The 144,179-nt window shown below is 41.3% G+C and overlaps 3 protein-coding genes across 5 annotated transcripts; 2 read left to right on the top strand and 1 right to left on the bottom strand.

Moving 5' to 3' along the window:
- Window positions 1-23,663: 23,663 nt before the first annotated feature.
- Window positions 23,664-30,325, bottom strand: LOC132114085 (putative P2Y purinoceptor 10). Of its 3 annotated transcripts, XM_059522229.1 has the most exons (4): window positions 30,200-30,278; window positions 29,408-29,445; window positions 28,832-29,043; window positions 23,664-25,155 (listed from the first exon to the last, which is right to left on the bottom strand). In XM_059522229.1, the coding sequence occupies exons 3-4, from the start codon at window positions 28,999-29,001 to the stop codon at window positions 24,321-24,323; spliced, it is 1,005 nt and encodes a 334-aa protein (XP_059378212.1). In that variant the 5' UTR covers window positions 29,002-29,043; window positions 29,408-29,445; window positions 30,200-30,278; the 3' UTR covers window positions 23,664-24,320. The 3 variants fall into 3 exon arrangements, with proteins under 3 accessions (XP_059378212.1, XP_059378211.1, XP_059378213.1); XM_059522228.1 differs by lacking the exon at window positions 29,408-29,445 and having other exon boundaries at window positions 30,200-30,325; XM_059522230.1 differs by lacking the exon at window positions 29,408-29,445 and having other exon boundaries at window positions 30,105-30,211.
- Window positions 30,326-47,679: 17,354 nt separating this feature from the next.
- Window positions 47,680-109,013, top strand: LOC132114377 (uncharacterized). Its single transcript, XM_059522478.1, has 2 exons — window positions 47,680-48,456; window positions 108,818-109,013. The coding sequence occupies exon 1, from the start codon at window positions 47,803-47,805 to the stop codon at window positions 48,451-48,453; it is 651 nt and encodes a 216-aa protein (XP_059378461.1). The 5' UTR covers window positions 47,680-47,802; the 3' UTR covers window positions 48,454-48,456; window positions 108,818-109,013.
- On the top strand, window positions 77,996-85,689 carry LOC132114376 (probable G-protein coupled receptor 174). Its single transcript, XM_059522477.1, has 2 exons — window positions 77,996-78,217; window positions 84,426-85,689. Exon 2 carries the CDS (start codon window positions 84,636-84,638, stop codon window positions 85,641-85,643), a length of 1,008 nt encoding a protein of 335 aa, XP_059378460.1. The 5' UTR covers window positions 77,996-78,217; window positions 84,426-84,635; the 3' UTR covers window positions 85,644-85,689.
- Window positions 109,014-144,179: the final 35,166 nt, after the last annotated feature.

Here is a 144,179-nt window from a genome sequence, read left to right on the forward strand (position 1 = left end):
GTCCAGATACAACTGCATCAGCTTAAACTAGTTATGAATGTTGAGAAAACTAAGAATATGCTTTACTCAAAATCTAAGAAGTCTTTGGACAGTTTACCAAGTATTTTTACTATACGTACATGGTGAGCAGATCGAACGAGTCAAATTGTATAAATATTTGGGTATATTAATTGACGATCAGCTTTCTTTTAAGTTGCACATTGATAAACTGGTACAAAAGTTCAAATTAAAAATAGGATTTTGTTTTAGAAACAAAGCCCGTTTGTCTTGGAAAACTAGGAGGAGATTAGTAGCTGCCACCTTTCTCCCTGCACTTGATTACAGTGATTTGCTCTATAGAAATGCGCCTGATAAATGTTTGTCTTTGTTGGATACTGTCTACCATAATGCATTAAGATTTGTGATTGGATGTAAGACATCAGTACATCATTGTACTTTGTACAAAATGACAAACTGGCCCTCATTGTCAGTAAGGAGGCATATACACTCACCTAAAGGAATATTAGGAACACCATACTAATAATGTGTTTGACCCCCTTTCGCCTTCAGAACTGCCTTAATTCTACGTGGCATTGATTCAACAAAGTGCTGAAAGCATTATTTAGAAATGTTGGTAGGATAGCATCTTGCAGTTGATGGAGATTCGTGGGATGCACATCCAGGGCACGAAGCTCCCATTCCACCACATCCCAAAGATGCTCTATTGGGTCGAGATGTGGTGACTGTGGGGGCCATTTTAGTACAGTGAACTCATTGTCATGTTCAGGAAACCAATTTGAAATGATTCGAGCTTTGTGAAATGGTGCATTATCCTGCTGGAAGTAGCCAACAGAGGATGGGTACATGGTGGTCATAAAGGGATGGACATGGTCAGAAACAATGCTCAGGTAGGCTGTGGCATTTAAATGATGCCCAATTGGCACTAAGGGGCCTAAAGTGTGCCAAGAAAACATCTCCCACACCATCACACCACCACCACCAGCCTGGACAGTGGTAACAAGGCATGATGGATCCATGTTCTCCTTCTGTTTACGCCAAATTCTGACTCTAGCATCTGAATGTCTCAACAGAAATTGAGACTCATTAGACCAGGCAACTTTTTTCCAGTCTTCAACTGTCCAATTTTGGTGAGCTCGTGCAAATTGTAGCTTCTTTTTCCTATTTGTAGTGGTACCCGGTGGGGTCTTCTGCTGTTGTAGTCCATCCGCCTCAAGGTTGTGCGTGTTGTGGCTTCACAAATGCTTTGCTGCATACCTCGGTTGTAACGAGTGGTTGTATCAGTCAAAGTTGCTCTTCTATCAGCTTGAATCAGTCGGCCCATTCTCCTCTGACCTCTAGCATCAACAAGGCTTTTTCGCCCACAGGACTGCCGCATACTGGATGTTTTTCCCTTTTTATACCATTCTTTGTAAATCCTAAAAATGGTTGTGCGTGAAAATCCAAGTAACTGAACAGATGGTGAAATACTCAGACAGGCCCATCTGGGACCAACATCCATGCCACCCTCAAAATTGCTTAAGACACCTTTCTTTCCCATTCTGACATTCAGTTTGGAGTTCAGGAGATTGTCTTGACCAGGACCACACCCCTAAATGCATTGAAGCAACTGCCATGTGATTGGTTGATTAGATAATTGCATTAATGAGAAATTGAACAAGTGTTCCTAATAATCCTTTAGGTGAGTGTACATTGGTTTATTTTTATTTATAAGTCTATTCTGGATATGCTTCCATCTTATATTTGCTCCCATATGTCTTTTAATGTTAGTTCTTATAATTTACACTCTGGTAATATGTACTTGTTATCTGTACCTACAGTTCATACAGAGCTTGGTAAGAAAGCTTTTAGTTATGCAGCCCCGTCCACTTGAAACACATTACAGTCTGAATTGCAATTGCAAACTCTGATACTCTTAAAACTCTTAAATATCGCATGAAAGTCTTGGAAATAGATGCCATAAATTGTTGTCACTGTTTTTAAAATAACCAAATCGTTTTAAACCTATGGTTGGTTTAAATCGTACTTTTAAGTAGTCTGATGTTGAGGTTGCTTGTTTATGTATCTGAGGATATTGTTTAAAAGTCTCTTGTTCTTGTGTATATGTTTGGTGATCATATTTGTAATTATGCACTGTTAATATGCTGCCATTTTGGCCAGGTCTCTCTTGAAAAAGAGGTTTTAAATCTCAATGAGGTCATCTGGTTAAATAAAGGTTAAATAAAATAAATAAATAAAAATTTACACATTGATGAATGGAACATGCCACTCATATCTTTTGCTTTTAAGTTGTTGAGCTTGTTATTATATCGTTGAACAAATGATAATGTCAACATGGCAGATGATGTCTGGATCGCAGTAATACTTAAAGGAGTCATGACCCACAATTTGCACTTTTCCCCGAGAATCAATGTATGTTATGATTGCCTAACAATTATACACTGGCCGGGAAGCCGATATTTAAAAGTGAAGCGTTTGTTTACCTCAGGGTTTGTAAAATAGCCCACGTGCACGCTCACTCAAATACGAGATTTTGATTTCTTCATATGGAGGATATACCATATATGGACACCGCAGCAGGAAGCTCGCCCTTCCCCTCTCCCCCTCATATTCAGTTGAGAAAGACGCTGGAATGTAGTGCACACGTGAGTTGCTCTGTGGTTGACTGCCAGAATCAACATGTAAATGTGTTTTCTCTACCAAGAACGGACCTAGCTATCAGAGACCAGTGGATTAAATTCATTTTTAATGACGCGGTTCCTTCAACCCTTCCCACTGGCTTATCGTTACGTGTTTGTGCTAAACATTGTACGCCGAAATCCTTCACAAATTTGGGGCAATATCAGGCGAAGTTGGCATCGAAGCTCGGGAAAAGTGCTATTCCAACAAAATTGCCTGCAATTGAAATGGTAAGACTGTGTTTTTATTGCTCTACTGTGTGTAACAAACAGCATCTAACTGCTAATGCGGCTATTGTATGCTGCTATTGCGTCTGTCACTAGACAAATAAACGAAAGACTCGTGGTGAAGTAATTATTTATGTTCCCTGTAAACTGACTGCAAAACGGACTTTTGACTGCATTATAATGATATCTTAATTCAGAATATGATAAGATTGCGTAGGTTGATGTGTTCGGGGAATTTGCCAGTTAATAGTAACATTTAAAGCCCCTTAAGTGAACGGAATGACTCGAAAAAAGATTTGTTCATTTTGATGAACTAGTTTGAACAAGAGAGTCTGGTGTTGCCAGATTGGGTGTTTTTTCCGCTACATATTAAGGCCGGTTTACGGTGTGTTTTAGGTGTGTTTTCGCCTAGAAGGCTTTATAGAAATCTGGCATCCTACTGAACGAAGTTAAACTGAGAGAGAGCGTGGCGTTCACAGACACCAGAATGAACGACTTCACAGTAACGTTCATCAGGCAGTAATGCGGTACGTTCAGTTCATGTTCGCCCAAAATATGAACGAGTTCATGAACTATCGTTCAATGAACGCGTTCAGGCACAACACTGGCAGGAGTATTAGCTTCGAGGTATGGGGAATGGCTGCTAACGTACTTTGCAAAAAACAAATGACTGAGATCATCATGAATTCGGTTATTTTTTATTTGTTGCCTAACGCTTATATATGAGGCGCCGTCTAGTTTGTGTGTGTGTGCTGTGCTCGTCTTATATTTGTGTGTGTGTGCTGTGCTCGTGTCTCATATGAGTAACGTTATGTGCGTGAGTTCATATACATGTATGTGTGACTAGTACTTAGTATATATGCAGGCGTGTTTCATATGTGTGCGTGAATGAAGTTTGATTTAAGCCCTCAACGGCGCCTCATACTTATACACTGGCCGGGAAGCCGGTCGCGTTCATTCACAACTTGCGCCATGATGTCAGTTTGTAATGATATACTAAAGCGTTACCTGCGTTGTCAACCCCCCCCCCCTTCCTGCAACCAATCAACGCGCCCCTCATTTGCATTATTATAATGACCGTCCACGACAGCCAAAATATCGCATCAGATCTCGCGAGACAATAATGCCTACAGAAATAAGGGTCTGAGGAGCTCTGTGTTTATTTTTTTTTCACTTTTCTTTTTTAGAAGGGCCTGAAAGACTATAATACAGCAGTAGGTATCCAAGGTAATACGAGGGTATGACTCCTTTAATGAACGCTAAAGGAGTACATAATATATAGCCTGAATGCGTTAATTAAGTACTTACTGAAAGGTGATTCTCCCTACGTATAGGATGTGGTCTCTGTAGCAATCTTTTCCTAAGGCTTTCTTCCCCATCGTTCTGCCAAGCTGAAAAAAACAAATAAGAAAGATTTGAAGCAACATTTTACTGAAGGTTGCGATCCCTTCCAAAAACTTTTTGTGGACAGAATAGCAGCATGGCCTTCTCCAGCAGCGATGTACTCACCCTTTTGGTCCCCTTCGATACCAAGGTCAGTGAATTTGCGCTGGGGCTTTGGGAAGATTATGACCTTAAGCGTAGCTTTCGCCATGGCTTGTCAACAATTGCAGCGCCACAGGGTTGTGACAGTGTTCAGGTTGTGGCATTTTCCATAGGACCCCATATGACGTTCGACATAACTCGTAGTGACCAACAGATAGGGAATGTCTCGATTACGTACGTTACCCTCGTTCCCTGATGTAGAAAATGGAGACGTTATGTCCCCATGCCACAACATTGAACTATTCGCTGTTGCCGGGACACGTTCTCGGCTCCTCAGCGTAAAACCAGAATGAGTGGATGTACCTGTCATCTGTTTATACCCGTGGCTCAGGTATGTTAAATCCACTAGCCAATTTTCATTGGCTTTTTCTCTTAAACTCAGAGATGATTGGCATCCCAAGTGAGACCCCATATGTCGTTCGACATAACATCTCCATTACCTCCATCAGGCAACGAGGGTTCCTTTTCAGTCAGTCACGTTCTACGTTACGTCAGAAAGCGACTGATGAATGGGATCTCGCCCGAAAGCCCAATCACCTTTGAGTGGTAATAAAACGAGCCAGTGAATCACAGAGTACCTTGGTCTGCAGAATTTGCATTGTGAGCTCCGCCCCGCTGTGCGGGCATATAAGGAGCAGCGGGAGCAACTTGCACTCAAGCTTTCGCTTCGGAGCCGAGCACAGTGTTTTACAGAGTGTTTACAAGCAAGTCAGCTGGTGTTGCTGTGACGGCGTGATTCAGCGGTTCGTCTGGGTTTCCTGCAGTCAGCTCCTGCATTCCCCTGAGCGCTTTGGGACCACTGTAAGAGCTTTTTCTCATGCTTTTTTCTCAATTTGCGTTTTTTTAAAGATGTAATTTCGCCCGTGTGTTACTGGGTGCGGTCGATATATTGCTCCTCGTGACGGCCACAATCGCTGTGTCACATGTCTGGGCTTTCAGCATACTGAGTAATTGTAAAACTCATATTCTCATTGCGGAGACATGACTATCTCGGCGTTAAGATCGAGACTCAATTACATTCAAAGGTATAAAATCCCCTCTTCCACACCCTGTTCTAGCTCCACTTCTCGTAAGAAGGCTACTTCGGCTGGTGGCCAGGGTGATCTGAGGGTTACCGTGTGGGCTTCCCCATTAAGCCAGCCTCCTTGGGCCACACCCTCCACACAAACGCCAGAGCCGGATGAGTTTCCGGATGAGCTTTCTGGACCCTCTCAGGCTCCTGACATCTCATTCGGGGCTTGGGAGGAAGACCTTATGTCGATCGCCACATCATAAGGTGGGCTTGAGTCCTCGGGAGATGAGGATTCAGCTGCGTTGCCTCCCTCGGGAGTGTCAGCGTTGCCTGAGTCCGATCCCAAGCTGACAGCCGTGATTTTCCAGGGAGCTGAGAACATTGGGCTTGAGTAGAAACCTCCACCCTGTCCCAAGCGCTCGAGGCCGGATGATTGGATCCTGGGGGCTGCTTGTTCTGGGCCTGCAAGTTCTCATCCACGCTTGTGGGCAAGACATACAGAGCTGCGGGTCAGGCCGCTTCTGCCCTGCACGCCATGGCCGATGAAGGTTACTACGCGCTCCCTTGGGTCAGGTGATGTCCACTTTGGTGGTCCAGGAGCGCCACCTATGGCTGAACTGGCAGACATGAGGGAGTATGATTGGACTCAGCCTCTCAACTCCCCGGTCTCCCAGGCTGGCCTCTTCGGCGACGCGGTAGAAAATTTTGCCCAGCAGTTCTCTGCCGCCCAGAAGCAGTCCATCAAACACATCCTGCCCCGGCGGCCTGCTGCTGCCTCCACTCTGCCTATACCTCAGCCTTCTCGTCACCGAGGGTGCCCCCCTGTGGTGTCCTCCACTCCCGCTTGGCCACAGCAGCAGCCTTCACCCCGGCCGCAACGAGGAGACGGCCACAGAAGGGCAGAGCAGCCTGTCTCTGCCCCTAAACCTGCCAAGCGTCAGGCCAAGCGTTCCTGAGACGGGCGACACGGAGTTGGGGACGTCAGCTCGTCAGGAGATGGTAGCAGGACCACTCCTTCCCCCTGAAGAGGGCCGGGGGAGAATCCTTTGTTCTTGTTTTCTTTTTGTTCTGCCATTGGCCCCGCGGCCACTGGTACCCAAACCTTCACTAAAAGAGCTGTTTCCTCTAGCTCTGGGTCCCAAGAAGCCGTGAACGACAGCTGGCGATGTGCTTCCTTGCCGCTCTCATTCCCCTCTCCCCTTGCCAGTTTCCATGCAGAGCCGGTTCGAGAACGCATTGCCCTCTTTGCCACTTGGAGTCAGATGAGTGCTCGCACTCCGCCCCCGCTAAGGGATGCTATGTCTGGCTGTCTGTTCCACCTCTCTGCCCCACCGTGGGTACGCCGGTAGTTCCCTTGACCCCGCTGGATTGGTTTCTGGTAGCCCAGCTAGAGCTCCCAAGGCCATCCCGCTGGCTCATCCAAATGATCAGACTTGGCTACACGATTCAGTTTGCCCGGCGTCCCCCCAGGTTTCGGGGTGTTTGCACGATGATGGTGGGCAGGGATGCTCCTGTCATGCGCACAGAGGTCAGAACCCTGCTGGCAAAGGGTGCGATAGAGCCGGCTCCTCCAGCCGACATGAAGTCCGGCTTTTACAGCCCCTACTTTATAGTACCCAAGAAAACAGGTGGGTTACAGCCAATCCTGGACTTGTGTGCCTTGAACCGAGCTCTTCAGAGACTTCTGCTCAAGATGCTAATATCCAAACGCATTTTCGAATGCATTTGTCCGTTGGATTGGTTTGCAGCAATCGACCTGAAGGATGCGTACTTTCATGTCTCCATTCTTCCTTGACACAGACTGCTTCTTTGGTTTGGTTTCGAGGGGCAGGGATTCAACAAGGTGTCCGTATCCTCAACTACTTTGACGACTGGCTGATTCTAGCTCACTCTCGAGCGCGGTTGTGCGAGCACAAGGATCTGGTGCTCAAACACCCGTCTGGGTTTTCGGGTCAACTGGGAAAAAAACAAACTCTCCCCTGTGCAGAGGATCTCTTTTCTCGGAATGGAAATAGACTTGGTTGCCATGTTCGCGCAGTTTACAAACGAGCGTGCACAGTCACTGCTGAATTCGAGGGAAAGAGAGGGGTTCCACTGAAACTGTTTCAGAGCTTCCTGGGGCATATGGCATCCGCAGTGGCAGTCATATCGTTCGGGTTACTCCATATGAGACCGCTTCAGCACTGGCTTCACGACCGAGTCCCAAGATGGGCATGGCAACAGGGCATGCTCCGAATGACCGTGACTCTGGACTGCCTCCGAACCTTCACCCCGTGGTTGGACCTCTCGTTTCTACGGGCTGGCGTTCCCCTAGAACCTGTGTCCAAACATGTTGTGGTGTCAACAGATGCCTCTGCCACAGGCTGGAGTGCCATGTGCAATGACATGCTGCGTCAGGTTCCTGGACAGGACCCCGACTTCAGTAGCATGTCAATTGCCTCGAGTTGCTAGCAGTATGGCTTGCTCTGCACCACTTCAGGGCCCTGCTGAAGGACAAGCATGTTCTTGTCCGTACAGACAACACTGCGACCATAGCCTACATCAACCTTCAGGGTGGTCTACGCTCCCACCACATGTCACAAATCGCTCACCATCCCCTCTTGTGGAGTCAGAAGCATCTGAGGTCGCTTCGTGGCATTCACATCCCAGGCAGGCTCAATCGTGCAGCCGACGAGCTCTCACAGCAGCAGTCTCATCATGATTTTGGAATGCTTCGGAGATGCTCCGGTAGACCTGTTTCCCTCTCCACAAAATTCCCACTGCCAGTTGTTTTACTCCCTGACTGAGGGCACCCTTGGCACGGACGCTCTGACGCACAGCTTCCCTCAGTGAGCCTTCTTGTACAGATGTTGTGCAAGATCAGGGAGGATGAGGAGCAGGTCCTCATGGTTGTGCCTTTTTGGCCCAGCCGGACCTGGTTCCCCGAACTTGTAGTCCTCATGACAGCCCCTCCCTGGCCAATTCCTCTGAGGAAAGACCTTCTTTCTCGGAGATGGGGCACCCTCTGGCACCCGCATTCCGATCTTTGGAACCGGGTCATGGAAGGTTTAGGTACCTTTCCACCTCAGGTGGTAGCTACCATCACTTCAGCTAGAGCTATCCACCAGACATGCCTCTGCTTTGAAGTGAAACCTCTTTATCACTTGGTGTTCTTCACGTCGTGAGGACGCCTGGAGTTGCCCGATCGGGTCAGTGCTTTCATTTCTTCAGGAAGGGTTGGAACGAAGGCTGTCTCCTTCCACCCTGAAGGTCTATGTGGCCGCCATCTCGGCTCAGCTTGACCCTGTTGAAGGTAAGTCTCTTGGGAAGCATGATCTGATCATCAGGTTCCTGAGAGGGGCCAGGAGGCTCAATCCACCTCGCCCTCAGCAAGTTCCCTCTTGGGACCTCAGAGTGGTTCTATCAGCACTGCAGAAGGCTCCCTTTGAACCCTTGCTCTCAGCAGAGCTAAAGTTTATATCATTGAAAACTGCGCTCCTGACAGCTTTGGCTTCCGTGAAGAGGCTTGGGGACCTGCAGGCATTTTCAGTTGACGAAGCGTGCCTGGAATTCGGGCCAGCCAACTCTCACATTATCTTGAGACCCCGGCCGGGTCATGCCCAAAGTTCCCACCACTCCTTTTAGAGATCAGGTGGTGAACATGCAAGCGCTGCCCCTGGAGGAGGCAGAACCAGCCCTGGCACTGCTCTGTCCAGTACGTGCACTCCGCACTTATGTGGACAGAACTCAGTGCCTTAGAACCTCAGACCAGCTCTTAGTTTGTTACGGAGGCCAGAAGAAGGGAAAGGCTGGCTCCAAGCAGAGGTTATACACTTCCCACAACACCCGGTGTACTTGCTACATCGTTAGAAGAATGGCATCTACACTAATATTAGTCTGTTTCTCTCTTATTCTGAGGTCACCGTAGCCACCAGATCCAGTCTGTTTCCAGATCAGAGGCTCACTGCAGTCACCCAGATCAAGTACATATCCAGACCAGATGGTGGGTCAGCACCTAGAAAGGACCCCTATAGCCCTGAAAGACATAGGAGACCAGGACAACTAGATTAGCCCCAGATACAGATCCACAGTCAAGACCTTGACTCAGACGACCACTGGGACAAGACCACAGGAAACAGATGATTATTCTGCACAGTCTGACTTTGCTGCAGCCTGGAACTGGACTGCTGGTTTCGTCTGGCCAGAGGAGAACTAGCCCCTTTAGTTGAGTACACATCATTTACAGTGATATTGTTAATTTTATATCAAATGATTGCACAGATACTATTGAAACTGAACTCAGCTGAATGATGACATCACTGAATTCAATGATGACACACTGTTTTCCTAATGAATGTTGTTCAGTTGTTTTGACACAATCAGTTTTTTTAAGCGCTATATAAATAAAGGTGACTAGACTTGACTTGACATGACTTGAATTGACTTGACTTCGGGAGCCTGATCGAGGCAGTGTGCAGGACAATGCCCACGATGATGATCATTGTGTCAGGACCGCTTCCCATGTATCGAAGAGAACACGAAAGGTTCCGTAGACTTTTTGCTTTGAATTAATGGTGAATTAATGGTGAATTTGAATTAATTAATTATTGTCATGGTGTAAAGAAGAGAAACTGCATTTTGTTAATAATCTTTTCTGGGAGCGTCCTAGGCTTTTTTGTGCTAAAGACCTGCTCCCCAGCAGAGTCGGAGCAGAACTCCTGTAGGACAACATCCTAAACAAGAAAATGTTTAAATGAAAAACAATTTGTAAGTTTGGGCTCCTAAACATTAGATTACTTGCACCCAAAGCAGTTATTGTAAATGAAATGATCACAGATAATAGTTTTGATGTACTCTGTTAGACTGAAACCTGGTGAAAACCATATGATTATATTGGTTTTAATGAGTCTACTCCACCAAATTACAGTTATAAGCATGAGCCCCATCAGACTGGTCATGGGGAGGTGTTGCAACAATATATAGTGATATTCTCAATGTCAAAATACTTCTGCTTAATGTTACACTGTCAGTTATGCCAAATAAATCTATCATAACCCTTTGCTCTGGCTACTGTGTATAGACCTATACAGATACAGATTTCCTAAAATAATTTGCAGATTTTCTCTTGATCTATTGATTACTGTTGATAAAGCACTAATTGTCAGAGTTTTTAAAATTCACGTTGATACACATTCCTAGTATCCTGCATGCAGTGTATTACTAAAATTAACTATATGGCTCTGTGTTATTGTCTGAGCAGAACTATTGGTCCAGCCACAAAAGACAGATTCACAAATAACCTCCCTGATTTATCTCAACCGCTCTGTGTATTTTTTTTTCTATTAAATTCGGATAAGACAGAGATATTACTTATTGGACCAAAAAAAAAAAAACAGTACACAGGATCTCTTGGATTACAATTTGCAATTAGACAGATGTATTGTTACTTCCTCTACAGTCATAAATCTGGGTGTTATATTAACAGCAACTTGTCTTTTGAAAACCATATTTCCCATTACAAAAACAGCATTCTTCCATCTTAGAAACATTGCCAAGCTACGAAACTCAGAATAGCTAGTTCATGCATTCATGACCTCTAGACTGGACTATTGTTATGCACTGCTAGGTGCTTGTTCTGCATCTTCAATGAACAAACTATCCCTAAGGTCACACTCCCTAAGGTCACAATACGCTGGACTTTTGGTAGTTCCGAGGATAGCAAAGTCCACTAAAGGAGGTAGAGCTTTTTCAAATTTGGCTCCCAAACTCTGGAATAGCCTTCCTGATAATGTTCGGGGTTGAGAAACACTCTCTCTGTTTAAATCTAGATTAAAAACACATCTCTTCGGCCAAGAACTCAAATAATGCATCTCATAATCCTGTGCTGTAGTTATATCTGATCAAATGTGCAATATTATTATTTAGCTTGGATTAAATTAATTTATCTTGGTTGGAACAGCAGCTACGCTAATTATGTCTCTGTTTCTGTTTTGCCATGGGATTTACAACATTATACATTGTAAATTATACATTTCAAAAGACATATCGAGTTACACACACACACACACGAAGACAACCCTGAAAAAAATTAAACAGGATTGTGGGTAGGGAATGTCAATTTTTTTTGAAATTCTTATAAACAGTTAACAGAAAAACAAAAATTCAGAATGTACAAATTCATGGATGTACAAGTTAAAGGCAGGGTAGGTAAAAAATTTATAAAAAACTTTTTTTCCAAATTTGTTTAAACTTTATTTATATATCAATACATAATTAAAATGTAAGTACTCTGAAAAAGAAAGTATAAAAATCAAGTGTCTGTAGACCTCTCACGACTGTTTTAAAGACAGCTCATTATTTCCATTCACTCCACCCCCTCCCTTCTGGGCTCCTTCCAAAGCCTCTACTACGGCTCGCTAAGTAATGTTATGTTAGCTATATTACGCAGCTACGTGTGCTAATGACACATGCTTAATGAAAAAATAAACAAAAAAATACGTATGATCAAAATACAAAAAGAAAGATTTACCTGTCCAGCAGAAATAAAGCCATCAAGGAGTCACTTTTCAGCCCCTTGAGTTCCCTCAGTTCTCGCCATGGCTGGAAAGCCACGCCGATATTAACTCGCATTTTATTTCTTTGTTTATCCAAAGACTTTTTGTTCATTGCCTTTTCTTGTACTGTTACTGTCTTCCTTTTTTTTGCCTGGTTTGCCTTCACTAACTGCATAGGCCGGTACTGTGAATTTTGCTTGCTGTTTCTCTGCCATTGTTTTGGTTTTCCTAGGATCCGTGCCTCTTGACGTGCGCGCGCAAGTGGGCAGGTCATGTGTGGCAAAAGGGTGGTTGCCATGGTTGCGAGAGATTGACAGTCGCCTAAGCCAATCCTATTTTTCGTCCCGAATGGAAATAATGAGCTGTGTTTAATACAGATTAAACGGTCTAGAGTCACTCGTATGGCGTTATATTTTAGTCAAAAGTTATAAGCGTGTAAGACATGCTCACGAGCACATTATGTTATTTCACACGCGCAAAAATGAACCTTCAGCTGGCATGATAAAAGTACTCGCGAACAAATTCAACAACCGAGAGGTGTACAGGTAGCTGCGAGCGAGCGCCTGGCATACTCTTATAGGTTAACTCTGCTTGTACAGTGGAATCCTGCTCGCGCGCAGCGGGCTTCTGCTCGCGAAGTGCTGTTTGTCTCGCGCAGTGGATTTCTGCTCGCTCAGCTGATTTCTGCTCCCTCGAGTCTACATGACTTTTGACAATTTGGGGGCGGAAACCAAGGAGGGCACTGACCCTCTTATGATTGGTCGCTTTCACACAGGGACATCCTTGTACCTTGATTGACAGCTCTCATTACATGAAGCACGGAGTTGGGTTAAGTTACCACCGAAGAAGAGTGGGAATGAATCAGAATGAGTTTTCTAATATATACATAAACGTAAGTTAATATTAACGTTACATATTTTTTAACTGAATCATAACATAATTGTTTTTACATGTACTTTTACATGTGAAAACAATTATGTTATGATTCAGTTAGCCTAACGTTAGTTGTCTAAGATGCAGTTTTAAGATTAAAAGTTTTAAAATGAGTGTCGGGCGATCAGCATCACAAGTGTTGGCTAAGGCGTTAGCTACAGATAACGTTCACATTTATCAACCGATTTCAGAGGTTTGTGATCTACGTGCAGTTAAAAAAAAACTTTGCCTCCTCATTTAGTTAGGTTTGGAAAAAAAAATTATTTTCGTAAGGAATTGTGAAAGCTAACTTTTGTCTCACTTGTTGATTTCGTTGATTTTTTCGGTTTACAATTCTAATGTTAATTTAGTATAACTGTGACATGTGCATTATGTGCATTGAATGTACATTATATTAAATGTAGTTGTTTTATTGCTTTCTCTGTGTTCAATCCCAACATTTTCCTTTCTTTTTTCTCTCTCTTTCTTGTGTCTCAGGTCAGAACACAGCTCTTTTCCTTTGAAATACTGGGATAAAATCTAAATAATACATCTTTAAACACTAATAATTTACTAACATTGAGAAAATTGAATAAAACAAGTAAATACAAATAAAAAAGTGACACACTTGTAGTCTGCTTTTCATTTTGATAACACTATAGCCTACAGATGAAGATGAACAAATAATAACACATGTAACTTGGCAGCTGTACTGCGTTTGAGCTCCGTCACTATATTCTTTTCATTGACTATTTCTAACTTAAAAATCAATTTTATACATCATCGTTTCCGTTTATATAACGTGTGAATATATCTATTGTATTCTACAACAAAAACAATCAGAGCGCCTCGCTATTACTAGTTTTATTTTGATCTCCCGGGTCGGCTATTAGCTTTTAGCCCGTTAGCATCATCAAGCGTGGTTGCTGCTAACTGCGCTTACATTGCTAATACTCTATTCACATACATTACCACTGCTGTACTCACTGTTACTTGCTTTAATGGCGGATGAATGTCTCCACTCTGTGCAGCTCGAGCTCGAGGCCGTGGGGAAGCAGATTCACGACCTGGAGGAAAGGCAGGCCCAGCTGAGAGAGCGGAGAGCCGCGCTGGAATCATCCCGGGCTGACGCTCACAAGTCTGGGGTAAGTATACAGCGTGTTGCTAACAGTCCCACCACGTCTACTCCGTGTGTTTCTCTGCACAGGCCCGGTGCACCCAGGACGCGATCTTCCCAGATGTCCTTCACTGCGACGCCGGGACACCACGGACCCTGGGTGCATCCACAGCGGAGGACGCGAGCCGGGTCCCGGGCGACGACTTCTCCCCCTCCTGCCTTCGACATCTCCATCCGGAACCGCTTCGCTCCCCTCCGCGAGACAGGACGGGACGCTGTGATCATCGGAGACTCCATCGTCCGACACGTAAGTGCTACGTTAGCCGAAGGTAAAGTGCACACTCATTGTTTGCCTGGTGCTCGTGTTCTCGATGTTTCTGCGCAGATACCGGCGATCCTGAAGGCCGAGGAGAGCCCCAGAGCGGTCGTGCTTCACGCCGGGGTTAACGACACCACGATGTGGCAGACGGAGACGCTGAAGAGGGACTTCAGGAGCCTGATCGAGACGATCCTCCAGGAGCCTACATGCTCTCACACACATGGAACACCATCCTCCAGAGACCATCGAGCGACAGGGGGGCAGGGCGTGGCCAGCCCGGCGGAATTGTCAGGTCCACCGGGTTGGCCACACCCAGAAAATAACAGCTGATAAACGACACGTCACAGCTGTCAGAAGACGCTTCTGAGGAAGACTGCAGGTTGCAGTCGAAACATGTCAAGGTAAAGAAAAAAAGTTTTTTTTTTTTTTTTTTCTCCACCTAAACGGTTTTGTCTTTCTAGAAGAAAACTATCTAATATTAATCATTAAGAAGACAATATGAATATCTTTGAACTGATCGAGACGGTTCGCAGCACGACGCCCGCGGCGACGATCGTCGTGTCAGGACCACTGCCCACGTATCGACAAGGACACGAAAGGTTCAGTAGACTTTTTGCTTTAAATGAATGGTTGTTGTCATGGTGTAAAGAACAGAAACTGCTATTTGTTAATAACTGGAATCTTTTCTGGGAGCGTCCTAGGCTGTTTCGCGCTGATGGATTACACCCCAGCAGAGTCGGAGCGGAGCTGCTCTCTCACATCATCTCCAGGACACTTCGCTCCATGTGACTAGTAAGACAATTCTCAAATAACTATTATGATGACTTTTGTTCCACCCGCTTAAATGATAAAAGTACTTGCACTGTAAAAACTATTAAGATTGTGTCTGTTCCCCGAATAGTGAGGTCAAAATATAATGTAGGATCTAGAAAAAATCTTATCATAATTAAACCAGAAAAATGTAAAGTAAATGAACAAAAACAATTTTTTAAGTTTGGGCTCATAAATATTAGATCACTCACACCCAAAGCAGTTATTGTAAATGAAATGATCACAGAAAATAGTTTTGATGTACTCTGCTTGACTGAAACCTGGCTAAAACCAAATGATTATTTTGGTCTAAATGAGTCTACTCCACCGAACTACTGTTATAAGCATGAGCCCCGTCAGACTGGTCGTGGTGGAGGTGTTGCAACAATATATAGTGATGTTCTCAATGTTACCCAGAAAACAGGATACAGGTTTAACTCTTTTGAAATACTTCTGCTAAATGTTACACTGTCAGACATGCAAAAGAAATCTAATGTATCTCTTGCTCTGGCTACTGTGTATAGACCACCAGGACCGTATACAGAATTCCTAAAAGAATTTGCAGATTTCCTCTCAGACCTTCTAGTTACAGTTGATAAGGCGCTAATCATGGGAGATTTTAATATTCACGTTGATAATGCAAATGATACATTAGGACTTGCGTTTACTGACCTAATAAACTCCTTTGGAGTCAAGCAAAATGTCACCGGGCCCACTCATCGTTTTAATCATACACTAGATTTAATTATATCGCATGGAATCGATCTTACTGCTATAGATATTGTACCCCAAAGTGATGATATTACAGACCATTTTCTTGTATCGTGCATGCTGCGTATAACTGATATTAACTATATGTCTCAGCGATACCGTCTGGGCAGAACTATTGTTCCAGCCACCAAAGAAAGATTCGCAAATAACCTGCCTGATCTATCTCAACTGCTATTTGTACCCATAAATACACATGAATTAGACGAAATTACTGACAACATGGGCACTATTTTCTCTAATACATTAGAAGCTGTTGAATTGAATTGAAAAAGGTTAGAGAAAAACGTACCGTGCCATGGTATAACAGTAATACTCACTCTCTCAAGAAACTAACTCGTAGTCTTGAACGCAAATGGAGAAAAACTAACTTGGAAGTTTTTAGAATTGCATGGAAAAACAGTATGTCCAGCTATAGACAGGCTCTAAAAACTGCTAGGGCAGAGCATATCCACAAACTCATAGAAAATAACCAAAACAATCCAAGGTTTTTATTTAGCACAGTGGCTAAGTTAACAAATTACCAGACGCCACCTGATTCAAATATTCCACCAACGTTAAATAGTAATGACTTTATGAATTTCTTCACTGATAAAATAGATAACATTAGAAATACAATAGCGAATGTAGATTCTACAGCATCTAACACTTCAGTTTCATCCATCGCACCCAAAGATAAACTGCAGTGCTTTACAACTATAGGACAGGAAGAGCTAAATAAACTTATCACTGTATCTAAACCAACAACATGTTTATTAGATCCTGTTCCCACTAAATTACTAAAAGAGCTGTTACCTGTAGCCGAAGAACCGCTTCTCAATATCATTAACTCGTTGTTATCTTTAGGTCACGTCCCAAAACCATTCAAGCTGGCGGTTATCAAGCCTCTTATTAAGAAACCAAAACTAGATCCTAGTGTACTGGCAAATTATAGGCCTATTTCAAATCTTCCATTTATGTCTAAAATTTTAGAAAAAGTTGTGTCTGCTCAATTGAGCACCTTCCTGCATAAAAATGATCTGTATGAAGAATTTCAGTCGGGTTTTAGGCCCCACCATAGCACAGAAACTGCACTTGTTAAAATTACAAATGACCTGCTCCTTGCGTCAGATCAAGGCTGCATCTCATTTCTAGTCTTACTTGATCTTAGTGCTGCGTTCGACACCATAGATCATGGCATACTCATAGATCGATTACAAAACTATACAGGTATTCAAGGGCAGGCTCTAAGATGGTTTAGATCCTACCTGTCCGATCGCTACCATTTTGTTTACTTAAATGTGGTGTCATCTCATTTATCATCAGTAAAATATGGAGTGCCACAAGGATCCGTCCTAGGTCCCCTTCTATTTTCAATATACATGTTGCCCCTTGGTAATATTATTAGAAAATACGGAATTAGCTTCCACTGTTATGCTGATGATACTCAGCTATATATCTCAACGAGACCAGATGAAACTTCCCAATTATCTAAGCTAACAGAGTGTGTTAAAAATGTAAAAGATTGGATGACAAATAATTTTCTCCAATTAAATTCGGATAAGACAGAGATATTAATTATTGGACCAAAAAACACTACACAGAATCTTGTAGATTACAATCTGCAACTAGACGGATGTACTGTTACTTCCTCTACAGTCAGAAATCTGGGTGTTATATTAGACAGCAATTTGTCTTTTGAAAATCATATTTCCAATGTTACAAAAACTGCATTCTTCCATCTTAGAAACATTGCCAAGCTACGAAACATGTTATCTGTTTCTGATGCAGAAAAGCTAGTTCATGCATTCATGACCTCTAGACTGGACTATTGTAATGCACTTCTAGGTGGTTGTCCTGCTTCGTCAATAAACAAGCTACAGGTAGTCCAAAATGCAGCAGCTAGAGTCCTTACCAGGTCAAGAAAATATGATCATATTACCCCAATTTTACAGTCTCTGCACTGGCTACCTATTAAGTTCCGAATCAGTTACAAATTATCATTACTTACCTATAAGGCCCTAAATGGTCTAGCTCCTGCGTACCTAACTTGCCTTCTACCACGTTACAACCCATCACGCACCCTAAGGTCACAAAACGCTGGACTTTTGGTAGTTCCTAGGATAGCAAAGTCCACTAAAGGAGGTAGAGCTTTCTCACATTTGGCTCCCAAACTCTGGAATAGCCTTCCTGATAATGTTCGGGGTTCAGACACACTCTCTCTGTTTAAATCTAGATTAAAAACACATCTCTTTCACCAAGCATATGAAAAATGTATCTTTTAAATTGTGAGTGTAGTTGCATCTGATCAAATGTGCATTTTTATTCTTTAGCTTGTGTTAAACTAATTTTACTTTGTTGGAACATCAGCTATGCTAATGATGTCTCTATTTTGTTTCTATGTTTTGCCACGGGATTTACATCCCGTGGTAACTAGGATTTACACAAGCTCCAGTCTGGATCCAGAACACCTGAGAAGAGATGATGCTGACCCTCAGAGGACCCCAGATGATGCTAACTCTGAATCAACAACAGAACTAACAAATATTGCTACAAGTGTGACTGCATCATATGATAACTATTAATTAATAATATTGATGGTTCATCGTCTAGCTGACTACGTCTTGTATTATTATTATTTTTTTTATTTTTTTCTCAAATCCTGTCAAACGTGCACAAACTACTAGCTACTACTAAATATTGTAGAAACATAATTTTCTGTAAAGTTGCTTTGTAACGATTTGTATTGTAAAAAGCGCTATACAAATAAACTTGAATTGAATAACTGATGAGGCTTTATGGATTCAGTGAAAATGAAAATATGCACTGATACAGTGCACAGTAGAAATATAGTAAAAGTGATATGTTATATTAAAAAGTATATGTATATGTAGTACAACTTAAAGTAAAGTGAATAATATGAAAAGTGAGTACAACGGTACAATAACATACCGGTATGTGGTATAATAGATTTATAATAGCATAAAATTATATGTATAATATGTATAATACCATAATAAATAACTGAACAACAATAGGTTAATAATAGCAAGAAGAATATGTAATATCAAGGGTGGAATAATACAGATTAGACAAAAATGAAGAATAAATTAATAGTAAATTAAAGAGTAAAATAAAATATTTTGAAATGTAATTTTAAAATACTATTTGTGTAATAATTATTAATCAAATTAAGACACAATTTATGACACAACACAAAAAAATTGTTGACATGAGTTCCAAATTGTGTTTAATTAATGAGCTCCTTAAGTATGATATATACATGTACACACACATACATTATATATATATATATATATAATAAAAATCCTCTGAATTAATCTCAGCTCAAGAAACACATTTTATTTCAGTTTTCAGTTCTGTCTTTCTCTTGGAATAGAGTGGTTTATTTGTGAAGACAAAACCTGACTAATAAAGATTAATTATCCGCCGCTTCCTTCAAGATTTTCTATTTTATTCAATTAATGAGTCAAATAATGTTAAAAACTTGATGATGCTTGACATTTTGTTCTATAATGCACATTACACACACTCATGCAGAAAACACACATTTTGAAACAGTGGTTTATTTTTCCATGTATGTTAACACATATGAATGTTTGGGTGTGAGTGTGTGAGGTTTACCTTGCACAACAAAATCTCAATGTATAGTTATGTTTATCACAGACCAGAATATGAGATGCTCCCCTCAAAAAACTTTAGATTAATCAAAATTAATAATCATTATAACAACATCACAATGAGTTCATTGTGATATTGCAGCTGGATTCACTATGAGTTCCTGTGTTTTTCATTTCTAGGCTATTTACATCATGTAGTTTTTGTGTAAAGACACGCAGTGCATGATCAGCATTAAACAGCCTGTGCAAAGCTTTTTAAATGCAGTCTATAGTGTTAGAATATGAGCTGGGTCATTCTGTCGATTCATTCAGGACTGCTCTGGGTTTAGTACAAACACAACACTAGTCTGTGGAGGTATAGTCTTGTCTCTTGGAAATGCAGAGAACAGCTTTCCTCAGCTTTCCTTAAGGCTGTCTTTGTCCTGTTTGCAAATTGCTAAAAGGGAAGAAAAAAGAATACATAGAATCAGTTCACAGTTTTATGAAAAGCAATGAAATCCTTATAATCAAGTGATGATAAACTTAATCAGTAACACTTTTGAATAATGGTCCATTAGTTAATATTAGTTAACTACTATAGTTAACATGATCTAAGCAAGAACAATCCTTCTACAGCATTTATTAATATTAGTTGATGTTCATTTCAACATTTACTAATGCATTATTTAAATCAAAAGTTGTGCTTGTTAACATTTGTTAATGTACTCTGAATTAGCATGAACTAACAATGAAAAACTGTATTTGCATTAACTAACATGAACAAAGATGAATAAATACAGTAATAAATGTATTGTTCATTGTTTGTTCATGTTAATTAATTAATTAACTAACATTAACATTAACTAACTAAAGGACCATTATTCCAAAGTGTTAGCACTTAATCTTTGTAAATAAGTAACGGTAGTGAAATTAAAGAGAGAAGCTTTAGCTCCATCATTAATCTAGACAGTCAAAGGGCTCACTGTATATTGTGTTCATAACACCATTTAGTTTATTATATAAATGGCAATATAAGTTAAAATGTATTAAGAATTCATTTAAAATTATTATAAAGTCTCAGCTTTCACTGCTAACTACGTTAGCGATATCGCTAGCTATTATTAATAGTCTGACACTGGTGGTTAATTAAGCTGTCAACATAATGTTAAAAATGACCAAAAACATTGAGAAAGAACAGCTGAGACTTACCTGTGAAAGATAACACCCCGAGATCTGTTTTTATTATTGTGTGACGGTTTGTAGGTGTCCAATCTGTCGATGAGTCAGGTACATTTTCTTCTGTCCTGATGTGAGAGTTATGAGAGTTGCCCGCTCCAATATGGCGGTGACGTTGACGTGCGGTCGAGCGGCCAATGAGGCGTCTAGGTATTTATATGTCTATGTACAGAACGAATAGGCTAGCCAGTTACGTTACTTGTTGCTCAAAAATATGTAACGTTAATGTTAACTTACTTAACAAAACGTAGGCTTCATCGTTCGCAAATATATACATCGATGGTAATTGATTTAACTATGATCTGCGCAGCATTTTATACGTGAAGAGACATTTTTTATATTAGAAAACTCATTCTAATTCATTCCCACTCTTCTTCGGTGGTAACATAACCCAACTTCGTGCTTCCTGTAATGAGAGCTGTCAATCAAGGTACAAGGATGTCCCTGTGTGAAAGTGACCAATCATAAGAGGGTCAGTGCCCTCCTTGGTTTCCGCCCCCAAATTGTCAAAAGTCATTTAGACTCGAGGGAGCAGAAATCAGCTGAGCGAGCAGAAATCCACTGCGCGAGACAAACAGCACTTCGCGAGCAGAAGCCCGCTGCGCGCGAGCAGGATTCCACTGTACAAGCAGAGTTAACCTATGAGAGTATGCCAGGCGCTCGCTCACAGCTACCTGTACACCTCTCGGTTGTTGAATTTGTGCGCGAGTACTTTTATCATGCCAGCTGAAGGTTCATTTTTGCGAGTGTGAAATAACATAATGTGCTCGTGAGCATGTCTTACACGCTTATAACTTTTGACTAAAATATAACGCCATACACTCGATTTTTATACTCTTTTTATCAGAGTACTTACATTTTAATAATGCATTGATATATATAGAAAGTTTAAACAAATTTGGAAGAAAGTTGTTTATACATTTTTTACCTACCCTGCCTTTAATAAATTCAAGTGATTTCAAATTTTTTCCACCTTGAACTGTGAATGGTTATTCAACAGTTATATTTGAAAGATAAAACTGTTTGTGTTTAATTAATCTATTCAGATTGTGTGTGTCCATAATTGAGTTAAATTAAGATCAGATCACATTTTATGTACTGTACTCTTTGAAATTTGCAACTAAGTAAAAAGTTAGATTAAGGTATTTGTAATTTTGAAACTCTCAAAAAAGGATAGTTCACTCCAAAATGACAATTCTTAATAATTAATTACTTACCTCCATGTAATTCAAAACCATTTATTCATGGAGCACAAATGGAAATGTTTTGTTAATGCTCTTATTATTCTTTTTCATATAAATTGCAAATTGAACTAAATAACAAAGATGAATTCAATACCAACAATCCCACAGCTGCCGGTTTGTGTAAATGAGGGAGAGACTTTGAAACCTCTTGCTGCTGAATGATTTTTTTATTAAACTGTAAATCATAAAGATATTATACTGAGCATTATGAAACATAATTAATCTCATTTACTAAACATAAGCATTCTGAACATATTTAATCTCATTTGTTCTGAGTACAATACAATAATACAAAAGCAAATGTAAACAAAAATTACACAAAAACAGCGTGAAAACAGAATTTCAATTTTTATATTGCTTTTGGAAGTTTTGTCCCTTCTCAGCCTCAGATGTCCACAGATTTATGTCTATGCAGTTGTGTTGATTTATTTTTCTGTTTAATCTTATAGTAGACTTTGTGTTTAGTTGGCCTAGTCAGTTCAATTATACCAAAGTTGGGTTTTGCCTTTACACTCCCAGTTTGTTGAGAGAGACACTCATTTGAGAGACATTCATCCTGCATCTGCATTATACAAATATGTCATGCAGTCAATAGAAAGTTTGGAAACACTTTCTATGAAGCCTGTATTTATAATACATTATAAGGGTATTCTTAAGGCATTATATTGAATGCATAATGCATTATAAAAAACAAAATAAAAACTTATGTTGTATCATCTCATGAATATTCATAAGAACAGTTTTTATATATTATAATATTTACTTATTTGTGGTTATAGCTTTTAAGAGTATGATGATTTATAACACAATGAACATGTTGCATCAACTTTTACAATGGATAATACTTTTCATAGTTATAATGTTTTATAAGTCACATATCTTGCCATTTTTCTGTTGCTACTTTACTTAAAGCGGTCAAAGTCCACTTATAAGTAGTAATAATAATATTAATAATAACATTTTTTTTTCTCTCAAACAGCCATAAGATTAGATATCAGATCAGATGAATGTGTAATGTGACACATTTGCTTGAACTATTTTTTTTTTTACTTTAATATCAGTCGGATTATTTTGATGGTAAACTTTAGACAGCTGTTGATAAGTAACTCTGCAGCTACATGTCCACATGTCCACTAGTGTTCATTAGAGTATTAGTATGTCTGCTACTGTAAATATATGCTAGCACTTTATTTTTAAGGTCAACCAACAGATAAACTGAATATAAATGTCTATGCAAGTACTGTGTATGTCAACTTATTCTACCATACTAGATTCTATCATTCTTGAGCATACTGATACTCTAGTGAGAGTTAGTTGGCATGTAGTTGCAAAGTTGCTTATAGTCGATTGATTAAGGGGACAATCATTTGTTTTTTCAGTTGGAGTATTAAGCTCACATCAATTAATTAACATTATCTCCACAGAAAACAATCAAATAACACAACATCTAACCACTCACAAGCTGTAGTGAGATACTGTGCAGATCTTAAATAATGTCAAAAGATGATCAGTCCATTATACTGTACATGAAGTAGATGTAATATGGTGTTCATTGTGTGTTATAAATAATCATACTCTTAAACTTATAACCGGAAATACATAAGTATTATGATGTATTATAATTGTTATTATGATTATTCTTTAGTTGATATAACATATTATACGTTTTTATAATGCGTTATGCATTCAATATAATGCCTTAAGAATACCCTTATAATGTATTATAAATATGGGCTTCATAGAAAGTGTTACCGAAAGTTTCTTTTTTCTTCCATTTAAATTAGTCTGTCTTTGACGGCTGTCATTGTTAAACTTCCAATACTTCAACTATGCCATGATAGGCAGTGGTTTTGGTAAAAACTATACTTGCTGGACATAACGTTTCAGTTTATACTGTAAGCTTTACAACTGTTTACAACTGTTACGACGAGCGCTTATCAGGATCAGCTGAACACTGGATTTTCAAAAGTATGTGGAATATTTTAAGTTCACGGCATAGAATCTTTAAAATACTTCCAAGAGTTTTACACACACTGGTCTGTTATTGTGGGGACATTTCCATGCACCTGAACATGACGTGGCACAAATGGTTGCTTTATCTGTCAATAATTTGGCCTCTTGAGTGGGCCTTAGCCATTCAAAGCGCCCAAGGTTCCCAGACCTTCTGCTGTCAGACTAAAGCTCTGGCTAAGCGAGACTAATAATGGATTTAGTTTTTACACTGTCTGAAGGCAAGATTTGCACACTACCTGACTTCAATGTTCATAGCACATTTAGGTTTCTTTATCATAATGCTCTGTTGATGAAGTGCATGCACATCACTCATTCCCTAAAGGAAGATGTGCTCTCCATGCTCATCAGACGGCCCCTGAGCACAGAGCTGCCATGCTGAGACAACTGCTGCTTGAACTCTGTGGTTAGGAAGTAGTAGATGAGAGGGTTGAGGCAGCAGTTCAGGCTTGCTACGCAGAGAGAAATGGGGTGAAATTGTCTAATGGCCTGACTTACTGCACAGTTTGTTATAATGCTTTGGCTCACCATCAGGTAAAGCAGGAAGCTGATGTGGTAGGGGGCGAAACAGAAGAGGAAGACCCCTGTGCACACCCTAACCATGCGCAAAGCCTTACTCGTTTTACCAGTGAACTGCTGATTTTGGTTCCTCTGTCTGATGGAGTTCACTATTAAGTAAGTACAGAAACCAGTGATAATTAACGGACCAATAAATCCCAAGAGTTCAGCAGCAACCATCATAGAAATGGCTGAGCGTAAATCCAGCTTACGCATCGGCAGGTCTTTAAAGCAGGTAGTGCTGTTATTTCCAGAATTTGATTTGCTCCTCATTAAAATGAAAGGTGAGCAGCCGAGACCCACCATCACCCAGACTGCGGCGCTGATGCAGACGTCGTAGCGAGACTTCCAGTTCCTGGCACAGAATGGCCGCAGGAGAAAAGCACAGCGCTGAATGCTAATACAGACCAGAAATGCGATGCTAGCATACATGTTAAGGTATTTCAGGTAAAAACACAGCATACATAACATGTTGCCGAAAGGCCAGTCTTGTGTGATGTAGTAGTGAATCCGAAGAGGCAGCGACAGCACGTGAGCCAGGTCAGCTATGGTTAGATTAATCATGAAGATGATGGCTTTGGTCTTTTTGCTGTGAATCAAAGAGAATCCACAGCATTAGAAGAATCCTGTAACTCTAAACAGGCCTCATGAAATACTTCTAAGAAAACCAGACACTCCTGAAATATTGATCAATACTAAAACAATTACAATTAACTTAATGAAGGTCTTTTGTTAATGGCAAATTATTACTGATTTAACCCTTATGCATTGTTGGGGACGTGTTCGTCCACTAGGAGGTAAAGTTGAGTTTAATTGTGGCCACAACTTTCTCTGTGTTACAGCTAATGGAATGATTTTTGGTGACAAATCTTATTTTGACACATATTTTGGGAAAATGCTTTGAAACTTAACAATACACTGTGGGCAAATTCACTACCCTTTTGTTATCTTCGTGGATGAAAACATCCACTAAATTAAACTGCTGTAAAAATGTATCAGATGAATATTTAAAAAAAATTTTTTTTTTTTGCATAAATCTATTAATCAACCTAAGTCCTGATCAAAACTACCAAATGTTTAAAAAAAAAAAATACAAGATTTTAACCCTTTAATTACCAAGTTAATTACTGATTTGGGGTAAAAACACACAATATGACATATTTTCAATATAAAAAGTGATTTTGGACTGGATATTTTTTTTACATATGATCACAGTCTTGGGCATGTCAAGGATTAGTAACAACATTTGATGCATTGTTAGTTTTTGTGCATCATTAGATTTAAATTGTTTCTCCCTCATTTATTGTTAGTGGCTAACTATACATTGCTGTTATACTCCATATAACTCCATAAACAAGCCTAAAAACTAAGCCTTTTTTGCACAGGCCTGTCTAAAGGATTAATGGTCCCACCTAGTGATCAACTGTAAAAATAACACATTTTACCTCTTCCCAACAGGGAAAACCACCAACAATAAAAAAATGCATGATTATAATGTGTCATGATTTTGCCATCAAAAAATGTCAATTATAATGGAAGTCAATGGGACAAAAACAGCCACCAACAATAAATGAGGGCGAAAAAATTAAAATATAATGCTGCACAAAAACTAACAATGCCTCAAAGCCAATCTTGTTACTAATCTTTGACATGCCAAAGACTGTGATAAAAAGTAAAAAAAAAAATCCAGCCACAATTACATTAATATTGAAAATAAGTCATTTTGTTAGTTTTTTTCCCCCCAAAATCAATGACATAATTTATGAACTTGGCAATTAAAGAGTTAAAATCTTGGATTTTTGAAAAAACATTTGGTAGTTTTGATCAGGACCAAGGTTGATTAATAGATTTATGCAAAAAAAAAAAAATGTATCTGATACATTTTTACAGCAGTTTAATTGAGTGGATGTTTTCATCCCGAACATAACGAAAGGGTAGTGAATTTGAACAATGCACAAGGGATAATAGGAAATGACGCAGTGGCTTTTTATATTACCAGCAGGCCTGTCAACTTGTGTTTTAAAGGGTTCATATGACGTTGCTAAAAAGAACATTATGTTGTGTATTTAGTGTAATGAAATGTTTATGTGGTTTAAGGTTGAAAAAACATTATTTTCCGCATTCTGAACACTATTGTTGCTCCTCCATGCCCCGCCTCAAAACACATCACCTTGTGGAGTGAAAGTTGTCATGAGTCTTGTCTGGTTTCTGCTTGTCCTGTTGTGCCTGTTTCTGTCTTTCAGAAGGAGACCATGGTGTTATCAAACGTGCCTGCAGAGTACTTAGACCTGAAGGAGGTGTTCAGTAAGTCCCGTCCTGCTTCTCTTCCTCCGCATCGTCCCTATGACTGTGCTATAGACTTAGTTATAGGTAAGTCTCCGCCTAAGGGCAAGCTTTACTCTCTTTCTATTCTGGAGAGGGAGGCCATGGAGAAATACATTTCTGATTCCTTGGCATCGAGGTTCATCCGCCCTTCCTCTTCTACAGCGGGGGCGGGATTCTTTTTTGTGGGTAAGAAGGATGGTTCTCTGCGACCTTTTATTGACTACCGAGAGCTGAACAACATCACGATAAAGAACACCTATCCGTTACCGTTGATGTCTTCAGCTTTCGTGAGGTTACAAGGAGTATCCGTATTCACAAAATTGGATTTACGTAACGCTTATTATTTGGTCCGCATCAGGAAGGGGGATGAATGGAAAACCGCCTTTAACACCCCTAGAGGGCACTTTGAATATTTGGTGATGCCGTTCGGGCTCTCCAACTTGCCAGGGGTATTCCAAGCACTCGTTAATGATGTGTTGAGCGACATGGTAGATCAGTTTATATATGTTTACCTGGATGACATACTGATTTTTTCTTCATCTCTCCAGGAACATGTTCAACACGTCAGACGAGTGCTCCAGAGATTACTCGAGAATGGGCTTTTTGTCAAGGTGGAGAAATACGTATTCCATGCACAGTCTGTCCCCTTCCTAGGGTATATTGTCTCGTCAGAGGGAATACGTATGGATCCTGACAAAGTTAAGGCTGTGATAGATTGGCCATCTCCAGATTCCTGTAAGGCCCTACAGCGGTTTCTGGGGTTCACCAATTTCTATCGACGTTTCATTCGTAATTTCAGCCAACTAGTCTCACCTCTGACGGCCTTGATCTCCCCCAGTACTCCGTTCAGGTGGTCGGATGCAGCCGAAACTGCATTTACCAACCTCAAGAGCCGCTTCGTTTCGGCTCCCATCGTTGTAGCCCCTGATACCACACGGCAGTTCGTGGTGGAGGTCGACGCATCAGAGGTGGGGGTAGGAGCAGTTATTTCCCAACGGACGATAAGATGCATCCCTGCGCATTTTTCTCTCATCGGTTATCTCCTGCTGAACGCAATTATGACATTGGACGGCCTTAGAAGGGGTAACGCCTCCGCCCGGTTGCCCACCGAATCGTTTCTTTGTGCCGGAAGAGTTACGGTCCGAAGTTATTCAGTGGGGTCACTGCTCTAACGTTGCTTGTCATCCAGGGATAAGCCGAACCAAGGGGTTAGTTAAACAATGATTCTGGTGGCCACTTATGGCTCGTGACGTCCACGATTTTGTTTTGGCTTGCTCAGTTTGCGCCAGTGGTAAGTCGTCTAACCGGCCTCCTGATGGGCTTCTTCAACCACTGTCTGTCCTTCACCCAGTCGTTACACTTACAGGCTGTGAGTCAGAAGCACCAAACTGTCCTTGCAAAGTTAGAACTGCCCCACTTTATAGAAACAGCGTTTTAGCAAAGACCTATTGTAAGGCTACACTGCAGGTTCAGGAAACAGCCCTCCATAAAATGCATCACACAGCATCACACACTGCAGGTTTGAGTGAAGAATGGCCGGTGGATTCGATGAAGGACACATGTGACAACCCAGGGCTGGACTCTGTTTCATTCACTGTGAAAGCCGATTCGGTGATCCACAGCGCGAAGTTGATGTATTTCCTCAGAGATCAGCACAGCAACTTTACAGATCTTCTTTATGCACCAAGAGCTTGTAACACCCCAAAGAGAAAGAATTTAAATCGCATCATATGACCCCTTTAAATCTGTCAAAATGTTCAAAAACTAATTGCACCACCTGTGAACAGAGTGACTAGGAAATAATGATAATAATGTACACAAACATTATGAACAAACTGGGCAGAAAGGTCATGAGATATACAGTGTGTCTTCAGCACAGCATAGCATCCAACAAATGCTATAATGACCATTAGATGTTAAATTAAATATGAAATGCTGACCTTATGAACCGACACAGCACCCAAAGAGCCAGGGTGTTGCACAGCAGGCCTGGGATGAATATAATCAGATAAACGTATGTGTAGAGCTTGTTTATAGTTGTTTCCCAGACATTCGTGTGAGTGGGACAGGAGCAGTTCACCACCAGACACGATGTGTTCACAAACGTCATGGTGATACTGCAGTTTCATTAACAGTAGACAGCAGAAGATCACTGTGGAAGGAAATTAAGACAACTTTAAAATACAAATTCCAATTCTTTCTACAGAGTATTTGCATCTATATTTGGTGTTGTTTTATAGATACATTTGCAATTGCCCATAAAAGTATATATACTTCAGGAACACATTAATGTTTTTATTGCATTGGATAACACAAATATCAAAGAAACAAACTGTCACTTACTCTAAAGTAAATAGGCATTAAAAAAAAAAATTATCTTTAAAAAAAATACTTTATATTCATAAATTATATTTATTAGAATATATGTATATATATATATATATATATATATATATATATATATATATATATATATATATATATATATATATATATATATGAAAACCTATATTCACCTGCGGCCCAACACAAGTTTGATATGTCAACTCCCTTCCTGTGTAAGCATGAAGGAAGTGTTTGTGTGACTGCTGCGTGTCACATAGTTTACTCCCTAACATGTACTTCTTTGTATGCTCGTCTCGTATTTTTTACTTCATTTCCACATTGAATGGATCTTTAAGCCAACCATTTCGATCTGGCAATGATTTTAATATAAATATATTATTAATATAATTACTATTGTTAAGGTTTTTTTTGTTTAGTTTTTTTACAACATTTTGATCTTTAGAACAAGTATCTTATGTAAAACTGGGTGTGCAGTAAAACTGAAAGCACATGCTGAAGAAATGGAGGAACTCGGGTTTCACAAGCATGCACATATTCAAATGCATTGCTCTCTTTGGTGTGAGCCATTTTATTTCTTGCTGTGAAATAAGAAATGTGTTGCAAACTCTACCACTAAAATGTTCTGTTTAATTTAAGAAATTGTTATTCAATCATTCTGTGACTCCAGGAGACATTGTATTTAGTTTCTTCTTCGACCGCATAGGGCAGATATAATGCAAGAATGATTTGACTTTGAAAAGAGATCTTGAACCTTTAATTAAACTTTGTAAAATACAATTCATCAAATAAAAGGACAACAACAACAAAAAACCCATTACATTTTTTACCAGTTTTTTCCATCTAAGATGAAAAAGTAATGCACATTACCATTTGTTTGCTTGTTTCCTTAAACCAGGCATGCCTCGAGTGTGCCTAGAAAGGAATAATGATCTGTTATTGCTGTGCGAAGCAGTAGGTCCTACCTGTTAGACTGAGCTGAAGTTTGCATGTGTGATATTATTGGCGCTTTCCAGTCCAGCATGCAGAGAAAGCAACCTGCTGCAGCAGGAGGAAGTTATCTGAATGTGACGTGCCCTATAATTTCTCATGTTATTCTTCAGCTACACCAGAAGTATGAACAACCTGTGATGTCTCAGGAAAGTGAAAATGTTTCATATTTCTGATGCAGGGGATGTTCTGTGATTCTCCAGATCACACAGATGGCCTGCCCTACATACTGAAACTGCAGACAAACAAATTTTTAACAGGTTTCTAATTACATTAAATGGTCACAAATTTGGCAGACACTGTTAACTAAATTAAATTTCATGCAAGGCATAAGTGTTTTCTGAGAATTGAATCCAGGACCTTGCCCTTATTAGTTCCATGCTCCAGCTAAGGGACATGATTAGTTTATAAACATACATAATTTGCTATCTTTCACTATATTGCTATGATTACAGATAGGATGTCTTGCACACCAAAAAGATCCAATCTGTAGACAAAATCTCTGAAGCCACACTATTAAGAGTTCCTAAAAGCTGTTTCCTTTGACATTATAACACCTACAACATAAACTTAAAATCACTCATATTTGTTGCAGTGGTTATCATTTGTAAATTGCCTTTGAATGTTCTTCACAAGCTCAAAAGCCTTTCTGTAAATCTTTCTAATAAAAGGCCTAAAATTTAAAAGGAGTTAAGAAATGTGACATAGCCATAGTGTAAATGTACTTGGCCTGTATTAGTTCCTCTCATATTAAGGTCCATATAGGCTTGCAATGGAGCAGCACATGACTGCTTCAGAGCTTGGCTCTCCAGTGTTTGAAATTTTTATGTTTGTTTTTCCTGTTTTTTTGTTTATCAAACACGATCAGTTTCACCAAGGATGAACTGCTGAACATTCGACAGAACACACCTCAAAATCTTCTACCGGATTTCAATTATTCTGACGTTTTACTGAATGTTGGAGTCAGCGGAGCAGCTGCGCTTATCAATCGCTTCAGGCCTTGAAGACAGGGGAAGAGAGCCGGCGCGCTTGTTAAACTCAGAAAACGTGGATTTCAAATGCTGTTGCCTAGCGTTCCATCTGGCAAATCATCTGGCCATTCCGGACAGCGTGCTTCATCTGCCCGGCTTTTAGTTGTTTAGAGCAGATCGCGATGCAGAATCAACTGGGAAATTGCGCAGTGGTGGGACATGACATGTCTTCAGGAAGAACAAAAGAAGAAAGGCACCAGGCACAGATGGTGTTAACATCAAACCTGGGCTGACCAGCTGGCCCCCATATTTTCACAGATCTTCAACAGATCTCTGGAGTTGTGTGAAGTCCCTTCCCGTTTCAAAGAAACCCAAGATAATGTATGTCTTCAAGAAGTTCTTTAAAAAACTGGTTCTGGCTTATCTGAAGGGCATCACTGGCCCTTACTATACCCCCTGCAGTTTGCTTACCGAGCAAACAGGTCCATGGATGATGCAGTCAACATGGGACTGCATTTCATCCTGAAACATCTGGACAAAACAGTGACTTATATGAGGATCCTGTTTGTGGAATTTAATTCAGCTTTCAACACCATCATCCCAACAGCCATCCAGACAAAACGAACCCAGCTCTATGTTCATAGCTCTATCTGTCAGTGGATCACCAGCTTTCTGACAGATAGGCAACAGCTAGTGAGACTGGGGAAATTATTGTCAAACAGCCGCTCCACCAACACTGGTGCCCCTCAGGGATGTGTTCTCTCCCCACTGCTCTTCTCCCTCTACACCAACGACTCCACCTCTAAAGACCCCTGTGTCAAGCGCCTGAAGTTTGCAGACGACACTACAGACAAGAGATTGAGCAGCTGGTTGTCTGGTGAAGTCTTAACAACCTGGAGCTGAACACGCTCAAAACTGTGGAGATGATCGTAGACTTCAGGAAAAAAAACAAAACACCTGCTCTCCCCACACTCACCATCATAGACAGAACTGTTGCGGCAGTGAAGTCATTCAGATTCCTGGGAATCACCATTTCTCAGGGCCTGAAGTGGGACAATCACATTGACTCCACTGTTAAAAAGGCCCAACAAAGGTTGTACTTCCTTTGCCAATTACCTGCCACAAGAACTGCTGAAACAGTTCTACTCAGCTGTCATTGAGTCTGTCCTGTGCACTTCAATAACTGTCTGGTCTGGTTCAGCTACAAAATCAGACATCGGAAGACTACAGAGAATGGTTCGGACTGCTGGAAGGATTATTGATGCTCCCCTGCCCACCCTTCAAAAACTGTATACATTCAGAGTGAGGACAAGGCCTCAGAAAATCACTTTGGATCCCTCACATACAAGTTATCCCTTTTTTGAACTTTTGCTATCTGGCTGGAGCTTCAGAGCCACAAATACCAGGACAGCCAAGCACAAGAACAGTTTCTTCCACCAGGCAATCTATCTCATGAACAGTTAAATTTTCTCCACTTATGCAATAAAAATGGGCAATATCCTTAGATTTATTTGTTACCACCTCCATCCTATTACATCTCTGCATCTCACTCTATTCTATTCCATTATCATCTATAGCACAACTATTCACAAAATTTTATTTCTCGATTTATTTAGCAAAAATTGTCTTTATATTTACTTACCCGATTACAAAAAAAGTTGGGCCACTGTACACATTGTGAATAAAAACAGAACGCAATGATGTGGAAGTTTCAAATTTCAATATTTTATTCAGAATACAACATAGATGACAAATCAAATGTTTAAACTGAGAAAATGTATAATTTTAAAGAGAAGATAAGCTGATTTTAAATTTCATGGCATCAACACATCTCAAAAAAGTTGGGACAAGGCATGTTTACCACTGTGTGGCATCCCCTCTTCTTTTTATAACAGTCTGCAAATGTCTGGGGACTGAGAAGACAAGTTGCTCAAGTTAAGGAATAGGAATTGTGACGAGTGGGGTTGGGTTGAGAGCCGTGGGAACGGAGTGAGGCTGGTGAAGTGATTGGGAAATGAGCGACACCTGCTCAACTCACCGGTCTCGAGTCCCACGGAGGAGATTGGAAGGATACAAAAGAGGAGCTACGACAGTGAAGGACGAGAGAGGATCAGGCCTGGGCTTTATTTTGTGTTTGGTTTTGTTTGTGCGTGGCAGTCATCCGCGAGGGGCTGTCGCGCTGTTTTGTGTTTATTTTGGTATTAAAGTTTGATTTAAATGTCCACTGGTTCCCGCCTCCTTCTTTCTGTGATTGTGAAGTTTGTACTACGTTGCAGGAATGTTTTGCCATTCTTGTCTAATACAGGCTTCTAGTTGCATCTTCCTCTTTATGATGCACCAAATGTTTTCTATGGGTTCTGCGCAACCATTATGTTGTAATTGATGCAGTATGTGGTCCGGTATTGTCATGTTATAAAATGGAAGGTCTTCCCTGAAAGAGACAACATCTGGATGGGAGCATATGTTGTTCTAGAACTTGGATATACCTTTCAGCATTGATGGTGCCTTTCCAGATGTGTAAGCTGCCCATGCCACATGCACTCATGCAACCCCATACCATCAGAGATGCAGGCTTCTGAACTGAGCGCAGGTAACAACTTGGGTTGTCCTTGTCCTCTTTAGTCCGGATGACATGGTGTCCCAGTTTTAAAAATAGAACTTCAAATTTTGATTCTTCTGACCACAGAACAGTTTTCCACTTTGCCACAGTCCATTTTAAGTGAGCCTTTGCCCAGAGAAAACACCTGTGCTTCTGGATTTAGATATGGCTTCTTTTTTGAACCTATAGAGTTTTAGCCAGCAACGGCGAATAGCAGGATGGATTGTGTTCACCGACAATGTTTTCTGTAAGTATTCTTGAGCCCATGTTGTGATTTCCATTACAGTAGCATTCCTGTATGTGATGCAGTGCCGTCTAAGGGCCCGAAGATAACGGGCATCCAGTATGGTTTTCCGGCCTTGACCCTAACGCACAGAGATTGTTCCAGATTCTCTGAATCTTTGGATTATATTATGCACTGTAGATGATGATAACTTCAAACTCTTTGCAGTTTGTCTCTGAGAAACTCCTTTCTGATATTGCGTCACTATTTTCACCGCAGCACTGGGGGAATTGGTGATCCTCTGCCCATCTTGACTTCTGAGAGATACTGCCACTCTGAGAGGCTCTTTTTATACCAAATCATGTTGCCAACTGACCTAAAAGTTGCAAATTGGTCCTCCAGTTGTTACTTATATGTATATTTAACTTTTCCGGCCTCATGAGACATTTCAAAATGTCTCACTTTCAACATTTGATATGTTATCTATATTCTATTGTGAATAAAATATAAGTTTATGAGTTATTCCTTTTTTACTCACAATTTGTATAGTGTCCAAGCTTTTTTGGAATCGGGTTTGTATTTTATTTTATTATTATTATTATTATTATTTTGTCTTTGTTGTTGTCTCTGTGTCACTAAAACAAATTCATTGTATGCACAAGCATGCTTGGCAATAAAGCTCTTTCTGATTCTGATTCTGATATGTCAATCTTGGCTTTCTTTTCCTGTTGTAAGTCACATCAAATGGTATGTTCCCATCTGTAAATCATTCAAATGAACCCCTACAAAGATCAAAAATCTATTTGGTAAAAATGTATGCAACGCAGCATAAAGCATTACTTAATACTACTTCATTAAATATTTAACTTTCACCAAGTTCTACTATGCACTTAATAAATGAAAGTCATTATAAGTACTATTATCAATAATTTAACCCCTTGTCAAGCCAAAACCTTTCAGGACTTCCTCTTAGGTGGAGCTAATGACTGAAACCCTAAAAGTTTTCTAGTTCTGAGAGAACACTATATTTACTGAGTTTGGTGACTGTAGGTAAAACTGACCCCATTTTATAAACCACATACTGAAAATAAAACAGATTTCTACTGACTTCAGTAAGAAGAATCCACTTGTGTTGCCTGCTGTCATAAAAGAAAAACATGTAAAGGTGGTCCAGCTATATAAATATTTACTTGATGATAATTTAAACTTTCAGGACAACACTGATGTTGTTTAACATCATGATTAAAATGTTGTTGTATAAAGGACACAGAATGAAAGTGGTGTTTCTAACAGTTGTTGGAAAAACTACTCATAATTTATTAATGGATTTATTCAGACCTGAAGAACCACTGCAAAACACTTTAAAAGAGCTGAGTGCACTGCTAAAAACACACTACGTGCCCCAGACAAATTTAATAGCATAGGGATGCATGTTCCATGCATGGAATCATCTGGAAGGTGAACATAATAATATAAGTGAATATGTTTCTAATAAAAAGCAAAAGAATTTTCCAAAAAATAGACAGCCACTTGCAAGTTTGGACAGTTCACAGATAAAGCCTTATGTGACAGATTTGTGTGTTAAGTAAAAAAGAACTGAGTGAGAGATTGGCTGTTAACTGCAGCATATTCTTGAGGCTTAAGTCTTGCACTTGCTATAGAGATGGGTCTGGAATTTGAAGTACTGCTATAGAGCTTGCAGCAGTTTTTTATAACTTGCAGTGAAATGTGAGTCAGTCCGCTCCATGGACAGTGCAATTATTAAAGAAAACCTACACAGATGAAAATATACATAAATATAGCTATGTAAGAATGAAATAAAAGTAAACAATAAAAATATAAGAATAAAATATAAAAAAGATGTATATTGTAGAATTAAATATAGAACGCAAAATAATGTGCATGAAAGTAAACTGCAGTCTTAAATATTAAGATACACAGGGATTTACTATGGAATGATATTCCATTATTCAAAAGGAATTGCAAATTGTTTTTTGCAATTGCGTTTTAAATTTGTGGATGCATAAAATGTGACATAATCCAAATGCAAATGCCAATCGTGCATTACCGTTTGCATTTTCGTTTAAGCGAACGCACAGTGTCTGCCAAATTTAAAATGGAAATGCAAAGTCCGTTTGCAATTGTGTTTCCCATATCTTACGAGCTATGAGCCTGTCATATTTAAATAGAAATATTAATTACCACATTTGCCTTTTCACTCTCTCTGCACTGTGCATGTAAACTGCCAAAACTCAAATGGAATCGCAATTCCTTTTGCATTTGAATTTCCAACGTCTACACGGAAACCTGTCAATCAAGTGAGAGGGGTGGGGCCATTTTATTGGGCGTGTTTGCATTGGGAAGTGATGTCAATCACAGTCGACGGTAATAAATAATTATTAATTAAATAGTGTGGACTTTGTCATCTAAATACTTAATAACCAATAAGGTTAAGGATGTGCATTACAAATTACTTAATCTTTTCTATCCTGTGAAGCTTTACTTAAAAAAGATGTTTCCTGATATTGACACTTTGTTCTTTTTGTGGTGCTGAACACGAATCCATTTCTCATCTCTTCAGGGAATACATAACATGTCTGTTCTAGTAGAATTTATGTTGTACCATGTTTTTACTATGGTAAATATGAGTTAACGATAGTGTTTATAATTAAACCAGTAACCACAAATGTACAGTTGTCTGAGACGTTATGAAATGTTTTTTAACATTATGAACCATAAAATGTAGTCAGTGTACTGCTATGGTTTATTTTCATAATAGGTAAACACAAGTCACAAGTTAACACGGTCACATTTCCTTTATTCAGTAGCTGCACGATGTGAAGCCGAGAGTCCTGTCTTGAATCTAGAGATCTGGAGCTGATTCGTTGTAGATCGGTAGCTCGGTGGTTCGTGACTATCGTCTCGCGGGGCACCATCTTTTAGTGCGTGTTCGAAATCCGCGCCAACACAGACGTATTTTATTTTATTTTTTATTTTTTGTTTATCTTACTTCAGCTGCGAAACGGGCGATCATACTAATAACTTGTAATCTTTACAAAAATATCTGAATCATGCAACGAGCAAGTCTGTGTTTATTAAACACTTAATATCGTGTCAGTTTGTGCTTTCAGAATCGCAGAATCTGCTGCCGTCGTTCCAGCACATTTGCAGCGGAGACCTGAACCAGGAAGTTGGTCACCAGATAACACACAGTAACCAGTTAAACCGTAACACTGGGAAGATTATGGAAAATAGACTGGTGACGTAGGTCTGCGCGCGTTTCTCAATACAAAGTACACTGATTTCGGACTTGCATCCTCAGTAGTTCAGACTTTGTGCATTCGACTCGGGAGTGTGTTGTCTGCGAGGATGCAGGTCCGGTAATTCTGCAAACAGCAGCGTACTTGATAACATGTCAGCTCGTCTTAACTACTGCAATTTTCCTCACTGTATATTTAAAATAAAACGAAAAAGGATATGAAATACCACTGCCTCCTTTCATTTTTCATTTAAACATAATAATAGCAGCAGAAATGTACTTAGTTCAAGGGAAATGTGTATATATACAGTCATTACAAATGAAACTAAATATTATATCAATTGCCTCTTTTATTACCGTCGACTGTGAGTGACGTCACTTCCCAATGCAAACACGCCCAATAAAATGGCCCCACCCCTGTCACTTGATTGACAGGTTTCCGTGTAGACATTGGAAATTCAAATGCAAAAGGAATTGTGATTCCTTTTGAGTTTTGGCAGTTTACATGCACAGTGCAGAGAGAGTGAAAAGGCAAATGTGGTAATTAATATTGCTATTTAAATATGACAGGCTCATAGCTTGTAAGATATGGGAAACACAATTGCAAATGGACTTTGCATTTCCATTTTAAATTTGGCAGACACTGTGCGTTCGCTTAAACGAAAATGCAAATGGTAATGCTCGATTTGCATTTGCGTTTGGATTATGTCACATTTTATGCGTCCACAAATTGAAAATGCAATTGCAAATACAATTTGCAATTCCTTTTGAATAATGTCCGGAATATCATTCCATAATGTACAATGTGCATATGTGCCTTATACTGTAGTCTTAAATGTTAAGATACACAGGAATGTACAAGAGGCAAATGTGCAAACAGGTTGACACTGTCAGTGTGTCAATGTGAGGTAGTGAATGATGAATATCTTACTGATAAAGTTAACATTGACCATTAAGTGGAGACATGAAGATGTTAAGAGGCTGGTTTAGAGTTTAAGAGCCTGATGGCACGGGGGAAGAAACTCCTCATGAGTCTCTCGGTTTTTGCCATCAGGCTACGGAAGCGCTTACCAGATGGCAGCAAAGTGAAAAGATGGTTACTGGGGTGGGTGGAGTCTTTGATGATTTTAGCAGCTCTGTTTTTGCAGCGTTTGAGGTAGATATCCTGCAGAGAGGGGAGAGCAGACCTGGAGATGCCCTCAGCTAAGCGCACAACTCTCTGCAGGGCTTTGCAGTCTTGACTGGAGCTGTTCCCATACCACACTGAGATACACTGAGTCAATACACTTTCTATAGCCCCTGAATAGAAAGTTTTCAGGATTGCTGGTGAGACCCTGAATTTCCTCAGCTGTCGCAGATGGTACAGTCTTTGCCTGGCTTTATTAACCTGTGTTTGAATGTGAGTAGTCCAAGTCAGGTCCTCTGAGATGTTTACACCAAGGTACTTGAAGCTGCTCACCCTCTCCACAGGGGTCCCGCTGATCATAAGAGGAGTATAGGGTTGCTGCTCTCTCTTCCTGAAGTCCACAATCAGTTCTTTAGTTTTGCTTACATTCAGAGAGAGAAAGTTGTCCTGGCACTATGATGTTAATTTCTCTACCTCATCCAAGTATGCGGTTTCATTATTGTTGTGAATGAGGCCCAGAACCACAGTATCATCAGCAAATTTGATTATAGATGTGGAGTTCATCTGTGTAGAGAGAGTAGAGCAGGGGACTCAGGACACAGCCCTGTGGGGCTCCTACGTTCAGGGTGATGGAGCTGGAGGTGTACTGGCCTAGTTTCACCACTTGAGGTCTGCCAGTGAGGAAATCATGAATCTAGTTGCAGAGTGAAGAATTCAGGCCGAGGTCTATGAGTTTAGAAGCTAGCTTTAAGGGGACTATAGTATTAAAATCTGAGCTATAGTCAATAAATAGCAGCCGTACGTAGTTCCTGTTATTGCTGTCAATGTGTGTGAGAGAAAAGTGCAGGATGTGAGAGATGAAATCATCAGTGGATCTGTTTGTGCGATAGGCAAACTGAAGAGGGTCCAAAGTATCCGGTATGGAGGAGCAGATGACGTCTTTAATCAGTCCCTCAAAGATCTTCATGACTATTGATGTGAGGGCAACTGGACAATAGTCCTTCAGACAAGAGGGTTTATTGTTCTTAGGCACAGGGATGATGACAGATTTTTTGAATGGGGTGGGAACCACCGATGTAGCAAGAGACTCATTAAAAATGTATGTAAACAAACCAGCGAGCTGATCAGCGCAGGACCGCAGAACACGACCAGAAAACCCATCTGGGCCCGCTGCTTTCCTTACATTCACTCGCTTTAGAGCCCTTCAAACCTCGTCCTCTGACACGGTGATCACATGATGATCACTGCTCTGACTGCTGCTTCCTGACACGCTGATTGGCAGACTTGCGCTGCTTAGATTGCTTTCAAAGCAGCCGTAGAAAGTGTTTAGCTCATCAGCCAGCGACGGATCTGCTCTCAACTCTGCAGAGGATTTATGTCCAAAGGCACAGATGGTCCTTAGTCCTTGCCACATGCGTCCAGAGTCATTTAGCTGGAAATGTGACTTTATGCGTTCCCTGTATCTGTGTTTGGCGGCTCTTACTGTGCATCGGAGAGCATAGCACGATGCTTTGTACTCGCTCATGTTTCCTGACAGAAGACCGGCGTTGTAAGCAGCAGTGCGTTTGTTTACTGCTGCACGGATTGATCTGTCCACCCACGGTTTCTGATTTGAGAATGTCCTTATAGTTATTGTATCCGTAGCTTGTTCGGCTAGCGTGTTTACAAAGCTTAATGCTACATCCGTGAACTCGCTGACGTCAGATGAACTTGCGCGAAACATGTCCCAGTTTACGTCATCAAGGGCAGCCTGTAGCATTGCTTCTGATTGGGCGGACCATCGCGTCACCACCCTCTGCACCGGGTCTTTTGAACGAGCCTTTGTTTATATTCCGGTGTGAGGAAAATGGCGGCATGGTCCGATTTGCCGAAAGCCAGTAGTGAGCGAGCTTTGTAGGCATATTTAAACTGAGTGTAGCAATGATCCAGTGTATTCGGTCCTCTGGTTGGACAGGATACATGTTGATAAAAATTAGTCAGAACTTGCCTGTTTGGCTTTATTAAAGTCCCCAGCGATGATAATAGCAGAGTCAGGATGTTTGTTGGTGTTACCACTGAGCGCATCATGAAGCTCAACTGGTGTCTGCTTGTGGTGGGATGTAAACAGCAGTAACGATGATTGATGAAAACTCCCATGGCAGATAGAATGGGCGGCAAATAATGGATAAATGTTCCAGATGAGGCAAGCAGGAGCGCGACAGAGTGGAGATATTCGTGGGGTCACACCATTTCTTGTTAATCATGAAACACACTCCTCCGCCTTTGGATTTGCCAGCCTCGGCTGTCCTGTCCATCCGTTAAACGGAGAAGTTTTCAGACGGCAATACAGCAGCGTCCGGGACCGAGGGCGTGAGACATGTCTCAGACAAACAAAGGATGTTACAGTCCATAATGTCCCGTTGGAAACTTATCCTGGCTCTAAGATCGTCCATCTTATTCTCCAGAGACTGGACACTGGCAAGCAAAATGCTCGGTAGAGGAGGGCTGTGTGCTCTTTTCCTCAGTCTGTTGCGAAGCCCAGCACGTTTCCCGCGGTGTTTCTTGATCCGTCACCTCGGGTGGTTATTCAGGTGGCCATTGTTCATCTCGGCGTTCCGGAGAATCTCAGATGGTCACGATGGGTTGGAGGATAAAGTGTCCTGAAACAGGTCAGTGAAGCAGTGTCCAATGTCCAAAAGTGTTTCTTTGTCGTATATGATCAGTGCAGAGGTTATGTGTGTAAAAAGTGAAAGCAAAAATAGGTAAAAAAGTAAATGAAAACATAATCTAAGCCGAGTGACCTGGCGGTGGCGCCATCTTGAAAGATCCCAATTCACAGACAGATCCTGATACAATAACAGAGCAGCTTGTCATTGACTCCAATGTGAACAAGCTATGTCTGGATAAATGGTCTTCATGTGAAAATGGAGGATTGTAGACCATTGCAAATTTCACAAAGTAATGTTATCTCCTGCTCGTTATGTTTTGAAAACATACAGAAAAGAGTTTCTAGAGCTTAAGTGGAAAATTACAGTAAAAGTCAAGTGTAACAACAACATACATGCTAGACGGTAAAAGGAAATGGGTCTTCTCTAATGGGAAGAGACTGGATTAGTAGACTGAAACTAAACTGTATAAAAAACTGTCAAATCCCTGGCAGCAGTTTCTGCCACAAACAAAATACATATAATATTAAATTGTTTTAGGTGTTTATTTTTTGTTTTTTTTTGAGCATTTAGTGCTGTCATTTTATGACATTTATTTTCACAAGATTTTTTTTACAGTGTAAAGCTCTTTTAGGGATTTCTCCTAGATTATTACAATGATGGCACTCAATGTTCTACAGAGAAACACTGTTATTTTATAAATTATTACAAAGATCAAAAACATCTCGGTTACGTGTGTAACCTTGGTTCCCTGAATAGGGAACGAGATGCTGCGGTGACGTCACCACGTATGGGAACACCTTCGGTGTGACGAATGTCTGAAGCCCTATACCATCCCGCCAATCCTATTGGCCAAATAGCGCGTGGCACCGCCCATGCATGCATACGCATATATATACCTGGTGCCGCGCGCCATTTATATACTCAGATTTCATGACTGAAGAAGAAGAATGCTATCAAGGTATGGCACGGCCAGAACCGCAGCATCTCGTTCCCTATTCAGGGAACCAAGGTTACATACGTAACCAAGATGTTCCCTTTCATAGGTCACTTCGATGCTGCGGTGACGTCACCACGTATGGGAACGCTATACCATAACGCCTGACGTACCTGATAGCTGGGATCCAAGGAAGCATCTGCTCAAGCGGAGAGAACCCGGGAGCCAGGAGCCATCCTCACATCCAGACTGTAAGACTTGATAAAAGTGCTCGGTGAGGACCAGCCTGCCGCAGCACAGATATCATCCATAGAAGATCCACTGAGAAAGGCTTGAGAAGAAGCCACAGCTCTCGTGGAAGGACCTTTTACTCCTAAGAGCGAAGCGAGCCCGCGCGCCTCATAGGCTAAGGATATTGCCTCCACCAGCCAATGGGACATGCGCTGTTTTGTAACTGCATGGCCTTTATTCTTATGTCCAAAACAGACAAACAGCTGGTCAGACTCACGCCATGGGGCAGTACGATCCACATAAGTCTTTAAAGCTCTCACAGGGCAAAGATCTCCAGACTCCGCCACAGCAGGGGATAAAGCCTCCAGGACCACCTGCTGAAAGCGAAAGGGATTAGATGCGACCTTAGGGACATAATTAGGCCTAGGTCGCAACAACACTTTCACAGAGCCCGGTGCAAACTCCATGCACGAGGGTGAGACAGAGAGATCCTGTAAATCCCCAACTCTCTTGAGGGAGGATAAAGCCATAAGAAGAAGTGTCTTCAGAGTCAGGATTTTATCCGATACAGTTTCCAGGGGCTCAAACGGGTGCCCTGACAAACCATGCAACACAATGGATAAATCCCATGAAGAAACTCGCACAGGGCGGAAAGGTCTCAGCCGCCGCGCACCCTGTATGAAACGAGAAACCAGTGGATGACGACCCACTGAGACACCACCTATATACTCGTGGTAAGCTGAAATAGCTGCCACATAAACCTTCAGGGTGGCTGGTGTCACTCCATCCGAAAAACGGTCCTGAAGGAACTCCAGTACTGAAGCCACTGGGCAGTAAACTGGATCCATATTATGAGTTTCGCACCATGTCGTAAACAGTCTCCACTTGAAAGCATATAAGCGTCTCGTAGAAGCTGCTCTAGAGTTCAGTATAGTCTCTGTGGTTTCAACAGAAAGACTGGGACATATTAACTCACTCCGCTCAGAGGCCACGCCCACAGTTTCCACAGATCTGGCCTCGGGTGCCAAATCAGTCCCTGTGCTTGCGATAATAAATCCTGTCTGAGGGGAATCTCCCACGGAGAGCCCGCTAACAGATTGATCAGATCCGCAAACCACGGCTGTGTGTGCCACCGCGGAGCCACCAGCAGCAGCTGTTCCACTCTGTCCAGCCGTATTCTGCATAATACGGCTGGGATCAGACTAATTGGGGGAAACGCATACAAACTGGTCCTGGGCCAGTTGTGAGCTAACGCATCCAAACCCAGGGGCGATGGAGGGCATAGGGAGAACCATAGCGGGCAATGCGTAGTCGTGCTCGACGCAAATAAATCCACTTTCGCTTCTCCGAAAATCCGCCATAGGTGATTCACCATCTGGGGGTGCAATCTCCATTCCCCTTGCTCCAGAATCTGTCTGGATAGTAAATCCGCTCCGAAGTTCAGTCGTCCGGGGATATGAACAGCCCGGATTGACAGAAATTTGTTGCGAGACCAAAGAAGAATACGTCTCGCCAGCCTGCACAGGGGGCGAGAGCATAATCCTCCCTGATGATTCAGGTACGAAACGACCGCTGTGTTGTCTGATCTGAGAAGCACATGACGACCGATCAGCAGACTCGAAAAATACTGGAGAGCCAGAAAGACCGCCAGTAATTCCAATTTGTTTATGTGCCAGCTGCGTTGTGCCGCTGTCCACACTCCGTAGGCTGGGCGCCCCTGACAAACAGCTCCCCAACCGGTCAAAGATGCATCTGTCGTGACAGTCTCTCGGGAAGCACAGATCCCCAGCCGAACCCCGGTACGGAGAAATTCGGCTGACGTCCACAGTTTTAATGACATCACACACCTCCGTGTCACTGAGATCGTTCGATGCGGAAGACAACGGGGTGAAATATTCCGTCGTTTCGTCCACCACTGAAACGTGCGCATGTGATGCAATCCCAGATGGATTACGGGAAGAGCCGCCGCCATTTGACCTAAAAGTCTGAGGCACAATCTCACGGTCACTGCGTGACCCGCTCTGAAGTGCCGCACGCATGACGCAATCGACTGAGCGCACGGGAGAGAAAGCTTCGCTGTCATCGCGCGAGAGTCCAATTCTATTCCCAGAAAGGTAATCTGTTGAGAGGGGATTAACACACTTTTCTGGAAATTCGTGCGTAAGCCCAGGCTGTGTAAATGATTCAGCACAAAATCCCGATGAGAGTGTGCTTGAGTCTGCGATTGCGCTAACACCAGCCAATCGTCCAAATAGTTCAAAACACGGACGCCCTGGAGCCGCAACGGGGCCAGAGCTGCGTCCATACATTTTGAGAAAGTATGGGGAGCTAGAGCTAAGCCAAAGGGAAGAACGCGGTACTGATACGCTTTGCCCTCTAAAGCGAATCTGAGGAACTTCCTGTGTCTCTTGATGATCTGAATATGAAAGTATGCATCCTTCTGATCGATCGTGACAAACCAGTCGTTTGGTTGAATCTGAGACAAAATAGACTTTTCCGTGAACATCTTGAATTTGCTCAGCCTGAGTGCAAGATTCAGACGGCGTAAATCCAGAATGGGTCGTAATCCGCCGTCTTTTTTTGGTACCACAAAATAACGGCTGTAAAACACTGACTCCATCTGAGAGGGGTGTACTTCTTCTATAGCCCCTTTGTTTAGTAGAGCTGACATCTCCCGTCGCAGCACCGCTATATCCATCGGTTTCACCACCGTGGAGAGAATTCCGCGGAAAGGGGGTGGGCCTTTCCGAAACTGAATGGTGTATCCGTGACAAATTGTGCGTAACACCCATTGAGAAATGCCGGGCAAGCATTCCCACACGGCCCGAAACAATATTAGCGGTCTCAAAATGTCCGTTTCCTACAACGCTGTCACACACATTGAAATGTCCGGGCACGAAAAACTTGCGGTGTTCGTGCACAGGGAAAGTGTATGCATAATAGTCGTTGCATCTCATTGTGCGTAATCCTGAAACGTGTCCACGGCATGAGTTAGGCCAACAGTTTGAACATCGGGCTCTGCCGCTAGCGAAAAAGCGGCGGCTGTGCGAGCCGTCATGACGGGCCGTCTGTGCAAGACCCTTTGAAACGCCCCTCGAACTCCGAAAGCTGGATTGCGCAGAGTGTCTGAGGGAGCGTTTGGCGTTACAGTTCGATCCAATGCTGTTCGAAGCGCTGTTTGCGGCGAGACAGTCAGAGTTTGAGCGTGGGCACTGCAATGAGAGTGTTGGATGCGCGAAAGCGGTCCAACAGCGCTCTCTAGCAGAGGGCACAGTCCCTGGCAAGCAGTAAAAGGATCAGGAGCTGCTGTTCGGTGCCCAAGAACGAGAGGCGTTAGCCGTCGAACTCAGGTTCAACCTCTTACGTTGGCGTTGTTGAGCCGGTGGAACAACCCTAGGGCCCCAGTCCTTGCGAGGGGGCGCCATAGGTGAAGGTTCCTCCAGAGAGGCTACTCGCTGGCGGTGAGAGGAGGTTGAGCGAGAACGTGCGGGCGCCTGTCGGCGTTCAACCTCCCTGGGTCTGCGGGGAATCAGCTGGCGGAAAGCGGCTGATTGCTGTTTCACTGCCCTGAATTTCTCCACCACTGAAGTGACAGCCTCTCCGAACAAACCGTCCTTGGAAACAGGGGCGTCCATGAGAAAAGATTTATCCTTCTCCTTTATGTCAGTGAGATTAAGCCAGAGGTGGCGCTCAACCGTGATCAAACCGGCCATGGAACGGCCCACTGCTCGAGCAGTATGTTTGGTAGCACGAAGCGCCAAATCCGTTGCCCGCCGTAATTCCTTTACCGCCTCAGGTGTAATACCCTCCCCTTCATCTAATCCTTTTAACAGCTCCGCTTGGTAGGCCTCAAGGACCGCCATAGAATGGCGTTGCTATATTTACCGTAGTTTAACCATGGTATTTGTAGTAAATCTGTGGTTATACAAATGGTAGTCAACATGCCAAAAAACCATGGGTTACTACAGTTTTACTATAATAAAACCATGGTTATTTTTCGTACAGCAGGGCTATGCACAGGGGGGTGGCCTGGTGCACCTTTGTCCTCATCAGCTGAGGTGCCCCTCTCTCTAACCCTCCCCCAACATCACCCCAGCTCAAAACGTTCCATTCCCACTCCGCTAAAGATCCACTGATTTCGCTAATCCACTCTGTGTTTTCTCAGAATCTGTGTGCAGCAGTTCCCAAAGCTCATTCATTAACAGGTAGATGCATTACAATCCACATTACAGTCAGTGGATGATCCGGTGAATTAATAATTTGGTAGTTTGTTTTTGTATTCCTGTCGGTAATGATTTACTCTCGGTCTTCTAAAAGTGCTTACAACAAAATATCCATGTTCTTAGAATTAGAATGTCTGGTGAAATTATTGTACCCAATCAGATCTAGGCTGATATAAACACACTTAAAAACAAAAAACAAAACAAAAAACCTTGAATTCAAAGCTCCAAGAAGCCAGCAGGTAAATCATAGAATATTTAGCAGGTTTTCACATTTTAATTGTTGTAATTAAATTAATATTGTGAATATCGAAAAGGGCATTATATTTACAACGAGTGCTTGCAGTGTTCAGCCAATCACAATGCACTGGGTCAGCTGGCCAGTCAGAGCAGACTGTGCTTGTTGGAAGGAGGGGCTTTGTAGAAAACCAGGTGTTTGAGAGAGACGGGGCAAAGAGGAACTACAATAAGGTACAGTATTTGAAAAATAATGTTTTTTTTTTGAAAATTAAAGCATGTCAAAATATTCTATCACACCAAATACACAAAACAATGCTTTTTAAAAAAGCATCATATGACCCCATTTAACTTAAGTACAGTGCCTTATGATGGAGTAAGTTAAAATGCAAACTCAATTTACCCCACAGCATTTAGCTCACTTTGTCCCATAGGCCATTAAAAAAATAAAAAAATAAATAAAAAACTAGCTTTCTTACTAATTCAGGCTAATATTTGGCTAAATTATTTGCATGGTTTGATATGCTGCTTAATTACCTATATGTATCATAAATATATTTAGACCTGGATAAATTTGCTTCTGTTTGTTGTTGGCGGCTGTACTGCGTTTGAGCTCCGTCACTATATTCTTTTCATTGACTATTTTTAACTCAAAAAACAATTTTATACATCATCGTTTCCGTTTATATAACGTGTGAATATATCCTCTATTGTATTCTACAACAAAAACAATCAGAGCGCCTCGCTATCACTAGTTTTATTTTGATCTCCCGGGTCCGCTATTAGCTTTTAGCCCGTTAGCATCAGCGGCGTGGTTGCAGCTAACTGCGCTAACATTGCTAATACTCTATTCACACACATTACCACTGCTGTACTCACTGTTACTTGCTTTAATGGCGGATGAATGTCTCCACTCTGTGCAGCTCGAGCTCGAGGCCGTGGGAAAGCAGATTCGCGACCTGGAGGTAAGGCAGGCCCAGCTGAGAGAGCGGAGAACCGCGCTGGAATCATCCCGGGCTGACGCTCACAAGTCCGGGGTAAGTATACAGCGATCTGTTAACAGTCCCACCACGTCTACTCCGTGTGTTTCTCTGCACAGGCCCGGTGCACCCAGGACGCGATCTTCTCAGATGTCCTTCACTGCGACGCCGGGACACCACGGACCCTGGGTGCATCCACAGCGGAGGACGCGAGCCGGGTCCCGGGCGACGACTTCTCCCCCTCCTGCCTTCGACATCTCCATCCGGAACCGCTTCGCTCCCCTCCGCGAGACAGGACGCGACGCTGTGATAATCGGAGACTCCATCGTCCGACACGTAAGTGCTACGTTAGCCGAAGGTAAAGTGCACACTCATTGTTTGCCTGGTGCTCGTGTTCTCGATGTTTCTGCGCAGATACCCGCGATCCTGAAGGTCGACGAGAGCCCCAGAGCGGTCGTGCTTCACGCCGGGGTTAACGACACCACGCTGCGGCAGACGGAGACGCTGAAGAGGGACTTCAGCAGCCTGATCGAGACGGTTCGCAGCACGACGCCCGCGGCGACGATCGTCGTGTCAGGACCACTGCCCACGTATCGACGAGGACACGAAAGGTTCAGTAGACTTTTTGCTTTAAATGAATGGTTGTTGTCATGGTGTAAAGAACAGAAACTGCTATTTGTTAATAACTGGAATCTTTTCTGGGAGCGTCCTAGGCTGTTTCGCGCTGATGGATTACACCCCAGCAGAATCGGAGCGGAGCTGCTCTCTGACAACATCTCCAGGACACTTCGCTCCATGTGACTAGTAAGACAATTCTCTAATAACTATTATGATGAGTTTTGTTCCACCCGCTTAAATGATAAAAGTACTTGTGCTGTAAAAACTATTAAGACTGTGTCTGTTCCCCGAATAGTGAGGTCAAAATATAATGTAGGATCTAGAAAAAATCTTATCGTAATTAAACCAGAAAAATGTAAAGTAAATGAACAAAAACAATTTTTAAAGTTTGGGCTCATAAATATTAGATCACTCACACCCAAAGCAGTTATTGTAAATGAAATGATCACAGAAAATAGTTTTGATGTACTCTGCTTGACTGAAACCTGGCTAAAACCAAATGATTATTTTGGTCTAAATGAGTCTACTCCACCAAACTACTGTTATAAGCATGAGCCCCGTCAGACTGGTCGTGGAGGAGGTGTTGCAACAATATATAGTGATATTCTCAATGTTACCCAGAAAACAGGATACAGGTTTAACTCTTTTGAAATACTTTTGCTAAATGTTACACTGTCAGACATGCAAAAGAAATCTAATGTATCTCTTGCTCTGGCTACTGTGTATAGACCACCAGGGCCGTATACAGAATTCCTAAAAGAATTTGCAGATTTCCTCTCAGATCTTCTAGTTACAGTTGATAAGGCGCTAATCATGGGAGATTTTAATATTCACGTTGAAAATGCAAATGATACATTAGGACTTGCGTTTACTGACCTAATAAACTCCTTTGGAGTCAAGCAAAATGTCACCGGGCCCACTCATCGTTTTAATCATACACTAGATCTAATTATATCGCATGGAATCGATCTTACTGCTATAGATATTGTACCCCAATGTGATGATATTACAGACCATTTCCTTGTATCGTGCATGCTGCGTATAACTGATATTAACTATATGTCTCAGCGTTACCGTCTGGGCAGAACTATTGTTCCAGCCACCAAAGACAGATTCGCAAATAACCTGCCTGATCTATCTCAACTGCTATTTGTACCCAAAAATACACATGAATTAGACGAAATTACTGACAACATGGGCACTATTTTCTCTAATACATTAGAAGCTGTTGCCCCCATCAAATTGAAAAAGGTTAGAGAAAAACGTACTGTGCCATGGTATAACAGTAATACTCACTCTCTCAAGAAAGTAACTCGTAGTCTTGAACGCAAATGGAGAAAAACTAACTTGGCAGTTTTTAAAATTGCATGGAAAAACAGTATGTCCAGCTATAGACAGGCTCTAAAAACTGCTAGGGCAGAGCATATCCACAAACTCATTGAAAATAACCAAAACAATCCAAGGTTTTTATTTAGCACAGTGGCTAAATTAACAAATTACCAGACGCCACCTGATTCAAATATTCCACCAACGTTAAATAGTAATGACTTTATGAATTTCTTCACTGATAAAATAGATAACATTAGAAATACAATAGCGAATGTAGATTCTACAGCGTCTAACACTTCAGTTTCATCCATCGCACCCAAAGATAAACTGCAGTGCTTTACAAATATAGGACAGGAAGAGCTAAATAAACTTATCACTGTATCTAAACCAACAACATGTTTATTAGATCCTGTACCCACTAAATTACTAAAAGAGCTGTTACCTGTAGCCGAAGAACCGCTTCTCAATATCATTAACTCGTCGTTATCTTTAGGTCACGTCCCAAAACCATTCAAGCTGGCGGTTATCAAGCCTCTTATTAAGAAACCAAAACTAGATCCTAGTGTACTGGCAAATTATAGGCCTATTTCAAATCTTCCATTTATGTCTAAAATTTTAGAAAAAGTTGTGTCTGCTCAATTGAGCACCTTCCTGCATAAAAATGATCTGTATGAAGAATTTCAGTCAGGTTTTAGGCCCCACCATAGCACAGAAACTGCACTTGTTAAAATTACAAATGACCTGCTTCTTGTGTCAGATCAAGGCTGCATCTCATTTCTAGTCTTACTTGATCTTAGTGCTGCGTTCGACACCATAGATCATGACATACTCATAGATCGATTACAAAACTATACAGGTATTCAAGGGCAGGCTCTAAGATGGTTTAGATCCTACCTGTCCGATCGCTACCATTTTGTTTACTTAAATGGGGTGTCATCTCATTTATCATCAGTAAAATATGGAGTGCCACAAGGATCCGTCCTAGGTCCCCTTCTATTTTCAATATACATGTTGCCCCTTGGTAATATTATTAGAAAATACGGAATAAGCTTCCACTGTTATGCTGATGATACTCAGCTATATATTTCAACGAGACCAGATGAAACTTCCCAATTATCTAAGCTAACAGAGTGTGTTAAAAATGTAAAAGATTGGATGACAAATAATTTTCTCCAATTAAATTCAGATAAGACAGAGATATTAATTATTGGACCAAAAAACACCACACAGAATCTTGTAGATTACAATCTGCAACTAGACGGATGTACTGTTACTTCCTCTACAGTCAGAAATCTGGGTGTTATATTAGACAGCAATTTGTCTTTTGAAAATCATATTTCCAATGTTACAAAAACTGCATTCTTCCATCTTAGAAACATTGCCAAGCTACGAAACATGTTATCTGTTTCTGATGCAGAAAAGCTAGTTCATGCATTCATGACCTCTAGACTGGACTATTGTAATGCACTTCTAGGTGGTTGTCCTGCTTCGTCAATAAACAAGCTACAGGTAGTCCAAAATGCAGCAGCTAGAGTCCTTACCAGGTCAAGAAAATATGATCATATTACCCCAATTTTACAGTCTCTGCACTGGCTACCTATTAAGTTCCGTATCTGTTACAAATTATCATTACTTACCTATAAGGCCCTAAATGGTTTAGCTCCTGCGTACCTAACTAGCCTTCTACCACGCTACAACCCATCACGCACCCTAAGGTCACAAAACGCTGGACTTTTGGTAGTTCCTAGGATAGCAAAGTCCACTAAAGGAGGTAGAGCTTTTTCACATTTGGCTCCCAAACTCTGGAATAGCCTTCCTGATAATGTTCGGGGTTCAGACACACTCTCTCTGTTTAAATCTAGATTAAAAACGCATCTCTTTCGCCAAGCATTCGAATAATGTATCTCTTAAATTGTGAGTGTAGTTGCATCTGCATTTTTATTCTTTAGCTTGGGTTAAACTAATTTTACTTTGTTGGATCAGCAGCTATGCTAATGATGTCTCTATCTTGTTTCTATGTTTTGCCACGGGATTTACATCCCGTGGTAACTAGGATTTACACAAGCTCCAGTCTGGATCCAGAACACCTGAGAAGAGATGATGCTGACCCTCAGAGGACCCCAGATGATCCTAACCTTGAATCAACAAACAGAACTAACAATTATTGCTACATGTGTGACTGCATCATATAATTACTATTAATTAATAATATTGATAGTTCATCATCTAGCTGACTACGTCTTGTATTATTATTATTATTTTTAATTTTCTGTAAAGTTGCTTTGTAACGATTTGTATTGTAAAAAGCGCTATACAAATAAACTTGAATTGGAAAAAATTGAACTTTGATGTAACAACCATTACATATTTTATGCTAAAATGTTACTTTGGCAAGCTAAAAGTAAATGGGTGCGGTCCACTTCTCTCATGTGTTTCTCTTTTTCACAGTCTGGCATAAATGATGGGTGGCTCCAAAATACATGGTCACATGACTGTAAAAGTGTACAGTTGCCAAGATACAAGGGTTGTGTCAACTTTCCCACTGGCTCAACTTACCCCACTCTCCCCTACTTCCATTGAAGATAAGGCAGAAGCAGGCTCAGAGAGTGAGGGAGACCACATTCTTATCCAAATATCTACAATAATGTCTGAAATTATTACAGATTATGCTGTGTTTTCTTTTAACTGCGTATTTGTAACAACTGGATAATTTGTATTAACAACCACCCACCCCCTTAGTGCCCCCTTTTTATTTGGGCCACTCTCCCTCATAATGTCTGTTCACGGCCCTGTGGAACAATATCCTTTACCTAGAACTCAGGATTTTTTTGCAAAATTGTTGGTGGTCAGAGATTTACTAAGTTGGTAAGCCTACCAACAAGTACCATTTGAGCAAAGCTCCAAACGAAGTCAAGTCAAGTCACCTTTATTTATATAGCGCTTTAAACAAAATACTTTGCGTCAAAGCAATTGATCAACATTCATTAGGAAAACAGTGTGTCAATAATGCAAAATGACAGTTAAAGGCAGTTCATCATTGAATTCAGTGATGTCATCATCTCATTCATTTGCAATTAAGTCAACGATATCGCTGTAGATGAAGTGACCCCAACTAAGCAAGCCAGAGGCGACAGTGGCAAGGAACCGAAACTCCATCGGTGACAGAATTGAGAAAAAAACCTTGGGAGAAACCAGGCTCAGTTGCAGGGCCAGGTCTCCTCTGGCCAGACAAAACCAGTAGTTCAATTCCAGGCTGCAGCAAAGTCAGATTGTGCAGATCTGAGACAAGGTCTTTACAGGGGATCTGTATCTGGGGCTCTAGTTGTCCTGGTCTCCGCTGTCTTTCAGGGCAGTAGTGTCACAGTGTCTGGGTTTGTGTCCCTGGGTAACCACTAGATGTCCTCCTTCCCCACGGTGTCTGTCACTTCATGTACCACATTCCCCACTACCTCTGTCTAATCATTGCACTCAGCTGTCACTGGTAATTAATCATTGCACTCAGTCTCTTCCCCATTAACGTTGAGATCTCCCTTGTATTTATACCCTGTCTGTCTTAGTATGTGGCACGGAGTCCTTGTTGGTTTATCATGTCCGTTCTATTATTGTTCTCGCCTTGTGTCCTTGTCAAGTTTATGTTATCTGGATTGATGTTTTGACTCCTGCATGGACTGTTTACTCTTTGGATTGCCCTTAAATAAAGGTGCTGATCCACCTTCTGGTCTGGATACGTACTGGATCTGGTGACTGCAGTGACCCTCTGATCTGGACACAGACTGGATCTGGTGGCCACGGTGATCTCGGAATAAGAGAGAAACAGACTAATATTAGCGTAGATGGCATTCTTCTAATGATGTAGCAAGTACATCAGGTGTTATGGGAAGTGTTCCCTGGTTCACCTAATTAATGCAGCCTAAAACTCCTTTAAAGGATTTGGATATTAGAAGCATATTAGTGTGTTATGTGGAAGCCAGGTTAAAGAGATGGGTCTTTAATCTAGATTTTAAACTGCAAGAGTGTGTCTGCCTCCCGAACAATGTTAGGTAGGTTATTCCAGAGTTTGGGCGCCAAATAGGAAAAGGATCTGCTGCCCACAGTTGATTCTGATATTCTAGGTATTATCAAATTGCTTGAGTTTTGAGAATGCAGTGGATGTAGAGGATTATAATTTAACAAGAGCTCATTCAAATACTGAGGTGCTAAACCACTCAGGGCTTTATAAGTAATAAGCAAGATTTTAAAATCTATAGAATGTTTGATAGGGAGCCAGTGCAGTGTTGACAGGACCGGGCTAATATGGTCATACTTCCTGGTTCTAGTAAGAACTCTTGCTGGTGCATTTTGGACTAGCTGTAGTTTGTTTACTAAGCGTGCAGAACAACCACCCAATAAAGCATTACAATAATCTAAGCTTGAGGTCATAAATGCATGGATTAACATTTCTGCATTTGACATTGAGAGCATAGGCCGTAATTTAGAGATATTTTTGAGATGGAAAAATGCAGTTTTAGAAATGCTAGAAACTTTTATGATGCTATTTTTAACCACGAAGCCAAGGCATTTTTTCCAGATGTGTCATCCACACTGAGATGATACAGACATAAATTTCATGCAATTATTCTGGAAGGCAAGGAAAGGCAAGTTTATTTATATGGCATTTATATTTCGTACACAATGGTAATTCAAAGTGCTTTACATAAAAGAAAGTAAAATAATCATGAAGAAAAATATGAATTAGAAAAGGATTTTACAAAATTAAAAAAAAACAGTGAAAATATAGTGCAATCAGTTCGGACATCACACAGTGCTCATTCAATAAATGCACAGCTAAACAGATGGGTTTTAAGTCTAAATTTAAATATGACTAGTGTTTTAGCACATCTGATCTCTTCTTGAAGTTGATTCCAACTGCGGGCAGCATAGTAACTAAAGACGGACTCCCCTTGTTTTGTGTGAACCCTTGGTATTTCTAACTGACTCAATCCTAATGATCTGAGTCCTCTTTTAGGTTTATATTCAGTGAACATATTTGCAATATATTTCGGTCCTAGGTCATTTAAGCCCCTTTCACACTGCGATTCCGGCAAATACACGGGTAAAGTGTTCTGGCATTTGTTCCCGGGTTGCTAGATTTTGCACTTTCACACTGCCAGTGATTACCCGGAATATGTGAATGCATTCACACTCAATCCGTAAAGGTCCCGTAATGACATGTGACATCAGGGCATAACGTGTAATGTATGAGTCGAAAACGTTAGGCACGTTATACTTTCACTGAAGCTGTTGAACGATCTCGGTGTCAGCGCGGAAGGTGAGGCACTAACTGATCTCTGCTTCATACAGTTTGCACATATTTTTTGTTGTGAACGTTGATCTTCCTTCAAAACAGCCGGTAAAAGAGTTGCGCGATAACGTGCGTCATCACTACGACACGGCACTCGTCCCGGGACCGAACCCGGCAATGTTACTAGGTCCCCGACCCGGATTCAATGCCGGAATCAATCCCGGGACGTGTTTGATTTCACACAGAAGGCGAACCGGCAATGTTCCTGCAATATGCCGGGTCCGACGTGCAGTGTGAAAGGGGCTTTAGTGACTTATATACAGAATCAGAATCAGAATCAGAAAGAGCTTTATTGCCAAGTATGCTTGCGCATACAAGGAATTTGTTTTAGTGACATAAGCTTCCAGTACACAGAGACAACAACACACAGACAAAAAAAAAAAAAAAAATTCCAGGAGAATTACAAATTGGCAAATAAATAAGTGTATAAACATTTGTGCTATAAATGACAATGGAATAGGATTGAGTGAGATGCAGGAATGTTCTAGGATGGAGGGGTAACAAATAAATATAAGGATATTGCACATTTTTGCATAAGTTTAAGTGGGAAACATTTAACTGTTCATGAGGTAGATTGCCTGGGGGAAGAAACTATTCTTGTGCCTTGCTGTTCTTGTATTTGCGGCTCTGAGGCGCCGGCCAGATGGCAAAAGTTCAAAGATGGGGTGACTTGGATGTGAGGGATCCAGAGTGATTTTCTGAGCCCTTTTCCTAACTCTGGATGTGTACAGTTCTTGGGGGGTGGGCAGGGGAGTACCAATAATCCTTTCAGCAGTCCGAACAGTTCTCTGTAGTCTTCTGATATCTGATTTTGTAGCTGAACCAAACCAGACAGTAATTGAAGTACACAGGACTGACTCAATGATGGCTGAGTAAAACTGTTTCAGCAGCTCCTGTGGCACGTTAAACTTCCTCAGCTGGCGAAGGAAGTACAACCTTTGTTGGGCCTTTTTCACAATGGAGTCAATGTGATTGTCCCACTTCAGGTCCTGAGAGATGGTGGTTGCCAGGAATCTGAATGACTCCACTGCAGCCACAGTGCTGTTCATGATGGTGAGTGGGGAAAGTGCAGGGGGGTTTCTCCTAAAGTCCACAATCATCTCCACTGTTTTGAGCGTGTTCAGCTCCAGGTTGTTAAGACTTCACCAGACAGCCAGCTGCTCAACCTCTTGTCTGTAAGAAGACTCGTCACCGTCCTGGATGAGGCCGATGACTGTAGTGTCGTCTGCAAACTTCAGGAGCTTGACAGAGGGGTCTTTAGAGGTGCAGTCGTTGGTGTACAGGGAGAAGAGCAGAGGGGAGAGAACACATCCCTGAGGGGCACCAGTGGTGGTGGAGCAGCTGTTTGACATGAATTTCCCCAGTCTCACTAACTGTTGCCTATCTGTCAGAAAGCTGGTGATCCACTGACAGATAGAGCTAGGAACAGAGAGCTGGGTCAGTTTGGTCTGGAGGGTTGTTGGGATGATGGTGTTGAAAGCCGAACTAAAGTCCACAAACAGGATCCTCACATAAGTCCCTGTTTTGTCCAGATGTTGCAGGATGAAGTGCAATCCCATGTTGATTGCATCATCCACGGACCTGTTTGCTCGGTACGCAAACTGCAGGGGGTCCAGTAAGGGTCCAGTGATGTCCTTCAGATAAGCCAGAACCAGTTTTTCAAACGACTTCATGACGACAGACGTTAGAGCCACAGGTCTGTAGTCGTTAAGTCCTGTTATCTTGGGTTTCTTTGGAATGGGGATTATGGTGGAGCGTTTGAAGCAGGAAGGCACTTCACACAACTCCAGAGATCTGTTGAAGATCTGTGAAAAGATGGGGGCCAGCTGGTCAGCACAGATTTTCAGACAGGCTGGTGTAACGCCATCTGGGCCTGGTGCTTTTCTTTTTTTGTTTTTCTTGAAGACCTGGCGCACATCATCTTCACAGATTTGAAGAGCAGGAGGTATGGAGAAGGGGATTGCAGGAGGTGTTAATGGTTGTGTAGGGAGATGGTCAGAGTGGGTGTTGGGGGTTTCAAATCTACAATAAAACTCATTCAGGTCGTTAGCAAGTCGTTGATTAGCCTCAGTGCAAGGGGATGGTGTCTTGTAGTTTGTGATGGCTCTCAGTCCTCTCCAAACTGAAGTAGAGTCGTTGGAAGTAAACTGGTCTTCCAACTTTTTAGCGTAGGTCTTTTTAGCCGCTCTAATCTCTTTGTTCAGTGTGTTCCTGGCCTGATTGTACAAGACCCTGTCCCCATTTCTGTAGGCATCCTCTTTGGCCTGACGAAGGTGTCTGAGTTTTACTGTAAACCATGGCTTATCATTGTTGAATGTTAAATAAGTCCTGGTAGGAATGCATATATCCTCACAGAAACTAATATAGGATGTTACAGTCTCGGTGAGTTCGTCCAGATCAGTGGTAGCAGCTTCAAAAACGCTCCAGTCTGTGATGTCAAAACAAGATTGTAAGTCCTGCTCTGTTTCGCTGGTCCATCTCTTCACAGTCTTTACTACAGGTTTAGCAGATTTAAGTTTCTGCTTGTAGGTCGGTATAAGATGAACCAGACAGTGATCAGAACGTCCCAAAGCTGCTCGTGGAACAGAGTGATATGCATCCTTTATTGTGGTGTAACAGTGATCCAGTATATTACTGTCTCTGGTGGGACAGGTAACATGCTGTCTGTATTTTGGCAGTTCACGGGAGAGATTGGCTTTATTAAAGTCCCCAAGAATGATTAAAACAGAGTCCGGGTGTTGTTGTTCTGTGTCTGTGATCTGATCAGCGAGTTTCTGTAAAGCTGAGCTCACATGCGCTTGAGGAGGAATGTAAACACTAACCAGAATGAACGAGTGAAACTCCCGCGGCGAATAGAACGGCTTGCAGTTGATAAACTGCGTTTCTAGATCAGGACAGCACATCTTCTTTAATACAGTTACATCTGTACACCACCGTTCATTGATGTAAAAGCATGTCCCGCCGCGCGATTTCCCAGTTGATTCTGTTTCACGGTCCGCTCTGAACAGCTGAAAGCCCGGCAGATGGAGCGCGCTGTCCGGTATGGCGTCATTCAGCCAGGTTTCCGTGAAACACAGAGCAGCAGAGTGAGAGAAATCCTTATTTGTCCGAGAGAGCAGAAGGAGTTCGTCCGTTTTGTTGGGTAGAGAGCGGAGATTTGCGAGATGGATGCTAGGCAACGGCGTTCGAAATCCGCACTTCCTGAGTCTGACGAGCGTTCCCGCTCGCTTTCCCCGCCTGCGCGTCCTGAAGCGCTTGATCAGCGCCGCTGCTCCTCCGATAACAATGTTCAGTAAAACGTCTGTATAATAGAAATCCGGAAAAATATCATGTGGTGTGTTCTGCCGAATGTTCAGCAGTTCATCCCTGGTGAAACTGATCGTGTTTGTTAAACAAAAAACAGGAAAAACGAACAAAAACAGTACAAACACTGGAGAGCCAAGCACTGAAGCAGCCATGTGCGGCACCATCTTGGAATGAGCAAAAGTACTTTAAAATCAATCCTAAATGTAACTGGAAGCCAGTGTAAGGACCTGAGGACTGTGAGTGATATGCTCAGATTTCCTGGCTCTAGTCAGAATCCTGTCAGCAGTGTTCTGGATGAGCTGCAGCTGTCTAATGGTCTTTTTGGGAAGGCTGGTGAGGAGCCCATTACAATAGTCCACCCTGCTGGTGATAAAGGCATGAACAAGTTTCTCCAAGTCTTGGCTGGAAATAAAACATATAATTCTTGCAATGTTTTTTTTAAATGATAGTATGCTGATTTAGTTACTGCTTTGACTTGACTATTGAAACTAAGGTCTGTCTCCATAATCACACCAAGATTCCTGACTTGATTTTTAGTTGTTTGACCCCTAGAGTCAAGGTATGCATTCACCTTGAAAACTTCATCTTTGTTTCCAAATACAATGACTTTTTTTTGACAATGACAGTTTTTTCCTTATTTAAATGAAGAAAGTTCTGGCACATCCAACTATTTATTTCATCAATGCATTGGCAGAGGGAGTCAATGGGGCTGTAGTCATTTGGAGATAAATGGACCAATTTATTTAGGGACATATTTCACCATTTACTGGCATGATCACTCAGAATTTATCTAAAACACAACTACCCTTGTGTTTGCCACAGAGCAGCAAAGTGTGAGTAAAATTTCTGTTGTCTTTTTAGGACTGTAATAGGAAAAGCATGCAAGTAAATATCTTTAGAAACTGCTTGGAAGTGAAGGCCAGTGGGTAGTGCTGTGCAGGTTAACCTCACTCCCCGATCTCAAGAGACGCACTAGCGACAGATGTTAGTGGCTGTAGCCATTTAGCCTCCTTGTTAGTGCGTCTGCCTCCCATGCTGGAGACCCGGGTTCGAGCCGCGCTTGGTGCGAGTGCAAGGAGTGGTGGAGAGGACCCAGGCAAGAGGGCTTACATGGACAAGGCTTGAGGAATTGTCAAATCAGGCAACCAGTTGCTAAGCTGGCAACACGTGACATTCAGCCAAGTATGGTGACCCATACTCAGAATTTGTGAGCTGCATTTAACCCATCCAAAGTACACATGTACACTTTGAACACACATCCGGACCAGTGGGCAGCCATTAATGCTGCAGCGCCCGGGTAGCAGTTGGGGGTTCAGTTCCTTGCTCAAGGGCACCTAAGTCATGGTATTGCCAGCCTGAGACACGAACCCACAACCCTAGGGTTAGTAGTCAAACTCTCTAACCACTAGCCCTCGACTTCCCCACAAAGAGTGGGAGCTTTTGCCGAAACCCGGGATCGAACCAGGCACAATGGGCTACCCAGGCTTTTTTAGCTTGCCCCATCAAATGTTACTAACCCTTCTACTCTTCCCGCAGCCAACAACTACAGCAGCCAAAGCAAGCTCCACGGGTGGCTCAAGCAGCTATCTCTCCTCCTCTTCTCATGCTCCACTCTACTTCTTTGTTTTCCGTGTCTCCCCACTGCCGCAGCAGTGTCTGCTCCCGCAGGTGGCTTTTCTTTATCTCCTCACTGCCATTCTGTATCTCCCCACTTCCGCTGCAGTGTCTGTTCCCGCAGGAGCCTTTTCTGTATCTCCCCACTGCCGCTGCAGTGTCTGCTTCCCCAGGAGCCTTTTCTGTATCTCCCAATTGCCGCAACAGTGTCTGATCCCGCAGGAGCCTTTTCTAACTTTCCCTACTGCCACAGCAGTTCTCGCTCCCACAGGAGCCTATTAAAAAAAAATGCATCGCTAACAATCTAAACGAACGTAATGCATCGCTAACAATCTAATATACATGCTCATAAAAAATAAAAAATAAAAAAATAGATCCTTGAATGTGGACATCAAAAGTTGCATTTTTCTGATTTTCATTACGTTAAGCGTTTCACTGAAATAAGTTGTTCAGTTTTCCCCAATAAGCGATGTGAATTTGAACAAGGTTTCATGATCAGCTTTCGATGTCCCACATTCTCAGTTTTGCTTTAGCCATTGGAGCGGCTACTTGGATAATTCTGGGGTCAGAAACTCCTAATCGATCTTTCAGCTCTGCATAACTCACCATTTTCAAACATAATCACCTTGAAGAGAGAGAGAAGAAAGAGAGGGGAGAATTTATTTATTTTTTTCATCATGCCATGGGTCTTGGTACTCTTCTGACAAAAGTCAACATCACCTCCGCTTCTAAGTTACGCCTATGCATCCTAGGTTGTGGTGATAGTACTGCGTATCGACGATAGTCAATACGATATTAGGCTCATTCTCCTATTAATGTATTTTATTATCATTATTAGGTGGCCTACTATAATCCGGCTATCAAACTGCTCTGTTATTCCATTCCAGCACTGCATTTCACTCTTGCCCGTGCTCGCAAAGGATAATTTGAGCCTATAGTGTGTGAAGAAGTCTCCATTCACAAACAGACGTACATTGTCTGCAGATATAAGGTATTTCATTGCACTTTAACAGGTAATCTGATATGTGCAATATTTTAAACGAGCTCTCACTGAGTTTAATGCCACAGTTATGTTAGAATGCATCTCATTCTTGTTTCTGTGGCGGTGCGTCGGTCTCATCATGAGGCACGTGGTCCTGAGCGCGTATGACTAAAGCATCAGTTCAACTGAACTTTACTCCAAATATATGAACTTACCTGTTTTGAATACTTTATATTTTAACACGTTTGTTTACGTACATATTAGGGTTAAATTGTTGGACTTAAATGTAAATGAAATCTACTATTGTTCATCACCATTGACTGATTTTGCAGGAACATTTAGACTGATAACTTCTGGGCACAGATGCGGCAAATTTGTCACAGGACAAGCGAGATGACTGTAGTGCCTGACTATATGAACTAGCTGTTTTAAATATAGTATTTTTATATTTAATGTCAGTTTATCAGTACGTCTGAAAGTATTTAATTTTGTATTAAGTATTGGTGATTATTGGTGATTCCATAGGCTCTCTTTCATGCACCTGCATGGTTTAAAATGGCAAATAGTTATGCTATGACAAGAATAAACAGTCTCTCTCTTACTCCACCCATGCACGATTATATCGTCGATATGTATCGTCGATCTCATGTGCTGACAATATGACGGTTTGTCAATGACCATATTGCTGATTCATGGCACTTATTTGGGGTACAATGGCACAGGAAATTCGATTTTATTTTTTGTACGCTTAATTTTTGAATACAATGACTGCACCAAGATTTTCTGACTTGTTATCGGAAGCAGCTCATTGGATTTGTTAAACAATTATGCAAGTAATCCCCATAGCGTCTACCCTTCTAGACAACCAAATTGTTCTTAGTATTGAACTCCCTGTCAGGCGCTGCAAGAGTGCTCTCGATGGAGCCAACCTTTGACTTTTCCGTTCAACTACCAGCAAAGCTTACTCCTATGACGCCGTTCAATTTCAAGTTTATTTCAATTCAAGTTTATTTGTATAGCGCTTTTTACAATACAAATCGTTACAAAGCAACTTTACAGAAAATTATGTTTTTACAATATTTAGTAGTAGCTAGTAGTTTGTGCACGTTTGACAGGATTTTAGAAAAATAAAAATAATAATAATAATACAAGACGTAGTCAGCTAGATGATGAACTATCAATTTTATTAATTAATAGTAATTATATGATGCAGTCACACATGTAGCAATAATTGTTAGTTCTGTTTGTTGATTAAAGGTTAGGATCATCTGGGGTCCTCTGAGGGTCAGCATCATCTCTTCCCAGGTGTTCTGGATCCAGACTGGAGCTTGTGTAAATCCTAGTTACGCAAAACATAGAAACAAAATAGAGACATCATTAGCATAGCTGCTGATCCAACAAAGTAAAATTAGTTTAACCCAAGCTAAAGAATAAAAATGCAGATGCAACTACACTCCCAATTTAAGAGATACATTATTCGAATGCTTGGCGAAAGAGATGCGTTTTTAATCTAGATTTAAACAGAGAGAGTGTGTCTGAACCCCAAACATTATCAGGAAGGCTATTCCAGAGTTTGGGAGCCAAATGTGAAAAAAGCTCTACCTCCTTTAGTGGACTTTGCTATCCTAGGAACTACCAAAAGTCCAGCGTTTTGTGACCTTAGGGTGCGTGATGGGTTGTAGCGTGGTAGAAGGCTAGTTAGGTACGCAGGAGCTAAACCATTTAGGGCCTTATAGGTAAGTAATGATAATTTGTAACTGATACGGAACTTAATAGGTAGCCAGTGCAGAGACTGTAAAATTGGGGTAATATGATCATATTTTCTTGACCTGGTAAGGACTCTAGCTGCTGCATTTTGGACTACCTGTAGCTTGTTTATTGAAGAAGCAGGACAACCACCTAGAAGTGCATTACAATAGTCCAGTCTAGAGGTCATGAATGCATGAACTAGCTTTTCTGCATCAGAAACAGATAACATGTTTCGTAGCTTGGCAGTGTTTTTTGGTCCAATAATTAATATCTCTGTCTTATCTGAATTTAATTGGAGAAAATTATTTGTCATCCAATATTTTACATTTTTAACACACTCTGTTAGCTTAGATAATTTAGAGGTTTCATCTGGTCTCGTTGAGATATATAGCTGAGTATCATCAGCATAACAGTGGAAGCTAATTCCGTATTTTCTAATAATATTACCAAGGGGCAACATGTATATTGAAAATAGAAGGGGACCTAGGACGGATCCTTGTGGCACTCCATATTTTACTGATGATAAATGAGATGACACCCCATTTAAGTAAACAAAATGGTAGCGATCAGACAGGCAGAATCTAAACCATCGTAGAGCCTGCCCTTGAATACCTGTATAGTTTTGTAATCGATCTATGAGTATGTCATGTCTATGGTGTCGAACGCAGAACTAAGATCAAGTAAGACTAGAAATGAGATGCAGCCTTGACCTGACGCAAGAAGTAGGTCATTTGTAATTTTAACAAGTGCAGTTTCTGTGCTATGGTGGGGCCTAAAACCTGACTGAAATTCTTCATACAGATCATTTTTATGCAGGAAGGTGCTCAATTGAGCAGATAAAACTTTTTCTAAAATTTTAGACATAAATGGAAGATTTGAAATAGGCCTATAATTTGCCAGTACACTAGGATCTAGTTTTGGTTTCTTAATAAGAGGCTTGATAACCGCCAGCTTGAATGGTTTTGGGACGTGACCTAAAGATAACGACGAGTTAATGATATTAAATGATATTAAGCGGATATCAAAGAACCGCTTATGATAAGCGGTTCTTTGGCTACAGGTAACAGCTCTTTTAGTAATTTAGTGGGTACAGGATCTAATAAACATGTTGTTGGTTTAGATACAGTGATAAGTTTATTTAGCTCTTCCTGTCCTATATTTGTAAAGCACTGCAGTTTATCTTTGGGTGCGATGGATGAAACTGAAGTGTTAGACACTGTAGAATCTACATTCGCTATTGTATTTCTAATGTTATCTATTTTATCAGTGAAGAAATTCATAAAGTCATTACTGTTTAACGTTGGTGGAATATTTGAATCAGGTGGCGTCTGGTAATTTGTAATTTAGCCACTGTGCTAAATAAAAACCTTGGATTGTTTTGGTTATTTTCAATGAGTTTGTGGATATGCTCTGCCCTAGCAGTTTTTAGAGCCCGTCTATAGCTGGACATACTGTTTTTCCATGCAATTTTAAAAACTTCCAAGTTATTTTTACTCCATTTGCGTTCAAGACTACGAGTTACTTTCTTGAGAGAGTGAGTATTACTGTTATACCATGGCACAGTACGTTTTTCTCTAACCTTTTTCAATTTGATGGGGGCAACAGCTTCTAATGTATTAATGAAAATAGTGCCCATGTTGTCAGTAATATCGTCTAATTCATGTGTATTTTTGGGTACAAATAGCAGTTGAGATAGATCAGGCAGGTTATTTGCGAATCTGTCTTTGGTGGCTGGAACAATAATTCTGCCCAGACGGTAACGCTGAGACATATAGTTAATATCAGTTATACGCAGCATTCACGATACAAGGAAATGGTCTGTAATATCATCACTTTGGGGTACAATATCTATAGCAGTAAGATCGATTCCATGCGATATAATTAGATCTAGTGTATGATTAAAAGGATGAGTGGGCCCGGTGACATTTTGCTTGACTCCAAAGGAGTTTATTAGGTCAGTAAACGCAAGTCCTAATGTATCATTTGCATTATCAATGTGAATATTAAAATCTCCCATGATTAGCGCCTTATCAACTGTAACTAGAAGGTCTGAGAGGAAATCTGCAAATTCTTTTAGGAATTCTGTATACGGCCCTGGTGGTCTATACACAGTAGCCAGAGCAAGAGATACATTAGACTTCTTTTGCATGTCTGACAGTGTAACATTTAGCAGAATTATTTCAAAAGAGTTAAACCTGTATCCTGTTTTCTGGGTAACATTGAGAATATCACTATATATTGTTGCAACACCTCCGCCACGACCAGTCTGACGGGGCTCATGCTTATAACAGTAGTTTGGTGGAGTAGACTCATTTAGACCAAAATAATCATTTGGTTTTAGCCAGGTTTCAGTCAAGCAGAGTACATCAAAACTATTTTCTGTGATCATTTCATTTACAATAACTGCTTTGGGTGTGAGTGATCTAATATTTATGAGCCCAAACTTTAAAAATTGTTTTTGTTCATTTACTTTACATTTTTCTGGTTTAATTACGATAAGATTTTTTCTAGATCCTGCATTATATTGTGACCTCACTATTCGGGGAACAGACACAGGGTGCTTCTCAATTCATATTTGTGCATCCTCGTTTCCTTTCCTCGCTTCCTTTCCTCGTGTCTTAGCTCCACCCTTTCAGGATGCGAGGGAAGGACGCAAGGAAAAGACGTGAGGATGGAGGACTTGAATCAAGTGAAATGATTTATCCTCGCTCCCTTCAGCGTTACTTCAAAGTGTCATCAGCTGTAATTAAAGGGATCTGCCCTTATGTTGTTAAAGTTTGTTAATTAAGACATTCATAATAAATATTAATAAAGCAAGATGCCCTGTTTGAAATATATGACATGCATGGTTTATTTGAAGTGAAAAGGTAAAATATAAATAAAAATTGTTACAACAGATGTGAAGGGCGAGGAGAATTTATACGTGCGTCACGTTAAGTCGATAAAATACTTCCGCATAGGATACACCTGTGTATCCTCGCTGATCGCTCCTCATAAAGCCTCCTCCCTCCTCGATCCTCGTCTCCTCGTGGTGCAATTAGAGAATTGAGATGTCCTTCAAGATGGCTGTGTTCGATCGGTTTCCGGGTCATAGGATGGAGGACGGAGGAGCGAGGAGACGAGTAGGGATATTGAGAAGCACCCACTGTCTTAATAGTTTTTACAGCGCAAGTACTTTTATCATTTAAGCGGGTGGAACAAAACTCATCATAATAGTTATTAGAGAATTGTTTTACTAGTCACATGGAGCGAAGTGTCCTGGAGATGTTGTCAGAGCAGCTCCCCTCCGATTCTGCTGGGGTGTAATCCATCAGCGCGAAACAGCCTAGGACGCTCCCAGAAAAGATTCCAGTTATTAACAAATAGCAGTTTCTGTTCTTTACACCATGACAACAACCATTCATTTAAAGCAAAAAGTCTACTGAACCTTTCGTGTCCTCGTCGATACGTGGGCAGTGGTCCTGACACGACGATCGTCGCCGCGGGCGTCATGCTGCGAACCGTCTCGATCAGGCTGCTGAAGTCCCTCTTCAGCTTCTCCGTCTGCCGCAGCGTGGTGTCGTTAACCCCGGCGTGAAGCACGACTGCTCTGGGGCTCTCGTCGGCCTTCAGGATCGCGGGTATCTGCGCAGAAACATCGAGAACACGAGCACCAGGCAAACAATGAGTGTGCACTTTACCTTCGGCTAACGTGGCACTTACGTGTCGGACGATGGAGTCTCCGATGATCACTGCGTCGCGTCCTGTCTCGCGGAGGGGAGCGAAGCGGTTCCGGATGGAGATGTCGAAGGCAGGAGGGGGAGAAGTCGTCGCCCGGGACCCGGCTCGCGTCCTCCGCTGTGGATGCCCCCAGGGTCCGTGATGTCCCGGCGTCGCAGTGAAGGACATCTGGGAAGATCGCGTCCTGGGTGCACCGGGCCTGTGCAGAGAAACACACGGAGTAGACGTGGTGGGACTGTTAGCAGATCGCTGTATACTTACCCCGGACTTGTGAGCGTCAGCCCGGGATGATTCCAGCGCGGCTCTCCGCTCTCTCAGCTGGGCCTGCCTCACCTCCAGGTCGCGAATCTGCTTTCCCACGGCCTCGAGCTCGAGCTGCACAGAGTGGAGACATTCATCCGCCATTAAAGCAAGTAACAGTGAGTACAGCAGTGGTAATGTGTGTGAATAGAGTATTAGCAATGTAAGCACAGTTAGCTGCAACCACGCCGCTGATGCTAACGGGCTAAAAGCTAATAGCGGACCCGGGAGATCAAAATAAAACTAGTGATAGCGAGGCGCTCTGATTGTTTTTGTTGTAGAATGAGTATTAAACTCCTGTCAGACACTGTAAGATCTTTCCTGGTTAAATTAATGTTTTATTTCAACTGACGGTGTTGCTTACCCGTCCATGCACTGAGTATTGAACTCCTGTCGAATGCTGCAAGAGCCCTCTGGGTTAAGCGATCTTGGCCTTTACATCCGACTACCAGTGAAGCTCACCCGTTCATGACGTGAATATTGAGCTCCCATGTGATGGCGGCAAGAGCCTCCCAGCTACACAACCTTGCCTCTGTCTTACATCAGTGAGACTACCCATTCGATGCAGTGAGGCAACTGACTTTTTCTTCTCCAATCCAACCATAAAAGTCCATCTTCTAATACCTCCTCCTTAGAAATTCTCAGACGCAATTCTCCCATGCACCTCTATTTTAGGCGACAAAAAAATATATAATAAATAAAAAAAAATAATAACAATAATAATAATAATAAAACTCCTTCACTGTCTGGCCAAATACTGGCCATTCAACTTTACCTTTCCATCTTACGTTCGGAGAGGCTTTCCCATTTGATGTCGTGAGTATTTACCTCCCATCGATGAGAGCCTCCCGTCTAGACAACATTACTTTTTCCTTTCTACGGTCGGCTAGGCTTACCCATTCAATGCTCTGAGCATTGAGCTCCCGTCGGATGTCGCCGAGAGTCTCCCGGCTAGACAACTTTTTTCATCCTATGGTCAAAAAAGGCTTACCCATCTGATGCTGTCAGTATTGAGCTCCCATGTGATGCTGGCGTGAGCCTCTTGCTCACACACCCTTGTCTTTTCCTCCTACGGTCAGCGAGGCTTACCCGTTTGAAGCCTTGAGTATTGAGCTCCCATCGGTATTTCGTTCCTGCTTGACGCATGACGAGGCTCAGCCGTATGACAACAAGAGTCTCGGCCTCCAAACGCAGTCCAAATCTTTTCCCCCTGCCTGGAGAGGCTTTACCGTTTGATGTCCTGATCTCCCATCGGTTGCTGCAAGAGCCTGCACAGTCAGGTTTTCCTATTCCCGCTCCCTGGCTGGCGAGGCTTACCCGTCTCATGCAGTGAGTATTGAGCTCCCGTCAGATGTCGGCGAGAGTGCTCCCGGTTGGGTTTTCTTTACTTGCTGCCCACAAGCAGGTCTTATCCATCTGATGCCATGAGTATTGATCTCCCGTTGGATGTCGCAAGAGTCCTCTTTGTCGGCGGCCCAAAGCCTGTTTATCTGTTCAACAAAGAGGACCTACACGTCAGTCGTCCTGAGTGTTGATCTCCAGTCGGAGGCTTCATGGGCCCTCTCAGTCAGTTATCTGCCCTGGTTGCCCACTGATTAGCAGCCAACACTGTGACCTATTCCAGTCGAGGCAACTCGGGCCCTCCTGGTCGGGCTATCCAATCACGCTGCTCCTGCTTTTCAGCTTTTCAGCTGGTAGGGCTCATCCGTTCCAATGCAGTGAGATGCTCCGGTTGAGCAACAGCCCGACCGGGAGCCCCAAATCACACAGTCCGATACAAGCAGCTGGTAGGGCCTACCTCTCCAAATATGTAAAGTTGCTCCCACTGGACTACATAGGCTCTTCCGACCTGTCAACCAGCTGACTTTCCAAATATCAGCCCCCGCCAAATCTCAATGCTATTGTGGGGGGGGGGAGGGGGGTCCTTAGTCTGGCGGCTGTCCTTTCCGTTATTGCTTTTTTGGGGGGTACTCTAGGTTCGGGCCATTCCCAAGCTCGGAGCCCTTCCCCAGACAGCAAGCCAAATAGGCATTATAATACTTCAGCTAATTAAATGTAAGTGTGAACTTGTGAAATTAAGTTTCATTAACAAGATTCAGGAGGAGCACGTCAGATACTTAGCCTAATCAGCCCAGGTTGAGCACACTTAAGATAAACAACCCTAGGGTATAAATACAGCTGACTTACCTGTCTCCATTGATGGTTTATCAGCATGCCCCCTCCACCCCATCTCCTTCGCTTAGAGTTCATTTTATGAATTCTAGAATATTGACAAAAGCTGAGAGAAACATTTATCAAACTGAAGAGGCTTTATGACTTGTTTTTGGAGTGATGAAGGTCCATGATTACTTTTTAGGCAGACAATTCATTTTATTCCACAGACCATAAGCCTTTGTTGAAAATTCTAGGTCCTAAAATGGAGTAACAACCCTTGCTACCGCCATAAATTATATATATATATATATATATATATATATATATATATATATAATAAAGAAAAATTTATCTGCATACCAGTTTGAAATCCAATACAAAAGATCTGAACAGCATAGATATGCTGATGCCTTATAAATGCTGCCTGTTAAAGAGGATGATTCTATCCAGCCCATTCCAGTGTATAGACTGTCATATCTGGAGGAACTTCCTGTCACTGCAAAATGACTTGCATATGAAACAAAGATGGACCCCATTCTAAAAAAGGTTAAAGAACATGTAATTTATGATTACCCAAAATAAAAGTTTGATCACTCCATAAAGTTTGACAGACCCTCGAAAGTCAGGACCTTAAATGGAGTGGTACCATTTCAAAAGTGCTGGGTCCAGTAATATATCTGGTCAAATGGAAACTGTGTAAAAAGATATGCGATGAGCAATGTGTGAATGAGCAATGTGTAACAGCAATGTAAATCAGCATGTTCCTTATAAAGGAGGAAACTGGGACTATGATGTGAACACAGCTCTTACTAAGGACAAAGAAACTGTCATAGGCAGAGCTGAGACTGAACTGAGATCAGTGGCCGAGTTGGAAACTGGAACAATGCCAGCTTCATCAATAACTGAAACCATTTCTGTAAATAGTTGTCCTGTTAGAAACAGATGTGCACCACAGAGGGTGGATTTGTAAAATTAAATAAATAAATAAAATGAAAAAAGGTATGTGCAATACCAGTCAGCCCAGATTCTCTTAGAAGTTGTAATAGATTAACATTTACATGCTATGTTAATTTAAGGAGGTTTCCAAGTTCAGCTGATAGTAAATTGTAATAGGTTGTATAATGTTGAAAGCCTGTGATTGGCTGCTAATTGGAGTGTGTAGGCAGTAGAGAGCTGATGCAATCAATTTTTGTGCATTTTGTGGGATGCAGCTGTGATGCTGGTTATAGTTCTGAAATAAAAAAAAATTATTTCCGCTCCAAATGTTTCTGTGCCATGTTTCAGTAAAATCTCTAAACAAACTATGATTGTCTCTGGACAGTACAGCCGCAACCAAGGAAACACAACAAGAACAGGGGGAAGAGCCGTCCCCTCTGGGCTCCTCTTCCAACCATTCTGCTGGCTAACCTTCAGTCACTGGACAACAAACTCTGTGAACTTCTAGCATGCATCTCCTATCAAGAACAACATTCAATTAAATTTTATTTGTGAAGCGCTTTTTAAGATACATATCGTTGCAAAGCAACTTTAAAGAAATATAAGTTTCTACAATATCTAGCAGTAGCTTATCAGTGGTGACTCTGTTTATGTGCATATGTCAAAAATCAATTAGAGACATAATCAAACTGACAATGAACACTATTAACACTATGTTGTTTGAGGGTTCTGAGGACTTCTGAGGGGATGGCATCATCTCTTCTCAGGTGTTCTGGATTCAGACAGAAGTTTGTGTAAATCCTATTTACCACTGGATGTCAATCCTGTGGCAAGAACAGAATAACAAATAGAGACATAATTAGCATAGCTGCTGTTTCAACCAAGCAAAATGAATTTGTTTAACCCAAGCTAAGAATTTTAATGTGCACTTGATCATAACTGCAACACAAGATTGTGAGATGCATTATTTGAATGCTTGGTCAAAGAGATGTGTTTTTAATCTAGATTTAAACAGAGAGAGTGTGTCTGAACCCCAAACATTATCAGGAAGGCTATTCCAAATGTGAAAAAGCTCTAACTCCTTTTAGTATTCCTGCTATCCTAAGAACTACCAAAAGTCCAGTGTTTTGTGACCTTAGGGAGCTTGATGAATTGTAGTGGGGTATTAGGTACGCAGTAGTTAAACCATTATGGGCATTCGAATTTTAGTTTAATTTTAGTTTAATTTTCAAGGAGGATTTTCAGTAATTGTAATCTTTTCTGGGAGCATCCTAGGCTTTTTTAAGTGCTGATCAGGGGTGTACGAAAATATTGATACAAGTGAGTAATGCAATATTTTGTTTGCCGATACTGTATCGATTCTCAAAAAAGGAATATTGATATAAAAAAAAAATCATACATTATTCATGGCAGTTGTTTCGATTTGAGTTCACACCCTGACCGCTAGATGGCAGTCTTCATCTCTGAACAACAGTGAGAGTAACATGAAACACTAGCATTAGGGCACGCCACTTATGTTAGCATTAATATCGCTGGTGCTGCTAATAATGGAGGATGAAAGAATTGTCCCTGTTCCTGGTGCGGTGTACAAAGCAGAAGTGTGCCGTCATTTGGGCTTTTGTGGTAACGTAATCACCACTGATAAGCAACTACGAAATATTGTAGAAACTTAATTTTCTGTAAAGTTGCTTTGCAACTATTTGTATTGTAAAATGCGCTATACAAATAAACTTGAATTGAATTGTGTTCTTAATGACAGCTTTCCTAAAAATATATTCTATTCCTAAAATAAGAAATATCCCAATATATTGCCTTGCTGACAGTATTGGAATGTATCGCAACATCAGTATTGTGATATGTATCATATCGCCAGATTCTTGGCGATACACAGCCCTAGTGCTGATGTCCTGCACCCCAACAGAGTCATAGCGGAACTCCTGTCGGACAACATCTCAAGGATGCTACCTTCCATATGACTAGTAAGCCAGTTCTCAAATAACTGCTAAGCTGGCTTTTTTTTACCGACTTAAATAATAAAAGTACTTCGCTGTCCAATCTATTAAGATCTATTCCCCAAACAGCGAGGTAAAAATATTAATTTAATGTAGATCTAGAAACAATCTGCTCGTGATTAAACCAGAAATACATCTCAGGTTACGTATGTAACCATGGATGCACAAGGGAACGAGACCCTGCGTTGGAGAATGCTTTGGGAACGCCTTCAGTATGATCAGCTCTGAATTATGTGTGTAATCAGACCAATGGATGGGCAAGACATCGTAGTTGGGTGACGTCAGAAACCAGGAAGCTTAAAAGCACATGCTGTGAAACCGGCATTTAGCCTGTAGGAATGAAGCAATCGCTGGCTGGGATGCCGGAAGTATGGCCCTGAGACGCAGCATCCCATTCCCTCGAGGAACCATGGTTACATACGTAACTTGAGATTTTCATCTTCAGGAACTTGAGCTGCGTCAGAGAAAGCTTTGGGAATGAGAATGAACATGCTGCCAGATTTTCAAATCTCTGCCTAGTGTGGAGGAGCACAGCTAAAGCAAGATAATCAGACAAGAGCCTGACAGAGGCGTCCAATGGGGACAGAACTCTCCAGAACTCCCTGGGGCAGAGAAACCTGGACAAAATCATACAGAGGAAGCCTCAGCCACATCTTCAGGCAGTTGATATGGCATGTCAGATAGTGACCCCTCCACAGACCGCGGGCAGGGTGGCCACTCTTGACCGCACACCAGCCGGGGGTGAACCCCTTGGTCTTGAGCCACCACTGTAGGGGTCTCATGTACAGCAGGCCAATAGTTTTCATGATGGACGTAGCTGTCATCAGACCCAGCAATCTCCGAGACTGCTTGACAGTGAGTGACCAGCCTTTTCTAACTCTCATGACTACAGTGAGGATCGACTCGATCTGAGCAGCTGACATACGTGCCTGCATCGTGGTCAAATCCCACACCACGCCCAGATAAGTGGTTCTCTGTACTAGTGAAAGCACACTTTTTTGGCATTAAGTCTTAATCCAGCTCCTTCATGTGAGTGAGAATGACACCTTGATGCCGAAATGCCACCCACTCTGATATAGCCAATAGCAACCAATCGTCAAGTCATCTTTATTTATATATCTTATAATCATAGAGATTTGCATCACGCACCTCGCCCTGCAGTGCGGGTATATTAAGAGAGTGCAAGCAGTCATGCCTCACAGCATTGGAACAGCAATTGTGGCGATTGAACGTAACGTCTTCGTTCCCTCCTTCAGGGAACAAGGGTTACATATGTAACGAAGACATTACTTTTCAGTTGGTCAGGTTCGACGTTACGTTGGTGACTGATGAATTGGGATCTGTATGGAAAACACCACTATTGCTGACCCCCTCCCATGCCCTGTGAAAGCTGGAAGTCCGGTGGCAGACTGACTGCCGAGGGTGTGGGAGGAACTTAAACAGTGTTCAACAAAAGGGAAACTGTACTGAGAAGCACTTGAGTGCACATATCCGGTCCGCAGAGGGGAATTGCACACCGTGATCGACAACAATCGAGTCCAGTGTTACTGACCATCTGAGGCCAGTACACGACAGAACACATGCTCTGCATGGAGATTATAGAATCTCACAAACATGTTAGGTGTCGCCCAGCTGGCAGCTCTACAGATGTTTGCTATCGAGGCACCCCGCACCAACGCCCGGAAAGATGCCACACTTCTCTTAAATGCATAAAGCATAGACGGTACTGAGCAGAGCAATGGCTGGGTCTGGATAGTGCTTTCAATTTTGCCACCTGATCCCTGAAAGGCGTGGCAGGAACTTTGGGCACATATCCAGGCTGGGGTCTCAGGACAATGTGAGAGTTTGCTGGGCCACATTCAAGGCACGCATCGTCGATCAAAAATACCTGCAGGTCCCTGACCCTCTTGACCGTAGCCAATGCAGTGAGGAGCACTGTCTTTAGTGCCAGAAACTTAAGCTCTACTGACTGCAGAGGCTAGAGGGGTTCCTGCTTTAAGTATGTGAGGACCTTGGGAAGATCTCAAGGGGGTACCAGGTGAGGGCACGGAGTCTCCTATAAATAAACAATAAACAATTTTCCTGGAAGGTCAGGTTGATGTGAGAGCTATTGTGAGGGCTGACATGAGGGCTGATGTAACATCCTGAAGTGGGGGCTTGTGAAGGGCCCAGTTCAGAACACGCAGGTCCAAGATTGGTCATAACCCACCGCCTCTCTTGGGTACAATGAAGAAGGGGCTGTAAAACCCTGACTTCATATCGGCTGGAGGGACCAGCTCTATCACGTCTTTCGCCAGCAGGACTGCGATTTCTGCTCGGAAGACAGGAGCATCTTTGTCCAGCACAGAGGTGAACTGGATGCCCCTGAAAGACGCCAGGCGAACTGAATCACATAGAAGAGTCTGATGGTTTTCTTGAGCCAGCGAGACGGACTGGGGACTAGCCAGACCCCAGAAACTAATCAAGTAGGACTAGGGGAACCACCAACGTTCCTGTGAGAGGGCACAGCATCCTCGAACCGGGCCCTGCTGCTTGCTTGGGCAGGCCTAGGCACTAGATGCAGTGATCGTTACCTTCAGATGGAGCCAGGAAGTTAACACTCGAAGGTGATTCATCTCTCTAGCGAGATCCCAATTTGTCAGTCATTGACGTAACGTCAAACATGACTTACTGAAAGGAACCTGCTTCTCAATATTATTAACTCGTCGTTATCTTTAGGTCAAGGTGGTTATTAAGCCTCTTATTAAGAAACCGCAACTAGGTCCTAGATCCTAGAGAACTGGCAAATTACAGAACCATTTAAAATCTTCCATTTCTATCTTTATGAAGAATTTCAGTCGGGTTTTAGACCCCACCATAGCATAGGAACTGCAATTATTAAAACTACAAATGACTTGCTTCTTGTGCCAGACCAAGGCTGCAGCTCATTGCTAGTTTTACTTGATCTTAGTACTGCCTTCGACAACATAGATCACGACATACTCATAGATAGATTACAAAATTATACAGGTATTCAAGGGTAAAATGGTTTAGATTCTACCTGTCTGATCGCTACCACTTTGTTTATTTAAATGGGCAGTCATCTCATGTATCACCAGTAAAATATGGAGTGCCACAAGGATCTGTCCTAGGTCCTCTGCTATTTTCAATATACATGTTGCTGTCACGGTTCATGAATTCACTGTCTCACCTTTTCTGTGCGTGCGGTTGTGTTGGAGGCATGGTTACTGGTTACCTATCACTCTGACCACTGCCACCTGCTGCACTCATCACCGGGCCTATGTGCTGCCTGGTCTACTCTCTCCGCTTCAGATTCCTGGATCTTGCCAGTCCGGTTCGCCCATTGCTTCCCTGCGTCACGATCCTGAGTGGTGGTATCCTCTGCCTGCCTGCCTGCCTCATAGCCCATCTCCACTCGTCTGTGCTTCGTCCAGCGAAACTGACATTATCAATTCACGAGTGGCTGAGTATAATAAATTTCTGTCATTAACTGCCTATTGGATTCTTTGCCTTTCTTTTCCACCCCAAACGTAACAGTTGCCCCTTGTTAATATTATTAGAAAATACAGGATTAGTTTCCACTGTTATGCTGATGATACTCAACTATTTATCTCAAGGAGACCAGATTAAAATAAATTATCTAAACTAACAGAGTGTGCTAAAAATGTAAAAGATTGGATGAGCAATAATTTTCTTCTATTAAATTCGGATAAGACAGAGATATTACTTAGTGGACCAAAAATAAAAAAAGCAGTACATATAATCTCGTAGATTACAATTTGCAACTAGACAGATGTACGGTTACTTCCTCTACAGTAAAAAATCTTGGTGTTATGTTAGACACACACTTGTCTTTTGAAAACCATATTTTTCCATGTTACAGAAAGCATTCTTCCATTTTAGAAACATTGCCAAGCTATGAAACATGTGACCGGATTTTGATGCAGAAAAGCTAGTTCATGCATTCATGACCTCTAGACTGGACTACTGTAATGCACTGCAAGGTGGTTGTCTTCAATAAACAGGTACTACAGGTATTCAAAAATGCAGCAGCTAGAGTCCTTACCAGGTCAAGAAAATATGATCATATTACCCCAATTCTAGTCTCTGCACTGTCTACCTATTAAATTCCGTATCAGTTACAAAATATTATTCATCACCTATAAGGCCCTAAATGGTTTAGCTCCTGCGTACCTAACTAGCTTTCTACCACGCTACAATCCATCACGCTCCCTGAGGTCACAAAACGCTGGACTTTTGGTAGTACCTAGGATAGCAAAGTACAAAGTCCAAGATATTTCGGTTTCTCCTGTAGTGGAAGAAGCTAATGCACAAATGGCATTCTCATTGGCTAGCACTCATCTATCACGGTCCCTGTTTTGATTTCAGCAAATCAGTTCAAGCCAATGCTAGCACCATGATTTATATTGCAGAACCTGATTTTACCAAGTGAGACATCTTTGTTGTCCCTGGAACAACATTGTGATTAACCAATCAGATTTGAAGAACCAGTTTATAGATTTTGTGAAGTTTACGCTTAAAATCACTGTTTGGTGCTTGTACATCAGTGTCATTCATCTATCATTTTCCTCTTATTTTAGGGATTACTCATGGTTAAGGTTAGGTTTAGGTGTAGGGATATGGTCAAGAATAAATTTTTGGAGTAAAATGTTGTTTCAGGGTCAACAAAATTTGTTGACCTAGGAACACATCTAACTCAGCAAAATCAGGACGTGCATTTATATTCATGAATCCAGCAGCTCATCAATCTAAGTGCAATGTATATTGTTAGTATAGTAGTATTAGTAGTAGTTTTATTATCTTTAATAACAATTACTGATTATGATTTATTTAGTATCATCTATTTTTTTTTTTACATAAACCCTAAATGCCCAACAATATCTTAAGCATCACCACCGGTCCTAAATTCTGTTACAATTACAAATAAGCATTATATGTTTGTGCTCAAATAAGACGTGAAGACATGACCAAAGGATTGTTTGTGAAAAGGTGCTTTTAAAACTATTAAAATAGGTGGGGTATTTTAAGCTCTTCATGACTTGAGCAATATCAGAAACCAGCTGAGAAAAGATCAACAAAGATTAAAAGTCAGCTATTTAACTCATAAATCTATTGTCTGCTTATTTTGGAGTAATCTATTACATGATTGAGTTGAAAGTCTGAAAGTGTTTTAACAGATTATAGTGTATTAAAGGTACAGGTTGTAGGACCTGTCACTAGAGGGCGCACTACCAAAACAATAAAAAATTGCGTGGTTTGATGACGCTAAGAAGGAGCGTGGAATGATGGGATTTGTTGTCTTCTACCCAACCGCTGACGGCCATCAATCAGATGGAAAGATAAATCATGGATTTAACGCGAGTTCAACGTTTTGCACGAGTAGATTACATAAAAAGTCAAAGCAAAGACGCGATCAGACTATAGATCAGACGCGTCCTCGCGCGGGTCTAGAGACGTGATGCCCCGCGTTTGGCGTTTATGCCCCATAATACTAATCTTGTTGATTGTTATAATAGCATACATTTTCTGTAAAGATACGAATCAAAACAAATTACCTGTCGAGTAAAACAAATGCGAGATCAGCATCTCTTTCTAGTTGTACCTTTAATTTCTGACAAGACTCAACAATTTTTTTATTTTTTGTAGAATGTGATGAGGGTTTACAGACAGGATGTTATGAAAGTTTAATTTGATCATCTGTGAAACTAATTTTGTTTTCAGTGAATACCGACAAGATATTTACTTGAAAATCTACACATAATCACTCAGTAGAAATCCATGAACAATCACATACTGAGAATGTAACAGAAAACAGGCTGAAAGAAAAGATATCTGCCTTATCTCATAGTTTAATGCTACATAAAAAAGAAAGAAAGAAAGAGAGAAAGAAAAAAAGAAAGAAAGAAAAAGAAATTAACAACGTATGTTTTAAGGGTAACTAAAAACATTATAGATAATGTTATAGTAATTATAGATTTGACCCCAGACATTAATTACAGATGTAATTACAGGAATGTGTTTTTAAATCAAAGTACAATGTAAAAACATGTAAGTACACAATAAGTGCGCTGTATCAAATTATTGATATAAATGTAAGTACATTATAGTTAAAGACTAGATAGAAACAGTAGAGCAAAAACATCTCTCTTTTTCATCACGAGCACAGATCAGGCAACACTGTGAGATAAATAGCAGAAGTAAGAATGAAAAAAAAAATAGCAGAAAACTGTTCACACCCTCACAGGAAACTAATAAATGAGTCAGTGTGAGAAGACAGAAACAGAAAGTACACCGCCTGAGATCAAGGATAATTTTTTAAAATACATATAAAAAAAATCTAAACTGTTTAAAAGATGAGGTGCTTCCAAAGCAAGAGGCTGGAGTGATGTATAAATGGTGAGCTTATCTGAGGAAACGTTATCTGCTTTGGGTTGAGAGCACATGTTGACGTGTGTTCCTGTCAGAGACCACTTCATTTATACGGTAAGATCCTCTTTTCATACACTTTTCATTGGGTGCAGGTCAGACCATTACAGTATAGTCAAGTGTTAAAGCTTGTTAGCTTAGGAAGACCTAATACTAAACCTTAACTAAAATAATGCTAGCAGATTCTTCTGAGCAGAGTGGGATGTATGATGGGTTGACATGCATTGGCATCATTTTTACATGCTTTCAAAACTCAATAAGGCTAAACATGTTCCTCTGCGTTCTATAGTCTGACAGAAAGATTGATTACAGTGACGTTTTTGCTCTTGTAACACAGACTCGCACATGTGAACGTGAACAGTGCATTTTTGAGGCACAATACATACTTTGGAAATTGAGTTGAATCTAAAGACAGCCTTAAATCACAATCCTAAATAGTATTAATATTATTAATACTACTACAAATGTGTCTAATAAAAGATGAATTAGAATAAAAGTATTCAGTAGATTTAGCCAACAGTTGGAGGCTGAAAGGCCTGGGTTGTGCTCAGATTCTGGGTGAAGGGTAAACACTTATCTTCTTCGGTCCATTACTTTACAGCCAACCGAGTCCAGGAATTTGTTTTTTTCTTCAATCTAACTTCTACTCTGTTAACCTTTATGTTCCTTTAAATGGAAAGTTCTTTTTAAAACAGTTTATAATAATATTATTTTAATCAGTCTGTTTCCTTTCTTACTTAAATCTAAAGATTTAGCTTTCATATTATGTATAACTTTTTACAATCATCATCATCATCACCATTATCATTATTATTATTATTATTGTATTTTTTTGATTAACTGATTCACTAATTATAATATTGGTGCATCTAGACTTTACAGAATATAATTTGGTTATGTGCGTTGTGAAGTGTGTTTGTAGGATTTCAACATCTAATAATTTATACAGTTTGAAAAAGTAACATCAATCATAATGCAGTCAAGTGGGATGGTATGTTTCTGTGAAACACACAGGCTGATCTAGTGCAGTAACACAGTGCACACGTATGAATATGGAAAGTCCCTTACTGAGAAAAATGACGGTCTCATGGTGAACAGTGCACAAAACCCACAAACTGACATCAAAGAGGAAAATGGCTGCATGTTCATCATACGGAAATGTGGCCAGTATCTTGTTTCAGTTGTGAGGGGGAACGGGTTACAGCTAGTGTGTGAGAGGTGGAAGACAAAGATGCAAACAGCACTCATATCTCATTCCTCTCCAAAAACACAAACCACACATTGTGAATCAGTAGGTCAGAAATGCAGTTTCTATGTTCGGGTTTCACTGATAGTTGTCCGTGTGCTCAGTACGGCATGCAGGCTGATATCTCCTCAGGTCTCCTCACAGCGAGTCGAGACAGTGAGCAAGGGAATCCATCGAAAACCGTTTTTCATTGTCGAGAAAAGTGTGTGTGTGCGTGGGGGGAGGGGGTTGTTTTTGTTTATTTTTTCTCTGGTTCCAGATTTCAGGAGTATATATTTGTTGGGAATATAAATATATTAAAGGGATACTCCACCCCAAAATAAAAATGTTGTTTTTAAATTTTAATCACAACGTCGTTCCTAACCTGTAAACGCTTAGTTCGTCTATGGAACAAAATTAAAGATGTTTTGTCTTCTCTCTGTCTCTCTGAATCACTGTAGAGCCATTACTTTGATGCAGAGAGACACAGAGGAGAGAAATTGTTAAACGAAGTCTTTATTTTTGTTTTATTCGTGTACAAAAAGTATTGTCGTTGCTTCATAAAATTACAGTTGAACCACTGATGGCAGATTGAATATTCTGACGATGTCTTTCATACTTTTCTGAACCTGGATAGTGTGTTTTACTTGGCAGTCTATGGGACAGTCACAAGCCTCCCGGTTTTCATCCAAAATATCTTAAACTGTGTTCCAAAGATGAACAAAGCTTTTACGAGTTTGAAATGACATGGGGGTAAGTGAATATTGACCAAATTTCCATTTTGGAGTGGAGTATCCCTTTAAATATGAATAAAGTGTGTGTGTATCAGGAATCATACCTTCAGTTGCTGAAGCCACTATATTTTTATCATTCATTTGAAACAAATCTATAATTTATATAAGGAATAATTGACATCAAGCTGTTGAATTATTAGAAAAATACTACACACCCAGGGTGAACAGTATCGGAAGCACTTGTGAAGTGGAGAGGTTCAAATAAGGAGAAAGTAGAACAGAAAAAAAAAAAAAAAAAAAAGTACATTGGTAAAACACACAGCAATATATATAAAGTTCTACTTTCTGATCATTTTTGACACCTTTTTTTTTCCTTGTTGATTTGGTGAAGTTGCATCAGAACATCCATACAACACATGGTTATTCATATAAATCACTGTAAAAATGTAAACTTTAATTAGAATTTTAACAACTGCATATGTAAATGCATTCTGTAATTATTAACAGATAATTGGAACAGTGCTTATTTTAATGACTGTTTCCTGATGTCATCATGATTTCTGTAAAACAGCCCTTTAATGAACACCTCACTGATACCCCTTTTAGCTTTTAGATTGGTATTTTATTTGCTTGAAGCTTTTTAATGATCTTCTGAAAATGAAGCTTCGTTAAGTCAAGTCACCTTTATTTATATAGCGCTTTAAACAAAATACATTGCGTCAAAGCAACTGAACAACATTCATTAGGAAAACAGTGTCAATAATGCAAAATGATAGTTAAAGGCAGTTCATCATTGGATTCAGTTATGTCATCTCTGTTCAGTTAAATAATGTCTGTGCATTTATTTGCAATCAAGTCAACGATATCGCTGTAGATGAAGTGACCCCAACTAAGCAAGCCAAAGCATTTTGGACTAGCTGTAGTTTGTTTACTAAGCGTGCAGAACAACCACCCAATAAAGCATTACAATAATCTAATCTTGAGGTCATAAACACATGGATTAACGTTACCTCACTGACACGTCACGGTAGACTCAAATACAAAGCATGTTGATTGCGCTGTTCCATACTCACTATCCATTTACTGCAATGCTACAGTTTTATTAGTCAAAATACCCATGTAGTGTTTTACCTGGTGTAACGTTCAAGATTCAAGATTTTTATTTATCACATACATGATTATATAGAGCATATTAAATGTGAATCAAGTCCACATCATGGACAGTGCAATTATTAAAGAATACAACACAGATGAAAATATACATAAATATAGGTATGAAAGAATAAAAGTAAACAATAATATATAAGAATAAAATATAAAAAGATGTATAATGTAGAATTAAATATAGAAAAGAACCTAATGTGTATGAAAGTATACTGTAGTCTTACATATTAAGATACACAGGAATATAGAAGAGGCGGATGTGCAAACAGGTTGTGACACTGTCAATATGTCAATATGAGGTAGAGAATGATGAATATATTACTGATTATTAAGTGATTATTAAGAGGAGGTGTGTTGATGTTAAGAGGCTGGGTTTGAGTTTAGGAGCCTGATGGCCTGGGGGTAGAAACTCCTCCTAATAACAGAAGCACTTACCAGATGGCAGCAAAGTGAAAAGACAGTTTTCAGGGTGGATGGGGTCCTTGATGATTTTAACAGCTCTGCTTTTTTTAGGTAGATGTCCTGCAGAGAGGGGAGAGCAGAGCCTGAGATGTGCTCAGCTAAGCGCACGACTCTCTGCAGGGCTTTGCTGTCCTGACTGGAGCTGTTCCTATACCACTCCCAGTACAACTATTAAAAACTATGACATGTGAATGTCAGTTGACTGAATGAAAATTAAAACACCTTGCGAGCTCAACCACTGTTCCCAAATAGGATAAAAGTCCTTCCTTAACCACAAACATTTATGCTGCTTGTAAACGCTGTCCTCTGTTGTCAGAGAAAACATTAGCAAAAAAATATTATTGCAAAATATAGTAAATGCAATTACTGAATTTGTGGTTTTTAACGATATGCATGTTTGTGTTCTTATGTAAGGAAGATACAAATTGAAATGGAAAAATTACATGTCTAATTTATTGGCGTATTAAACATTCTAGTTTTGTGAAAAGACACAAGTTTGATGCAAGTAAAAATGAAGAAAATAAAGTATTGTCATTATATTGTGCAAAATACAATTCATCTAAATGATACAGTTGGTGTAAAATTTTTATTTTTGTTTGGTCCAAATAGCCCGCATGTTCCCATTATTCTTGGTCATGAATTAGGGGATTTAGGGGAAGTCGTGGCCTATTGGTTAGAGAGTTGGACTCGCAATCCTGTTGTGAGTTGTGAGTTCGAGTCTCGGGCCGGCAGGAATTGTGGGTGGGGGGAGTGCATGTACAGTTCTCTCTCCACCTTCAATACCACAACTTAGGTGCCCTTGAGCAAGGCATCGAACCCCCAACTGCTCCCCGGGCGCCGCAGCATAAATGATGAACACTGCTCCGGGTGTGTGTTCACAGTGTGTGTGTGTGTTCACTGCTCTGTGTGTGTGCACTTCGGATGGGTTAAATGCAGAGCACAAATTCTGAGTATGGGTCACCATACTTGGCTGAATGTCACTTCACTATTATCACTATTGAATTGATGTTGTAATCTGCTGTCAGTGAGCTAAATCTGATCATGCCTCGTCACGTCTGTTCAAATCATGTCTGTCCAAGGAAAAGTCTCTGTTTTGGATTATGTTTGGATTTTAGGATAACTTTTATAAATAATGCTGTACTTGGGTTCACCACAACTTACTGTTGAGTGGACTAATCATTACAAGTTGTAAATGTTGACTACAGTATAGATTCAGTCACATGGTACAGAGAGAACATTTACTGTATTGGCAGCAAACCTCATATCTTCATCATATTTCACTACACCTTTTGATAACACAGTGTACTGATAATATTACAAATTTTAATTTTTTTTTTATGTCATTTACGTAAGTTAGGTTAATGTGTTTTTAGTAATGTGGCATCTGTAGCCTACAGAAACAATGATTATGTGGATTGAAAATAGGCTAAACTGTAATGAAAGTATTACTAGTGTGATCAGTTTTCAGGATTTTTGCACTAAGAATTTAAATGAAAATGTATACCTTTAATGTGAAAATTGCACCAAAACAAATGAAATAATAATAATTCAGGCATATCATCTGGTGAATAAATATACATCCTACTGCATGCACGATACATCATTCAAAATAGAAATTTTGTATTCACAAATATGCCCGTTCAACAAAATGCTTCACATTCATTTAATTCTGACATTTGCAGACACAATTTGCAATTAAGTATAGCAATGTACAATTGTGAATTTTTCCAACCAATGAGTAGATTAATGAATTCATATTCATAGCATTGAGAGATTATTAATTCGTAGCTAGATGTGGGTTTCAAAATACTGAAAGCTGTAGTAAGAACGTTTTAAAAGCTCAATGAATCAAATAGGATGGACTCAGTAAAGACATTGATGAACAGTGTTGGGGGTAACACATTACAAGTAACACGAGTTACGTAATCAGATTACTTTTTTCAAGTAACTAGTAAAGTAACACATTCATTTTTAATTTACAAGAAAATATCTGAGCTATTTTCAAAAATTGATTTCCCATTTATGGACTGACAAGTCTCCTGTTCCCATATTGGGAGAAATCAACTGCAGAAGATTTGTATGCGCATGGTGTGGTTCTAGACTAAATGTGAATGTGCATAAATTCTTCCCACTTGCAAAACAATTACTTTTCCCTACAGCCTGAGGTTTATTCATTACACTTTTTGGTGTGAATAGGCTTTTAAATTTGCTATAAATAGAACTTGTATTAAAAACAATCAAGCCCCGCTCATATTTAAAAAGTAACGTGAAAGTAACTCAACTCAAACGTAACACATTACTTTCTATAAAAAATAAGTAACATAATTAGGTACTTTAAGGAGTAACGCAATATTGTAATGCATTACTTTTAAAAGTAACTTTCCGCAACACTGTTGATGAATACATGCATGTCACCTGATCCACAAAAGTCTTGTTGCATGCATAATTTATGATGCATTAATACAAAAGAAAACACTTGAATTCACAAACATGTCTCCATTCATACAGATCTCTTCACATCAATTATTGCTTGTGTGGTAAGCTACATTTGCAGCATTTGTAAAGTTCACAGATAGCTGTGCATGAAACTAATGAGCCTCACTGAGACTAATGTCCTTCCTCTGTTAGAATGCAATAATGCTTGATTGTGTCTAACTAGAGCATCTCTGCTGTCTTTCAGAAAAGGACACGACTCTCGTAAGAATGTCAGAAGACTCTGAAGAATCTCTGGGATTTTCTCAATCATCTTTTAAATAAGTGATTTTTGTGTTTCCTGGGTGCTGAGAGGTGTCTTACGACATGTGCCATCCCAAAACTTCAGTGCTATGCCAAGTTGAACCTTTGTAGAGTTAACGGGAGGACTCTCGGACTTGAGTTAAATGAGAAGAAGATGAATGCCAGTCACATCTATTGCAATAACACTACTGCGCACCAAGTAACATCAATACAAGAATATCAGCATCACATCTATGCCATCTTCTACACTGTGATCCTAGTTCCTGGACTGATTGGCAATGTTCTAGCGCTCTGGGTTTTTTACGCCTACATAAAGGAGACGAAGAAGGCTGTGATATTCATGATTAACCTGGCCATCGCTGATCTGCTGCAGGTGCTGTCACTACCTCTGCGCATTTACTACTATTTGAACAACTCGTGGCCTTTTGGAGATGTTGCCTGCATGCTCTGTTTCTATCTAAAATACGTCAATATGTATGCCAGCATCTACTTCCTGGCTTGCATCAGTGTGAGACGCTGTCGACTCATTATCCAGCCGCTGCGCACTGGCACCATGAAAAAACGGCAGGACCGCAGTTTGTGTTTAATTGGGTGGTTCATTGTGTGTTTGGGATGCCTTCCGTTCCCTCTCCTACGAAAAAACCCGACCCCCAATACAGCATTCTGCTTCTCTGAGCTACCCATGATGCCACTCAGCAAAGAACTAGGAGTGTCGCTTGTGACACTGGCAGAGATCACAGGCTTTCTTCTGCCGCTGGCTGTAGTGGTCACCTGCTCATGGCTGACCGCTGCCAGTCTGCGGCAGAGGACCTGTGTGCTACAGGACACTGGGGAGAAGCACAAGGCACTCAAGATGGTTTTGAGTTGTGCTGGTGTGTTCCTGGTTTGCTTTGTGCCCTATCACATAACTTTCCCTTTAGACTTCTTGGCCAAATCAAACTGTAATGTCAGTTTTGGTTTTAGGAATGCAGTGCTCCACGCTCATCCAATCACCTTGTGTCTAGCGAGTTTGAACTGCTGTCTGGACCCAGTCATGTACTACTTCACAACTGATGAGTTCAAACGGCGTCTTTCCAGGCCAGAATTTCACGAAAGTTTGCCATTACAGCACAGAACTTTCTCCACAAATTCTACAGTCTGCGCTCTAAAAGAAACGGACTGAACTGACAGAGACAGCACAAAGAAACTGTTTTAAGCCACAAAATAGAGCTTTTTGTATGTACAATTGATCAACTCCTAACATTTTTCTTAGGAATTTAATAATAAATCATCATTCTGCTCTTAAATGGGAATGGGCAAAAAGACATTTATTTAACCAAAAACAAGAATGTGAGGAAATATTCACATATTTAAAATTTTCTACTTGAATGTACAACCCGAATTCCGGAAAAGTTGGGACGTTTTTTAAATTTTAATAAAATGAAAACTAAAGGAATTTCAAATCACATGAGCCAATATTTTATTCACAATAGAACATAGATAACGTAGCAAATGTTTAAACTGAGACATTTTACACTTTTATCCACTTAATTAGTTCATTTAAAATTTAATGCCTGCTACAGGTCTCAAAAAAGTTGGCACGGGGGCAACAAATGGCTAAAATAGCAAGCAGTTTTGAAAAGATTCAGCTGGGAGAACATCTAGTGATTAATTAAGTTAATTGATATCAGGTCTGTAACATGATTAGCTATAAAAGCTTTGTCTTAGAGAAGCAGAGTCTCTCAGAAGTAAAGATGGGCAGAGGCTCTCCAATCTGTGAAAGACTGCGTAAAAAAATTGTGGAAAACTTTAAAAACAATGTTCCTCAACGTCAAATTGCAAAGGCTTTGCAAATCTCATCATCTACAGTGCATAACATCATCAAAAGATTCAGAGAAACTGGAGAAATCTCTGTGCGTAAGGGACAAGGCCGGAGACCTTTATTGGATGCCCGTGGTCTTCGGGCTCTCAGATGACACTGCATCACTCATCGGCATGATTGTGTCAATGACATTACTAAATGTGCCCAGGAATACTTTCAGAAACCACTGTCGGTAAACACAATCCGCCGTGCCATCAGCAGATGCCAACTAAAGCTCTATCATGCAAAAAGGAAGCCATATGTGAACATGGTCCAGAAGCGCCGTTGTGTCCTGTGGGCCAAGGCTCATTTAAAATGGACTATTTCAAAGTGGAATAGTGTTTTATGGTCAGACGAGTCCAAATTTGACATTCTTGTTGGAAATCACGGACGCCGTGTCCTCCAGGCTAAAGAGGAGGGAGACCTTCCAGCATGTTATCAGCGTTCAGTTCAAAAGCCAGCATCTCTGATGGTGTGGGGGTGCATAAGTGCATACGGTATGGGCAGCTTGCATGTTTTGGAAGGCTCTGTGAATGCTGAAAGGTATATAAAGGTTTTAGAGCAACATATGCTTCCCTCCAAACAACGTCTATTTCAGGGAAGGCCTTGTTTATTTCAGCAGGACAATGCAAAACCACATACTGCAGCTATAACAACAGCATGGCTTCGTCGTAGAAGAGTCCGGGTGCTAACCTGGCCTGCCTGCAGTCCAGATCTTTCACCTATAGAGAACATTTGGCGCATCATTAAACGAAAAATACGTCAAAGACGACCACGAACTCTTCAGCAGCTGGAAATCTATATAAGGCAAGAATGGGACCAAATTCCAACAGCAAAACTCCAGCAACTCATAGCCTCAATGCCCAGACGTCTTCAAACTGTTTTGAAAAGAAAAGGAGATGCTACACCATGGTAAACATGCCCCGTCCCAACTATTTTGAGACCTGTAGCAGAAATCAAAATTGAAATGATCTCATTTTGTGCATAAAATTGTAAACTTTCTCAGTTTAAACATTTGCTATGTTATCTATGTTCTATTGTGAATAAAATATTGGCTCATGTGATTTGAAAGTCTTTTAGTTTTCATTTTATTAAAATTTAAAAAACGTCCCAACTTTTCCGGAATTCGGGTTGTATGTTCAAATGTAATTTATTGCTGTGATCAAAGCTGAATATTCAGCATCATTACTCCAGTCTTCAGTATCACATGATCCTTCATTCTAATATGCTTACTTGCTGCTTATTGCTCATGAAATATTTCGTATTATTACCACAGCTGTGAGCTTCCCATTTTTATGGAAACCAAGTGTGCTGCACATGACCTGACATTTTGATGGCCTTCTGGTGCCTGGCTGCAGTTTAAGTCATAAACCCACCCTCTCCATGTGAACAAATGGCACGTGAGCCAAAATGAGAAGAAAAAAATAATAAAAAATAAATACATTTCAAATACATTTTTCCTAAGGAGGTTTCCGTCATTTTTAGTTATTATAATGCTGATGTATTTTCAAGTGATAGAACCCGGGGCATTTATACATAATGCTATGACATGTTTTAAATATGAACTAAAACTGTCAGTAAGTGGCAGCAAGTCACTGTTTTAATGAGTGAGTCACTAAGTTATTTAATCAGTTGACTGGTTCAAACTGTGAATTCATTTAGTAATTAAACAAGTGACTGTCTTTATTAACGGATCATTAAATCACTGACTCAATGATCTGCTGTGGCTTTGTTTGGAGCTATTTTTGTCAGCAAAATGGAGCAAAACAGACAATATTGTGTCTAAAATAAAACACAAAACTCCTTGTTTATCAAGCTGAAGTATAAAATCAGTATAACACTGTGCTGATGTTCATGAAAACCGCAGCCTTGCTAATGTGATTTTGCTTAATTTTTTATGATTCATTTACAGATTACAGTTAATCACAAATTAAGACAAAATTCAAAAACCATCAGGCTTGCTCAAAAGTTATTCCTCCAAACCATTTATACATGCATTAGACTTGTCTGCATGGATGCTTGCTTAAGAAACAAGCTATGAATTCCACCAAATCCATTCATAACATCAGTCTATTCATAATGGTTGGAAACTTTAAAACAGACGTAAACTACAGCACATTATTCAGAGAAATAAGAATTTTCAATGACAGCTATTTGCAGTGCAACATTTTAGTTCCAGATTCTAGGACCTTTTTGGTGATGTGTTTGCTCCATATCTTTTATTAATTTCTGGGATGCATAATACAGTTCTTCACCTTATTAGTTTCAGAGAAATAAGATTAACTTTCCATAAAAATAATATAACTCTGCCATAGCAACACCCAGCACAATCACTTGCATTTTATGCATCTTATACACTTTAGTATTTTGCATTAATTACAAGCTAGGGTTAAACTAAATCAAACAGGCACTATTCAGTTGTTAATTGATGGCATAAGAAGAGCTGTTTCCAGATCCATGCCTCAACTCGCTTCACTTGAGAATACGACCTCAGCAGCCATTGATGACCACTGTTTATTCATATTAATCATTTAAGCTAAGCGCTTTCAATCTTACGATGTACACTACAGTCTTCGTGCTAACAGCGTCCCAAAAACAAATAATGTTTATATGTATTTATTTATATTTATATTTTCATTGTCTGGCAATCTGTCACGATAATTAGCTGGAGTGCCCATAAACTCCAATAGAGGGCAATCCACTCAGGACTCCACTCCTTTTTCGAACTCCATTTCCCATCCTGCCTCATTCCTGGGAATTTATTGCACACACACACCTGCAGCTAATACACACACACACACACACATATATATAAGCAGCAAAATCAAGTTTTGTTTAGTTCTGTCTAGCATTTCCGAGCGTTTTCCCTGTGTTTGCTCCTTCTGTGTCTGATCATGGATTGTTTTACCAACTCTGATTCTCTGCTGCCTGCCCCAACCTCTGCTTGTTGCTGATTTTGGATATCCCCTAACACCTGATGCTGTTTTCCGATCTCTGCCTGTATAACCATTCCCTTATTAAATAAATCCGAACATCTCTGACTCTCACCGTAACAGAAGACTTCGCCACTCAGGATCCAGCAGCTTTCGTATGGACACTGGCCAGGTATGGATATGGCAAGCATATTATTAGCCCTAAAGCAGGGCACTGGATGACTCCAGGACTATGTACAAGAGTACTTAAACCTCACTTATTTCTCTGATCTTCCGGATTTTGTGCTGATTTATTTGTTTTTGTGATGGACTAAATGAACCGCTAAAGTCATGATTAATCAGTGTGGGTCCCCGCTCATCTCTTGGTCAGTTTATGGACCATGCATTGCTGATTGTTGGCTCAGCATTCACTGTGTCGCGGAGGCACATGACCCCGGACTGACTCACGTCATGACTGCCACTCCAGCGCCACTGCACAAGATGGCCGCCAGCCCAGCGCCACTGCACAAGATGACCGCGCATCTGAGTACGGAAGACAGCGTTCACATCATCCAAAGAACCGAACTCTGACATCAATCGAACCCGTGTGCACACCAAAAGTGCTAGTGTGAAAGCACCCTTTAACGCCTAAGCGATCGATTGAAATATTTTTCCTGGTTCTCCGAAATGTACACAAGAAGCATGGGAGTTGCTAGACTTTTTTAGCCGGGCTATAGCATTTAGCTCAACAAACTGTATACAAATTTGCGATCGCCTCAGAGTCAATCCGCTTAAATTTCATATGAAAATGCCGGCATACCGGTCTCTTTCTCATCTTTCAGGGCACTCCTCAATCCACAGACCGCAGTGGAGCAGTGCGAGCAAACTCAAACTAGCCCTAAATACATATGAACGCATGCTTTCATTATACTTATTTAAATATACTTAATTTAATTATACGTACTTTATACATACACTACTGTGCAAAAGTCTTTCAGTATTTTCACCCAAAAGAATGGTGTTCAGACAGTTATTTATATCTTCTGCTGTAGTGTATCAGTAGAATATGTTTACATTTCCAAACATTCATTTTGCCATTGTCAGACTGCTTGTGCATTCAAAATCTCACAAGATTATTATTAAAATGAATGGCAAACTGATATTTCCTACTGACACACTACAGAAAAATATATAAATAAGTGACTTAAAACCCTTTTTTGGGGTGAAAATACTTATGTGCCTAAGACTTTTGAACAGTACTGTACTTTACAAACAACATTGTTGCTAATTTATAAAGAATGGCCATACAGTCATTCACAGAACTGATTAAAGACAGTGACAAACAGCACTCATTTTAACTAAATATCAGAGTGATTGACAGAGATACAGTAGAAACATTATGTGTGGTTTTGTATTAAAAAATGACCAAGATTATGAAATAGATTTATTAGGCTTAGCGTAAGGGAAGCTTGGGAAATGAGAACATCAAAGGAGCGTGTGAAAGCTATGGATTTATTTTAAATATTTGTAATGTTCTTTAATATTATCCATAGTTTTTTGTGGCACTTTTTTTTAAGTGTCTTTTCAGGAACCGTTTTAAAGTATCGAACTGGCACCGGTATCGTAAAAAAATATATAAAAAAAAAAACGATACCCAACCCTAGTTATACTATAAGAACGTTGGTATGGACTAACTACTTTGTTGCACTGCAAAATGTACACTCAATTAACTAAAATATTCACTAAGACAGTCACTCGATGGCGCTGCACATGGCTGCAAACAAACACGCTTTACCAGGGATGAACTGCTGAACATTCGGCAGAACACACCACAAGATCTTTTACCGGATTTCCATTATTCAGACGTTTTACTGAACGTTGTTGTTGGAGGAGCAGTGGGGAAAGAAAGCGGGAGCACTTGTCAGACTCGGGAAGCGCAAATTTCAAATGCTGTTGCCTATCATCCATCTGGCAAATCTCTGCTCTCTACCTAACAAAACGGATGAACTCCTGCTTTCTCGGACAAATAAGGATTTCTCACACTCTGCTGCTCTTTTTCATGGAAACCTGGCTGAATGACGCCATACCGGACAGTGCGTTCCATCTGCTGAACTTTCAGCTGTTTAGAGTGGATCGTGACACAGAATCAACAGGGAAATCGCACGGCGGCTAAACATGCTTTTACATCAATGAACGCTGGTGTACAGATGTAACAGTGTTAAAGAAGATATGCTGTTCGGATATAGAAGTGCTGTTTGTGAACTGCAAGCTGTTCTATTCACCGCAGAAGTTTCCTTTATTCATTTTGGTAAGTGTTTACATTCCTCCACAAGTGCATGTAAGTCTGGCTTTACAGAAACTCACTGATCAGATCACAGAGACAGAACAACAACACTCTGTTTTAATCATTCTTGGGGACTTTAATAAAGCCAATCAACAACACAATAAAGTGTTGTTTTTGAAGCTGCTACCACTGATCTGAGTTTTTGTGAGGATATATGGCAAGGCAAGTTTTTTATTTTATTTTTATATATCACATTTCGTACACAATGGTAATTCAAAGTACTTTACATAAAAGAAAGTAAAATAATCATGAAGAAAAATAAAAAATAAAATAAAAACAAGCAAAAGACTTTGGAAATTATTTAAAATTGACTTATTTAAAATGAATTTAAAACAGTTAAAAATAGAAAATGATTTTACATAAAATACAGCGAATACTTAAAATACAGTGCAATCAGTTCGGACATCGCACAGTGCACATCCAATAAATGCACAGCTAAACAGATGAGTTTTGAGTCTAGATTTAATGTGAGATGTGACTAATGTTCTAGCACAACTGATCTCTTCTGGAAGCTGATTCCAACTGCGGGGGTAACTAAAGGCGGACTCCCCTTGTTTTGTGTGAACCCTTGGTATTTCTAACTGACTCGATCCTAATGATTCTGACCCTACAGACATCGGCCTCATCCAGGACATTGACGAGTCTGCTTACAGACAAGAGGTTGAGCAGCTGGCTGTCTGGTGCAGCCTTAATAACCTGGAGCTGGACACTGTTAAAACAGTGGAGATGATCGTGGACCTCAGATGAAACCCCCCTGCACTCCCCCCACTCACCATCATGAACAGCACTGTGGCTGCAGTGGAGTCATTCAGATTCCTGGGAACCACCATCTCTCAGGACCTGAAGTGGGACAATCACATTGACTCCATTGTTAAAAAGGCCAAACAAAGGTTGTATTTATTTTGCCAGCCGAGGAAGTTTAACCTGCCACAGAAGCTGCTGAAACAGTTCTACTCTGCCATCATTGAGTCTGTCCTGTGTACTTCAATAACTGTCTGGTTTGGTTCAGCTACAAAATCAGACATCAGAAGACTACAGAGAATGGTTCGGACTGCTGAAAGTGTGACCAGGAGATAGGGACGTTATTCCCTTTTTCTTTTAACCTACCACCCCGAGGAGCAGACCACACCCACCAATAAAGTTCAGAGGCTTGTCAAGTGAGTTTAAAAAAAAATAATTTATTGAAGTCTCAATAGTTAAAATGTCTCTTGAAGCAAGGCAACGGTCTTCTACTACGGTGTATCTCTGGAAGCAGAACAACTGCCTTTCTCCCCGTCGTGTCTCCAAGCCCGGCTTAGGTCCGAAGTTCCTCCACGCTCCCCCACTTAGAGGGTACTGCCACCCAGCTGAATTAGTTCCTCCCACAGCAGGTAACTAGCAGTATGGTGTCACCGGCTTGCTCTCTGACCCTCAGCTGACCGCTTAGTCTGCCACGGCCCCGTCAACGAAGCCTGGGGGAGATCCACAGCAAACGTAGAAGAAAACACTGCAACACACCAAGGTTCAAGTGAGGTCTCACCACAATCTTCACACCAATAATCAGCAGGCGGTCGACTCGGAACCATAACAGGCAGGCGGCGCCGGCGACACTGAGGTGGACTATTCCACTATTTGCATGCCAGGGAGGAGAAAACAAACTGGATGATAGATTTACAGTTGCATGGCTGGAGCAGAGGGCTGGGATCCTTAAGCTGAAATGCAGACTGATGATAACGAGACACAGGGTAGAATATTACAGTAAGGCTGGTGAGTCACAACAGCAATGCACGCCCAATCTGGAAGCCAGTAGAATAGCACAATGAGGCAATTAAGTCGTTGACTACAGCACTAGCAAGGCGCAGTATGCACATCCAGTATGGAAGTTAATAGAACAGTGCAATGGGGCAGGTGACTCGTTGGCTACAGCACTAGCAAGACAGCAGTATGCACATCCAGTATGGAAGTTAATAGAAACGTGCAATGGGGCAGGTGAATCGTTGGCTACAGCACCAGCAAGACAGCAGTATGCACATCCAGTATGGAAATCAATAGAACAGTGCAATGAGGCAGGTGACTTGTTGGATTCAGCACTAGCAAGACAGCAGTATGCACATCCAGTATGGAAGTCAATAGAACAGTGCAATGGGGCAGGTGACTCGTTGGCTACAGCACTAGCAAGACAGCAGTATGCACATCCAGTATGGAAGTCAATAGAACAGTGCAATGGGGCAGGTGAATCGTTGGCTACAGCACTAGCAAGACAGCAATATGCACATCCAGTATGGAAGTCAATAGAACTGTGCAATGGGGCAGGTGAATCGTTGGCTACAGCCCTAGCAAGACAGCAGTATGCACATCCAGTGTGGAAGTCAATAGAACAGTGCAATGAGGCAGGTGAATCGTTGGCTACAGCACTAACAAGACAGCAGTATGCACATCCAGTATGAAAGTCAATAGAACAGTAAAGTGAGGCTGGTGAATCGTTGGCTACAGTACTAGCAATACAGCAGTATACATATCCAGTATCTTTGTCTAGGAATGTTTACTTAGCTTATCGTAGACCAGCCGATCTCTCTCTCGACTCGTCAGATTCGGTACTCCACAGCCCCAGGCCGTCCGACTTCCAAGTCACTCGTGCTCGTTGTCCTCTCTTTATTACAAACTCCACCGTTGCATCTCCAGCGTGTCCAGCCAGCCCCTGATCGGAATTCCAGAACTCGCCGCGAATTCGTCTCACCCCACACTCTCCCCACTCAAGGACTGTAAGTCACAAGCTTAAAAACACAATGACGAGTCTTGTTAGCCAATCACTAAACCCCAAACTTTCCTCCTGCACACCTGTCCATCATCAGCGATAAGGACATCACGTGTAAAATGCCGGCTTTGTTTTGGTCCGTCTTTTAATGCCTCCTCCTTATGGGAAACAAACCTCTGTAATTTTAGTTCCGCCCCACAACATGTGGTCACCTGGTGACATCCTCCCCCACCCAAATGTTCTCGTCCCGAGGACCGTGCTTAAGTGGCCCAGCTACCGTACCTCTCTGGAGGTCTCCCTTGATTGAATCGCCGGGCCCGTCTGGGTTCAGGGTCAAGGTCCGGGTTATTCCCTCCTTCTGCTGGCCCCATGGTAACTGGAGCCCAAGCCCATGCCATCAATGGTTCTGGTGTGGATGCCGCCTCTCCTTGTGTCCTGAGGGTTACTTCAGGGTAGTTGGGGCATGGCCATAACAAATTACGATGTAATACTCGGTCTTGTCCCAATCTCCCCTCAGGTCTCACCTTATAGACTGGCTGGTCTGGCCTAGAACGGCTCACCACCACATATGGTGTTTGCTCCCAGCGGTCGCTGAGCTTTCCTTTCCCTTGCCGACGGTTGTCCAAGACCAACACTCGCTCCCCAGGAAGCAAAGGTGCATCTCGGGCCGTCCGATCATACTGATGTTTGTTCCGCGCTGCTGCAGCCCCTAGATGTTCAGAAACTTTGTGATAAGCATACTTACGTTTTTGATGGTGCTGACTCACCCATTCTGTCAGGCTCCGGACTCCTTCAGACCCGGCTGTGCCCAGGAGTAAATCAATGGGAAGGCGTACATGCCGTCCAAACATCAAGTAGGCGGGGGCGTAACTGGTGGAACTATGGATGCTGTTGTTATATGCCTGATACAACGAGGGGAGGTACTCCACCCACCTACTCTGCTGGTCCACTTCCAAAGTTCCCAACAAGCTCAGCAAGGTCGAATCTTTCACACCCCCCGTTCCCCTGGGGGTGGTAAGGTGTGGTATGTGTCTTTTTGCACCCATAGACTTGACACAACTCCCGGATCACAGCCGACTCAAAATTTGGTCCCTGGTCAGAATGCAACACTTCAGGGCAACCAAGTGACTGGATCACGTTGTATCAGAGTGCTCTCGCAGTGGTCAGGGCAGTCTGGTCCACCGTAGGAATGGCCCACGCATTCTTATTAAAGAGGTCCGTTACAACCAAGATGTTCTGATATCTGTCCTTTGGTCGTCCCAGGGTCAGAAAGTCTGTAGCTAGGATGTGGAGAGGAGCTTTGGGCACTACTGGGACCAAAGGAGCCCTCTCATTGGGTCTGGTCTTTCGGAGGGTACAGCGAGCACATCTCTGGATGAATTGATGCACCGAGGCCTCCATCCGTGGCCAATAGAAGGAACGGCGAAGTAAGGACAGAGTCCGCTCCTGGCCTTGATGGCCCATCTGCGAATGGTAGGCTTCTAGCAAGGACTGAATCTGGGTCTGGAGGACCACAATATGGGAGAGCGTAGCGTTGGTCATATGTTCATGAACACTGCGGCATACCACTCCTTCTCGCAGGCTCAAGCGTGTCCACTGCCCAAATAGTTTCCTCACCATCTGTGTCTGAGCTCTTCTCTCCGGTGCTGCCGGCAGCGCCCTCTTCTCGAGTTACCGACAGACGGTGGCCAAGTTCTGATCTTCTTTCTGACGGTCCTGCCAACGGCCCGGGTTCCAACCCTAAATGGTAGGGACAGGGCCTTCAGCTGTTCCTGGAGCCTCCACAATCCTCACCAGCACCCCACCTTCCTCTGGAACTGTATATGCTGTAATGCTGGAAGGGCCTTCGCCTGCAGAAGGGAGCCTAGAGAGTACATCGGCATTAACATGTCTACCAGGCCGGTATTTGATGTCATAATCAAAGTTGGCCAGCTGGGCGGCCCATCTCTGTTCCACCGCCCCCAGTTTAGCAGTGTGCAGGTGAACCAGGGGATTATTGTCAGTCAGTACAGTCACCTTTGCCCCCCACAAATAGTCCTTAAACTTCTCAGTCAGCGCCCACTTCGGAGCCAAAAGCTCAAGCTTAAAAGAGCTGTAATTAAAGTCGTTGTGCTCAGCTGGATGCAGGCTCCGACTAGCATAGGCAATCACCCGCTCTGCCCCTCCTTGGTGTTGAGCCAGCACTGCCCCCAGTCCACAATTGCTAGAATCAGTGTAGACGATGAAGGGTTTTGTGAAGTCTGCATATGCTAAGATGGGTGCCTGGAGTAGCTCCTGTTTGAGCTTTTGGAATGCTATAGCACACTCGGGGCTCCACACTATGTGGGGAGACCCTCGACCCCTGGGACGTCCAGTGCCCACTAGCAGTTCGTTTAGAGGTTTCGCAATTTTGGAGAAGTCTTTGATAAAGCGCCTGTAGTATCCCGCAAACCCCAAGAAGGACCGTACCTGTCGGACAGTGGTTGGCGGCTGCCACTCCTGCACAGCTGCGACCTTCTCTGGGTCGGGGGACACACCCTCACAGCTCACACAGTGGCCAAGGTACTTGACCTCCTTCTGGAAGAGTTGGCACTTCTCTGGTCGCAACTTCAGTCCATACTGTTCCATGGCACGGAATACCTCCTCTAAGTGGGTCAGGTGGGTGGTGAAATCTGCGGAGAAGACGATAACATCATCCAAGTACACAAGGGTAGACTCCGCTAACTGGCCCCCCAGACACCGCTGCATGAGCCTCTGGAAGGTTGCCGGGGCGTTACACAAACCAAAAGGCATTCTATCCCACTCAAAGAGGCCAAAAGGGGTTGTAAATGCTGTCTTCTCCCGATCACCTTCCTCCACTTGCACTTGCCAGTAGCCGCTGGCAAGATCCAAGGTGGAATACCATGCTGCTTGGGTCAGGCTAGTAAGAGAGTCCTCTATTTTAGGGAGGGAAAAAGCATCCTTCCTAGTTACACTGTTTAACTTTCTGTAGTCCACGCAGAATCTCCATGCCCCAGTTTTTTTCTGCACTAAGACAATGGGAGCCGACCAGGGACTACTGCTCTCACGGATAATGCCCCCCTCCAACATACCTTGCAACAAGGTGCGGATCTCCTGATATAGCATAGGAGGTACAGGCCAGTAACGTTCACGGACAGGGGCTGCGTCGCCAGTGGGGATCTGATGTTTGACAACACTAGTACACCCATAGTCCTCTTCATGAGCAGAGAAGACATGTTGCCACTGGGTCAAAAACTGCTGCAGCTTTACTTTCTGGTCCACCTCCAGAGCTTCCCCCTGCAAGGATTCACAGCATAGATGTTCAGGTACGTCAACCGGCCGCCCATCTACTCTTAGTCCGGTCTGTAGGACCCCAACTTCAACCACCCCGGGACTCACTAAGGTGCATTGGATGTCTCTACCTTCCCTCACCTGTTCGGCCCCTACGGTGGTAGCCTGGGCAAGCCCCTGATGCCGATGGATAGTCACCGGGTATGGCTGCACATTTCGCACCCTTACTGGGACACGGCCCCGGTGTGCTATGGCCAGGGTGCGGGCTACCTCAATATTTGGACTCCCACCATGCGGCTCCACGACCACCCAGCCGTCCAGTCCATACGTCCGGGCTGGTAGTCTGGCCCAAATCAGTGCCTCACTGCAACCAGGGATGGTGATAGCATAACGGCATGCTGCCCGAACGGTATCTACACGTTCGTTGTGGGCCATGGCAGTCGAGATCCGATGGCAGTCAGCTAAGACCGGCTCCCAGTCCTTATCTTCCAGAGTTCTCGTATGGCTGGTCCCAGTGGGCCAGCTAGCTGGGAACAGATTCCTCCAACACACTGTAAGAACATTCATACCTAACAAAGCTCGATGAGCTCCCAAGCAGTGATCTTTAACAATGACAATTCCTTTTTCAGGCACCTGAATGCCTCGTATCTGTAGATCAGTGACCAAATAGCCCACATACGGTATGTCAAGCCCATTTACTCCCCGTAATGTCAGCCAAGGGATCTCACCCCCCTGTACCTGTGGTTGGTCAAACAGTTTCTTACAAAGGCTTTCAGAGAAGAGGGTGACTTGTGATCCTATATCAACCAAACACCGGACTGTTTGGTTGTTTACACAAATCTCAACTGTAGGGCATTGCCCAACTAGGGCACTCTTCGGATAAAACAAGGGATTGTCTGATGGCTCCCCGGACACTTGCCCCACAGTGGCCGGGCGATCTAAAAATCCACTTGGGAGGCACGTCGAGAGGTGCAATGGTGGCTGATATGTCCAGCAAGTCCGCAGCGATTACAAATGGGTTGGCCCTGTCTGTCCCACTGGAACCTGGAATTAGATGGTCAGCCCGGCTGCGGTCTACCTCTCCATGCTCCATCGGAGTGGGACCTCTCACGAGGTAAAGGAGGACCAAGGTGACGGGTTTCTCGAAGTTCTGCCAGGAGGGTTCTTGACAGCTCGCTCATCTTTTCCTTTACATCCTTCATAATTTCCTCCCGTAGCTCTCTCTTCCACTCAGCCACTGGAACTGGGTTTGGGGCCGTGGAACTCACAGCCATGCAGTCAGCGACCGGCCCACCAGTTTCCAGCTGGTCCATCTTCAGCGCTAAAGCCTCCTTCCGCACGGCTTCAAAAGTCAAAGTTGGATCCCGCCGTAACTGTAGCTTCAGAGTCTGTCCGATGGGGCCATCTCGCAACCCCATAATAAACTGATCACGTGCCAAGTGGTCGTCCTCCGCCAACCCTGAATCGTCACGGCTCCTCAGCCGAGTTAACAGCTCCCTGACCTGTAGCGAGAAAGAACGGAGTGACTGTTTAGGCGCCTGACGGCAATTGAAGAATTGTGCTCTCAAGACTGCCGCTGGAGTGTTATCGCCATACAACTCTTGAAGGAGGCCAAAAATCTTTCCAGCCGTGTTACGCTCACCTACAGCGACTGCTAGCACCTCTCTCTTCGCTTCTCCTTCCAGGGATCCCAGCGCGAATTGAACTTGTTGTTGTTCACTCAGCCCCTGCAGGCCCGCAAGGTACTTGGTCTGCGACATCCACTCCCCAAACGCCAACTCGGAGCCCCGGCCCCCAAACCTTGGTGCCCACGGGGCGCCCATGAAGACAGGCATTGCTGCAGGTCGGCGCGCCTCTTCGCTACCATACTGGAGGGGTGGTTGCTCCACTCAGGGCAGTGACCCTGCCGACTACGCCAAATGTGACCAGGAGATAGGGACGTTATTCCCTTTTTCTTTTAACCTAACACCCCGAGGAGCAGACCACACCCACCAATAAAGTTCAGAGGCTTGTCAAGTGAGTTTAAAAAAAATAATTTAGTGGTGCTAGCTGTTTTTAATGCCCGATCAAAAGTTACTGACACCTGGGGCACATTTCAGTAAGGAGGTTCAACCAACTCAGTTAAAACTTGAAGTCCGAGTTGACCTACCCTGAGATGGGAAACTCTTGAGTTTTCAGTTTCAGAACAGCTGAATTGTGTTCGTTCAGTAAACTCTGAGTAGACTGACTAGTATGGGATCAGAATCCCGCCAAATGTATTGCAGTCACAGATCGAAAAATAATAAGCATAAATCAAATATTTAAAAACACGTGTAAAATAATAACGCAACAAACTGAAAAATTATTTTTAAATAAAAAACATTGCAGTCATGGATCGAAAAATAATAAGCGTGAATCAAAAATGTAAACACATTTAAAATTATATTGCACAAAACTGAAACATGATTTCAACATTTTCCAAATCACTTTTCTGCTCATATGTTATTTTTTTGTGTGCTTGTGGTCTTTTCCCCTTTGCTCTTGTTTTCACGTTCTGCACTTGTGTTTCTAAAAGTTTCAGTCAGAGTTTCATGTAAATCAGGACGGGCTTCAGCATCACGATTGGCCCACTATTTCTAGATTGACAGCTGCTCCTCTAGCCAGCCAGTCCAAGGGGGAGTTGATGTCACTCCAATGCGACTCGTGGCTGCTGTGGCAGGTCTGTGAAGATGGATAACCAGCATCAGCAGGAAAATCCTGGACGATCTAAGGTTATTAGCCATAAATATTTTGTTAGCGGGTGACAGAAGCATTCCCTTTGTGTGTTATAATATTTTCTGAAAGCTCTACGTAGTCCGAGTAGGCCGATATCTAGCCTGTTAACACGTGTCTTGATAGTTTGGTTTAGTAAACAATACTTTATATTAAGGCAGTAGGGCTGCACAATAAATCACACGCGATATTTAATTTATCTTGTCAGTAAAGCCGGTTCTGTAATCAGCTGTAAATCTCTGTCACCTGCGCGCTTTCACATGAAGCAGCATTAGGCGCATTCGACTTGAAGCAGCATGGCACAGAATGATCTCTGTATGACAGAAAAATACAGCGCGAGCGATAAGAGAGCACACGGATCCAATGCATTCGAATTGCTCTCGCGGTACCGGCTTTACTGACAAGATGCGCATTAAATATCACACAAAGCGAATGTTTCTGTCATCCACTAACAAAATATTTAAGACTAATAACCTGAGATCGTCCGGGATTTGCCTGATGACGCTGGTTATACATCTTCACACTAGAGGCTGACATTGATTGGAAACAAAATCTCTATTAATCACGGGATTGGGACAAGGAAAAAATGTCGGCTGGACCTGGAATCGTAATAACACTTTAATCCCCAACTTTATACAAAAATATAGCCTAACTCTTAAATAAAGTATAAACTGTAGACTTATATTTTAATTTTGAACTCAATTGTACTTGCCCTGTCTCTTTATGCTCTCCTCCTGTTTACTTTGGTGTGGCTGGTAAAGCACAGATCGTTAACGGCTGGTCTTTGTGGAAATACAGGCAGTACATCCAAAAGCCCACCTATCATTCATAGACCTCAAATATAGCTTTTCATCTAAAATGTGTATGTAGTAATAACGCAAATAATAATGGTGTGAGAGGGCAGCCTTGCCGTGTGCGCCTCTGCAATGGAAAAGATGAGGACTGACTTGTACCTATGATAACAGATGCCAGAGGATTTTCGTATAGAATTTGTATCATAGATAAAGGTCTTGAACCGAACCCAAATGTTTCATTACAGCCTACAGATATGGCCACTACAGCCTGTCAAAGGCCTTTTCTGCACCCAAAGAGAGCACAGCCTAGTCTTCAGTAAACAATTCAGCCCTTTCCAAAATGTGAAACGATCTGTGGACGATGTCTACTGCCAAACGACTCCTAATAAAGCCTGTTTGATCAAAATGGATTAATTTATCCATTACCTTATCTAATCTTAGTGCAAGAGCTTTAGCGTATCATTTAATATCTCCACATATCAGTGATATGGGGCGATAGCTGGAACATTCCATGGGATCTTTTCCATCTTTTAACAGTAATGATATAAGAGTAGTCTTTTGATCCATATGAAGTGTTTTATGTTCAATTTTCTTAGATTAAAGAATCTAATATTAATCTAAAAATTAATACTCCTACTGAGTCCCACAAGGCCAGATAAAGCTCAGGGGGGATTCCATCTGAGTCTGGGGATTTCCCTTTTTGAAGAGATTTTACTGCTATCTTTAACTTCTCCAATGTTAGGGAGTCCTCCAATTAATCTATATCTGCCCATTGCAATTTCGGTTAAGTAATGCTATTAGGAAAGGTTTTGTCTACAGGATTATCAGAAGTGTATAAACTCTTATAAAAATCATAAAATACCTGATTCATTTGTTTGGGCTCTGTTACAATACCACCCTTATTATTTCTTATGGAGTTTATTGAACATTTTGCCTCATTTTGTTTCAGTTTCCAAGCCAACAAATGAGAAGGTCTGTCTAAATAATAATATTTTAAAAATAATATATATATATATTTATATTTAAAAATAATATTTTAGTCTGGTTCTATGCACGTTGAACTCACCTTTGTGCAAAAGCGGATATAGTATTACTTCTTTGCTTCATGAATTGTACTTTTTGTTGTCCCTCCAAAGACTGCACCTCTTGTTCAATTTCCAACATTCTCCTTGTTCTAAATTGTTTTCAATTTTGAAGAGAAAGCTATACAAAACCCTCTTATAAAAGACATGCAAGTCTCCCATAATATCTGTGGATTTTTACAGTGTGATTTGTTAATCTCCAAGAACTCCTTAATCTGTTGTTTAATTTGCACCAAAAACTCTGAATTTGTCTGCAGACTTTCATTAAATCGCCACCTATAAAACTTGGGAGTGAAGGTAGGAGTTATATTACAAAGTATTGGGGAGTGATCAGAGATGAGAATGGGTAACATCGTTATATGCTTAATTCTGTTAATCAAAGATGGCAAAACACATATATAATCGATCCTAGAATATGTGTGGTGGTGAGTGTAATAATTAAAACTCCATAATCATCGGGAAGAAGGAGGCGGGAACCGGCGGACAATCAAACAAAGACTTTAACAAAGACTTTTCAAAGAGAGAAAAGAAGATGGAAGGAGGAGCGACAGAGACGAGAGAGGGGAGAGAGAGAAAAAAAAAAAAAATCTGGTTCCCAGACGCACTGCTGCTCGGCCCTCCACCAGCTGGGTGATCTCCTCCGCGGTGCCTGGCGGTAGCACTGGACGGCACGACACTCCTCCGCCGCCCGGTGGACGGCGACGGCTCCTCCGGTTTTGGGCAGCCGGCAGGAGTCCCCCGTTCCCTGCTCCTCCCCGTTCAGGCAGACGGCAGCAGGCTCCAGGTCCCTGGCGAACAGCGCCGACTCCTCCGCTCCCTCAAGGACGGCAGCCGCCCCTCCACATCGCGGCCGGCCGGCAGCGAGCTCGCCTGTCACCGGCAACTCACTCCAGCCCACCGCCTCGAGCGTCCATGACGGCACACTCCTCGCCTGCTCGATGGCACCGCGGATTCACCACAGTGGCGAGGGATCTTCAGCAGCGCGTCCCTCCTTCTCCCGGGTTTCGGCACCACTGTAATAACTCCATAATCATCGGGAAGAAGGAGAATTTGTTTGGACAATCAAACAAAGACTTAAAAAAAATAAACACAAAACAGCACATCAGCCCCTCACGGACGACTGATGCGTACAAATAAAAACCAAAACATAAAATAAAGCTCAGGCCTGGTCCTCTCTCGTCCTTCACTGTCGTTGCTCCAGTTTTATATCCTTCCATCTCCTCTGTGGGACTCGAGACCGGTGGTTCAAACAGGTGTAGTTCATCTCCAATCACTGCACCGGCCTCGCTCCTCGTTTCCACGTCCCTCGGCCCCGCCCCACTCGTCACAGTGAGCAAAATACAAAGAGAAGTCTTTCAAATTGTTATTTCTAAAGCGCCATACATTTGGGTTTAAATTGGATATAAATGTATTAAATGCAAGCGATGAAATTGAGGGAGAGGATTGTCCTCCAGATGATCGATCCATCACTGGTTCTAGATAAGAATTGAAGTCACCTCCTATAATCAGGGGTATATCAGGAAATTTGCTTAAACTTTTTCAAGTGACATAACAAATGATGGATTAAATATGTTTAGGGCATAGACAGAAGCTAAAAGCATCTTAGTATTATTAATTTCAACAAGAGTGCACACACATCTTCCATTCATCAGATTCTCTATATAGTGTATTGATATCTGTAATTTCCTACATAGTAAAATTAGAACTCCCTTAGTTTTAGTGTCAGCACATGAGTGCATCTTAAGTGAACAAACACTTGTGCTGACAGTTATAACTATGTACACCAGCCACCAGATCATGTATAGCAACCCCGAGGCTTGAAGAAGAAAAAGAAAATCACAAGCCGTGACTCTTTTTAGATGGAAATGTAATCAACTTAATTTCCTCATTCCCTGATTTCTTCACATGAAGTCCTGTGTGTTACATATACATTTACATAAACACAAGTAACCAGACTGAATTCTCATTGCACCCAGACCCACAATGTCTTTCAGGGGAACGTACCAGAACTTACAGCAGCACTGAGTCTGACCATGATCTCTTAACACAGTATTAGTTGACACTATTGCACTATTTGCTCCAGACAATTTGATATATATCAAGTAAGTATTTACATGTTTTTAACCCAAACGACCCATGTTCAGAGGTGTAAAATACTTGAGTAATTTTACTTGATTACTGTACTTAAGTATTATTTTGGGAGATTTGTACTTTACTCAACTACAATCTTGTACTTTTACTTGATTACATTTCTGAAGAAAAAAAAACAGTACTTTTTACTCCTTACAATTTTATTTAATCTTGAAAAGTACATTATATTTTTATTTTATCTTATGCACATTAAATATGGTAAACAGACACTCAAACATGTGTGCCTGATGTGAGAACTAATGATCATTGGTTTCATGCATCAAACCCACACATTTCTACTTCAATTCTGACTTTCATCAGGTAAATTTCTGGCTTCAAAAGTTTACCATCAAATCTGATGAAGCATATTGAAAGTGACTTGACATACAGCCAAGTATGGTGACCCATACTCAAAATCTGTGCTCTGTATTTAACCCATCCAAAGTGCACACACACACACACACACAGCAGTGAACACACACACTGTGAACACACATCCGGAGAAGTGCTCAGCCATTTATGCTGCTGCGCCCAGGGAGCAGTTTGGGGGTTAGGTGCCTTGCTCAAACTCTCTAACCACTAGGCAACGACTTCCCCACAAGGTATTAGAGGTAGCAAAGTTGTGTTTTCCGACCCAAAATGGTGTATTCATTATTTGTTCTGTTTTGATAGAGCCATTAGCTATTTAATATATTAGCTGAATGCACAAAATTGAGTGCAAATCAAATCAGTGATGAGAATTTAAATACAAATAATATTTTTGTGGGATTGTTTTTTATTAACTGTTACAGATCTCCAAAAAAAGTGTTTAAATAAACATTATATGCTAAATTAATTGTAATTCATGTTTAGTGATGTGCTTGCCAGGTGGTGGATAAGTTGTATTTACAATATGTCATTAAATGAATCATTAAATAATAGAATCGTCAGTGAATATTTTTTTAATCTTAATAATTGTATGCTTTTCTCATTAATTAATCTAATTACTCAAAAATAATTATTTAGCAATATTTGCTAAGAAAAAAACTAAAAGCCCCAAATAAACATTTAAAAGATTAATTGTCACTTTAGACAGTGACGTTGAATAGACAACACTCTTGTATTCCATCTGGAATATATTTCTATCCTCTCCATCACATTCTCTCATCATTTACTGAACCTCTGTCAGCCCAGATGTTTATGACTTTCTTTCTTCACATGAACACAAGCAAAGATTTTTAGTCCAGGTAATGCAAGGGGACAGGACCACTTCAGAAACCAAACAGGGGCCTAATGTGGCCTAATGGTTAGAGAGCCGGACTAGCTACCTGAAGGTCACTGGTTCAAGTCTCGGTGCTGGCAGGAGTTAGGGTGGGGGCAAATGTCACAACTTTCACTTCACAAAGTGAACATGACAGTCAAGATTAAAATATTTGTATTATTAGTTTTTTTACATATGCCGTTTTACATATGTATATCATTTCACTTAAGAAGACAGTAATTCATTAAAGGAGTTGCATGAGTTACTGTCATATTCACTTTGTGTATAGTTTTTGAAGTGTCATTTTTGGATGTCCCATACACTTGCATTAGAGAATTTTTTTCTCTAAAACTCTTAGTTTGTGTTCATCTGATAAATGAAAGTCATACACGATGGCATTGAAATGATGGAGGTTCCTTTTAATACCTTTCCCTGTATTTTTATTTTTATTTTTATCTTAGTTTCATTTTGATTGTTGTTGTTGAACTAAATATATGCTTGACCTGTGCCATTGCATTTTTTTTCATTCTCTCCCTTTAACCATTCTTTTGTATTGTCTGTCGGAAAAAAATGCTTCTACTTTTTTAATATTTGAGTACAATTTAAAAGTTGTACTTTTTTTACTTTTACTCAAGTATGATTTTGACCAGATACTTGTACTTTTAATTGAGTAAAATTTTCACGGGGTACTTGTACTTTCACTTGAGTAAAATTTTGGAGTACTTTTTACACCTCTGCCCATGTTGTTTGTAGAGTACATCACAGCAGCTTCCATCTGTTGTTTTAATAAACACAACTGTCAGCCAATCATAGCAGTGGGCGTTTACTTGAGTCTTGAATATGGCCTGCCTATAAAAACAAAGCGTTCTGGAGAGAGGTTTAAAAACAGGACAGAAATATTTTATTACTTCTAAGTGATGTTTCTTGTTGTTGTTGTAAAATCACACTAACATTATAAGTGAACCTCTGAGAACAGTATAAAATAGTTTTAAAAAATGCAGTTCACGACCCCTTTAAGTAGATTTGGATGTAAACTTTGGGATGCTACCCTGCAGGAAAGTCCATAGATGATCGAGCTTCAGACTCTGTACCGAAGGCATCACAATCTCTGCCTAAATGGCCTGATACTTCAAAGAATCCAAAATGTCATTCATAGAGTCAAGATTTTAACTTTTTGCAACAGCAAAACAGCCCCATAATAAGGCTGGTTCACCACCATGTTTGAACATGGGCATTAGGGATGTGCCGATATGAGTATTGGTTCACAAATTCCAAATGGAAATGATCATCGCTATCCCCTTGGAGTGTGGACTTAGGAGTGAGCAGGATACCTGCATGCCATTATGTAGTCATTTGAAATGCACTTGTCAAAGCAAGCAACATAAATTCCTCATTATCTTCAGCTGGCATGTTCCTGTGACAATGCAGCATGTCGTTCTTTAGCAGATGTCGCTGTTTTACTGTCATAAATGTATTTTAATTGTTGTTAGCATAACTGTTGCAAATTAACATACATTTAATATTTAAAAAAGTTTAATTACATAATATAAATATGCTATGTAATATATAAAAACTAATATATAAAAAACTTTTTAAAATTTGCTCTTGTTTGTTTAAACTAACAGTGGTTCACGAGTTCACACTTTCATATAATCAGCTGAAGTATGGTAATGCATATTTGGTGTACTGTCTTTTGGCATATGGGCCCTACTGGCTGACAGGCCCCTGATAATCAGTGGGCAAAGGGCAAAATGGCTGACAGAGAGGGCCCATGAAGCCTCCGACTGGAGATCAAGATTCAGGACGACGGATGTGTGGGTCCTCTCAGTTTGGCAGATAAAAAGTCTTTGGGCCGCCCGTCAAGGAGGACGCTTGTGACATCCGATGGGAGATCAAGACTTACGGCATCGGATGGATAAGTCTCACTTGTGGGTGGCAAGTATAGAAGCATTAGATGGGTAAGCCTCGCTGGTTGGGGGGAGAGAGAAAAGGAAAACCCATCTGGGAGGGCTCTCGCAGCATCCGATGGGGTATCATACTCAGAACACTGAACGGGTAAGCCTCACCAGGTGGGGGGAAAAGACATGAAGATAGCTGAGAGGGCTTGGACAGCATTTGGCAGGAGGTTGAGACTCATGGCGTTGGACAGCTAAGCCACGCCAACCGTTGAACTGAAAAGTAAAGTTATGTGGCCGGGAGAGTCTTGCCGACATCCAACCGGAGGACACAGCATCGAATAGGTAAGCCTCGTCGACCATAGAATAAAAATGTTAAAGCATCGAATGGGTTAGCCTCTTTGGACGTAAGTTGGAAAGGTAAAGTTGTGTGGAAAGGAGACTCTCGCTGGCATCAGATGGCCTCGCAGACCATAGAATGGAAATGGTTAGTTTGTGTGGCTGTGAGGGTCTCTCCAGCATTCGACAGGGGCTCAATACCCATGTTATCGGATGGGTAAGCCTCACGAGTGTAAAAAGGCGATTTTTCTTTTTGTGATTACATGAAATGGTTTGCTGACCAATGAGGGTTTGGTTGGATTTTTTTAAATGTGAAGTTGGATAATTCTCATGAAGCTTTGATAAGCTTCTGAAGACAATCTTCCAAGAGTTTGGATCTGCTGCTTGGAGAGGCCTCTTTTTGGCTGCTGATGTTGCTCCCTTGATGTGAAAGGAATGGCTTGAGAAATTCTTTGCTGGAATGCCTGCCAATTGCAGGACAGATTGAAGATGTTTTTGGAACAAGAAGCGAGTGAACTTTTTGTCTGGCCAGGAGGCTCTCGCTAACACCTGACAGGAGCACACAGCATTGAACGGATAAGCCTCACTAACCGTAGAATGGAAAAGGTAAGGTTGGCCGGCCACGAGGCTCTCGCTGATGTCTAATGGGAGCACAATACTCACGGCATCAAACAGGTAAGCCTCTCTGACCGTAAGACAGAAAGGTAAATTTGTATGGCAAGGAACTTGATCTTCACTTTTTCGAATTTGGCTCCCAAACTCTGGAATAGCCTTCCTGATAATGTTTGGGGTTCAGAGACACTCTCTCTGTTTAAATCTAGATTAAAAACACATCTCTTTCGCCAAGCATTCGAATAATGTATCTCTTAAATTATGACTGCAGTTGTATCTGATCAAATGTGCATTCTTATTCTTTAGCTTGGGTTAAACTAATTAATTTTACTTTGTTGGAACAGCAGCTACGCTAATTATGTCTCTGTTTGTTTCTCTGTTTTCTGTAACTAGGACTTACACAAGCTCCAGTCTGGATCCAGAACACCTGAGAAGAGACGATGCTGACCCTCAGAGGACCTCAGATGATGCTGACCTTGAAACAACATACAGAACTAACAAATATTGCAACTTACTATGCAATCACATAATAATTGCTGTTAATAGTGCTCATCATCTGGTTGACTACGCCTTGTATTCATTTTTCTGAAAATTCCTATCATATACACATAAACTGACAGTCACCACTTTTCTGTAAAGTTGTAAAGTTTAATTTTCTGTAAAGTTGCTTTGCAATCATTTTTATCGTAAAAAGCGCTATACAAATAAACTTGAATTGAATTGAATTTAACTATTAACAATACAGTTACGTATGCACTTGTAACCCCCTAGAGTTTAACACTGTTTCAATCTGTTTAGTTGTATGCAGTACCGTAGTTTCCCTGTAGGGGCCGCTATACAAATGAGTAGACTGAGAAGAAAATATAGAGAGGAGAAGACTGTTGAATAGCTTATGAGCATGAGGTGATCAAGCGCTGCTTTTGAATTACTGAAAAAGAGTGTATTTTTCTGAACAAAAAGAGTTTAAACTTTCCATAAGTCTTGTGAAGTATGTTCGTGAGTCCAAAAGGAATTCCATTTGATTCTAGTGAGAATTTTCTGCGAACTCTGGTGAGTTTCTGTGTTTAAAGAAATGTTTAGTTGATGTGCTTTAACTGATTAATGATCAGAATTGTATATATGTTATACTGAATAGAAAAAAAACAGTCAGAGTTAAAATGTGATGTTTATTGAAAGTCAAAAGGTTTTTTGTTTTGAATTCACATTATACAAACGGAGATAGGGGAAACTGATAGATTTGATTCTTGATGCATTTATTTTATGATGTTTCCTGTACACATATGGAGGACAAATAATGTATTTATACATGAAAGTGTACTTTGAAGTTGCAGATGATAAATCCGTGTGTTGAGTAGACTTATTTGTGCTTAATTAGTATGCTCACGTGTACTGACGTTAATCTCACGTGTACTGATGTTAATTAGCTGAGCTAACATGTGTATAAACATGTGAGTGTGCTGTTGCGATCTCGTAAGGAGTATATTGAATGAGAAAAGAAGAGAAAACATATTTGAATTTTTGAGAGATGTTAACTGTGAACTGTAAATTGTGTTTTGTGTAGACTGTTTTTTTTGTTGCCTGATTCGATCCTGTGAAAAGATCTGTGAAGTGAGCCAAGGCGAGCCAGTCCCGTGATTTAGAGAAGGCCCTACTGCATTCCACTTGACGTCCAACCCGGACCAGTTTGCATCGTGGGATTCTGTACACACACACTCATTTTCCAAGGAACGAGGAGAACTTTGGACATTTTATTTTATTATTTTTTTAATTTTCCTTTTATTCTCAGACTTTGTGTACACAACCTGGACTAAATACTGCTTTTCCCCTTTTCAGAGTGTTGTGACGAGTCCTCAATATATTTTTCTTTTTATTTAATTTGTTCTATGTACAATAAATGTGCTGGCTGTTGCTGATTTACACTATTTGGTCTAACTTAATTTCTATCCTCCCAAGAGTCGAACCTAGTCCTAAATATTCAGTGATACAACCCTTATGGTATTTGGTTGACTTTAACAAGTGTTACATAACCTTTTTGTGGCGAGTCCAGTCCAGGAGGATTTATTTAAAATAGCCGGTTACAAGCACATTTTGAGAGTGGTGAAGTTCTAAACTTTAGTCTCTGAAGAATTTTTTTTTGATTGAGCACAATGAGTATGTCAGACATCGAAAAGTGTTACAATGTGAAAGCACGGCATTCATTATGTGTATTAGGCATTACTGATAATGACACAGATGACGACATTATTGCAACTTTTGAGAATTATGGGGTTATTGTGAAAGTAGTGAGAGTAGCCCCCCCCCTACCAAGCAGACAGGACAGCCCATCATTATAGTTGAGTTTGATGCACACACTCCTGCCACACTTCTTGAGCCTAATTTCCCCCTAGAAATTAAGAGTGTGCGCAACCCAGCAGTTGCATGGTATGCAGATAACATCAAAGTGCTAGCACAGCCATCAGCACAGCCCCATGCCCAAGCACAAAGGTTATCCTTTGAGTCAAGTGATGACAGTGATAATGTTGTTCCCGAAGAGGTCTCTTCTGACAACAGTGACTTTATTCCAAAGAGGTACATAAAAAGACAACCATTTAAGAAGCCAAAGTCAATGTCACGTGTCCTTATCTCAGACAGCCAGCCTGATCCTGCTGTGAGGAAAAAAACACCGAAACCTGCCTTTAACACACTTACCAATGACGACCTAAACCCTCCTGAGATTCAGCGCATTGTAGTCGAGCACGTCATCAAAAATGATGCTTTTTCTGCCCAGACACACTCCAAATGGCTGCGTTCCTTCTCAGGAAAAGTACCAAAGCCCCCAGGTGAAGCTGATTTTGATACCTGGTGTCTTCATGTTGACCTTCTGTTGCAGGATTCTCTTCCAATAGATATCCAGCGAAGGAAAATCTTAGAAAGCCTCTTGCCACCTGCTTCTGATGTGGTTAAACAGCTTGGTTCTACAGCTCCTCCTAGAGACTACGTGAAACTCCTAGACTCTGCATATGGGTTAGTTGAAGATGGTGATGAGATCTTCGCCCGTTTCCTGAACAGCAACCAAGATCCTGGTGAGAAACCATCTGATTACTTACAAAGATTACAAAAACTGCTCAGTACTGCGGTTAGGAGAAATGGTCTAAAGCAGGCATCTGCGGATCGTCAGTTGCTGAAACAATTTCAGCGTGGCTGCTGGGATCACTCGTTAATACTTACCCTTCAGCTGGAAGCCAAAGCCAAGACACCACCTGACTTTGCAGAGCTTTAGCTGCTGCTCAGGACTGAGGAGGACAGACGTGCAGCAAAACTGGACAGGATGCAACGACACTTGGGCAGTTCAAAACACAAAGCTGCAATTCACAAACAATCTGTTGTTGACATGTCTCCTTACAGTGATTCAAGTGTGTTGCAGACCTACATTTCGGAAACAGAGGCTTTGAGAAAACAGGTGGCTGATCTCCAGATGCAGCTTAGATCCTCCAAATCTGAATAAAAGAAGAAAACCGAGTCCAAATTGACAGAATACCCAAACACAGTGGCACCTAAAGTGGAGATGCAAGCTCAACAGGTAACAGCTAAATCACCAAAACCCTGGTTTTGTTTCAGATGCGGCGAAGATGGCCACATAGCCAGACTATGTGAAGGCTCCATTAACAAAGCCCTAGTAGACCAGAAATACAAAGAGCTTAAAGTCAAACAGGATGATTGGACAAAGAGAAACGGGATGCCTTTAAACCGGGTCGGGTTTCAGTAATGGGACATACTGGGGCCCTTTGCAGAAATAATCGTCCCAATGGATTAAATGAGGAAAGAAAAGAGAGTCAAGCTCCTTCCAGTCTTCTAGGAAATGACAGTGAGTTAAATCCTAGTATTGTAGGTCCCAGATGCACTGCTGAAATTGTCATTGAAGGAAAGCCCTTTATCTCCCTTCTCGATTCAGGATCACAGGTGACAACTGTGTCCAAGTCTTTCTATGACACTCACTTGTCATTCCATCCGATCCTCTCCATGAACAATCTCATTGAAGTCGAAGGAGCTGGAGGGCAGACTGTGCCCTATTTGGGGTACATCGAAGTGAGCATGCATTTACCTGAAGATATCACTGGAAAAGCTGAAACTGTCACCACGCTGGCACTCGTGATTCCAGACTACAAATTCAATCTTGAAATCCCGGTACTTATTGGTACAAACACCCTAGACATCTTGTTCAAGTCCTGTGTCACAAGCAGTAATGGCCATGCCGTTCTTAACAGGCGTTGTCCATACTCGCCTCTAGTCCAAAGTCTTTTGCACAGATACACCATTGAGCAACAAAATGGTAAAGGGGGTCATGTCAAGTTGAAAGGGAAACAGAACATCAGAATACCTGCAGGCCAAAAGATAGTCCTGGATGTGTCCAGTGATTCTCCCCTTGTGGTAGAGCCGTGTGCTCACTCCAGTCTCCCTGGTGGGTTGCTTCTTTGCAGCTATGTCCTCACAAGTCCCAGAAAAACATCATTCAAAGTTCCTATCCTCCTTCAGAATGAAACTTCTCACGAAATCACCCTTCCAAGAAAGTGTTGCTTAGCTGAGCTTTATATTCCATCTGCCCTGTCTTTGCTGAAAGATACCCCTGATAAAGAGGAGAAAGAGACAAAATTCCTACCTCCCTCCGCTGTGGTTAGCTGCAACGCTGTGTGTTCTGCCAGCCATGATAAGATCACTTTTGATTTCACCGACTCACCCCTCTCTGAAGAATGGAGAAACCGAATTGCAGAAAAGCTCAATTCCATTCCTGAGGTTTTTGCTTTGAATGATCTTGACTACGGACACACCACGGCAGTTAAGCACAGGATTCGCCTTTCTGACCCAACCCCTTTTAAACAAAGGGTAAGGCCCATCCACCCTTCTGATTATGAGGCTGTCAGACTTCACCTTCAGGAACTCAAGGACGCTAACATCATCCGGGAGTCTGAAAGTCCATTCGCTTCTCCCATAGTGGTCGTGAAGAAGAACAATGGTTCTATTCGGCTCTGCGTAGACTACAGAAAGCTAAACAATCAGACAATAAAAGACGCCTATGCACTGCCAAACATTGAAGAAACTTTCTCCGCCCTAACAGGATCTAAATGGTTTTCTGTTATGGACTTGAAATCAGGGTACTATCAAGTTGAAGTTGAGGAAGAGGACAAATATAAGACCGCGTTTGTGACACCCATGGGATTCTGGGAGTTCAACAGGATGCCACAGGGGGTGACGAATGCACCTAGCACCTTTCAGCGTGTTATGGAGAAATGTGTCGGCAGCTTGCATCTGAAGGAAGTCCTTGTCTTTCTTGATGATTTAATCGTTTTTTCAAGTAGTCTAGAGGAACATGAGGAACGCCTTTATGAAAGTCTTAAACCAATTGAAAGAGTTTGGTCTAAAGCTGTCCCCCGACAAATGTCGTATCTTCATGAAGTCAGTGAAGTACCTTGGACATATTGTTTCCGAAAACGGCGTGGAGACTGACCCCGATAAAATTTCAGCACTTACCACCTGGCCGAAACCCACTAACATCAGTGAGTTAAAATCCTTCTTAGGGTTCACTGGATATTATCGGAGGTTTGTCAAGGACTACTCCAAGATCGCAAAGCCTTTAAATGCACTGACAGCTGGTTACTGTCCACCCAGAAAGAAAAAGGAGTCCAAACCTCTCTCCAGTGCTGACTTCAGGAAGCCTTTTGGCAGTAGATGGACATCTGAGTGTGATGTTTCCTTTCAGACATTGATTGAAAAGCTCACCACTGCCCCAGTGTTGGGGTTCGCAAACCCAAAGTTGTCATATATTCTCCACACGGATGCCAGTCTGCACGGCCTGGGTGCTGCCTTGTATCAAAACCAAGAGGGCCATCTCAGGGTTATTGCATTTGCCAGCAGAGGGTTATCAAATTGTGAAAGACGTTACCCCACCCACAAGCTAGAATTTTTAGCCTTGAAGTGGGCGATAACATATAAATTCTATGATTACCTATATGGAGCAGAGTTCGTTGTCCTGACAGACAATAACCCGCTGACATATATATTGACATCAGCCAAGCTCGACGCTGTCGGACACCGTTGGCTTGCATCCTTATCAAATTTCAATTTCAGTCTTCAGTACCGAGCCGGAAGGAAAAATCAAGATGCCGACGGTCTGTCCCGGCGACCTCACCCTCAACCAGAAGTGGATTTCAGTTCCAAGACTGAGGATGAACGGATTTATAAATTCATTTCTCAGTTCATGAAGGAAGGAAATGGAACTTCATTCCCTAATGAGGCAGTAAAAGACATATGTCAGAAGCACCAGTTACATGAGCTGGAGGAGGCAGAAAAAGAGGAAAGTTCTTTACCTGCTGCTTTGGGATGTTTGGCCATGAATGCTGATGCCATTCCAGCAGAGTTCTTACAGGCCGATCTACTCCCTGGATCAAGCACTCTCCCCAGAATGTCATCGCAAGAGTGGGTTGCTGAACAGTCAAAGGACCCCACAATAAGTAGGGTGAGAGAACTCTTGAATACCGGAAAGAGACTCCCTTATCGTGTCAGATGTCATGAACCTCGAGAAGTTCAGCTGATGCTCAGGGTGATGGATCAATTCACATTCATAGATGGAGTACTGTACAGAAAACGGATGAACCAAGGGAATTCATCCTATCAGCTTGTTCTTCCTCAGAAGTTCAGAGAGATTGCATTAGAAGCCCTGCATGACTCAGTAGGTCATATGGGAGGGGAACGGACATTAGATCTTGTCCGCACACGTTTTTACTGGCCAAGGATGTACTCCGATGTTGAACGCAAAGTACATACCTGTGAGAGGTGCATCAGGAGGAAGGCCAGAGCCGAAAGAGCATTCCCCTTAGTCAATATAGAAACCAGCAGGCCTCTGGAACTTGTCTGTATGAACTATCTCTCTCTCGAGCCAGATGGACGTGGTACAAAGAACATCCTAGTTATCACGGACCATTTTACTAAATATGCTGTGGCAGTTCCAACAGCCGATCAGAGAGCAAAAACCGTTGCCAAAACTCTGTGGAATAACTTCTTTGTGCACTACGGGATTCCAGAGCGTTTTCACAGCGACCAAGGTTGTGATTTTGAGTCTGCTGTGATTAAGGACCTTTGTCTCTTGCTGGGGATAAAAAAGACTCGAACAACTCCCTACCACCCACGCGGGAATCCCGTAGAACGTTTTAACCACACGCTCCTTCAAATGCTGGGAACTCTCCAAGAGGAAGACAAAGTGAGATGGCGGGACCACGTTCAACCGCTGGTACATGCCTATAATTGTACCAAGAACGATACAACTGGGTTCTCTCCATATCAGTTAATGTTTGGGAGACAGGCAAGCCTCCCAATAGACGTGGCTTTTGGTATCAAACCAGAAGGGGAGAAGAAAGTTACCCACACAGAGTACGTCAAAAGGTTGCAAGAGAGTTTGCAAGAGAGTTACAAGATTGCTGTTGAACACAGTGAGAAGACAGCTCTTCGTAACAAACAAAGGTACGATCTGAGAGTGAGAGAGTCTACCCTGCATGTTGGGGACCGTGTCCTTGTCAAAAATGTGGGAATAAGAGGTAAACATAAGCTAGCGGATCGATGGAGCAACACAATCTATCAAGTGGTCAAACAGATAAATGAATCTCCTGTTTATGTAGTGAAGCCTCTTAAGACAAATGGTCCAGAGAAAACTCTTCATCGAGATTTGCTTTTGCCCTGTGGATTCTTGACTTCCACCAATTCCACTGATGAAAGTGACAAGGAGGAGAGAAAGGAGAAGATCTCTTGTCCCAGGGAAACCTTTTTAGTGAATTAATGTCTTAACCCAGATGTTATTCAAGAACCTGTCACTGACAATGGAGCAGAGGTAGATTATTATTATTTCCCTCAAACCACACAAGACACATATCCTACCGTAACCATTATCAGAGAAGTGCCTTACAACAAACCCATGATTGAGAATGCAAGTGGGACCACATTGGATCCTAATGCAAGGCCATTTGAACCTTCTGGTAGTAAGGAGGATGTGCTCTTACCTGGAGAAACCCTGACAGAGGAAATCTTACCTGGAAAGTCCTTGGAAGTGATGATGAATAACTCACCTGTCAAGGAACTGGATTCAAAGTCCATGGATCGCAGTGATGATGAGTCCGATCAGGAGTTGCTTGTTTATGACACTGAACCTGTAGAGAAAAAGAATGAAGCAAGAGAAAATAAACAAAACAACAGCGAAACTGTGAATGAGGATTGTGATGTAGGAAATGAAGAAATACCTGTTCAAGAGATGCCAGAGCTCAGACGGTCTACACGACATAGGGAACAACCTGATAGACTGAACTATAAGTCATTAGGAAACCCTTTAGTATTAGTTATGCATTCCCTATTTGAAGGTCTACACCAAGCTTTCACACGAGCTCTTGAAGCTGATACTTTCCCTCAAGTTAGAGCACTAGCGCCTGATACATCTGAACTCTTATAAATGCACTACATGCAGAGACGCATGCAGGTTCAGGAGGGGAGGATGTAACCCCCTAGAGTTTAACACTGTTTCAATCTGTTTAGTTGTATGCAGTACCGTAGTTTCCCTGTAGGGGCCGCTATACAAATGAGTAGACTGAGAAGAAAATATAGAGAGGAGAAGACTGTTGAATAGCTTATGAGCATGAGGTGATCAAGCGCTGCTTTTGAATTACTGAAAAAGAGTGTATTTTTCTGAACAAAAAGAGTTTAAACTTTCCATAAGTCTTGTGAAGTATGTTCGTGAGTCCAAAAGGAATTCCATTTGATTCTAGTGAGAATTTTCTGCGAACTCTGGTGAGTTTCTGTGTTTAAAGAAATGTTTAGTTGATGTGCTTTAACTGATTAATGATCAGAATTGTATATATGTTATACTGAATAGAAAAAAAAACAGTCAGAGTTGAAATGTGATGTTTATTGAAAGTCAAAAGGTTTTTTGTATTTGAATTCACATTATACAAACGGAGATAGGGGAAACTGATAGATTTGATTCTTGATGCATTTATTTTATGATGTTTCCTGTACACATATGGAGGACAAATAATGTATTTATACATGAAAGTGTATTTTGAAGTTGCAGATGATAAATCTGTGCGTTGAGTAGACTTATTTGTGCTTAATTAGTATGCTCACGTGTACTGACGTTAATCTCACGTGTACTGATGTTAATTAGCTGAGCTAACACGTGTATAAACATGTGAGTGTGCTGTTGCGATCTCGTAAGGAGTTTATTGAATGAGAAAAGAAGAGATATTTGAAATTTTGAGAGATGTTAACTGTGAACTGTAAATTGTGTTTTGTGTAGACTGTTTTTTTTTGTTGCCTGATTCGATCCTGTGAAAAGATCTGTGAAGTGAGCCAAGGCGAGCCAGTCCCGTGATTTAGAGAAGGCCCTACTGCATTCCACTTGACGTCCAACCCGGACCAGTTTGCATCGTGGGATTCTGTGAAATTACAGCTAAGCTGTTGCTTTATACACACACTACCCGGGTAGTAGTAGAAAAAGGCCTTAAACATAATTAACTTTACACACACACTCATTTTCCAAGGAACGAGGAGAACTTTGGACATTTTATTTTATTATTTTTTTATTTTTCCTTTTATTCTCAGACTTTGTGTACACAACCTGGACTAAATACTGCTTTCCCCTTTTCAGAGTGTTGTGACGAGTCCTCAATATATTTTTTTTATTTAATTTGTTCTATGTACAATAAATGTGCTGGCTGTTGCTGAATTACACTATTTGGTCTAACTTAATTTCTATCCTCCCAAGAGTCGAACCTAGTCCTAAATATTCAGTGATACAACCCTTATGGTATTTGGTTGACTTTAACAAGTGTTACACACTTTTTTGTGTTATGCTAGAAAGTTTCTTAAACATGCCAGTAAAACTTACTAAGTGCTACAGCATGCTATTAATATGAAGCATTAATGAATGTGGGTGAGGAATCCCCAAATGTGTTTAAACATGGAACTGACAAACCCCACAAATCAGATTCCCAGTGAAATGCTCTCAGATAGCAAATGCAATGAGTTTGCTTCCTTCTTTTCTGAGAAGATCATCAATATCAGGATCAGAATAGCACATCCTCAAGTAATGCAGAGGTCAGACAGATTCGGCCACAATATCAAAAAGATACTATGTTGATTTTTGAAGCAATTGATAGCAAAATTCTGGAAGACATAGTGCAGCACCTAAAATCGTCAACCTGCTATCTTGACACACTTCCCACATTTTTTTTCAAAAGTGTGCTTAACTGCTTAGAAGCAGATTTTTTAGAAGTGGTGAACGCCTCACTTCTTTCTGGGACATTTACGAACTCCCTAAAAACTGCAGTTGTTAAGACCCTCCTGAAAAAAGAGCCTTTCTTGATAACACCATTTTGAGCAATTTTAGACCAATATCTAATCTTCCTTTTATAGGCAAAATTATAGAAAAGGTATTTTTTAATAAGCTGAATAAATACTTAAACTCAAATGGATACCTGGACAATTTTCAATCTAGTTTTCGACTGCATCACAGCACAGAGACAGCACTCATTAAGATAATAAATGATATTCGCATAAATTGTGACTCTGGCAAAATATCGGTGCTGGTATTGCTAGATCTCAGTGCTGCGTTTGACACTGTCGATCATAACATACTTCTACAGAGACTGGAAAACTCGGTCGGGCTTTCTGGGATGGTACTCAAATGGTTCAGGTCATACTTAGAAGGGAGAGGCTATTATGTGAGTCTAGGAGAGCATAAGTCTAAGTGGACGTCCATGACATGCGGAGTCCCACAAGGGTCAATTCTTGCACCGCTTTTGTATAGCCGGTATATGCTTCCAATAAGTCAAATAATGAGAAAGAACCAAATTGCTTATCACAGCTATGCTGATGATACCCAGATTTACCTAGCCTTATCTCCAAATGACTACAGACCAATTGACTCCCTCTGCCAATGCATTGATGAAATTAATAGTTGGATGTGCCAGAACTTTCTTCAGTTAAACAAGGAAAAAACTGAAGTCTTGCATTTGGAAACAAAGATGAAGTTTTCAAGGTGAATGCATACCTTGACTCTAGGGGTCAAACAACTAAAAATCAAGTCAGGAATCTTGGTGTGATTCTGGAGACAGATCTTAGTTTCAGTAGTCATGTCAAAGCAGTAACTAAATCAGCATACTATCATTTAAAAAACATTGCAAGAATTAGATGTTTTGTTTCCAGCCAAGACTTGGATAAACTTGTTCATGCCTTCATCACCAGCAGGGTGGACTATTGTAATGGGCTCCTCACCGGCCTTCCCAAAAAGACCATTAGACAGCTGCAGCTCATCCAGAACACTGCTGCCAGGATTCTGACTAGAACCAGAAAATCTGAGCATATCACACCAGTCCTCAGGTCCTTACACTGGCTTCCAGTTACATTTAGGATTGATTTTAAAGTACTTTTACTCATATATAAGTCACTAAATGACCTAGGACCGAAATATATTGCAGATATGCTCACTGAATATAAGCCTAACAGAGCACTCAGATCACTAGGATCGAGTCAGTTAGAAATACCAAGGGCTCACACAAAACAAGGGGAGTCCTCCTTTAGTTACTATGCTGCCCGCAGTTGGAATCAGCTTCCAGAAGAGATCAGATGTGCTAAAACACTAGTCACATTTAAATCTAGACTTAAAACCCATCTGTTTAGCTGTGCATTTATTGAATGCGCACTTTGCAATGTCCGAACTGATTGCACTATATTTTCACTGTTTTTTAATGTAAAGTCATTTTCTAACTGTTTTAAATTCATTTTAATTAAGTAAATCTTTTAATCATTTTAAAAGTATTAAAATTGCTTGTTTTATTTTTGTTATTATTTTTCTTCATGATTATTTTACTTTCTTTTATGTAAAGCATTTTGAATTAACATTGTGTACGAAATGTGCTATAAAAATAAACTTGCCTTGCCTTGCCTAATACTATGAAACAGGAAGTTGTTGTAACTCATGCATACAATGCCCAATCGGCCTCAAACGTCACAAGTTGGCCTGAGTCCAGGCCTGAACACATCTAAAGGCTGATATTCATTTATAATTATAGCGCCACCTGCTAGCAACAGGAAATACCTTGTTTCACACTAACTTAAACATGCAATGTCTGATCTGCCCTAAATTTCACGTTTGGTAAGAGTCCTGGCCTTAACAGACCTAAAGGCCAATATTTCAGTTATAATCATATCGCCACCTGTTGGCAGCAGAAAAAATATTTACCATTTTATAAGCATATGGCCCAACGTTCGCTGTTCTCCCATGGCCACCGGGTTGTGGTGAGCCCGGGTGCGAGGGCCCCTTTCATCGCTGCTTGCAGCTTTAATTAGTCTTTTTTCCTAGGGGGGATCTAAATTAAGTGCATTTTACTTAATTCAATTATCTACCAGTGTGGTAATAAAAATAATCTTAATGCAAATGGAAAACAAGATTATTCTCAGTGTCTATTACTATGACAGGTGTGAATAACAGCTTCAGTGGTGTAGGTAGTAACATGTTGGGCGTGGAGAACTAGCTTGTAATGTGATTGATTGGGTTTGAGTCTGGCTTTTGCCGAGCTTGTTCTTCTTAATTTTCCCATCACATATTACTTTAGAATTTATTTAAAAATGTTCTTAAAGTGAAAGTAAAGTGCCTAACGAGTGTTTAATAATTAAAGTATTTATAATTTTAATAAATATAATAATTTGCAATCTGCTATTATTGCATCCTGTTAATGTACAACAATACTGAGGTGCAAATAGGCCTAGTATCTATCTGCCAGTATAAAGTATAAATAGCATCTAATTATTATTTACACTTATTGCAAAGAACTGCTACTTGGTAAATAGAATATATCATGATTTTCACTAAGTGTAAATAGCATCTAGAACTATTTACACAAATAGGATCTATAACTAAGAAAGTATCCTGATCAACTTAGTGTAAAATGCCACTGCCATATTCAGCCTATAGGCAGATCATATGTAAAAGAAAAATGCACTTAAATAATTACTATTTATTATTATAATTATTATTTTATATATTATACATGACAATGAATAGCCTATTAGTTCAATAACCTACCATTCTGTCAATTTTCACCTGTGATATTATTACAGTGATAAGAATGAAACTTATATTGTGTCTGAAGTATGCAGACGTCTTTTTGGTGGGAGCTGTTGCCATAGTGAATCATAATTTCTGAGCTCCATTGATCATGGCTTTTCTTAGTCGTTTTTTTTTTTTTTTTACATTCCTTTAATTGTATAGTTGTGTTTTATATTTAATCTGTATTTATCTGTATTTTTATGCTCTACTGTTGGTGTTATCTGTATGCACCAAGGGTCTGAAAATAACACAATTTCAATTCTCTGTATGTATGTATGTGGAAGAATTGACAGTAAAGTAGACTTTGACGGCCTTAACTCAGAGTCAATCTACTCAGACTGAACTTACACAATTTAGCTCTTCTGAAACTGAAAACTCAGTTTCCCATCTCAGAACTCAGAGTTCAAGTTTTAACTCAGAGGTGGTTGAACCCTCTTATTGAAACGTGTCTCAGGAAGCTCTCAAAAATACCACACACAAATTCAAAGCAGTCCACACACTTTTGACGATTTGCAAATGCAGATTCAACGATCCATAAAATCAATCTTAAATGTGTGATGGAAATTAATTCAAGAACTTAATATATACTTATTTGTGAAAATATTTTACATTTAGGTAAGATGCATTTGTGTGAGCATTTGAGGTAATATTTATGCTTTTACATGTGTTTTTAAGAAATGTGTTTTGAATTTAAGATTCAGAATTTGTAAATGTAACTGTGCTGTGCATTATATGAATTTGGTTTTGTAAATTTATTATTTTTAGGCTGATCTGGCTCCATAGTGGCATGTTACCATCAAAAACAAAATGATCTGATGTCGGAAGAAAATGAAGACTTTTGGCCTGTTTCACAGCACAAAATTCACTTCAGCTGCACACTCCCGATGGTATTCACACATTGTCCCTTCAGCGGCAATATGCAAAGCTGCATATTTCTTTACAAAGACGACTATAAATTTGTTTTCAGAAGTTGAAAGGCTTTTTATTGTAGGGTGGTTGTTTTCACACACACTGCTAAGACACATTTATTTGCAAACACCATGTAAAAGTGATTTTTGTATGGTGATTCCTCATGTGGTTGTCTTTTAAATTATAATTTGTGTTCCTAATGGTGCTCATTAGCTATGACTATAAGTTGTCAGAACTAACTAACACGCTTCCCCCTGCCCTGCACACGTGATGAAACAGACAGGCCTTTATCTCACTTCACAGATGTGACATGACCACACAAAAAACAATGAGGTGAAACTGACATTCACCACAAAATCCGACCAAAGAAAGAAAAAAAAAGAAAAAAGCTGCAGCTTAAATTTGTAGCATGACTGCAAGATTTGACTTTTCATGTCTTATATCAGCTGTACAAGGATATAACAGATGCAAAATCACTGCAGATCTTGAGAAACCACAGGACAACAGACATGTTGTATTCATTTTTATAAAATCTAGGAGAAAGTGTTGACAAAACTGCTGACAAACAAGAAACCATTTCACACAATTAAGCTTAGCTGACCAAGAACAAAAGATCAAAAACAAATGATTAATATAAAATGATTTCAGTACAATTAATACAGTTTACCATATTTTAGAAAAGTGTAAATCAAATATAAAATCTTATATCTTGTCGTGCAATAGTATATGATAATATGGTCTGAATGTTCGAGTCTTTACTCAATAGAGAAACATTGTAACAAAGTTCCTGGAACTTCACAACTGGAACATAGAGAAGACTAAGAAATCTCAGGCACACAGCCGATCTAAATTGGGGATAAAACTGTTATGATCGGATACGACTTAAGGTCTGTTTAACAAAGCAATCAAATGAATTCAGAAGACAAATCAGATGAACTACTTTCATGATACTTTCAGGTGCTTTCTGGAGCTCTCAGATTTGTGATTAATTGATGAAATTACCATTTGAATGATACTGGATTGTATTTTTTATTTTATTTATTTTTTTTCTGTTTAATTTAAGTTTATTGCCACATAAGCTTCACAGACTATTTTATGGCAAAGATTATACATTAGAAAAACGATATAGTAGAAATTGTTTAAGACCACCTATTTATTTATTTATTTATTTTCTGCAAAGCAGTATCAGCTCTATAGGTGTGGTATATAGTAAGTGCCAAATTTAAAAATGTTTTGTGTATTTTTTGCAAGTGTTACGCCTCAGATGTAAAAAAAAATTCTAGACATTAAAAGAGGTAACATTAAATTAACACTAAAGAAACAAGCCAAGGAAATTAGTGGCAATGGAACACATGACACGAAACTGCAGAACAAGAAATATTTATTGCCCCCAAGGAACAACAAGTTAAACAAACAAGACAAAGGAAAAGGAAAGTTAAAGTGGTGCTTAAATCATAAAATAACAAAATCCCCAAACCCCTAAACTATTAAAGAAAAAGAAAGTAAAGTCTTCAAAGCAAAGCATCAAAACTACACTGAATACACTAAAACAAAAAGTTTTACTAAACTCTTCCACTCCTTCCTTGTCTTCCAAACCAGCAGCGAGCTGACAAAGACATCAGATCACACAGCAGCATAGATACAAGTGCAAACATCTGTCCCAACAGAAAACGTCACACTCTCTTCCCACTGACATTCTCCTTTTAAACAGAAGGAACAGTAGATGGCCTGTCATGTCTCTTAGAGCGCTGAGCAGATGAGGATCTGGAGCGAGATGAAGGTGCAGCAGACTACCTTGACAGGAAATAGCTCAGAGCTTTAGGCTGTTTCTGAGCTTTCCAGGAAAGGATCCCGCTGTGTCACCGAACAGGCCGTGTGGAGATATAGGTGCAGCTAGCAGCTGCGCTTTCTCTGACTCCCTCATCTCTGTCAGATTCAGTACAATGGGGCTGCCCATGCAGCAGCCAAACCCTTGAGTTGTCTGGGTGGCCCTGAGCACTAAGTCTGTTGCTGAGAATGTTTTTTAGAAGGCAGTCCCAGCTCTCGTCATCCAGTATCTGCAGCATTTTTGCCAGATAAACCTGGAGAATGACCATAGTGTGCATCCCCTAGGCTGCTTGCCATGTACGCTTTTTCAGTGATGTGGCCAGTTGTGCGACACAGCTTCCAGACATAGATGGGCCGCAACTGCCTCCTTGACGGGTGGCAGCTTAGAATAACCCAAGCAGTCTGCTCTGTGGACAGAAGAAAACAAATGCAATCCCACGGCTTTGGGCTCGGGATGGGGAGCACCTAGACCGCGAGATGTCATCGTGGACCTCTGGGAGGAATAGAGCGGGTCTCTGTATGGTGGTTTGTCTGCAGAAACCAAATGTTCATTCCTTTTCTGGCTGGCTGCTCTGGGGGTAAGCAGTCAAGGCCCAGATCCTGAACAGCCTCAGACAGGATCCTTAACAGCTCCTCATCCACTGGGCTCACACACCTCACTACAAGAGGCCTTGGACTCCAGGCATATGGACCAGCCACCAGATTCAGAGGCTGCAATCAACATGGCGTCATTTATCAATGAGACTAGGTCATGGGTGTCAGTGTAAGCCCTCACTAATAAGTAGCAAGCTGGACCTGAGTCAGCGTGCATTCATCAGCTGGGCATACTGCACACAGCTCTCTTTCCCTTCCTTCTGTGACTCAACTTCAATGGAGCATGAGGGCAACGGGATGGCTGGTGTGAAGTTTAAGATTACAGAAATCCTAGCACAGAATTGCTCACATAAAGGACTGTCAGAGCCATTCAGAGTGCCATCTATGTGGCCTCTGCCCAGACAGACGATGCACATCATGCACATCGGTGAGCTCTATCGGCCCCCCTCACTCCTTGAGCAACATTCTTGTTTTCTTGATGGATCTGAAGGAAAACTGCTGTGAAGTAGCGTCCTCTTAAGCTGTAGCCAGTGGCAGGAGGAATTCGATGCTTGCTTCATGAAGGAGAAAGATTCTTAATGACCACTGAGCAATCAGGTTTCATAATTTGAGGAAGGAGGGGGATAACCCCCATAGAATGAGCAATGTACGTAGAGAGACTGACTTGCTGATATTGCAGGCTATTATTTTTGACACATTTGTAAATATCAGATAAATTGATATAGTTAAATGTTTACTACACATTTCAGTGCCTACTATACACTATGAAAAAATCCAATAAAATATAATTTGCAAAAGATAACCTTGCAAATAAAGAATGGAGGGCTCTAAAGCTAAAATCATACAAACATAAATAATAATGAATCATATGATGCTCATGTGCTTCTGTTCACATTAAACATACACTAACTGATACAAGGGCTGCAACTGTTGTGGCAAAATCCAATCAACTCTCATCGGCATAAGAGACAGACTCACTCTCAGTTATAATTAAAAAAGAATGCTTTTATTCTTTGCAAAGGTCAGACAGTCATACAGTAACACTGAGTTCCTGCAGAGTGCGCCAAAAGGGGAGGGCAGTCCTCCACCTTATATCCCTCTGCTGCGTCAAGGTTACAAAGTCTTAGCAGCTGTACATTTCCATGGATAACATAAAACACACTCTCTGTGGTTTGTTTCTCACACATTTAGGAACTAGGCGACCCCCTCAGGCCATCCTCAGGCATTGCCCCCCCCACTATATGGCCCAATGACCCTCTCAGGTCATTCTCAGACATCTCTTTCCCCCCAGGTGTCGCCCTTCTGAACCCACACAGCAATTCTAAGAAAACACATGCATATATAGGCATACAGAAGCATTGCTAAATGAATTTTTCCACCACACACCCTAACCCTAACAAACAAATAATCATGTTCAGGGTTAGAGCTGCCACAATTATTCATGAAAAGTGTTCATGAATAAAAATCATTAGGGATGCACAATATTACCGGAATTGGCCGATAAAAGCTTAAAATGCACATATCAACATCGGCCCAATGTGAGAAATGATGCCGATATGTCTTGCTGATAAGATAGGTCACATGTGCTTAGGGTGTGCTAGCGATAAGATCAAGTCAGCAGTGTGCTCATTCTTGAAGGAACATTTGTCTGAACAGTGATTAGATTCACTGTTTTGAATGCTGCATTAAATTTGAGAATGCATGTAGAGAATGAAGCATCTGGTGTGTGATACTGTCAACAGTCACTAGTGCGTGCAGCAGCAGCCTCCTGGTCCTAATGCACCTCTGGTAAGGAGTTTTAATTTAGTTAGGCCAAGGGTGCTCCGATCAGGATTTTTTGTAGCCGATTGTCGATCACAGGAAGCAGTACCTGCAGATACGATCACCGATACCGATCTATTTGAAGCCTTCTTTTTATCATGTAAAATCATTTATAGTGATGCTCCAGACATACATTCAGGGCATTTTTTTGACATTTTACAAAAAATTGAATTATCTTACCTAAATGTTTGATCATGCAGCACATTTTAGTTTTTACAGTGGGATTATAGTTGCACTATAGCTTACACACAGCACGAGCCTGATTTGGTGAGCTGTATGAGAGTCAACCTTATGTGTGTGTGCTCTGAGTGTGAATGAGTGCTCCATCTCTAGGACAGTGCATGAGTGCAGAATGCTTTAAAGACTGGCAAAACTTAAAAACTAAATGCAAATTATTAACTTTAATGACAATGCAACACTGCCTTAAATTGTGCAAGGGACAATTCCTGTCATCTGTGCAGCTCACTTATAGTGCAGAGGCGATGTGCTGATTTGAAACATTTGCACATTTCAGCCTTTAAACCATTTTTAAGAAATTGCATAGTGACATATGACGCGTGGAACGAGCGGCTCTTCTTTTTAAATACAGTGTTGTATAAATGTGTGTCCTGTCATTATAAAACTCTCCTTTCACTCGGGAACTGTGAAGTGGAACAGGACAACCTTTTTTTGGATACTCAACTGGTTTGGGTGAGGGGAGTTTTTTTCTTTTTTCTTGTGTGAGAAATATGAGCAGCACGACACAGTGGTTTATATGTATAATTATCCAAAAATGGGGAAAGAAAATGTATTCTGCTGTTAAAACAAATAAAGGAGATTTATATTATGTGCAAACAGTGAAAAACTTCATATTTGTGCAGTGTGCGCATATGTTAAAAACATTTTTATTCTGATTTGAAGTTTGTGACATAAACGCGCACATCAACCCAATCACTTTATTTAGCGTTCATGTAAACACTTAATTTAGATTCATCAATTAAATGAATTCAGTCCAACTGAACCAAAAATTGTGCATGTACAGTACAGACCAAAAGTTTGGACACACCTTCTCATTCAAAGAGTTTTCTTTATTTTCATGACTATGAAAATTGTAGATTCACACTGAAGGCATCAAAACTATGAATTAACACATGTGGAATTATATATGGAATTATATACACAACAAAAAAGTGTGAAACAACTGAAAATATGTCATATTCTAGGTTCTTCAAAGTAGCCACCTTTTGCTTTGATTACTGCTTTGCACACTCTTGGCATTCTCTTGATGAGCTTCAAGAGGTAGTCACCTGAAATGGTCTTCCAACAGTCTTGAAGGAGTTCCCCGAGAGATGCTTAGCACTTGTTGGCCCTTTTGCCTTCTGTCTGCGGTCCAGCTTACCCCTAAACCATCTCGATTGGGTTCAGGTCCGGTGACTGTGGAGGCCAGGTCATCTGGCGCAGCACCCCATCACTCTCCTTCTTGGTCAAATAGCCCTTGATGCCTTCAGTGTGACTCTACAATTTTCATAGTCATGAAAATAAAGAAAACTCTTTGAATGAGAAGGTGTGTCCAAACTTTTGGTCTGTACTGTAAATGTAGCCATTGAGATATCAGCGTTGTTTTAAGATGTCTTTGGTTTTATTTTAGGAGAAACGTTACACTTTTACTAATATTGTAACACTAAAACTATTATTTAAATAGCATTAAACATTTCAGAATATCAAGGGTTAATAGTTTAAATGTTTAAATGTATCTTCAATGTCCAGCATTGTATACACCACATTTTCCAAACACACTAGAAAGGATGTACAAGTGCAGGATGTATAGAATAAGAATAGTTTTTTTTCTCAAACAAATGTAACACTTTACCAGAGTTACCAGTGTTTTGTTGTTGTTTTAGCATTACAATTTTTGCATGTATGTAAATATAGGTTCCCACAGGAAAGAAAAAAATCAAAAGAGTGATCTCTTTAACACCTCAAATATTTCCCCCTAGACAGACATTAGGTTACTTGAAGATCAAATGGAGATTTTTGCTTGAGTCTCCTGCATCTTAAACTTATCTCCCAAGACAAAAACTCTAAACCCTCACAATGGTCTCCTTTAAAGCTTTAAAATACATCTCAACAGCATCACACACTGCTCAGATTTATATCTTTAGCTAAATAATCTGGGGGTCTCATATTTGTCTCCTGTAATTCTTTAGAAGATATCCCAACAACTTTACAAAGTGTGCATCAAGTCAAGTACTTGAAAGTTACAAAATAAAGGGGGGAGGGGGGGTCATAGATTCAGAGTTAAAGGCTATATTTAGAGAGGATTTTGCAGAAATAAGGATAATGTTACTTTTTATAGGACAATGTTTATGTACTTGTGCACATAATTTGTTGTTGGAAATAGTAATGTACCGGATGCCTTTACCAACACTGATCTACAGAAAATGTAACCCAGGAGCTTTCTTTGCTGAAAGGCACATAAATGGCTTATGATTCCGTCATTAATTGAATCATTTGATCATTAATACAAATTATATGGTAAAAATGTTTGAGCTCATATTGAGACATTGGACTTCGTGCACACTTTGAAAAGTTATTGAGATCACTTCTGAAATTATTGAGACAAATGTGAGAGCTCTCGAGTCCAGAGATGTATAGTAACGAAGTAGAACTACTTCAACTACTGTACTTAAGTACTAAAAGGCAGTATCTGTACTTTACTAGAGTATTATTTTTTTCTCCTACTTCCACTTTTACTTCAGTACATATTTTCGATGAGTTTAATACTTTTACTCCGATATTTTTTTTATGTGCTGCATCGTTACTCGTTACAATTATAAAAATGTTACGAATCATTCCATTACAAACCCACATTACCACTGCCAGAACTGGCACATCATTGAGCGAATCAAGTGTTTAAGAAGACTGCGTGTGCTGACTGAACTGCTGTGAAGAGAGAGATGAAAGTGAAGTGAAAGTGAAAGTGAAGTGAAAGTGAAAGTGAAGTGACATTCAGCCAAGTATGGTGACCCATACTCAGAATTTGTGCTCTGCATTTAACCCATCCGAAATGCACACACACAGAGCAGTGAACACACACACACACACTGTGAGCACACACCCGGAGCAGTGGGCAGCCATTTATGCTGCGGCGCCCGGGGAGCAGTTGGGGGTTCGATGCCTTGCTCAAGGGCACCTAAGTCGTGGTATTGAAGGTGGAGAGAGAACTGTACATGCACTCCCCCCACCCACAATTCCTGCCGGCCCGGGACTCAAACTCACAACCTTTCGATTGGGAGTCCGACTCTCTAACCATTAGGCCACGACTTCCCTTAAAAAAACACCGAGCCGAGCCAGATAATCGTTCACGAGTCAAGAACCGGTTGCATCGGTTTTCGAATCACCAGTAGTTCTTTCTGACAGTTCGATTCAATAAACCGGTTAAAGAAAACAATTCACCGGTTCTTTTGCGCTCGACGTAATGGCGTCATTGGCGTTGACTGCAACGGTCTTGACAACGTTCCAGTACAATGTCATAAAATCGACTGTATCAGAAAGGCTACTACAAAGGATGGTTAGTTGCAAGCCGTAATCAAGCTGATCAAAACTGGATGCCACAACAGAGGAACCAAGTTATGGTAGCAGCCAGAGAGTACACGGTTGCAAAAGGAGCTCTCAGAGCATGAGGGTTTAGTGAAAAAGGGAAGGAGAATCATTGTGCCAAGGGCGATGAGAGGGGAGATTCTGGAAAGGATTGAAGGTCAGTAGGGCCTTACAAAGTCCAGAGAGAGAGCACAGGAGTCAAGTGTGGTGGCCGGGAATTTCAGCGGAGATAAAGAACACAGTGCTGTCATGTCAGATATGCTGTGAGCTGAGAAACACACAGCAGAAAGAGCCCCTGATCTCCACACCGCTCCCAGAATGACCCTGGAAAAGGATTGCAGCTGATCTTTGTGAACATTGTGGACAGAATTATCAAATTGTGTCTGATTACTATTCCAGATTTCTGGAGATACTGCTCTTACCTTCCACAACGACATCTCATGTCACACAAAAGTTGAAGGCTGTCTTTGCCAGATTCGGGATTCCGAATGAGGTGGTGAGTGACAACGGTCCTCAGTTCTCCAGTGATGAGTTCCAGGAACTAGCCAAGCGACTGGATTTCAAACACATTACATCAAGTCCTCACCACCCTGAGGGTAATGGGGACTTCGAAAGGGCTGTGCAGATAGCAAAAAGAATCCTGAAGCATACAGATCCTCTGGTAGCTCTCATGTGCTACCGCTCAACCCCGTGTGAGGTTACTCACTACAGGAGTTAGTCCAGCAGAGGTTCTTATGGGAAAGAAGATCAGAACAACGCTTCCAACCCTAGAGGAGAATCTTCAACCCAGGTGGCCTAACAGGAAGTCTGTCATGCTGAAAGAGAAAATGGAGAAAGACAGACAAGCTTTCTACTACAATCGTCGTAATGGAACTAAAAATCTGTCAATGCTGAGACCAGGTGACACTGTTCTTACCAAATTGGACCATGACAAGGTCTGGGCTTCACCGGCAGTGATCAAGCAAGAAAGTGTAACACCTCGTTCCTATGTCATCGAGACGGAGTAAGGAGCGGTACTGAGACGTAACCGAAGTCATCTGCAAGTAGTACCAACACAGATAACAAAACAGACTGTACACACACATTCACCACAAACAAAAGGGACTGTTGACATTCAGCCTACACATACTGATACAACAGAGGCTGTACCAACCCAAACATGCAGGGAAACATTTCCTACCCCTAAGTCTCGACTGATACTTACTAGGTCTGGAAGAGTCAGTAAGCCTGCTGTCAGGCTTGACCTGTAAAGAATGACGAAGCTTTATGCTCAATAACTAGTTGTGCTAGTTATATATTAGCACAACTAATATATATATATATATATATATATATATATATATATATATATATATATATATATTATTAAAAAAGGGGGGAGGTGTCATGTGATGTGATAGTGTATTGTTTCAACACTGTTGCTTTAAATCAGAGTGACGAGAAGCACTGGTTGTGTCTCTTGGGAGGACGTTTTGGGGTCAAGAGATTTACTATGTAGTGCGTTGCTGGTTGTTAATAAACGTATTGTTCATCTGCGGAAATTGCCTATTTATGGTCATCTTACACTGTCTATGTCCAGAAAGGTAATAAAAACATCATCAAAGTAGTCCATGTGACATCAGAGGGTCAGCTAGAATTTTTTGAAGCATCGAAAATACATTTTGTCCAAAAATAGCAAAAACTACGACTTTATTCAGCATTGTCTTCTCTTCTGGGTCTGTTGTGAGCGAGCTCAAAAAGTTAAGTGATATATGGTTCGCGAACGAATCACTCGGTGTAACCGGATCTTCTTGAACCAGTTCACCAAATCGAACTGAATCGTTTGAAACAGTTCTCATTTCCAATAAGCACTAATCCACAAATGAAATAACTTAACTTAACTTTGCTGTTAACTTTTTTAATGTGGTTGACACTCCCTCTGAGTTAAAACAAACCAATATCCCAGAGTAATTAATTGTGAGGAGAGAACTGAAGATGAAGACTTCGCCAGTCGGAGATCACTAAAAATAACATTAAAGAGGTGTGTGAACTTGCAAGCACGATGTCAGACACTGTAATATGCTCTGGTCCCCTCCCTGCTTACCGTGGTGATGAGATGCATGGCAGATTGTCATCACTCAGTGGCTGGATGTCTAAGTGGTGCCCACAGAATAACATAGGTTTCATAGACAATTGGACGAGCTTTTGGGGCAGACCTGACCTGTTTAAAAGAGATGGTCTTCATCCCTCCTGGGGTGGTGCCACTCTTCTCTCTAGAAATATGGAAAATTGTCTTAGAGTTTATACTTGACTAACTGGGGCCCAGGTCAGGAAGCAGACAGACTGGCTAAACCGACCGTCTCCTAGCTGCCTCCCGTCACAGAGGTTAGTTAATTCTCAGCACATAGAGACTCTTTCACCTAGACATCACACTATAGAGACTGTGTCTGTTCCCCGAGCTAGAAAATACAAAAAAACGTCCAAACCAAGTTAAGATAAACAATTTAATTGAGGTTCAACAAATAAAAAACAGATGCAATGTGGATAAACAAATGATAAAGCTTGGCTTATTGAATATCAGATCCCTTTCTACGAAAACACTTTTTGTAAATAATATGATCACTGATCATAATATAGATGTACTCTGTTTGACAGAAACCTGGCTAAAACCTGATGATTGCATTATTTTAAATGAGTCCACCCCAAGATTACTGTTATAAACATGAGCCGCGTCTAAAAGTCAAAGGGAGAGGTGTTGCTTCAATTAATAACAACGTTTTCAGGATTTCTCAGAGGGCAGGCTTCAAGTATAACTCATTTGAAGTAATGGTGCTTCATATAACATTATGCAGAGAAACAAATGTTAATGATAAATCCCCTGTTATGTTTGTACTGACTACTGTATACAGGCCACCAGGGCACCATACAGACTTTATTAAAGAGTTTGGTGATTTTACATCCGAGTTAGTTCTGGCTGCAGATAAAGTTTTAATAGTTGGTTATTTTAATATCCATGTTGAAAATGAAAAAGATGCATTGGGATCAGCATTTATAGACATTCTGAACTCTATTGGGGTTAGACAACACGTTTCAGGACCTACTCATTGTCGAAATCATACTCTAGATTTAATACTGTCACATGGAATTGATGTTGATAGTGTTGAAATTATTCAGCAAAATTGTAAATTCTACTTCTTGTTACAAGTATGGAAGAACCATCACTTCTACCACAAAAGACTGCTTTTTAAGTTATCTTCCTGATGTATCCAAATTCCTTAGCATATCCAAATCCTCAGAACAACTTGATGATGTAACAGAAACTATGGACTCTCTTTTCTAGCACTTTAAATACAGTTGCTCCTTTACGCTTAAGGAAGGTTAAGGAAAACAGTTTGACACCATGGTATAATGAGCATACTCGCACCCTAAAGAGAGCAGCCCGAAAAATGGAGCTCAGCTGGAGGAAAACAAAACTAGAGGGATTTCGTATTGCTTGGCAGGAAAGTAATCTATCCTACAGAAAAGCATTAAAAACTGCTAGATCCGATTACTTTTCTTCTCTTTTAGAAGAAAACAAACATAACCCCAGGTATTTATTCAATACAGTGGCTAAATTAACGAAAAATAAAGCCTCAACAAGTGTTGACATTTCCCAACACCACAGCAGTAATGACTTTATGAACTACTTTACTTCTAAAATCGATACTATTAGAGATAAAATTGCAACCATTCAGCCGTCAGCTACAGTATCGCATCAGACAGTGAACTATAGACCCCCTGAGGAACAGTTCCACAGTTCCACTCAATACGGGAAGTCGTGGCCTAATGGTTAGAGAGTCAGACTCCCAATCGAAAGGTTGTGAGTTCGAGTCCCGGGCCAGCAGGAATTGTGAGTTGGGGGAGTGCATGTACAGTTCTCTCTCCACCTTCAATACCACGACTTACGTGCCCTTGAGCAAGGCATTGAACCCCCAACTGCTCCCCGGGCGCCGCAGCATAAATGGCTGCCCACTGCTCTGGGTGTGTGCTCACAGTGTGTGTGTGTGTGTGTTCACTGCTCTGTGTGTGTGCACTTCGAATGGGTTAAATGCAGAGCACAAATTCTGAGTATGGGTCACCATACTTGGCTGAATGTCACTTCACTTCTCTACTATAGGAGAGGAAGAATTGTATAAACTTGTTAAATCATCTAAACCAATCTCGAATCTACCTTTTCTGTCCAAGATACTAGAAAAGGTGGTATCCTCACAATTATATTCCTTCTTAGAGAAAAATGGTATATGTGAGGATTTCCAGTCAGGATTTAGACCGTATCATAGTACTGAGACTGCTCTCCTTAGAGTTACAAATGATCTGCTCTTATCATCTGATCGTGGGTGTATCTCTCTATTAGTTTTATTGGACCTTAGTGCTGCGTTTGACACCATTGACCACAACATTCTTTTGCATAGACTTGAACACTTTGTTGGCATCAATGGAAGTGCATTAGCATGGTTTAAATCGTACTTATATGACCGCCATCAGTTCGTAGCAGTGAATGAAGATGTATCATATCGATCACAAGTGCAGTACGGAGTACCTCAAGGCTCCGTACTAGGGCCGCTACTCTTCATGCTTTATATGTTACCCTTGGGAGATATCATCAGGAAACATGGTGTTAGCTTTCACTGTTATGCTGATGATACTCAGCTCTATGTTTCTTTGCGGCCCGGTGAAACACACCAATTTGAAAAACTAATGGAATGCATAGTCAATATAAAATACTGGATGACGAGTAATTTCTTGCTGTTAATTCTGAAAAAACAGAGGTGTTAATTATAGGACCTAAAAACTCTGCTTGTAATAACCTAGAACACTGTCTAAGACTTGATGGTTGCTCTGTCAACTCTTCGTCATCAGTTAGGAATCTAGGTGTGATATTTGATCGCAATCTTTCCTTAGAAAGCCACGTTTCTAGCATTTGTAAAACTGCATTTTTCCATCTCAAAAATATATCTAGATTACGGCCTATGCTCTCAATGTCAAATGCAGAAATGTTAATCCATGCATTAATGACCTCAAGGTTAGATTATTGTAATGCTTTATTGGGTGGTTGTTCTGCACGCTTAGTAAACAAACTACAGCTAGTCCAAAATGCAGCAGCAAGAGTTCTTACTAGAACCAGGAAGTATGACCATATTAGCCCGGTCCTGTCAACACTACACTGGCTACCCAATCAAACATCGTATAGATTTTAAAATATTGCTTATTACTTATAAAGCCCTGAATGGTTTTGCAACTCAGTATTTGAATGAGCTCCTTTTACATTATAATCCTCTACGTCTGCTACGTTCTCAGAACTCAGGCAATTTGATAATGCCTAGAATATCAAAATCAGATCCTTTTCCTATTTGGCGTCTAAACTCTGGAATAACCTACCTAACATTGTTCGGGAGACAGACACACTCTTGCAGATTAAATCTAGATTAAAGACCCATCTCTTTAACCTGGCTTACACATAACATACTAATATGCTTTTAATATCCAAATCCGTTAAAGGATTTTTAGGCTGCATTAATTAGGTAAACCGGAACCGGAAACACTTCCCATAACACCCTATGTACTTGCTACATCATTAGAAGAATGGCATCTACGCTAATATTTGTCTGTTTCTCTCTTATTCCGAGGTCACTGTAGCCACCAGATCCAGTCTGTATCCAGATCAGAGGGTCACTGCAGTCACCTGGATCCAGTACGTATCCAGACCAGATGGTGGATCAGCACCTAGAAAGGACCTCTACTGCCCTGAAAGACAGCGGAGACCAGGACAACTAGAGCCCCAGATACAGATCCCCTGTAAAGACCTTGTCTCAGAGGACCACCAGGACAAGACCACAGGAAACAGATGATTCTTCTGCACAATCTGACTTTGCTGCAGCCTGGAATTGAACTACTGGTTTCGTCTGGTCAGAGGAGAACTGGCCCCCCAACTGAGCCTGGTTTCTCCCATGGTTTTTTTCTCCATTCTGTCACCGATGGAGTTTCGGTTCCTTGCCGCTGTCGCCTCTGGTTTGCTTAGTTGGGGTCACTTCATCTACAGCAATATCGTTGACTTGATTGCAAATAAATGCACAGACACTATTAACTGAACAGAGATGACATCACTGAGTTCAATGATGAACTGCCTTTAACTATCATTTTGCATTATTGACACACTGTTTTCCTAATGAATGTTGTTCAGTTGCTTTGACGCAATGTATTTTGTTTAAAGCGCTATATAAATAAAGGTGACTTGACTTGACTTGAGTAAGTACTAGGAACGAATGTCTTGCTCCCTCCAGCCAATGTCTCTACTCTTCCAGTGCCAACTGGATGGCCAGAAGTTCACGATTGCCAATGTCATAATTCACCTCCGCCGGGTTGAGCTTGCAGGAGAAGAAGGCACATGGATGGAGTCTGCTGGGGTTCCCCTACTGCTGAGAAAGTACCACTCCTACTCCTGTGGTGGAGGCGTCGTCCTCCAAGGATGAAAGGCTTGTCGGGGTCGGGATGGACCAGGTGATGAGTGGTAGTGAAGGCTTCTTTAAGAGTATTGAAGGCTTCTGTGGCAGCTGGGGTCCAGGACAGAGACTTGGGCTTATTTATAGGAGGCTTGTAAGTGGACTGGTGATGGAGCTGTAATCCTGGATGAAGCGACGGTAGAAATTGGCGAAGCTGAGGAATTGTTGGAGTTCTTTTATGGTAGTGGGTGTTGGCCAGTTCCTGATGGCATCCACCTTCCCCTCGTCCATCCGGATGACACTGCTGTTGATGTTATAGCCAAGGAACTGCACTGAGGGCTGATGGAAGGACCACTTTTCCGCTTTCTGGTAGAGTTAGGATTCCCTCAGGCATTTCAGGACCTACGCAACGTGGTGACAATGTTTGGCCATGCTCCGGGAGTAAATCAGAATGTCATTGATGTAGACCAAGACGAATTTATGGAGAAACTCCCGGAGCACCTCATGGATGAAGTCCTGGAATACGGAGTAAGACTACGAGTTTCCTTCTTGAGAGAGTATTACTGTAATACATGGCACAGTACGTTTTTCTCTAACCTTTTTCAATTTGATGGGGGCAACAGCTTCTAATGTATTAGAGAAAATAGTGCCCATGTTGCCAGTCACTTCGTCTAGTTTGTGTGTATTTTGGGGTACAAATTGCAGTTGAGATAAATCAATAAACATGTTATTTGCAAATCTGTCTTTGGTGGCTGGAACAATAGTTCAATTCAAGCACAGATTCTGGGTCAGCCTCATCTGCCGTTCAGTAACTGTCAGACGAGTGGAACCCAGTTGCATAGGTTCGTAAGCTGGTTCTGGAGGGCTGACAGATTCTGGTCGGCAGAGGGAGATGTTGTGCTGAGGCTGGCCCTGATGCTCTTTGAGACACAACTGTATATGAGTGGCGAAGCCAATGAAGAGTTGGATGAAGCGTTCAAGCCCAATGGTGTCCTCGTATGAAGCAAGATGCATCTGCACTCGAGGATCCAATCCTTGATGATATTTGGTCAATAAAGCTTGTTCGTTCCACCCACTCGTGGCCGCAAAAGAATTTCCAAAGAATTCCAAAGAATCGGCCCATTGGTAATAAATTGGTCTAGACTGGATTGGTCTGGCTCATACTTGTGTCAGGCAGTGTGGGTCTGGTCTTCTGTTACAATACAGACAGGTCGGAGATGGGAGATCACAGGTCAGGTTGTTTATTGACACAAGCAGAGGGTATAGCGAACACAGGTGAGTCAAACTGAAGTGGCAATCGTGAATGATAAGTGAAAGAGAGTTGATACTGTCCTTTGTGTTTGGCTGAATGAAGATCCAAGTAGCAGTTGAGGACTCAAGACGTTGGAGGTTGAAGACGCGCAGACACACACATGAAGTAACTTGGGATCAGGTAAGTTTAACACATGTAGTCCTTGAAGTGAGCATGGGGGTAAACCCTAGTTGCGAACGAGACCGGACAGTGGCTGTGTGTGTGTTAGTGTCTTTTATGTGCCAGTCAATTAAGGTTCTGATGAGGTGCAGGTGGGTGTGTTCAGTAGTCCGGTGAGGGAGTGCGCTGTGATTGGATGGTGTTGGAGCCTGCCATGTCTGTAAGTAATAATAATTTGTAACTGATAGGGAACTTAATAAGTAGCCAGTGCAGAGACTGTAAAATTGGGGTAATATGATCATATTTTCTTGACCTGGTAAGGACTCTAGCCGCTGCATTTTGGACTACCTGTAGCTTGTTTATTGAAGATGCAGGACAACCACCTAGAAGTGCATTACAATAGTCCAGTCTAGAGGTAATGAATGCATGAACTAGCTTTTCTGCATCAGAAACAGGTAACATATTTTGTAGCTTGGCAATATTTCTAAGATGGAAGAATGCTGTTTTTGTAAAATGGGAAATATGGTTTTCAAAAGACAAGTTGCTGTCTAATATAACACCCAAATTTTTGACTGTAGAGAAAGTAACAGTACATCCGTCTAGTTGCAAACTGTAGTCTACTAGATTCTGTGTACTGTTATCTTTGGGTGTGATGGATGAAACTGAAGTATTAGACACTGCAGAATCTACATTTGTTATTGTATTTCTGATGTTATCTATTTCATCAGTGAATAAATTCATAAAGTCATTACTTTTAATCAGTGTTGGGAACGTTACTTTAAAAAAGTAATTAGTTATAGTTACTCACTACTTGTTCCAAAAAGTAACTGAGTTAGTAACTGAATTACTCTATAATGAAAGTAGCTCGTTACCAGGGAAAGTAACTGTTTGCGTTACTTAAAAAAAAATGCTATGTGTAAAATAATTTGTTTTTTGTTTTTTTTTGCCATTTTCACAAATCAGTTGAAATGAGTAGAACAGACAGGTGTTTGTACATAACTTTAGATATTTATTGCACGTCAACAGACAGGAAAGGGTTTTATCCTGCAAACTCTCTCAACCTGAGACAACTGGTCAAGTAAACAACCTGTACTTTCAAGTGTTTTGTTCACAACAAAAGTAAACTTTTAAACAATAAAAAAGTGTGTTTAGCTCCGTAGTCTTATTCTCAATTAAATAAATCAAACTCCCAATGTCAGACAACTGGTCTGGTAAACATTCTGTACTTCAAGTATTTTCTTCAAAAGTAAACAGTAAATAATATAAAGTGTGTTTGCAGTAACTGTAGCAAATTAAATAAATCAAACTCTAACAAACTGAGATAAATAGTAAGACATAGGTTGCTGTATTACTTTATCTTCATTAAAAAAGTAAACAGTTTAACAATATGAAATGCTTTTAAAGATTGAACTTCAGCTCCTAGGTATTCATCTACCCATCCAAACACTCATCTATTCATGTGTCCGTTTTGTATCCAACTGACCCATGTAGCCTAACCATCCTACCCTTCAAACGACTGATTGTATCTAAGAAGCAGCAGCATTTCAAACCTCTTGTTTGTCAGCCGGTTTCTCTTTGGGGTGAAAATCAGCTTCCCCAGGCTAAATAGTCTCTCTAGTGGGGAACTGGATGGAGTGGGTGCATTGTATTTGATTGAATTTTTTTTAATGAGTGGGAATCCGTTTAGAGTGTCCATCTCTTGTGCTCCTGATTTTAAATAGTCAACGACTTGGCTTCCCACAGAAGCAGAGGTGTCCTCCTCATCCTCAAAGAAAAATAATTCATCTATGGCTGAGTCGGTGCTGAGGCGTTGGTACCTGTTGGCTGGTCTTCTTGTGCACTTTTCCGGCATTCCGCCAGCAGACATGCCTTGGCTTTGTCCTTCCTATCCTGTGTCCGCAGCCAACGTAGTTTAAATCTGGGCAGTGTCACCGCAGCCAAGATGGCAGTCTCACTTTGCAACACCTCAGCAAATCTATTTCTTATTGCCTGAAATGAGACAGACACACACACACATATTACACTAATGCATTTGGCAGACGCTTTTATCCAAAGTGACTGACATTGCATTTCAAGGTACACATTTACATTTACACACACACACACACACAGAGAGAGACAGACACAGAGAGACAGACACAGAGAGACAGACACAGAGACACACAGACATCTAAGAGATATACATTTCATTTTACATTGATTTCATAATTAATACACATTTCATGTATGAGAGTATATATTCAATGTATTTACTTTGACAACAGCCTCTGGAAGGTCACCAAGGATTTGGAGGCCAGTCTTCAAGTACAGGGTCTTGGAGATCAATGTCTCCAGTGTGGGTAGAAGGGTGCCATGGAAGCAGTTGTCTTCGCCCTGAAGAATGTCAAGGGCTACCGTTAGTGGCTTCATCACTGTGCTGTATTCCCTGAGGAACAGGTACTCCCGATCTGTGATGGCCTTCAACCCAAAATTGTAGGAAATGGTGTTCAGCTCGGCAATTGGGAATTCACAGACACGAGCAATGGCATCATGAAAGGAGTTCCATCTGGTCGTACATGGGTCAAGGAGCTTCCTTTCAAGGACTTCATCCACGATCTCTGCAGCCACTGTGGAACGGCTGGCCTTGTTCCACAAAGCTGTGCATTTGGAGGTGGCACTTCTGTACACAGCTTTTATGTCTGACCTTGAAAGTAGCCACTTGTCCACATCAGAGCATGAAATAAGGTTTGCTGTGTGCGATGCACATCTGTGGTGTGGTGGCAAAGTCACAACATCCTCTTTCACACCCTCTTCCACATTCATGTTTTGTAAGACATCATGAAGTTCGACAAAAGTCACATCATCATCATCATCTTCCTCCCCAGAGTCATCTCCCTGAACGGGCTGGTAAACTTTAAAGGCTTTCCCAAAATTCGAACCATTGTCTGTGACAGTAGCTGTGATTTTGTTAGAAATACTAAAGGATGAGTGGATATTGTCCAGTTCAGTAGCAATGCTTTCATACATATGACGGCCCTTGAAACGTCTGCAGGCCAAGGCTGCTTTCTTTCGCTCTAGGCTGTGTGGATCTAACCAGTGGGCAGTCACGCCGAGGTAACTGCGGTTGTGTGCAGTCCAAATATCTGCAGTTGTAGACAAAAACTCCAACTCTTCAAAACTCTTTTTAAGCTCTGTGTTCATTTTGGCATACTCAGCATTTAGGTATTTAGCAAAAGTCTTTGAGCATGGCGTACAGACCCCTGCTTTCCTAGGTATTTTAGCAATAATGGCTCGGAATGAATCATCCTCCACCGTCGATAATGGCAACATACTTTTAACAACATACCTGCCTATCATACGGTTGACTTCAGCATGTGTCATGATAGGTCTTTGTTGTAAGGCAGAAAGATCTAGTTTTTGCTGCTTGGAGGACTTTGCTCCGAGTCCTTCTATGCTAGTGGATGGTGAGCTATCATCTGTTGTGGAGGTATCAGTGTTTTTGGCCACTAGCTTTGTTGACGCGTGTGTCGTTTTGAGATGCTTCATTAAATTAGAGTTGCTTACAATGGATGTCGACAAAGTCTTCGCTCCTGGGCATAATTTACACATTACTTGCACATTCTTGCCTTTGACCGCAATTAATTTAAAGTAGTGGTTATATCTCCACTTTGAAAATGCCATTTTTTCGTTGCATTGCTCCTGACTCGCCATCTCTGTTGCTGCTGCGAGTCTCTGCTTAGCTGTTGTGTGTGTGGGGCGCGGCGCCGCTGGTGCGTGTGCTGGTATGTGTATAAAACCACTGGCTCTGATTGGCTACCATGAAACACATGACTCTGCCTTGGCCCATTGCTTATCTTGTTATTAACCCACCTCCTCACTAGCTGTGTGAGCCAGATTGCATAGGTTGCAATCATAGATTGCACAGTTTATTCAATCGATGCATATTAGTAACACACCACATTTAACGTCCAGTAATGTTAACGGCGTTGTAACGACGGGAAAAGTAATTAGTTACCCCTTTACTGAAAAAACGCCGTTCTTTTAAACGCCCTTATTCCAAACCCTGGTAAACGTTGATGGAATATTTGAATCAGATGGTGTCTGGTTATTTGTTAATTTAGCCACTGTTCTAAATAAAAACATTGGATTGTTTTGGTTATTTTCAATTCGTTTTTGGATATGCACGGCCCTGGCAGTTTTAGGGCCTGTCTATAGCTGGACATACTGTTTTTCCATGTCATTCTAAACTAAATTAGTTTTTCTCCATTTTCATTAAAGACTACAAGTTTCTTTCTTGTGAGTGTGAGTATTACTGTTATACTAGTGTTGTCATGATACCAAAATTATCGTTTCGATACCAATACCAAGTCAAGAATTGTGATTTTGATACTGTCACGGCGCGGTAGGACGAGCAGAGGAAGAAACAGGGTCTGGGTCCAAATGCGGGGAAATTATAACTTTTTAATAAAAGAAAACAAAAAGGCCAACACAGCAAAAACAAAACCGAAACAAATCATGGTGACAAGCAAGGATGCAAAGACACGAGTACCAGGAACCACAGCATACATGAACAACGATTAATACAGCCAGACAGAGTGGTGTGTGAGACGAGAATATATAGTCCATGACAATGAGCAACAGCTGAGTGTGTGACTGAGAGACAGGTGTGCGAAGTGAAGGTAAATGAGTCCGGGAGAAAGGGAGAAACATAGGTGTAGCAACTAAACAGTAATGAGGTGACAAGATAGGCGGGGTAAGAAAAGAGACAGGACATATAACACACTAATAAATGAACATATTGTGACGAGTCAGCTGCCTCCCCCTAATTATCACCGGCACCCCGTCCTAAATTGCCACCCTTCACCAGGCTCCCGATCGGAGTGAGAGGACACCAGAGACCCTGTTTGTTTTGTACACTCTCCCCCTTTGGACACTTAATCCCTCTTGTTTAATTTTCTGTTAATAAAAGCCTCTCCGAGGCCTGACGCCAGGCCAACTGTGTCTTTCATTTGCTCCTCCCGTGACAACATGAACAGCAGATATATTAAACATTTTAACAAAATATGAAACAAAATATCAAAATATAAAAAAAAATTATTAGAGCAATGACATTCAAGGTAAAGAATGAATACATTTAGCAGTATTATCTCAGTTATCATAAGAAACATAAGAGTAATAATTGATTCTGAACTTTTCTCTACCAGTCTCTAATTCTCTACCAGTCGTGGACCGGCGGCCACAGTTTCACTTGTGCTCACACATGCAGCCATCTTCGCTGTAGTGTTTGTCACATGACTGATGCAGCTTCTTTGCTGCGTGGGTGAGGAGAAAAAACACAGACGTCCATAGGGAGGCACTCGAAGCCTGCGTTGCACACACCAACATGAAATACGTCTCTTACAAATCTGGAACGCTGTCATTCTTTGAAGTATCGATACTAATTAATTTAAGTATCATGACGTTTTTAATTTCAGAGAATCGCAATACTTTTTAAGTATTGGTGCACCGTGCAACCATATGTTATACCATGGCACAGTAAGTTTTTCAAGTAAATGTAATGTAAATGTAAATAGCGGACCCGGGAAATCAAAATAAAAATAGCGATAACAAGGCGCTCTAATTGTTTTTGTTAAATACAACAGGGATATATTCCCACATTATAAAAATGAAAATGGTGTTGATAAAAAAATAACGTGACGGGGCTCAAACGCAATAAACAATGCAAGCAACAAACAGGAAGTAACTATCCTAGTCATGTGCCACCCATTTTAGAACCTTTAAATTTTGGGCTACCCTCCACTCCCATTACAAAACATGGATGACATTATTTAATGTAATTCTGATTGGATTCATCTGAAAAAAAGAAAGTCATACACATCTAGGATGGCTAAGGAAACCCAACATCTGAGTTTTGAGACGTTGGTTTAATTTAGAAGAAAATGTATGTATTTTTAGTCAAGTTGACAGAGACAACTGATAATCTTTTCTTTTCTTGTGTGTATTTTATAGGAGAATATGTCTTTTTGGTTGGAGACAAAGATTCAATCACTGCCC

The sequence above is a fragment of the Carassius carassius genome, chromosome 33 (assembly GCF_963082965.1).
Source record: "Carassius carassius chromosome 33, fCarCar2.1, whole genome shotgun sequence".
Classification (NCBI taxonomy): Eukaryota; Metazoa; Chordata; class Actinopteri; order Cypriniformes; family Cyprinidae; genus Carassius; species Carassius carassius.

Bases quoted from the DNA above. Each gene is read 5' to 3' on its own strand.
- LOC132114085 (XM_059522228.1), bottom strand. From the start codon at position 29,001: ATGACGTTTGTGAACACATCGTGTCTGGTGGTGAACTGCTCCTGTCCC. The intron at 25,156-28,831 runs GTCAGCATTTCA...TTTGATTCACAG, and splicing joins GTGCTGTGTCGGTTCATAAG to CAAAAAGACCAAAGCCATCA.
- LOC132114377 (XM_059522478.1), top strand. From the start codon at position 47,803: ATGTCCTTCACTGCGACGCCGGGACACCACGGACCCTGGGTGCATCCA.
- LOC132114376 (XM_059522477.1), top strand. From the start codon at position 84,636: ATGAATGCCAGTCACATCTATTGCAATAACACTACTGCGCACCAAGTA.